Source organism: Taudactylus pleione, unplaced genomic scaffold (assembly GCF_031769625.1).
Source record: "Taudactylus pleione unplaced genomic scaffold, aTauple2 ptg000290l, whole genome shotgun sequence".
In the NCBI taxonomy this organism is placed as follows: Eukaryota; Metazoa; Chordata; class Amphibia; order Anura; family Myobatrachidae; genus Taudactylus; species Taudactylus pleione.
The window spans coordinates 4,724,719-4,868,897 of record NW_028284692.1 but is presented as its reverse complement, the minus strand read 5'-3'; the positions used below and the strand labels follow the sequence as shown (position 1 = coordinate 4,868,897).

The 144,179-nt window shown below is 43.9% G+C and overlaps 1 protein-coding gene and 1 pseudogene across 1 annotated transcript; both read left to right on the top strand.

The window, feature by feature from the left end:
• Positions 1-54,791: 54,791 nt before the first annotated feature.
• LOC148511842 (proton channel OTOP2-like) lies at positions 54,792-100,158 on the top strand. The gene is made up of 6 exons (XM_088482702.1): positions 54,792-55,119; positions 62,959-63,095; positions 66,348-66,406; positions 83,321-83,469; positions 88,122-88,990; positions 99,988-100,158. Exons 1-6 carry the CDS (start codon positions 54,792-54,794, stop codon positions 100,156-100,158), a joined length of 1,713 nt encoding a protein of 570 aa, XP_088338828.1.
• Positions 100,159-116,809: 16,651 nt separating this feature from the next.
• Positions 116,810-116,928, top strand: LOC148511841 (5S ribosomal RNA; annotated as a pseudogene).
• Positions 116,929-144,179: the final 27,251 nt, after the last annotated feature.

Genomic DNA, 144,179 nt, shown 5'->3' with positions numbered 1-144,179 from the left:
TTTTGGGAAATAGATACTTTTCCCTCTCTACTCTAAGTTACCGCAGCTGGAAACAGTGCTGCACATGCGCTGTTATATTCGTAAACCCAGCGCATGCGCAGCACTACCTACAGCGGCGGTAAGTTTGTGTGCCCCCCCTCTCTCCCTTCTCCCCCCTCCACTCACCTCCCCCCCGTCCCGCACTTACCTGCCGCGCAGCAGCCTTCGGCTCCGTCCTGCTGGTCGGACATGTGGTCTCCCAGCACACCACAGTACAGTTTAGAAAAGAAAAAAAAAAGTTGTTTTTTTTTCTAAACTTTATTGTGTCCTGCTGGGAGAACACAGTGGCCCTGATTCAGAGCCGGACGCTCTGACAGAGCGTTCGCTCTGAATCAGGGCCGTCCCTGCTCCTTTTTGGAGCGGCCTCCTGGCCGCTCGCATAGCTGTGGGTGACCACCCACAGCTATAGCGAGCAACCAAAATGATGGTCGCGATGGTCAAGCGGGTCAATGTTGCCCAAGCCAAAAGCACTCCAGGGCTTGCAGCAGCGAGACCCTACCACAAGGGTCTCGTCGCAAGCCCGATGGTCGCGATGGTCTTGACCATCGCGACCATCTTTTTGGCCGCTCGCATAAGCTGCGGGTGGTCACCCACAGCGAGCGGCCAGGAGGCCGCACCATTTTCAGCTAGGCCGGCCCTGATTCAGAGCGAGCGCTCTTGTCAGAGCGTCCGGCTCTGAATCAGGCTCATAGACAGCAGAGTGAGTGACAGTGGAAGCCGTTTGTAGGTGGTAACAGGGGCTGGCCATTAAAAACGGGGGAGTGGAGGTGCAAACGCAGGCGTGCCTGAGCATCTCAACTGTGTTCTAGAGGTGTGCATAATTAAAAGACAGCATCATAGTACACGTCACATGGCTTGTTTTTATATTGAAGTGTTCTCAGGGCTTACGGTAGGGTATAGTCAACCTCAAGAGCTGCGATAGCATCCGATGTACCGATGGTTGCATACACTTCCTGGACATGACGTGCACAAGTGGGCATCTTAAAACAGGCTGGTGGGTGTCTGCATACACTATGTGATCGCTCTCTAAGAAATACTGGGCGTGATAATGCATTGCTGTTCGGTAGTATTGCCTACGCAATTTGCATACACATCATGCGAGCAATCGCATCTAGCGAGCGTCTCTGACTCAGGCCCTTAAATGTACAAGTCACAGGTAAATACAACACAAATACAAAGTAATTTAAATTGTTTTTCCACAGAAATCAAATTGGAATTTACTGTCATGCAGTAATTGAAATAGAAATGTCAATTAAATAATGTGAATAGAGTCCAGATGGTTAAATCAAATTGACTGAGGTACTAATTAAGTCACCTGTGCTCAAGCATGGATATCCTTAAAACCTGGACTGTAATGGCGAAGTTTGGGAAACTTTGGGTTAGACAGTACTGCTGATATATGTTACCATCATTGCGCATCGTTGCACCTGTTTTACAAGCACCTGCAACAGTGTAACCCTTTGCCACTTTTTATGATTCTATGTCAATCAGTAATATACTCTTAGACTTAGGGGTCTATTTACTAAGCCTTGGATGGAGATAAAGTGAACCGAGATAAGGTACCAGCCAATCAGTTAACTTCCATGTCACAGGGTATGTTTGAAAAATGACAGTTAGGACCTGGTTGGTTGACACCTTATATCCGTCGACTTAATCTCCATCCAAGGCTTAGTAAATAGACCCCATAGGGCTCTATTTATTATTACTGAATTGCTCCAAAAACAGGTAAAAATTAATATTTTCACCTGCTTTTGTTTTTGGGCCATTCATCAAAAAGGTAATGCAGGAGATATCTCCTGCTTACCTTTCTCTCCCGGAATGGCCCACAGTCCCCATACACTAGTATGGGGCCAGAATTCATCAAGCTCCGAAAATACAATATTTTTGGAGCTTGACTGCGGGAGCATTCGCCATCTTCAGATGGCATTTTCTCCCGCAATCCACCCCTTCTATGGGAAGGAATCCCTGGTTGCAAAGAATCCCTCCGCTCTGTCTGGCTCCTTCCGCCAGACGCTGGGGCTTTTGTGCGCCTGCGTGAGCTCTAGGTCAAGCAGGCACAGTAGTTTTACTGCTCCGAAAGGAGCAGTGAAAACATTCACTGCTCTTAAAGCAGCAGTGAAAAGTTTTGGGGTGACAGCTGATTTTTGGATCAGCTGTCTCCGCACCTGAGCAATGATGAATTGCTCCAGCGCTCGCGGCGAGTTCAAATCTTAATTATCGGGTTCCGTTCAGACCTCAATTATTAACATGATCATCTGAGATGGACCTGTCATTGAATGATGCTTAGAATTTATGGTCAACTAACTAAGCACAGATACATGTCGCATGGCTCTCTTAGCTGAGTCCCAATTAAACAGGGAAGATCCCTTCATACAGGGGCAAATTGGCCCTTACCTTTAGTGGGGAAAATCCCGGTGGACCAATTGGCCTGTGGGCCGCTTCTCAACTCTGGCCCCGCCCTCACAATCGCATCACCCGGCTGTTATTTTTTTTTTTTTAGCATGACAGGCAGCCCGGCTGTCAGCTGCCTGCGGCCCCCCTCTATTGCGAGAAGAGGCTTTGCCGCTTTACAGAAGGTAGCTATGTCAGATGCTACGCGCCAGCACCTTGGCGGAACGGTGCTCGGGCACAGCGGCAGCAGGTGGATTAAGTTACGGGGCCGCCCAAGTAGCTAGCCTGATTGTCTCCTCTCCACTCTATACCTCCCAAGGCTGTGAAGTGGGAAGTTATGGTTTAACTTCACAGCCTGGGGAGGGACCAGAGTGGAGAGCAGACAATCGGGGCTGGCTGCCTGGGAGACTCAGGCAGACCTGGGTTTAGTTAAAAATCATGAGAGCCCCGGGGAAGCCGCAGTGCAGTGGAGACAAATGGCGCTGGGCTGGCTGGCAGCCTGGGAGACTTACATCGGCACCGGCATGCAGGAGTCAGGTGACAGGTTTTTTTTTCTGTTAAAGTGGCTGAATGGAATCATGAAGAGATCTGTCTCACAGGGGAATGCCTGGGGTGGGGGTGGGAATTAATGATGATCTGAGGGGGGAATATTCTGTAATAAGGGGAGATGATCTGTCTGTGGGGGAGGGAGCTATTATTTGCTAAGGTGAGATGATCTGTCTGAGGGGGAGGGGGGATCTGCTGTACTAGGGGTAATGATGATCTCTGTGGGGAGGGGTAATTCTGTTCTAAGGGGAGATCATTATCTATCTTGGGGGGGTTATGTTTGTTGGGCTGAGGGATGGGTGGTTACCTCTTGAGGATCATATGGCAGGTACACATCGCAATGGCCCTCAGAGGGGTCCTGCGTAAGGTGTAGCCTCCTCACTGTGAAACGTTCAGCACCAAAACTTACATAGAGCTCACCTTTGCGGTAAACCTCGAAGACAAACTCGTAACAGTAGCCCAGTCACCACCAGTTTGCATAAACCACCATGAGTAAAGGGTTGTGACATGTTAAGGAGGTACTCAGCGGAGTTGGTGTAGTTGTCCCCTTCGCTGTTGTGGGACATGTTGAAGAAGTCCTCCCAGTTGTCCACTACTTGCCTCGTGATTAGCTCACACACCTCCCTAGCAATTAGTTGAGTGCCATACATGATATAGAAGAGGGACCAAAACAGACAGGCTCCTTCTCTTGTGATAGTGTGAGCCATCATCTCCCCATTAACATTCAAAAACTCAACTGCCAAGTTCGAAATCCAAATCTCGAATCAAGTGAAGTACCGTATTACAATGCAAATTAAGGTAAGTTTTCAATATCCAAATACAAATCAAGTGAATTTTCTAAGAAGAAAAAAACCTAGTCAAAGTGTGAAGTACTTAGCAGTGGTGGCTCCAGAGGTGGGGCTGCAGAGCAGTCCAATATTCAAATAGGGGAGCCCCACCAACTGCCACCCCAGATGCTGCCAGTCATCACTGGCAGTTGGTGTGGATCCCCTATTTGAATATTGGTCTGCGCTGCAGCCACACCTCAGTCGAGAGGAAACATTTTACCCCTTTTCAGCACCTTAGGAGTCAAATTTTGAAAAATCCCTGCTTAGTGGGTACTTAGGTCATGGAAGGAATACACTCCCCAAATTTCATGTTTCTAGGTCCAGGGGTTTGGGCTGGGCGTTGATGAGTCAGTGAGTCAGGACATTTGTTTTATATATTATGTAATTTTTATGGGCTAATATACCATCCAATAAATAATTTAATTAAACAGAAAGTCAGGAATCAAAACATTAAACTGTTCAATACAAATTAAATATTTCATAAGTACAGTATACCTAAAAATTATTTTTGGTTCCTATAGATTGTGTCTCGATATTTGGAGTTTTGTGTAATTGGCGTTTGTATAATCAGAGTTCTACTGTACATGAACATTAAATTGTTTAGTGTCATATATGTTTTTATTATATTTAATTACATCCTATACGTATGCAGATCAAGAATGCAGAAGCACACTTTAAACACTGAAGATATGCTACTCACAATCGTTTTCTTACATTCTAAACACATTTAGCAAACAACACGTGGTCCTTAGTGCTCATTTAAGACAATTTCTAATTGATCATCTTCAAGACCAAGGTGACAGTGGGCCTGATGTATGCATTGCTAATGCTAATGCCGCCGCAGCTGCAGATTTGTAAAAATATGAAAATATGCAAATGTCGCAGCCGCATTTGTACTGAGACGCCCACCGGCAGCTCTGCAAATCCAAGTGACTACTTACAAAAATGCAGCTTCGGTCGCAAGTCGATAATCAGTCTCCTGAGTAACCTGAGTAACAGAATGTCTGCAGGAACTGAAACACCAGATACATTTTTACTACTTACGGGATCGCAGTGGCAGGCTGGTACACGCCTGCATTTGATTCGCCACAAATACATTAAAATCACATAACCACTACTTCCATTTTAGTTTCATATGTTTCATGGTATAATAGTCGGTTATAATGCTGCTACATGCATTATTCTGTCCCATAATTATATCCTTCAATCTTTTTCTCTTTGCTATATATGACATATGATACAGGTATGATAATCATCTCATAGGAAGTACGGTAATTACATAAATATAGAATGAACAATGTGTGATGAATACTTTGTGAACTTCTTTATTGGATTTTCTATTAGAATCTTTATAATGTTATGTACATATTTACTATATGTCAGTATGTAAACACTCATATGCTGTATTGAGATTGCTTAAATAATATTGATATTGACTATTTGGCACCGTGGAGCCTTGTGATGTCTTATAACTAGAACACTATAACAATGGATACATATGTTCTTTTCAGAGGATGTCAGGCACAACATGAGTTATGCAATTTAACATATTACCATGCAGAACTGCTTAATCCTACTTAATGCTAATGAACATTTGCTGAGCAAAAGAAAATGTCAGCTGCGTGACTGTTCTGGGTGTTGTCTTTAAATTAGCTCTATTTCAGGTATGAGAGGGGTTATTTAAGGTAACTGTATACTGGCATTATTATGTCATTTTTTCGCCAATACTCATATTTAGTATTCTAAAGTTGCCTTATTTTACAGGACTACTAAATCTAAATGTAAACTTGGTCTATATAAATGTGCATTGCCTTACAAATAGGATGTACCTATGGTGGCTGTATAGATTCCAGGTTCAGTGTTTTAGGATGAATCAGCTATAAAGTGTAAGGATTATTGTAACATAGGTGATCAGTAGACAAGTTAATTATATTAATTTATATGAGCGAGGTTAATGGGCTCCGTAGATCCATTGTCAATATCTACAGACAGGGCTGAGCCTCTGCAGAGTGGGTAATGTCTTGTTGTAACTAGGGGTGAGCGGGTTCGGATTTCTGAAATCCGAACCCCCCCGAGCCCCCCCGATCCGAGTCCGATCCGAGTCAGGCTCGACTTTTCCCGCCTGACTCGGATCTGACATCGAGGCAAAACGTCATCATCCCGCCTTCCGAGTCTCGCGGGTTTTGGATCCTATATAAGGTACCCGCGTCGGCGCCATTTTCTCACTCGGCTGTGGACAGTGAAGAGGGAGGGTGGGAGTTAGTGCTGTGTAGTGTAGTGTAGTGTAGTGCTGCTGTTGTCCACTACTTCAAAGTCCATAGGGGCTGGCTGTGTTGTGCTGTGCTGCTGTTGTTAATAGGGGCTGTGTCCACTACTTCAAAGTCCATAGGGGCTGGCTGGACTGTGTTGTGCAGTCAGTTCCAAAGTCCTGTGCAGTGTCCCAGTCCTAAAGGGGTGCTGTAGTGTTGTCCAGGGGGTGCTCTGTCCATCAGGGGTGCTCCCCCCAAGTGCTAAAAAAATAATATATTTTCTGTGTTTGTGAATTGTGTGCGCAGTAGCCGCACGTGCATCAACAAAGTAGTGCCAAGCGTGCGCCTGTGTCATAAGTAAAGGGCCGGCTGGCTTGACCGTTAAGGGTGCTGTAACCCCCGAAAGTACACTCCAGTCCAAACCAAAAAAAAAATTATTTTCTGTGTTTGTGAATTGTGTGCGCAGTAGCCGCACGTGCATCAACAAAGTAGTGCCAAGCGTGCGCCTGTGTCATAAGTAAAGGGCCGGCTGGCTTGACCGTTAAGGGTGCTGTAACCCCCGAAAGTACACTCCAGTCCAAACCAAAAAAAAAATTATTTTCTGTGTTTGTGAATTGTTTGCGCAGTAGCCGCACGTGCATCAACAAAGTAGTGCCAAGCGTGCGCCTGTGTCATAAGTAAAGGGCCGGCTGGCTTGACCGTTAAAGGGTGCTGTAACCCCTGAAAGTACACTCCAGTCCAAACCAAAAAAAAATTATTTTCTGTGTTTGTGAATTGTGTGCGCAGTAGCCGCACGTGCATCAACAAAGTAGTGTCAAGCGTTCGCCTGTGTCATAAGTAAAGGGCCGGCTGGCTTGACCGTTAAGGGTGCTGTAACCCCCGAAAGTACACTCCAGTCCAAACCAAAAAAAAAATTATTTTCTGTGTTTGTGAATTGTGTGCGCAGTAGCCGCACGTGCATCAACAAAGTAGTGCCAAGCGTGCGCCTGTGTCATAAGTAAAGGGCCGGCTGGCTTGACCGTTAAGGGTGCTGTAACCCCCGAAAGTACACTCCAGTCCAAACCAAAAAAAAAATTATTTTCTGTGTTTGTGAATTGTGTGCGCAGTAGCCGCACGTGCATCAACAAAGTAGTGCCAAGCGTGCGCCTGTGTCATAAGTAAAGGGCCGGCTGGCTTGACCGTTAAGGGTGCTGTAACCCCCGAAAGTACACTCCAGTCCAAACCAAAAAAAAAATTATTTTCTGTGTTTGTGAATTGTTTGCGCAGTAGCCGCACGTGCATCAACAAAGTAGTGCCAAGCGTGCGCCTGTGTCATAAGTAAAGGGCCGGCTGGCTTGACCGTTAAAGGGTGCTGTAACCCCTGAAAGTACACTCCAGTCCAAACCAAAAAAAAATTATTTTCTGTGTTTGTGAATTGTGTGCGCAGTAGCCGCACGTGCATCAACAAAGTAGTGCCAAGCGTGCGCCTGTGTCATAAGTAAAGGGCCGGCTGGCTTGACCGTTAAAGGGTGCTGTAACCCCCGAAAGTACACTCCAGTCCAAACCAAAAAAAAATTATTTTCTGTGGTTGTGAATTGTGTGCGCAGTAGCCGCACGTGCATCAACAAAGTAGTGCCAAGCGTGCGCCTGTGTCATAAGTAAAGGGCCGGCTGGCTTGACCGTTAAGGGTGCTGTAACCCCCGAAAGTACACTCCAGTCCAAACCTAAAAAAAAATTATTTTCTGTGTTTGTGAATTGTGTGCGCAGTAGCCGCACGTGCATCAACAAAGTAGTGCCAAGAGTGCGCCTGTGTCATAAGTAAAGGGCCGGCTGGCTTGACCGTTAAAGGGTGCTGTAACCCCCGAAAGTACACTCCAGTCCAAACCAAAAAAAAATTATTTTCTGTGTTTGTGAATTGTGTGCGCAGTAGCCGCACGTGCATCAACAAAGTAGTGCCAAGCGTGCGCCTGTGTCATAAGTAAAGGGCCGGCTGGCTTGACCGTTAAAGGGTGCTGTAACCCCTGAAAGTACACTCCAGTCCAAACCAAAAAAAAATTATTTTCTGTGTTTGTGAATTGTGTGCGCAGTAGCCGCACGTGCATCAACAAAGTAGTGCCAAGCGTGCGCCTGTGTCATAAGTAAAGGGCCGGCTGGCTTGACCGTTAAGGGTGCTGTAACCCCCGAAAGTACACTCCAGTCCAAACCAAAAAAAAAATTATTTTCTGTGTTTGTGAATTGTGTGCGCAGTAGCCGCACGTGCATCAACAAAGTAGTGCCAAGCGTGCGCCTGTGTCATAAGTAAAGGGCCGGCTGGCTTGACCGTTAAAGGGTGCTGTAACCCCCGAAAGTACACTCCAGTCCAAACCAAAAAAAAATTATTTTCTGTGTTTGTGAATTGTGTGCGCAGTAGCCGCACGTGCATCAACAAAGTAGTGCCAAGCGTGCGCCTGTGTCATAAGTAAAGGGCCGGCTGGCTTGACCGTTAAAGGGTGCTGTAACCCCCAAAGTACACTCCAGTCCAAACCAAAAAAAAATTATTTTCTGTGTTTGTGAATTGTGTGCGCAGTAGCCGCACGTGCATCAACAAAGTAGTGCCAAGAGTGCGCCTGTGTCATAAGTAAAGGGCCGGCTGGCTTGACCGTTAAAGGGTGCTGTAACCCACAAAGTACACTCCAGTCCGAACCAAAAAAAAATTTATTTTCTGTGTTTAGCCGCACGTATATATCAAATCGATATAACATAAATGGAGGACCAAACTTTCTCCGATAAAAATAAAATAGAGAAAGATCAAGAACCACTTCCTCCTAGTGCTGAAGCTGCTGCCACTAGTCATGACATAGACGATAACATGCCATCAACGTCGTCTGCCAAGGCCGATGCCCAATGTCATAGTAGAGGGCACATACAATCCCAAATGGCAAAGTTCAGGAAAATGACCTTGAAAAAGACATTTAAATCAGCTGAAGAGAAACGTAAACTTGCCAATATGCCATTTACGACACGGAGTGGCAAGGAACGGCTAAGGTCGATCCCTAGTATGTTCATGACTAGTGGTTCAGCTTCACATGACGATGGAAGCACTCCTCCCACTAAAAAAATCAAAAGAGTTAAGCTGGCAAAAGCACAGCGAAGAACTGTGCTTTCTAAGAAGATATCACAAATCCCCAAAGAGAGTCCAAGTGTGGTGGTGGTTGCGATGCCTGACCTTCCCAGCACTGGACGGGAAGAGGTGGCTCTTTCCACCATTTGCACGCCCCCTGCAAGTGCTGAAAGGAGCACCCACAGTCCACTTGCTGATATGCAAATTGAAGATGTCACTGTTGAAGTACAACAGGATGAGGATACTGGTGTAGCTGGCGCTGAGGAGGAAGTTGGCGAGGAGGATTCTGATGGTGATGTGGTTTGTTTAAATCAGGCTCCGGGGGAGACAGTTGTTGTCCGTGGGATGAAAAAGCCCATCACGGTCATGCCTGGGCAGAAGACCAAACATTCCACCTCTTTGGTCTGGCAATATTTCTATCCAAATCCGGACAACAACTGTCTTGCCATATGTACCATATGTAAAGGTGAAATAAGTAGGGGTAGGGACGTCAACCACCTAGGAACATCCTCCCTTATACGGCACCTGCAGCGCGTTCATAAAAAGTTACTGTCAAGTTCAGAAACTTTGGCTCAGACCGTAAGCAGTCCAGGGACACCTAAATCCCGTTGTCCTGTTGTATCCAAGCGCCTGCAAACCACACCGTCAACTCCCTCCTCGTCAATTTCCTCCTTAGTCAGGATCGGAAGTAGTCCTGCAGGCCATATCACTGGCATGACTGACTCTCCTATCCGGGATTCCTCCGGAGGATCCTGCATTGCTACGCCTACTGCTGCCGCTGCTGCTGTTGCTGCTGCTGCTGGGAGTCGTTCATCATCCCAGAGAGGAAGTAGGAACACCACTACTTTTACTAAACAATTGACCCTCCAACAGTCCTTAGCGAGGAGGATGAAGTACGACAGCAGTCATCCTGAAGCAAAACGTATAACTGAGGCCTTGACTGCTATGTTGGTGTTAGACGTGCGTCCGGTATCCGCCATTAGTGCAGTGGGATTTAGACAATTGATGGAGGTAGTGTGTCCCCGGTTCCAAATCCCGTCTAGATTCCACTTCACTAGGCAGGCGATACCGAGACTGTACAGAAACGTCAGAAAAAGTGTCCTCAGTGTCCTGAAAAATGCCGTTGTACACAATGTCCACTTAACCACGGACATGTGGACAAGTGGAACAGGGCAGACTAAGGACTATATGACTGTGACAGCCCACTGGGTAGATGTATCACCTTACGCAGCAACAGCAGCAGCGTCACCAGTAGCAGCATCTCAGAAACGCCAGCTCGTTACAAGGCAGGCTACGCTGTGTATCACCGGTTTCAGTAAGAGGCACACCGCCGACAACCTCTTAGAGAAACTGAGGGAAATCATCGCCCAGTGGCTTACCCCACTTAGACTCTCCTGGGGATTTGTGATATCTGACAACGCCACCAATATTGTGCGGGCATTACATCTGGGCAAATTCCAGCACGTCCCATGTTTTGCTCACACAATAAACTTGGTGGTGCAGAATTTTCTGAAAAGCGACAGGGGCGTGCAGGAGACGCTTTGGGTGGCCCGAAAAATTTCTGGCCACTTTCGCCATTCAGCGACTGCGTGCCGAAGACTGGAGCGCCAGCAAACACTCTTGAACCTGCCCCGCCATCACCTGAAGCAAGAGGTTGTGACGCGGTGGAACTCAACCCTCTATATGCTTCAGAGGATGGAGGAGCAGCAAAAGGCCATACAAGCCTATACATCCACCTATGACATAGGCAAAGGAGGGGGTATGCACCTGACTCAAGCGCAGTGGAGAATGATTTCCGTGTTGTGCAAGGTTCTTCAGCCCTTCGAACTTGCCACACGTGAAGTCAGTTCAGACACTGCCAGCTTGAGTCAGGTCATTCCCCTCATCAGGCTTTTGCAGAAGCAGCTGGAGAAAGTGAAGGAGGAGCTAAGACGGAGCGATTCCGCTCGGCATGTGGGACTTGTGGATGAAGCCCTTCATTCGCTTTGCCAGGATTCCAGGGTGGTCAATCTGTTGAAATCAGACCACTACATTTTGGCCACCGTGCTCGATCCTAGGTTTAAAGCCTATGTGGTGTCTCTCTTTCCGGCCGACACAAGCCTGCAGAGGTGCAAAGACCTGCTGGTGAACACACTGTCAGCTGAAGCGGAACGTGACACGTCAACGGCTCCTTCTTCATTTTCTCCCGCAACTGGGGCTGCCAGGAAAAAACTTAGGTATCCTAAGCAACCCGCTGGCGGTGATGCAGGGCAGGCAGGACCAAGTTTGGACATCTGGTCCGGACTGAAGGACCTGGCAACAATTTCTGACATGTCTACTGTCACTGCATATGATACTGTCACCATTGACAGAATGGTGGAGGATTACATCGGTGACAGCATCCAAGTAGGCATGTCAGACAGTCCATACCTGTACTGGCAGGAAAAAGAGGCAATTTGGAGGCCCCTGTACAAACTGGCTCTATTTTACCTGAGTTGCCCCCCCTCCAGTGTGTACTCCGAAAGAGTGTTTAGTGCAGCCGGGAACCTTGTCAGCGAAAGGCGTAGGAGGTTGCTTCCACAGAATGTGGAGAAGATGATGTTCATCAAAATGAATTATCAGCTCTTCCAGGGAGACCAGCCTCCAGAAGGTACAGAGGGACCTGTGGTGGTGGATTCAAGTGGGGACGAGTTAATACTTTGTGAGGATGAGGATGTACACACTGAAGAGGGTGAGGAATCGGTGGATGAGGAGGATGAGGATGACATCTTGCCTCCGTAGAGCCAGTTTGTGCAGGGACACATTAATTGCCAGCTTGTTTTGTGGGGGCCCAAACGAACCAATCATTTCAGCCACAGTTGTGTGGCAGACCCTGGCGCTGAAATGATTGATTTGTTAAAGTGTGCATGTCCTGTTTATACAACATAAGGGTGGGTGGGAGGGCCCAAGGACAATTCCATCTTGCACCTCTTTTTTTCTTTGCATTATGTACAGTTTGGGGCCTAGTTTTTCTAACTGCCATCCTGCCTGCCACTGCAGTGTCACTCCTAGATGGGTCACGTGTTTGTGCCGCCCACTCGTGTCGCTTAGCATAGTCATCCAGCTACCTCGGTGCAACCTTTTGGACATAAAAACACTATTGTGAGGTGTGAGGTGTTCAGAATAGACTGGAAATGAGTGGAAATTAAGGTTATTGAGGTTAATAATAGCATAGGAGCAGAAAAACCTACAAATTCTGTGATTTTAGCTGTTTTTATGCTTTTTTTCAAAAAAATACAGATCCAAAACACAAAACCCAGAACCCAAAACACGGAAGGGTGGTTTTGGCAAAACCAATCCAGATCCAAAACACGAAGAAAGATCCAGATCCAAAACCAAAACACAAAACACGAAAAGTGGCCGGTGCACACCCCTAGTTGTAACTAGGGGTGTGCACCGGCCACTTTTCGTGTTTTGTGTTTTGGTTTTGGATCTGGATCTTTCTTCGTGTTTTGGATCTGGATTGGTTTTGCCAAAACCACCCTTCCGTGTTTTGGGTTCTGGGTTTTGTGTTTTGGATCTGTATTTTTTTTTAAAAAAGCATAAAAACAGCTAAAATCACAGAATTTGTAGGTTTTTCTGCTCCTATGCTATTATTAACCTCAATAACCTTAATTTCCACTCATTTCCAGTCTATTCTGAACACCTCACAATAGTGTTTTTATGTCCAAAAGGTTGCACCGAGGTAGCTGGATGACTATGCTAAGCGACACGAGTGGGCGGCACAAACACGTGACCCATCTAGGAGTGACACTGCAGTGGCAGACAGGATGGCAGTTAGAAAAACTAGGCCCCAAACTGTACATAATGCAAAGAAAAAAAAGAAGTGCAAGATGGAATTGTCCTTGGGCCCTCCCACCCACCCTTATGTTGTATAAACAGGACATGCACACTTTAACAAATCAATCATTTCAGCGCCAGGGTCTGCCACACAACTGTGGCTGAAATGATTGGTTCGTTTGGGCCCCCACAAAACAAGCTGGCAATTAATGTGTCCCTGCACAAACTGGCTCTACGGAGGCAAGATGTCATCCTCATCCTCCTCATCCACCGATACCTCACCCTCTTCAGTGTGTACATCCTCATCCTCACAAAGTATTAACTCGTCCCCACTTGAATCCACCACCACAGGTCCCTCTGTACCTTCTGGAGGCTGGTCTCCCTGGAAGAGCTGATAATTCATTTTGATGAACATCATCTTCTCCACATTCTGTGGAAGCAACCTCCTACGCCTTTCGCTGACAAGGTTCCCGGCTGCACTAAACACTCTTTCGGAGTACACACTGGAGGGGGGGCAACTCAGGTAAAATAGAGCCAGTTTGTACAGGGGCCTCCAAATTGCCTCTTTTTCCTGCCAGTACAGGTATGGACTGTCTGACATGCCTACTTGGAGGCTGTCACCGATGTAATCCTCCACCATTCTGTCAATGGTGACAGTATCATATGCAGTGACAGTAGACATGTCAGAAATTGTTGCCAGGTCCTTCAGTCCGGACCAGATGTCCAAACTTGGTCCTGCCTGCCCTGCATCACCGCCAGCGGGTTGCTTAGGATACCTACGTTTTTTCCTGGCAGCCCCAGTTGCGGGAGAAAATGAAGAAGGAGCCGTTGACGTGTCACGTTCCGCTTCAGCTGACAGTGTGTTCACCAGCAGGTCTTTGCACCTCTGCAGGCTTGTGTCGGCCGGAAAGAGAGACACCACATAGGCTTTAAACCTAGGATCAAGCACGGTGGCCAAAATGTAGTGGTCTGATTTCAACAGATTGACCACCCTGGAATCCTGGCAAAGTGAATGAAGGGCTTCATCCACAAGTCCCACATGCTGCCGAGCGGAATCGCTCCGTCTTAGCTCCTCCTTCACTTTCTCCAGCTGCTTCTGCAAAAGCCTGATGAGGGGAATGACCTGACTCAAGCTGGCTGTGTCTGAACTGACTTCACGTGTGGCAAGTTCGAAGGGCTGGAGAACCTTGCACAACACGGAAATCATTCTCCACTGCGCTTGAGTCAGGTGCATACCCTCTCCTTTGCCTATGTCATAGGTGGATGTATAGGCTTGTATGGCCTTTTGCTGCTCCTCCATCCTCTGAAGCATATAGAGGGTTGAGTTCCACCGCGTCACAACCTCTTGCTTCAGGTGATGGCGGGGCAGGTTCAAGAGTGTTTGCTGGCGCTCCAGTCTTCGGCACGCAGTCGCTGAATGGCGAAAGTGGCCAGAAATTTTTCGGGCCACCCAAAGCGTCTCCTGCACGCCCCTGTCGCTTTTCAGAAAATTCTGCACCACCAAGTTTATTGTGTGAGCAAAACATGGGACGTGCTGGAATTTGCCCAGATGTAATGCCCACACAATATTGGTGGCGTTGTCAGATATCACAAATCCCCAGGAGAGTCTAAGTGGGGTAAGCCACTGGGCGATGATTTCCCTCAGTTTCTCTAAGAGGTTGTCGGCAGTGTGCCTCTTACTGAAACCGGTGATACACAGCGTAGCCTGCCTTGTAACGAGCTGGCGTTTCTGAGATGCTGCTACTGGTGACGCTGCTGCTGTTGCTGCGTAAGGTGATACATCTACCCAGTGGGCTGTCACAGTCATATAGTCCTAAGTCTGCCCTGTTCCACTTGTCCACATGTCCGTGGTTAAGTGGACATTGTGTACAACTGCATTTTTCAGGACACTGAGGACACTTTTTCTGACGTTTCTGTACAGTCTCGGTATCGCCTGCCTAGTGAAGTGGAATCTAGACGGGATTTGGAACCGGGGACACACTACCTCCATCAATTGTCTAAATTCCACTGCACTAATGGCGGATACCGGACGCACGTCTAACACCAACATAGCAGTCAAGGCCTCAGTTATACGTTTTGCTTCAGGATGACTGCTGTCGTACTTCATCCTCCTCGCTAAGGACTGTTGGAGGGTCAATTGTTTAGTAAAAGTAGTGGTGTTCCTACTTCCTCTCTGGGATGATGAACGACTCCCAGCAGCAGCAACAGCAGCAGCAACGGCAGCAGTAGGCGTAGCAATGCAGGATCCTCCGGAGGAATCCCGGATAGGAGAGTCAGTCATGCCAGTGACATGGCCTGCAGGACTACTTCCGATCCTGTCTAAGGAGGAAATTGACGAGGAGGGAGTTGACGGTGTGGTTTGCAGGCGCTTGGATACAACAGGACAACGGGATTTAGGTGTCCCTGGACTGCTTACGGTCTGAGCCAAAGTTTCTGAACTTGACAGTAACTTTTTATGAACGCGCTGCAGGTGCCGTATAAGGGAGGATGTTCCTAGGTGGTTGACGTCCCTACCCCTACTCCCCTACTTATTTCACCTTTACATATGGTACATATGGCAAGACAGTTGTTGTCCGGATTAGGATAGAAATATTGCCAGACCAAAGAGGTGGAATGTTTGGTCTTCTGCCCAGGCATGACCGTGATGGGCTTTTTCATCCCACGGACAACAATTGTCTCCCCCGGAGCCTGATTTAAACAAACCACATCACCATCAGAATCCTCCTCGCCAACTTCCTCCTCAGCGCCAGCTACACCAGTATCCTCATCCTGTTGTACTTCAACAGTGACATCTTCATATTGCATATCAGCAAGTGGACTGTGGGTGCTCCTTTCCGCACTTGCAGGGGGCATGCAAATGGTGGAAAGAGCCACCTCTTCCCGTCCAGTGCTGGGAAGGTCAGGCATCGCAACCACCACCACACTTGGACTCTCCTTGGGGATTTGTGATATCTTCTTAGAAAGCACAGTTCTTCGCTGTGCTTTTGCCAGCTTAACTCTTTTGATTTTTTTAGTGGGAGGAGGGCTTCCATCGTCATGTGAAGCTGAACCACTAGTCATGAACATACTAGGGATCGACCTTAGCCGTTCCTTGCCACTCCGTGTCGTAAATGGCATATTGGCAAGTTTACGTTTCTCTTCAGCTGATTTAAATGTCTTTTTCAAGGTCATTTTCCTGAACTTTGCCATTTGGGATTGTATGTGCCCTCTACTATGACATTGGGCATCGGCCTTGGCAGACGACGTTGATGGCATGTTATCGTCTATGTCATGACTAGTGGCAGCAGCTTCAGCACTAGGAGGAAGTGGTTCTTGATCTTTCTCTATTTTATTTTTAACGGAGAAAGTTTGGTCCTCCATTTATGTCATATCGATTTGATATATACGTGCGGCTAAACACAGAAAATAATTTTTTTTTTGGTTTGGACTGGAGTGTACTTTGGGGGTTACAGCACCCTTTAACGGTCAAGCCAGCCGGCCCTTTACTTATGACACAGGCGCACGCTTGGCACTACTTTGTTGATGCACGTGCGGCTACTGCGCACACAATTCACAAACACAGAAAATAATTTTTTTTTTGGTTTGGACTGGAGTGTACTTTCGGGGGTTACAGCACCCTTAACGGTCAAGCCAGCCGGCCCTTTACTTATGACACAGGCGCACGCTTGGCACTACTTTGTTGATGCACGTGCGGCTACTGCGCACACAATTCACAAACACAGAAAATAATTTTTTTTTTGGTTTGGACTGGAGTGTACTTTCGGGGGTTACAGCACCCTTAACGGTCAAGCCAGCCGGCCCTTTACTTATGACACAGGCGCACGCTTGGCACTACTTTGTTGATGCACATGCGGCTACTGCGCACACAATTCACAAACACAGAAAATCATATTTTTTTTGGCTTGGACTGGAGTGTACTTTCGGGGGTTACAGCACCCTTAACGGTCAAGCCAGCCGGCCCTTTACTTATGACACAGGCGCACGCTTGGCACTACTTTGTTGATGCACGTGCGGCTACTGCGCACACAATTCACAAACACAGAAAATAATTTTTTTTTTGGTTTGGACTGGAGTGTACTTTCGGGGGTTACAGCACCCTTTAACGGTCAAGCCAGCCGGCCCTTTACTTATGACACAGGCGCACGCTTGGCACTACTTTGTTGATGCACGTGCGGCTACTGCGCACACAATTCACAAACACAGAAAATAATTTTTTTTTTGGTTTGGACTGGAGTGTACTTTGGGGGTTACAGCACCCTTTAACGGTCAAGCCAGCCGGCCCTTTACTTATGACACAGGCGCACGCTTGGCACTACTTTGTTGATGCACGTGCGGCTACTGCGCACACAATTCACAAACACAGAAAATAATTTTTTTTTTGGTTTGGACTGGAGTGTACTTTCGGGGGTTACAGCACCCTTAACGGTCAAGCCAGCCGGCCCTTTACTTATGACACATGCGCACGCTTGGCACTACTTTGTTGATGCACGTGCGGCTACTGCGCACACAATTCACAAACACAGAAAATAATTTTTTTTTGGTTTGGACTGGAGTGTACTTTCGGGGGTTACAGCACCCTTTAACGGTCAAGCCAGCCGGCCCTTTACTTATGACACAGGCGCACGCTTGGCACTACTTTGTTGATGCACGTGCGGCTACTGCGCACACAATTCACAAACACAGAAAATAATTTTTTTTTGGTTTGGACTGGAGTGTACTTTGGGGGTTACAGCACCCTTTAATGGTCAAGCCAGCCGGCCCTTTACTTATGACACAGGCGCACGCTTGGCACTACTTTGTTGATGCACGTGCGGCTACTGCGCACACAATTCACAAACACAGAAAATAATTTTTTTCTTGGTTTGGACTGGAGTGTACTTTCGGGGGTTACAGCACCCTTTAACGGTCAAGCCAGCCGGCCCTTTACTTATGACACAGGCGCACGCTTGGCACTACTTTGTTGATGCACGTGCGGCTACTGCGCACACAATTCACAAACACAGAAAATAATTTTTTTTTTGGTTTGGACTGGAGTGTACTTTGGGGGTTACAGCACCCTTTAACGGTCAAGCCAGCCGGCCCTTTACTTATGACACAGGCGCACGCTTGGCACTACTTTGTTGATGCACGTGCGGCTACTGCGCACACAATTCACAAACACAGAAAATAATTTTTTTTTTGGTTTGGACTGGAGTGTACTTTCGGGGGTTACAGCACCCTTTAACGGTCAAGCCAGCCGGCCCTTTACTTATGACACAGGCGCACGCTTGGCACTACTTTGTTGATGCACATGCGGCTACTGCGCACACAATTCACAAACACAGAAAATAATTTTTTTTTTGGTTTGGACTGGAGTGTACTTTGGGGGTTACAGCACCCTTTAACGGTCAAGCCAGCCGGCCCTTTACTTATGACACAGGCGCACGCTTGGCACTACTTTGTTGATGCACGTGCGGCTACTGCGCACACAATTCACAAACACAGAAAATAATTTTTTTTTTGGTTTGGACTGGAGTGTACTTTCGGGGTTACAGCACCCTTTAACGGTCAAGCCAGCCGGCCCTTTACTTATGACACAGGCGCACGCTTGGCACTACTTTGTTGATGCACGTGCGGCTACTGCGCACACAATTCACAAACACAGAAAATAATTTTTTTTTTGGTTTGGACTGGAGTGTACTTTGGGGGTTACAGCACCCTTTAACGGTCAAGCCAGCCGGCCCTTTACTTATGACACAGGCGCACGCTTGGCACTACTTTGTTGATGCACGTGCGGCTACTGCGCACACAATTCACAAACACAGAAAATAATTTTTTTTTTGGTTTGGACTGGAGTGTACTTTCGGGGGTTACAGCACCCTTAACGGTCAAGCCAGCCGGCCCTTTACTTATGACACATGCGCACGCTTGGCACTACTTTGTTGATGCACGTGCGGCTACTGCGCACACAATTCACAAACACAGAAAATAATTTTTTTTTGGTTTGGACTGGAGTGTACTTTGGGGGTTACAGCACCCTTTAACGGTCAAGCCAGCCGGCCCTTTACTTATGACACAGGCGCACGCTTGGCACTACTTTGTTGATGCACGTGCGGCTACTGCGCACACAATTCACAAACACAGAAAATAATTTTTTTTTTGGTTTGGACTGGAGTGTACTTTCGGGGGTTACAGCACCCTTTAACGGTCAAGCCAGCCGGCCCTTTACTTATGACACAGGCGCACGCTTGGCACTACTTTGTTGATGCACGTGCGGCTACTGCGCACACAATTCACAAACACAGAAAATAATTTTTTTTTTGGTTTGGACTGGAGTGTACTTTCGGGGGTTACAGCACCCTTAACGGTCAAGCCAGCCGGCCCTTTACTTATGACACATGCGCACGCTTGGCACTACTTTGTTGATGCACGTGCGGCTACTGTGCACACAATTCACAAACACAGAAAAATTTTTTTTTTTGGTTTGGACTGGAGTGTACTTTCGGGGGTTACAGCACCCTTTAACAGTCAAGCCAGCCGGCCCTTTACTTATGACACAGGCGCACGCTTGGCACTACTTTGTTGATGCACGTGCGGCTACTGCGCACACAATTCACAAACACAGAAAATTATTTTTTTTTTGGTTTGGACTGGAGTGTACTTTTGGGGTTTACAGCACCCTTTAACGGTCAAGCCAGCCGGCCATTTACTTATGACACAGGCGCACGCTTGGCACTACTTTGTTGATGCACGTGCTGCTACTGCGCACACAATTCACAAACACAGAAAATAATTTTTTTTTTGGTTTGGACTGGAGTGTACTTTCGGGGGTTACAGCACCCTTAGCGGTCAAGCCAGCCGGCCCTTTACTTATGACACAGGCGCACGCTTGGCACTACTTTGTTGATGCACGTGCGGCTACTGCGCACACAATTCACAAACACAGAAAATAATTTTTTTTTGGTTTGGATTGGAGTGTACTTTCGGGGGTTACAGCACCCTTTAACGGTCAAGCCAGCCGGCCCTTTACTTATGACACAGGCGCACGCTTGGCACTACTTTGTTGATGCACGTGCGGCTACTGCGCACACAACTCACAAACACAGAAAATAATTTTTTTGGGGGTTTGGACTGGAGTGTACTTTGGGGGTTACAGCACCCTTTAACGGTCAAGCCAGCCGGCCCTTTACTTATGACACAGGCGCACGCTTGGCACTACTTTGTTGATGCACGTGCGGCTACTGCGCACACAATTCACAAACACAGAAAATATATTATTTTTTTAGCACTTGGGGGGAGCACCCCTGATGGACAGAGCACCCCCTGGACAACACTACAGCACCCCTTTAGGACTGGGACACTGCACAGGACTTTGGAGTGGACACAGCCCCTATGGAGAACTGACTGCACAACACAGTCCAGCCAGCCCCTATGGACTTTGAAGTAGTGGACACAGCCCCTATTAACAACAGCAGCACAGCACAACACAGCCAGCCCCTATGGACTTTGAAGTAGTGGACAACAGCAGCACTACACTACACTACACTACACAGCCCTAACTCCCACCCTCCCTCTTCACTGTCCACAGCCGAGTGAGAAAATGGCGCCGACGCGGGTACCTTATATAGGATCCAAAACCCGCGAGACTCGGAAGGCGGGATGATGACGTTTTGCCTCGATTTCAGATCCGAGTCAGGCGGGAAAAGTCGAGCCTGACTCGGATCGGACTCGGATCGGGGGGGCTCGGGGGGGTTCGGATTTCAGAAATCCGAACCCGCTCACCCCTAGTTGTAACACTTGACCTCTATTCTTCACATCCAGTCTCTCTCTCAGGGTTATATTTACTAAAGTGCAGGCTTTTAGAAGTGGAAATGTTGCCCTTAGCAACCAATCAGATTCTATGTAACATTTATTTAGCACCTTCTAGAAGATAATAGCTAGAATCTGATTGGTTGCCTTAGCAACCAATCAGATTCTATGTAACATTTATTTAGCACCTTCTAGAAGATAATAGCTAGAATCTGATTGGTTGCTATGGGCAACATCTCCACTTCTAAAAACCTGCACTTTACTAAATAAACCCATCAGTGTGGTTTCCTCTGTATTTGAAATATTTGTAGAATACATCCTGTTATTGCTTAAGATCATACCTAGGCAGTTGCCTAGGGTGCCAATGTTGAGGGTGCACCTAAAATGATTAGCACAAAGTCACCCATCCAACTTTTTAATCCCAACACAGACATAAAGGAGAAGCAGAGAGCAGTTTCCTACATGTGAAGCTGATGGCTAACAAGCCACAATGTAATTGTTAAGCTGCACACTTTTAGTCTGAGAAGCTCCACGCAACCAGTCGGTTAGAAGCATGGGGGAGGGGACCACTTCATGTGGAGAAGGGACACAGTCCAGGGCAACCCAAGACTTGCACAGGCCCTTTCCAGGATGCAACCAAAACTCTTTCACTTATTTCCCGTCTCAACTCAAGCAAAGTCCTATGATCTGGCGTTCCCCCCAACCATCTATTCTATACCCACATTGCCGTGACTGTGATGCACTGACTGGTCTCAACGAACAATTAGTAGACTGCTGGTGCTGGTGGCTTTTCCTTTTATGATTGTATATGTCTGTCAATACTTACCTACATTTTCTTGCTCCACTCTGGGAAATACCGGAAGGGGAGATCCAGGGGGCAGGTGTGTGTTGGGGGTGTAGATGTAATTTGTGTCATAACAGCCCATCCCTGCTGCAAAATCTCAGGTATCGTGACATCATGCAATAGGGGCAGGGCTACAATGATTCAATTAGGTGCAAATCAAATTTTGGTCTGTTCACCAAGGACTCCCGGAAGAATATCCCCAGTTAAGTGGGCAGGATCCAGGAAAATGGGGTACGCTCCTCACTGAAACTCGGTAGTCTCCAACACATTCTAAGAGGGTAGTCAAGTAATGCTTTGCCTTCGGCACAAATATGGAAAAGCAGTAATCAGCTTTCAACATATTCCTTAATAATCATTTTTTTTAAATTAGGATACAAGTCATACCCTTATCCACCCAGAGCACACCACAGATTTCTAGGCCATATTCCATTTTGTAGTGATTAAATAGTACTATCCCAAGGAACACAAGAATGCTACAGAGTGAATTCTGATTTCACTGTGCCAGAGTTCTCTGTGCATGGGCTATATCCCATCGCCAGTGCAATTTTTGCTGAGATTGCTTCAGAAATATGGTGCCTGGGCATAATGGTGCGGGCAGCTGGCAGGGTATCTCGTTTGGGCCCCAAGGGGCCGTGTGCACTGCAAACTTTGCATTCATTATAGATACACCAAAGGATGGTAGTGCTATTGTTTGATAAGATTTAAAAAATATATAAAAAACATTAAAATGAAACTAGAATAACATAAAATCATCTAAACAAGAATTTTTTCAGTGTACTGTGTCTTTTAGACCTTTTATGTTTGGGGGTACTTTATGCCTTAATGACCAGACTAAGGGGGAGACTTACTAAGCAGATGTTTGGTATGCTGCCTGCAAACTGTTACAAATGGCCTGTCCCAAACCACAGGATTTACTCTATGTTTTGCTGATTGTAGGTACCAAATACCTGATTGATTTTGTACCTACTGTAGGAGCCAAATGAATCCGCACTGGCTCCAGCCAGGGGATGGGTTGGATATCATCATGAATTTTCAAGATAAGAAATATATATACTTTCGCAATATGACTTTTAGGTTAATAATAATAAATCCATTCCAGGATGTGCACTTTCATATCTGGGTGTTTGGGTGTTAAGCTGCTTGGATGAGCTGTCCTAGGCATGTACTGTAGTCTCCTTTGTACAGTAGTTTATGTTTTGTTCTTGGAATGGGTGTGACATTTCTCTCCTCTATTAGACTTGCCCATTCAGAAATATTAGGAATCTGTACATGCAAATAGAGTACAGTACAGAACCCCTCCTAGATTGCATCTCCTCCCCCTCCTACCAGAATCTAATAGCAGAGCATCATGTGTCACATTACAAAATACTAAAAGGCTAAGGGCCTGATTCAGAGCCGTTCGCTATTTGCGGTCGTTCGTTCAAAAACAAGGGGTGGCTAGTCAAATGATCCGTTCGCAAATTGCAGTCTGTTCACACCTCTAAGTCTGAACGAGCGAGCAAAACATGCGCTCGTTTATTTGATAAAAACGCCCCCTGGCCGCTCGCACCATACGTCATGTCCGCTATTTATTAGATTAATCGAGTACAATGTACAGCGTATGAACTGCTCGCTATTCTTGTGGTTGGTTTTTTCAACCGCTATTTTGCGAGCAGTTCTGAGTTAAAAAAAACCAAGTGACGTGGTAAATGACGCTGCTGTATTAATTATGCACTCCCTTAAAACGCCCGTTTTGACCTTTAAGCACGCCTGCGTTCGAATTCCACTCCCCCGTTTTCAAACACCTTCCCCTGTTACCACCCACATACGCCTCATTCTGTCACTCAAAATAGCAGGCACTCGCTATATAGCGTACAAACGATTTTCGGCCGCACTGACTGGTTCGCGCATGCGTACTAAAAACCGTACGCATGCGCAGATGTGCGAACATCGCTCGGAACGAGCGTACGGCCGCTAGCGAGCGGCTCTGAATGAGGGCCTAACTGTAATATTTTCTACGTTTTAGTATGGTGTTTCTCATAAACCAACTTAGGGGTAGGCAACGAGTGCCACCATCATCTATACTAATATATACTATAACTATACTAATATAATAAGAACGTTGGGCCTGTCTGTTTCAAGTTGGCGCAAAAACGGATGAATCGATTTTCATGAAAACTGCATCATTTTGTAGTGGAAACTCCTAGAAACAAATAACCTGCACTTTGTTTCATCTTGATTTGATAAGGTAACGCTGAGCAATGACAAAAACAAAATTATTTGACATTGTCAATGCAAGAGGTAGGTGTGTCACCATGCACACTGCCGGTAAGGAGTGGGGGAAGAGGGGCTTTGGGCTCGCATTCACTTAAATAGGATAGGCTACAAAGCAGTCTGCTCACTGGGCACACAGTGACATTGGTTTGAGTGGTGGGTGCAGGTGCTGCCACCAGTCTGTATAGCGCCGCTGGTCATGTGGGCCACTCCCGCGACAGGGCCCCTATGCAAAGCAATACAACTAGAACACCTCAAATAAAAAAATGTTGGCAGAAGCAATTTCATTGTGGATGAAGCCTCGGGCAACAGTTAAAAACACACCAATGTTTTTGAAGTTAGTAAATACTGTAATATCACAAACTTGATGCTTTTTTTCATTATTATTAGTAATTGTATTTATAAGGCACCACCGTACCTGGTAAACATAGAAATTAGTATCAGGGTATCAGAACATAAATACAATATACAATATGCAAAGGTAGATTATAGCATAAGTACATAGGGAATCGGTATGTAATGCCGGCTATCGGGATGCCCACTGTCAAAATACCGACAGCGGCATTCCGGGGGTTGGTATCCTGACAGGGGTCGGGTACGTATACTTACCCTTTCCTCAACTCCCCCTAACCTTCCCTTCTTGTAGCCTAACCTTAACCCTCCCCACGCCACACCCTAACCCTCAACATCCCTGTTAGTGCCTAAACCTAAGTCTATCCCCCTTCATAGATAATGTGGTACGGTTCAACTGGGCATTTCCTCTGAGTGTAAGCAGTGAAATTTGATAGATCAATGTAGAAGTGTAAAGATGTCACAGAGATGGCGCTACTAAAATAAATCATACATCAAATATGCTCTGTGTAGTATACACTGAGTAGCGCCATCTCTGAAACATCTCCCCCTTCGTGCCTAAACCTAACCTTCCCCCTTTAGTGCCTAACCCTACCCCCCCCAGTGGTGCCTAACCCTAACCCTCCCCCCTAGGGATGCGTAACCCTAACCCACCCAAAAACCTAACGCTAACCCCGCTGTGCTACCTAACCCTCCCCTCCCTGCGGCTAACGCTAACGGCTCCCCGGACTTACCTCATATGGGCAGCCATCGTTCTGGATTCCGGCATCTGGATTAAGATAGGTGTCGGTATTTCGACGCCTGTCTTAAGTGCCTTGTCGGGCTTCCCCCATCGGGATTTAGACCTGCGACATCGCGGCCACCGGTCTCATAACTACATCCCGTACATAGCATAAGTAACATATATACCAAAAACTGGGTAGGATAGATACTGTTACAGGAGAAGGCATAGGGCAAGTAGCAGATGCATACAGTGGCAAGCCAATTAGGGATCCTGTATCCAACATATGGGTGAAGAAACAGGGGCTGATTAAGTGATACACAATGGTTTGCCTACATCTCCGATGGTCTTTGATCTGCATATGCACAGGATCTGTACTGCGAATGTGCTATGAGATCGCTTGCAGTGCCCCCTTTAGAAGTAATGGAGGGGACGGCAACAGGGACTGTTTCTCAAAACGGAAGCGTGTTGCCTCCATTTTGTGATGCAGATTTACTGGCCTTGGCCAAGGAGATGAGTCGGCCATTCTGAGTAGCCTTAGGCTTACTCAGATGAGCAATGCTGAGACCGATGGTTGCACTGGTGATCCAGTCTGATTCTTAATGGCTATTGCTGTCACACGTGTCAGTCGACACATACAACCATGGTTTTAGCTTAGCCGCAGCTTCAACCAGCCTGTTGCCATTAAGAGTCAGCCTGATGCTTATTAGCTGCTACTGGTGGATGTCTCTGTGATCTACCGGTTGAGTGTCTGCTGTCAACCATGATCAAAACTTTGGCCACCGCTGCCATACACTCTCAGATAGGTGGTCTGTCTAATGGTGAGTATATCCTAGCTCAAATAATCTCATTTGTCAGGCATGCTGGAAGATTTCTTGTGCCCGACAGACTGATAATTGCTGTTCAGTTGTACCCATACACTGCAAATATCGGCCTGATCAGCCGAAAATTGACTGATCAGGCCAATAATTGCACAGTATATGGCCACCTTTACTTTCACAATCTCCCTGAAATGATTTTTCAAAAGTAGTCCTGTATGATCGCACCAGTGGTGTGAAACTGTCATATTGAATCTCTTTATGCTGCCATTTTCAATTTCAAGCAATAAAGCAACAAAAGGATGGATAAAACTATTAATGCAAATAATACTCATACTAGCAGATTAAATCCACTTGCATAAAGACATGCAAAGCTGTTGGCAACATCTTATGACTTATGGCGCTAAATGTAATAGGTTACGAATATGTTAAAAATGCAAGTTTAGCGCTAAACTCGCATTTTTTATGTAACCGCAAGGTTCACCTCAAGTAACCTTGCGGTTACATCATTGGATACAATGTAGCGATTCCCACCATAGACTTCATTGGAGATTTCACCCCATTAAAGTCAATGGAGGAGACAGGCTGACTGTGCATATCCATTCAGCGGGCAGCTCCGACGTAGACGCCTGCTGATTGGCTGGCGGCTCTTGTAATGACTGGGCACACGTGTGCCCCAGTCATTCGCGCGGCGGAAAGGTATGTGTAAACACATTTCTTTCCTCCTGGTCGACCTGGTTTTGGGTTTTTTTCTTTTTTTGTTTTAACCCACTGGATGCCTACAGGGACTGATCATTGCATAGGAGTGGTGAGTATGGTTTTTTGATTACAGGTACCCTATAGATTCCTACTGGAAAAGGGGACATGATTGCTTCAGGGATACTAGATGAGTATGTGTGTCAGTGAGTGTGAGTGTGCATGTGTGTTTAAATAAAAGTGTACATTCATGGTGTGTCTTGTCTTTATTTAAATATTTCTTTTGCAGTGGAACTACAGGTACCAGCGAGCCCGTAATGCCCCACATGCTGGTACTTGTGAGTCTCCAAGGAGGCTTGCTGGGACCTGTAGTTCCACAGCATAAGACCATATTTACAGTTCTATTTTTCACACCACATTTACGCAATCAACTCGGCACCCACCAGCCAGGGGTCCCGGGCTATCAGCGCAGGCCTGGGGTGCCCTGGAGAAGGGAACCAGAGATCCCCGGCCTGGGTTGACTAGCGGACAGTGCTAGTGCTAATGCTTTGGCTGGGGAACCTGGTGAAAGGGTTTCCCTGGCATTACTCCCCCGCTACAAAGAGTCCGGTGCTGTTTATAGTAATTCCAGGGAACCCTACTCGTTTTGTCCCGTTTATCCACAACCAGGACCAGATCAGAAAACCCCTGTGCTGGTACTTAAAATACAGGGGCTCCCTACACATTTTGCCCATGTATTTTAAAAACCAGAACAGGCTGTACAGAACCCAGGGCTGGTTGTGCTTCTGGGGAGGGGGTGCATGTCTTTTTTTTTTAACACACAGACATAAGCCTTCACGGATCTCACTGATCTGTGAATGCTTGTTGCATTAAAAGGTGTGAGTTTACATAGGGAAATACTCGCACATATTTGCGTGTAGTAGCGAGTTGAATTTTTACTAAAACTTGAGCCCTATTACATTTACCCCATGGTGTTTTATTTATTCTATGTTAGTATAGGAAATGAAAATGTAGTAAATTATTACACAAGGAATGAAAATGTAGGAAAGGCTATGCAAGGAATGAAAGTGTAGGAAAAGCAGGGAATGAAAGTGATGGAAAGGGTAACGTAAAGAATGAAAGTGTAGGTTAGGTTACACAAGGAATGAAAGTGTAGGAAAGGGTTAAGCTGGGAATGTAAGTTTAGGAGAAGGTTACTTAAAGGATAAAAGTGTAAGTGAACATCTAAGAAAGGACAATTAAGCAAGTTTCCGTGATAAATTCTCAATATTGTTCTCTACTGTGTGCATACCTTGTGATCCACCTAACTAGAAATTGATTGTGTTTCTGTCTGTTTGTAACTGTTACAGAAGAAGTATAATATACACTAAAGTGTCAAAGGTCATGGGATAGATGCCTATCGTTGTGAAGGGTACATGAAGTCCATGAAGGGCTGCAAATGGTCATCAAACAATGCAGCCTAGCAGTTACCAGTTAATGACGTGTTCAGAAGGAGCAGCAGTTTCAACCCATACCATGTGAACACACTACACACCATTATGGAGCCACCACCAGCTTGTTGACAACTGGGGTCCATGGCCTCGTTGGGTCTGTGCCACACCTGTACCCTACCATCAACCCGAAACAACTGGAACTGTGACTCATCAGACAATACCATATGTTGCAAGTCCTCTAGTGTCCAATTACCAATGTCACAAGCCCAGCTGAGGCATTGTGCCTGTTATTGTAGTTAACAGGAGCACTCTGGTGCATCTTCTACTCCCATATCCAATGGAAGAACGCTGCCCTGACCTGCTGGATATGCACCTGGAACCTCCTGAATTGACTGTGGATGTGATTTGAGCCAGTGTCACTTGTCTGTTGCCACAAACAAATCTGTCCAGAGGCTACTGGTAACAATCATTAAGCACCTGTGTTTGGCCACTACGCTGTCCACAATGGGGTGATAATGCCTTTCATGAGGTATTTCCGGTACACACATGACACCATAGACTGAGGAATGTTGAATGTCCGTACAACTTCGGAAACGGGATGTCCCATTCATCGGACACCGACTATCATGCCCCGCTGGAACTCTGATAATTCACATCACCTTGCCATGAGCAGCCTAGCCGATGTTTAAACTGAATCATGAGATGGGCATTTCCAAGATGTTACAGTATGGTGATGTCACCTACATTACCTTTACATACTGCTATCCCATGACTTTTGGCACTTCAGTGTACAGTACAGTACATTTCAAGCTCAGCATACGGTGAACTTCACTTCATATGGGATGAATAGGCAATAGCTTGTTGCTATGCTGTAAGTTTTGTTCCAGCTCTACACTATGCGTTATGCAATATTCTAATGAACAATATCTGATCGGATCAATTTCCATTACAGTTCCTACCTGGAAGACCAAAACAAAGCATGTAGAAAATGGTGCTTAACTCAAATTTCTCTTACCTCAGTCCAAAATGTGAAGTTATCTCTTGAGCTTTCTGTTGGCATCAAAGCTCAAAATGTATTTAATGGTAAATAAAGGAATAGGGGGAGGGACCCTAGATTGCACACCCTAAGCACAATGTGAGGTGCTACTTGCTCCCCTCCCCCTATGCATTCTGTACTATGTGTATGTACAGTCAGGTGCATAAATATTGGGACATTGACAGAATTTTCATATTTTGGCCTCTATTCACCACCACAATGGCTGTGAAATGAAACAAACAAGATGTGCTTTAACTGCAGACTTTCAGATTTAATTTGAGGGTAATTACATCCAAATCAGGTGAACTGTGTAGGAATTACAACGGTTTCTATATGTGCCTCCCACTTTTTAAGGGGCCAAAAGTAATGGAACTATCAACTCAAAAGCTATTTCATGGACATGTGTGGGCTATTCCCTCGTTATTTCATTATCAATTAAGCAGGTAAAAGGTCTGGAGTTGATTCTAGGTGTGACATTTGCATTTGGAATCCGTTGCTGTCGACTCTCAATATGAGATCTAAAGAGCTGTCACTATCAGTGAAGCAAGCCGTCATTAGGCTAAAAAATCAAAACAAACCCATCAGAGAGATAGCAAAAACATTAGGTGTGGCCAAATCAACTGTTTGGAACATTCTTAAAAAGAAAAAATGCACCGGAGAGCTCAGCAACACCAAAAGACCCGGAAGACCACGGAAAACAACTGTGGTGGATGACAGAAGAATTATTTCTCTGGTGAAGAAAAACCCCTTCACAACAATTGGCCAAATCAAGAACACTCTCCAGGAGGTAGGTGTATATGTGTCAAAGTCAACAATCAAGAGAAGACTTCACAAGAGTGAATATGGAGGGTTCGCCACAAGATGTAAACCATTGGTGAGCCACAAAAACAGGAAGACCAGATTAGAGTTTGCCAAACAACATCTAAAAAAGCCATTACAGTTCTGGAACAACATTCTATGGACAGATGAGACAAAGATCAACTTGTACCAGAGTGATGGGAAGAGAAGAGTATGGAGAAGGAAAGGAACTGCTCATGATCCAAAACATACCACCTCATCAGTGAAGCATGGTGGTGATAGTGTCATGGCGTGGGCATGTATGGCTGCCAATGGAACTGGTTCCCTTGTATTTATTGATGATGTGACTACTGACAAAAGCAGCAGAATGAATTCTGAAGTGTTTCGGGCAATATTATATGTTCATATTCAGTCAAATGCTTCAGAACTCATTGGACGGCGCTTCACAGTGCAGATGGACAATGACCCGAAGCATACTGCAAAAGCAACCAAAGAGTTTTTTAAGGCTAAAAAGTGGAATGTTATGCAATGACCAAGTCAATCCCCTGACCTGAATCCGATTGAGCATGCATTTTACTTGATGAAGACAAAACTGAAGGGAAAATGCCCCAAGAACAAGCAGGAACTGAAGACATTTGCAGTAGAGGCTTAGCAGAGCATCACCAGGGATGAAACCCAGCGTCTGGTGATGTCTATGCGTTCCAGACTTCAGGCTGTAATTGCCTGCAAAGGATTTGCAACAAAGTATTAAAAAGTGAAAGTTAGATTTAGGATTGTTTAGTTTGTCCCATTACTTTTGGCCCCTTAAAAAGTGGGAGGCACATATATAAACCATTGTAATTCCTACACCGTTCACCTAATGTGGATGTAATTACCCTCAAATTAAATCTGAAAGTCTGCAGTTAAAGCACATCTTGTTTGTTTCATTTCAAAGCCATTGTGGTGGTGAATAGAGGCCAAAATATGAAAATTCTGTCAATGTCCCAATATTTATGCACCTGACTGTATGTACACTGGAAGGACGAGACTCCTTCTACCTTAATTAGCACCCCTCCCATCTGTTTCTGTGTGTTTTTAATTAGCAAGCAGTCCTTGCACTCCAAGACTGCACATTTAATAAGGCATAGTGAGGGTAAGACCTACTATATATATGCTGTATGTTAGGTTTGGGACTGATATTGGGCCACGGGGTTCTCTGGGCTGGTGTGGCTGGACTGTTTCATGGCATCATAATGTACACTTTTTCACTTTTTTAGTTTGCTTTTTATATATGTAGCACTTCATACACTTTTAATTATAACCTCTTCCTTATGTAAGACTTAACACATAGGAGTTTCTTTATAATTCTTTAACCATCACTTGTAATCTCGCACTAGTGTGATGCTGTGGGGTGGTTCTGCTGGGTTGCCCTGGGGTGTCCCGTGCCCTGTATTTGTTCCATAGAAGTGTTAGGGACCTGACTGATAGAGGTCACCTGGATGCGGTGGGCAGGACCATAATTATGGCCATTATTATGCTAAGAACCTCTTTGCTGCAATATAGCAGTATTATTAGGTTTAGCATGGTTAGAGTGTGCACTTGCATTTTTTTCTTTTTTTCTCTTTTTCTGCTTACATATAGGATTACCGCTATAAAACATAAGTTACACATCATGGTACCAAATTGCCATTAATAATAGAATGTCATTGCCAGTCTGAATTCTATATGTCTCTATTACTGCACACAATGTTCAACCAATGGGGCTGATTCAGAGTTGTATGCAAACCTGATGGTTTGCATACAGCTCCGATATTTGAAGATTGGCTATGGCCAATGGGGGTAGAGTGGGGGTGGGTTCAGACAGCATTCCAGAACACAGGGGTGTGTCTGCCCCATTTTCTGGGCGTGCTGAAGCCAGTTGCTGTGCCCTGCTACCCTGGTTCACTGGCTCAAACTATGTGAAACACTGGCCTTCCCGAGTTGAAGGTTACTCAGATAACCGATGGTCAGGCAGAGTGATCCAATGCTGCTTCCTCGGATGCAGCAGTGGATCACAGAAGCCGGCAGGTGGGGTCTATTTACATAAGACGCCTCCTGCAGCATTATCATATTTTAGCATATCTGCTGCGTCCAAAGACACTGCCATGATGCTAAAAGTGTACAACTCTAGATCAGGCCCAGTAACATTTGAGTTAAAGAGGGAGGATATAATTTGTCTGTTGACCTGAACATGAACTGTGATCTAGCTGTGATTCTTTTCACTACAACAAGCAAAAGCTTGCCAATAAAAGTCAACTCTAGGGCATATTTGTGTCATGATGAACATACAGCAACAAAATAATCTTCATTGAGCAACATTATCTTTGGTAGCTAGGATAGAGCTAGCCTAGGTATCCCAATTATGGCACCAAAAATGGACTTTTGGAGATTAATGTTTGAGGGCATCTTTAAGAAGACAAACTAGTGACACCACTTCTGACTTTGTACAAGGTGAAGTTGGTCCTCTACTAATTGGCTCTTGAATCTCATTTTGTTCATCTTTTAGAACACCAACAGCTGCAGTGCTAATAACAGACAGAATTGTGTCTTATATAAAGAAATAACAGGATGTGTTGTTAGTAACATTATATAATAGTAATCAGTGGCGTAAGTTCATCCCAGATGCCCGGAGGCAAGTTATAATTTGGTATCCCCCCCCGCCCCCGTCACACCCGCTGACACTGTAATGTAGTAATTCGCATGCAGACATGCTATAGATAGATGAAGGCAGCAGCTGATCGTGTGACAGAGCTCTCCACTAGTGTATGGTGGCTTCTCAGGTGCCGGGAAGGGGTGCAATGTATTGGGCGGCTGTGACGGTACACTCCAGGTACATAGTTACAGCCCTAAGTGGGGTGAATATGTTGTGGACATGGAGGAGGTGCCCCCTTCAGAGCTGGAGCCACTCTCCACTCCTCTACTTACCGTCCAAGGTGGCAGGACAAGCACTGCCCCACAGGTTCCAGTAAACAGATGCACCAGGGTGTCCGACTCTCTATCTTCTGATCTTCTCCCCTGCACACAGGAGACTGGAGCGGGGCCCGACCAGGGAGGTGCAGGGAATGTAGATACTGTTGAGTGGGAGCCATGGTCACTGCGGGGAGGTGAGGGCTGAATCTAATCCCGCTAGCCATGCTTCCAGTCAGCACCGGCGCCTGCACAGAAGCAGGAGGATCAGGCAAGGGTGGGTACAGAGTGTGCTGGGGGGGCGATCGCTCCTTCCCCCCCGCCTTAGTCCACCCCCTGCACCTACGGCCGTTCCAATAATGTATACCATGTGAATCAAGCACTGAGAGCACTGTATTACAATCAAAAAGTTAAATATTTAGAAAATAGCTACCTCTGGACCTCCACTACCATATCCATCTGGGAGGGTAACTGACTTGGAAAACAGAGCAATTGTGAACCCCTGCCGACAGAGTGTGGCAATATGCTTTTATTTGATGTTCAATGTTGTAATAAATTTGTCTTTCTTTTACTGGCAATATTGCACTATGGGCAGGGCCGGACTGGCCATCGGGCACTTCTGGCAAATGCCAGAAGGGCCGATGGCCAAATGGGCCGGTCCGGCCGAACACAGACATACCCGACACTGCAGCACCGCCTCACGGGCGGCGCCATGTTTACCAAGCATTTACTATGCGCGGCCGCGTCATGACGTCATCACGCGGCCTGCGCCTCTGTGTGAGAAACACGATTGGGGCATTTTAGACGCTGCGCCGTGTTATGTGCGGCCGCGTCATGACGTAGTGACGTCTTTACGTGGCCGCTTACCTCAATTTGTCTATCTGCTGGTACTGGGCGCCCTCTGCCTACAGTGCGATGCGCGGCGCCCAGCGCTGAATAGGACAGCAGCCACAGCCTACCACTCCTTGTGACTCCGCCTCCCGAGTGCCTGTGAGCAAGGTCCGGTCTCTCAGAGCCCAGCAGAAGGGCTTTGTTTGCTCAGGACTGGAAGCTGCTGTAGTTGTGCAGGTACTGGAACACCAGGTCAGTGTTCTAATCCTCCCAGCCCACTGCTACCCCATCTAACTGCCCTCCCATCCCAGTGCCCCCTCTCTCCCCATTCCAGTGTCCCCTGCCATCTCACTGCCTTCCCTTCACAGAATCTCCCCCATGTCCAGCCCAGTGCCCCCTCTCTCCCCATTTCAGTGTCCCCTGCCATCTCACTGCCCTCCCTTCCTAGTGTCTCCCCCATGTCCAGCCCAGTGCCCCCTCTCTCCCCATTTCAGTGTCCCCTGCCATCTCACTGCCCTCCCTTCCCAGTGTCTCCCCATGTCCAACCCAGTGCCCCCTCTCTCCCCATTCCAGTGTTCCCCGCCAGCTCACTGCCCTCCCTTCCTAGTGTCTCCCCCATGTCCAGCCCAGTGCCCCCTCTCTCCCCATTTCAGTGTCCCCCGCCATCTCACTGCCCTCTTTTTGTGCACATATTTACATTACATTGAGCATAAAGAATATGATTTGGTGCTGGACCACCAACCTGAGGCACCCCTGCTAGTGTCCCGAGGCACCCCAGGGTGCCGCGGCACACTGTTTGGGAACCACTGCTGTAGCCTAAGGGCTACATTTTGTAAACTTAGTCGGGTGAGGGTGCCTTAAAATATCCTTAAAAGGTCAGGTGAATTTCGTATGTGGTTCACTGCTTGCAAGACTTCATTTTATTGTGTTATAGGCTAGCTCTCCTATCACCACAATGTATTGTCTGATTGGCTAATAATATCAGGGGCACTACTATTGTGTGGGGCATTACTGTGTGCCATAATGTATAAGGGGCACTACTACACTGTGGCATAATGTGTATAAGGAGTACTATAGTGTGGCATAACGTGAATGGGCTCTTTGTGGTGTAATGTTAATGGGCACTACTGAGTGGTGTAACGTGGATAAGGGGCTCTACTGTGTGGTGTATTGTGAAGGGACACTGACAATACTGTGCAGTGTAATCATACTTGCCTACTTCTGAAAAAGCATTTCAGGAAGATTGTGAAATCAACACCTATGAGCGCAGCGTTAAAGTGAACGTGCATTGCTACATCTGAGAGGCGTGTCATAATAATCACTTACATCCAAATGTTAAGGAGCCATAAAGCAGTTAGTAAGATCTACAATCATTGTGTTTAACAAGTGGTTCAATATACTGTAAGTGGCCACTAGAAACCTTATATGAAAATGCATGTAGCCATAGGGATCGGGCTGGGTATGGATTGTCGGTGGTCGGGATGCTGCTGGTCAGAATACCAACAGCGGCATCCCGACACCCATAAGAAAACAAGGTAAGTCTAACCCCTACCCTAACCCTCCCTTGTGCCTAAACCTAACACTCCCTCCCCGGTGCCTAAACCTAACCTCCCCCTAGTACCTAAACCTAACCTCTCCCTCCCCGCACCCTAAACCTAACCCTCCCTCCCCAGGCCATAACCCTGCACCCTAACCCTCCCCTAAATGGCGATACTTACCTTCGGGATGCTGGCAGGCAGGATACTGGTACTGGGATCCCGGCTCTGTCGGGATTTTGGCACTGGTATTTATATGGTTGGCATCCCACATGCCGGGATGCTGACTACATCCTATAGGGATCATTGTGCCTTATAACCAAATGCAGGGAAATGGCACTGATAATCCCTTTTGAATGTATATATCTCTTTTTTCCCCCAAGTATATAACAGCTACATAATGGGGGTAAGGTGCAATCAAGGAGTTTGCTAGACTCTTCAGGGAGGCAGAGAGTATTACTACTGTTTCAGGGAGTCTCCCTGACAATGAGGGAGAGTAATCAAGTATGGGTGTAATGTGATGAAGGGGCACTACTGTGTGGCATCATTTGAATTGGAGGTACTATTGTGTGATCACGCCCCTCTCCACATCTGATTTTTCCGCCGCGTGTCTGCAGCATGCACTCTCCCTTCGCCGCTGTCTCTCCCTACTTCAATTGTGGATGGGGACACCAATGCTCTTTATGTACACAAAGCACCAGAATGTGGAGTTTCGGCTCTGCTTTGGTGTGCACAGATGTGTCCTCCTCTGTGTTCATCATTCCAGTTTCTTTTCTAAACAATTCCTACAGTGATCAGTGATCACCAACTAATCCTCTACAACTGCTAAGCTAGGGCTTGGTCAATTGGGAAAATGCCTTCCCTTTTCTTTGTGTGTGACTTACACCAGAGGTTCTCAAAGTCGATCCTCAGGACCCAACAGGATTCAATTAGAGGTGAAATTGGCCGATTTCGCCAACGACGGCAAAAAAACGTCCGTTTTCCACCTATAAACTGGAGAAAACTCTTCTCCAGCCTATGGCAGGCAAAAAAAATTAGCAAAATCCCTATTTTGGGTAAAAATGTGGGGATTTCTTACAGAACCCTTTAGACAGCCCCCCTAATGGTACTTTATAAAAAAAAAAATTGTAAGTTGCGTACTTTGGCAAAAATATTTTTTTTTTGGTGAAAAATGCGTGTAACGTATTGGGTCTGGTATTTTGGAGGGCCATAAGGATGCGCCAAGTGTTTAAACATCACACTTGGCTGGCATAGGCATTTTTTTCAAAACGCTAAATACACGCCTGCGCCAGCCACGTACAATGTTTAAAACACTTGGCGCATCTTTATGGCCCTCTGAAATACACAGACCCAATGCGTTAAACGCATTTAAAAAAAACATTTTCAGCAGTCATTTTTCGCCAAAGTACGCAACTTACAGTACGAAAACATTTTTCACTAAAGTATGGGGGACTGTCCAAAGAGTTCTGTAAGAAATCCCCACATTTTTACCCCAAAATAAGAGATTTTGCTAATATTTCCTCATTTCTCAAAATGTAGAAAAGTTTTCTCCATTTTTACATGAAAACATGAGATAATATCAGCGGTAATTGAATTCGGCCCATAGTTGATGTTTTCCAGGTCACCTAGCAGGTTCACAGGTGTGACTTACATCAATGAAGTGCCAGCAGGGGCGTACCTGTAATGGGTGCAAGGTGTGCGGGGCACACGGGCCCCAGGGTCCAGGGGGGGCCCCACACCGCACACCCTGCACCCATATGGCTACTTACCTCTCCGGAGTCCCACATTGGCGCGGGGGTCTGGCACTGAAAAAACTACTGGAAAATGGCCGCAGTGGCCTTTTCCTGTCATTTGCTCATACGCAGTACAGGGAAAATGGCCGTCGTGGCTATTTTCCCTTTGCCCTGCGCTTAGTCTGTAGACTCTGGACGCACTCTAGTGCCCAGAGACTATAACTCCGGTGCTGGCCGTGCACAGCTCAGTGCGCTCCCGGCTGCCGGGCAGAGAGGAGGTGGCCCATGTCGGAGACTGCACACGGGCCCCCTCCTCTCTAGAAACATCCCTGACTGCCAGCTTTAACTAACAGAACCAACCAAGGGCGGCATGTACTAGGGATTGAGTATGCTGGAGGTGCGGGATGCCGGCTGATCTCGATCGTTTTTTTAAAGTTGCAATCATTTACAAGGCAAACCTGAACTGGTTTTGCCTTGTAAATGATTGCAGCTTTAAAAAAACGATTGAGATCACCCGGCATCCCGCACCTCTGGCAAACTCTATCTCTATTACATGCTGCCCCAAATGTATGACTATGGCACATGTTTGAATCCCCTGTAGGGTGAGCTCTCAGCTCTGTATGTGTATTTTAATACAGAGATTGATGTACACTTGCATGTTCTAATATTAATTATATTTGTAATGGCATAAGCTTAGTGGGAGGAGTCAGGAATAGTAAGGGGAGGGGTCTGTGCCAAGGAGCAGATGCTGACGCCAGTGTGGGCCTGTGTGTGCTTTAAATGCCAGGGCCTATTTTTAGTCCCAGTCCGGCCCTGACTATGAGCCTGATTCAGACCCGCTCGCGAGTGCATAACGCTTGCAAGCGGGTCGATGGTGGCCCAGTGCGTACATGCGGCGTGCGATCGCCCCAGAGTGAGTGAGACCTTCACTTGCTCCGGAGCTCGCAACAAAACGGGGTGGCTGTCGATGTTGATCGACAGCTCGCCCCGTTTTGTAGGCGGGTAGGGGGGGTGGCTGAACAAATGGAGGCGTTCCCAAAGGAACGCCTGCTGTTTGTGGGCGGCCCTACTGACATCACTCACGATGTCATTAGTGGACTTCCGGCTCTATTAGAGCTGGAAGTCCACTTGGCATTGCGAGTGCTGAGACCCTACCACAAGGGTCTCCTCGCAATGCTGATGGTCGCGATAATCGCAACCATCACCAGGCCGCTCGCAGAAGCTGTGGGTGGTCACCCACAGCTTTGCGAGCGGCCTGGAGGCCGGAATTAAAAAATATAGGGACGCCCTGATTCAGAGCAAGCCACGCAAATAGCGTACGCCTCTGAATCAGGCCCTATGTCCCTTGTTTTGCTTTTTTTGAGATACTAAGGGGTAAATTTACTAAAGTGAGAGTTTCTAGAAGTGGAGATGTTGCCCATAGAAACCAATTAGATTCTACTTAACATTTAACTAGCACCTTCTAGAAAATAAAAGCTAGAATCTGATTGGTTGCTATGTGCAACATCTCCACTTCTAAAAACTCTCACTTTAGTAAATTTACCCCTAAGCATAATTTTGGGAAGAATTATTGTGGACATGCTGACCTTCTGAAAGTATTTTTACTGCATATATAAGAAAGGATTAAGCCCTGAACAAGAGACGGTGAATCCCCTTTCTCATCAAGTATTGCTTTATGTAAGGACTTTCCTATTTTTTTTATGTATCTGCGCCATTAGAGGAAACCTATAGAAGCGTAGCCAAAGAGAAAACCAAGTGTAAAACATTTTAGAACATTTGGAAGTACCAGCTAAGTAGACATAACAAAAGAAATCGGAAAGTGAATCATGTTTAGCTACTGCCATGAGAGTAAAAGCTCCAGATTATGGAAGCTTGTCAAGGTCTAGAGATGTTAAATTCAAAGAAACAGCACAGAAAATAACAGCAAAGCTGAAGATTGATATGCAGAATCATCCTCATGTGTCACTGGACATGCCAGCAGCTGGAGATGTATCTGTACAAGAGGCTACTAGTCATAGAAAAGGTCTTCTGCCAGGCCAAATATCGGCAAGCCTCCTAAGAGGTATGACAACGAATTTGCAAATATTGCATTCAGTGAGTCTCTGGATACTCGAGAAGCAAAATCAACATTTCAGTGTAAGTCTAAGATAGGAAAAAGGACTTTGCAAGATCTAAAGGTCACAAGTAAGGAAGGCATCCAGCACTCCTGAGCTTGTGAGTCAAGAGACTGTTGTTTTGGTCCATGCTATTAGTGAGGGGACTCTTACTGATGTGTCTGCCAAGAAGACCAGACTAAAGTCACATGATCTGTTGCTGTTTTCTTATGTGCTTAGCCCAAAATTTCTTACAGTTTGCTACAAAAAAGCTTTGATTGAACGTTTGTGTAAAATGGAGAAGAGTAGCTTGTAGTGAGGGGGAATGTTTAAGGTGCAGGCTCCGTGTTACTCCTCCAGGGAGGCTTCATTCCTTGTTCCAGATGGCCACTGACCTACAGTAAATACTACACATGCGAGGTGCCATTTTGTCACTGTGTTAGAGCAACACAGTGGGAGACAGTTGTCTTCTACTTAGCTCCAGAGAGTCCTGTGAATACCTACCACCAAAATGCTTTCCAGTGATACTGCACTGATATACGCTAGCTGCATATACTCCCTGGCTTGTGAGCCGTATGACACCCTACTCTGCTGAAACTCTGCTCCATCTACCAGTGTGTATAATAGTGAGTACGGCTGTACCTGGTTTACCTTAAATAAAAGCACTACACTGGTTAACTAAATGGGCTGTTTGTAGTCTCAGGGCATCTTCTGGTGTGTACAGAAACCCTGCTACATTATCAGGCCTGTACAAACATATTTGCAACACAGTTATGTGGAGTTGGACAACCACTTTACTTCTGATAGGCCACCATCAGGTATCCATTGACTTCTGCAGAAGAGAAGGAGAAAGGTACAGAGGGAAGAAGTGGAATCAAGGTAAGAGGGAAAATGTGAGTGGCACAGGGGTAAAGTACAGGGCTAAAAATGGGTGGAGGGGTAAATGGCAGAAGATGGTAAGGAGGATATCTATAATGGGACTGATTCACATGCAAAGTGTCTGTAGTTGGCGGCAGCTGGGGAAGCCTGATTTACTACCTTATGCTAATGCTGGATTCTGTAGGGCTAATGCATGTGTTCCTGCGCCTGAAAGCAGAAAGCCGTGCTACCCATTGATTTTATGCCAGTCGCCGCAACTGTCTTCATTAGTATTGGCACTTGCACCAGTCCAAGGCTTGCTGCAAGAGACCCGTCAGAAACAGGCTTCCATTCGAACTCAGAAACATATTGAGCTTTTGCTAAAAGCCCACGATATTTCCATGACATTGGTGCTTGGATTGTTACTGCCCTGAGGGAGGCACTGTCGCTGCCCCATGGCACCTGCATGTGGCACTATCCGTACTGCAGAGCTGCCCAGAGCATCCAAGGGATTCTCCGCACAGGCACCCTGCAGCCTGTGGAGCTACCCGAAGCATACTTAAGATGATGCTCAGGGCAGTGCTCTAATTACCAGATCCAGCGATCCCCCCCCCCTGGGCTTGATGTCATGACGTCATAGGTTTAGGGGGTGGAGCTGGCACAGGGTGCGCTGCCACCTTGTTATGGCTCTGCTCAGAATCGTACAAAGCTTTTGATACAAGCCCACGGCACACCCACACGACTTGCTACACTGGAGAAAATAGTTTGTGTTAAATGTCTTAGGGTTCCATTTATTAATGATCGCAGTTGCAGTGCAATCTGGGCTCGATATTAGTGCTCATGATCATATCGGATGCGGCCATTTTTAAAGCAACAATCATTTAAAAGGTTAAACTAAGCTGGTTTACTCTTTAAAATTTAATTGCCACTTTAAAAATACAGGAAAACTTGCAAGCTACTGTATTAAATGTAGACCATAGGATGCTACAGGAGAAAGATGCGCAGTGCAGTAGTGCATGTCGAAGGTCAGACCTCTGAGGAAAGAGCCACTGGGACCTAGTATATATATATATGAATTGTGAAGAACTAGAGTGCGCAGAAAGTGATAGAAGCAGCTAGGATAATCAGTGTCTAAGGGCTCTATTTATTAACATTATTTTTACTAAAATAAAGTGAAAAAGGGTGTTTTCACACCCTTTTCACATTATTTTAGTTTCACCTGTAGTTATTACAGGGCAAGGAGTAGAATTGGTAAAATTCTACTCCAACCCCTAGTATCACTTATTTTTAGTAAAGCAGATCGCATTTCCCATAATTGTAATGGGAAATGTGATCCGACCACAGTTACTAAAAATAAATTGTAAAAAAATACCGGGGGAGGCCCTGTGATAATAACGCCACCTGGAGGTGGCGTTATCCAGGGTGTCCCCCGGTTACCGGGCTGCCACTCTGCTCTAACGGGGAGAGCAGAGGCGGGAGCCGGTACCAGTAATCAGCTTGCGGTCTGCAAGCTGATTGCAGTAAAAAAAAGAAAAAAAAATGTTAACATTTTTTTTTACTTACCTGAATCCAGGGACCGGTGATCGGGCCTCCGGTGATGGCTCCTCTCCGGTCAGCTGGTCTCCCATAGTGCCCTGCGGCCCGGTCATCAGGTGATCGGGCCCCAGTGCAGTATGGGAGATCACCTGATCGGGAAGCCCGGAGAAGATCACCGGAGGCCAGGAGGATGCAGGTAAGTGTAATGAAGGGAGGGGGGGTCGCAGGGGGGGGGAAGGGGGTCCGCGATTGTGGGGGGCGGGGCTTAGCGTCAGTGGGGGGTAGCAGCGACGGTGGGACGGCGCATGCACGGGCTCTTAGTCGCGGTATTTTTTCTGAAAATACCGCGACTAGAGTGCGCATGGGATCCGCAGGGACAGAGCTTTATCACAAGCTCTGTCCCTGCAAGGAATTTGTAATAAATCCCTGTGATATTGCCTGAATTCGCAATGCGAATTCACTCGGTAATATCACACTACAATCCGCATTCAATATGCGGATTGTAGTAAATAGAGCCCTAAAGGAGTTCCTCCTAACCTCCACCAGACAAAGAAATGAGATAGACACAGCTCACCAGTGCAATCACATGAAATATAGTTATAACACATGAAATATAGTTATAACATTCCAAACCACACTAGAAAGTTAAGTGGTAATAAAATCAAATCCTGGGTCCTAGTGCCTGGCAGCTACAGGGCTGCAAACAGGGGCTGTGCAGAGTGCTCCTCTCTAACACTACCTCCCCCCCTCAAGGCTGCCTCTAGATACATGAACATCATACAATTTAGAGGTCTCACTTACAACCAGAAGGTGTTATGCAACACAACATAATAAAATACACCAACATTTAAATGTGTTCCGATCCATATTTCTGCAAGAAAACATTCAAGGCATGAGATGTCAAACCTTTTGTCAACTTGTCAGCAACTTTGTTTTCACTGTTCATATGAAATACCAGCTCTCTAATGAAATGGTGCTTGATAGCAATATGTCTTGGTACTGGAAGATAAATCTATTACACCTCTGTTGTCACATGCAATGTTGATGGTTCCTTTTAAACTAAAAATACCTAACTCACACTAAGGTGTAAATGTACTAAGAATCATGTTTGATTTCTAAACTAAAACACTGGACATCGCCAGAACGTGTAATGCTCAAACTCACAAATTTACTAAATCAGCGTATTTGGTTGTATATTTAGATTCGATGGTGATATTCAGCGATTTCTGGAATGTGCGAGATCAGTCGATTTGCCCCGTTTACAATAAACTGACAATTATTTTCTGACAGTCGGCAGCGGATTAAAAGCACTGCACAGATCATTATGATCTGTGCAGGCTTTTGAGTTAAAATAAGTAAATAATGGATTGATTTAAAACAAAATAGCTTGCCCCCCCTCCCCCTAAAGCATAACCAGTCTTGGACCTCTGAACCAGGTCTGGTACTGGAAAATCATGAGGAAAACTGGCGTGGGGTCCCCTTGTTTTTCCAGTAACCAGCACTGGGCTGAACCAGCCGGGGAGCTTACAGTATAGCAGGGAGACACAACACTTGGGCTCCCCCTGTCATAATGTAAAACCAGCCCCAAACTTGTCAGCCCAAAAATCCTCAGAAGATGGAGACCCCCCCAAAAAAATCCTGAGGATCAACCAATCTGGTGGCGGTGGGTGCGGGGGTATTTGTGTAAAAGAAAGATTTAATATTGTTCTTTACAGTGGAACTACAGGTTCCAGCAAACCTGCCGCAGCATGCAGCCACTTGGAGAACCACAAATGCTAGTATGCCCTGGACATTAAGGGCCCGCCGGCATTTCTAGTTTCATTGTAAAGAAAATATTACCACTGACAGGACACACACATCCATTATTGTAACCCTTTAAAACAGACACTTCACACTTACTTACTCCTTGGATGTGCTCATCCCGATCTCCATCTAGTAGTCCAAGATCTTGGTAAAACTAAAAAAGCACAGTCACCTGAGCCCACGGACACTCTGGGCCTGATTCAGCAAGGAACGCAGTTGCTTATGCGTGCGCAATCTGCCGATTATTTTGCACTGTGCTTGCGTATGCATCTCAGTGCACGTGCGCGAATCAGCCACTACGATCGGGACTGCGATTGCAGAGGCTACGTAGACCCATGGTTGAGTGATTAACAGGAAGTGCCATTTGTGGGTGGTAACGGGGGAGGGGGGGTGGTCAGGCAAACACAGGCATGCCAGTGCGTTGGGATGGCGTTGCAGGAGCGTGCTTAAATTAGGCACTGCGAAACAATACGTGCGCTGAAGTAAGCAATTCCTGAGTGGGGTCTGACCTGCCTTAACTGTGCGTATGGGTCCGATGTTACTCGATGTTACCGATTGTTTCACTATGTTGCCCAAGTATACGGATGTGAGTAAGGGGAAGTGGGCATCGTCATGTTAGGCTGTGATAGCATTGCGAATGCAGACATTTTAATATCACTGCTGATATTAGCAACTGCGTATAAGCAGAATAGCGATCCATGCTGAATCAGGTCCTCTGTACACTATGGGCCTGATTCAGACCCGCTCGCGAGCGCTGAGCGCCCGCAAGTGGGTCGATGTTGCCCTAGTGCGCATGCGCATGACGGAGGGAGCTCCGTCGTGCGCATGCGCGAGACCCGAATAGCGACGGCCAAGCCGTCGCTATGGGTCTCGCACCAAAGGGGGCGTGCTGTCGATGGTGAGTGACAGCACGACCCCTTTGGTGGGCGTGCCGGGGGCGTGGCTGTCCAGACGGAAGCGTTCCCATAGGAACGCCTACCGTCTGGGTCCGGCCCCACTGACATCACTAGTGATGTCAGTAGGAGTTCTTTTGGCTCTGATAGAGCCAAAATCACTCCTGGGCTTGCGGCAGCGAGACCCTACCGCAGGGTCTCGTCGCAAGCCCGATGGTCGCGATGGTCTTGACCATCGCGACCATCTTTTTGGCCCCTCGCATAAGCTGTGGGTGGTCACCCACAGCTATGCGAACGGCCAGGAGGCTGCTCCAATAATAATTGTCAGAGCGTCCGGCTCTGAATCAGGCCCTATGTTCAGCGCTAGTCAAGATATGACAGTTCCCACGTGGGACACTGCACAACACAAAGGTAAAGTGCTGATTAGCTAAGAGTCGGACACTCTGAGACAGAGGATGGTTTCTATGGCAGCATCCACTGAATAGCTGACAGTGTCTGGCTCTCAGCCAATTGGTGATTATTTTTTTATAAATGATGACATTTCCATATGTTAATCCAAAATTTGGGAAGCACATACCCAAAACATGGTGAAAATCTATACAAGAAAATTTCTAATTATGGTCACTCAAAACTTACATGAACATTACATCTACTGGGAATTAAATCCTATTTTCATACCAACCTAAGGCATTTCTAATTTAACTAATCGTCACCTGTTTATTGCCTGGGAGCAGTTGATGCAGCAAGAAAAAGTGCTTTCATAACTGGATGAGCAAGATCTTGCAATGCTTAAAATAACCTTTATGACACCTCAATTAGTCCTGACTTGTACACAGGGCCGGCAATAGAAATCTTGGTTCCCTGCACATCATGATTTTTAGGCCCCTTATCTGTCCCTGATAGGTATGGGATGGTCTTTATTGGCTCATCCTCCATGTGTCCCTCCAGCCTCATCCCTTTGTCTCTCCAGCCTCATCCTCACCTGTGTCTTTCCAGCACCATCCCTGCCATGTCTCTCTAGCACCATCTCTATGTTTCCAGGCCTCATCCCCCCTGTGTCTCTCCATCTCCATTAGCTCATCTCTCCTGCATTTCTCTGCCTCATCTCCCATGTGTCTCTCAGACTCACCCCCATACCTTTGTCTCTCAGCCTCACCCCGCTCGTCTCTCAGTCTCACCCCCCCAGTATCTTTCTGCATAATTTCTCGGTGTCTCTCAGCCCCATCATCCTGTGTTTCCAGCGCATCCCCCTGTGTTTCTCCAGACCCATGTCTTCAGTTCCACTCCCCCTGTGTCACATAATATCCAACCCCCATCTGACCCATATCTCTGCAGCCTAATTTAAACTTACCGAATAAGCCTACTGCTCTATCACAAAACCTGAGATACTTTGCTTAAGTATGTCATTGTATGTCATTTTTATTAATTGTTTTTGTATATATTTAAAGCATTGAGAGTTTTTTCTCATATTAATCTTCATTTAATAAAAATGGTCTTTGTGATTCTTATTGAATCTATTTGCATGTGAATTCAGATAATCAACACTGCATATCTGTACTACAATTTATTATTTGGGTACTGATAACTGGGGCTGACTGAAGGTCTAATAATTGTTGTGTTGTGAGCTAAAGGCATCCTAGTTGGAGTGAGTAGCTCCTGCTGCAAAAAAACTTTTTGGCGTCAGAACTATTAATTAATAGTAAGTGTTTGAGATACAATTGAGTGTAATATTTTTTTTTAGAAGACCAGGTGGTTGCTTTTTTGATCAACCCTGTGTCAAACCCATGTTACATAAATTCAACTGAATGCTGATCATGACAAGATAATCTTCCAGCAGCCTCTAGTCTCAGAGGGACCTCCCAGCCCCTCTGCACCCATGGCTCCTCCCCCTAGTGTGTCGCGATCATTGTGGCCAGCAGTAATCAAGCAACCCGACGGCACCCCCCTTCTGGCGACTTCAGAGAGGAGCAGTCACTAGTAAATTCAGTGCTGCCCCAGTGTCTGCATACCAGGCGGCAGCAGAGAGCAGCAGCCGCTGGGGAAGCCTGTCTCCACTGATGTTATCCAGTGGCTGCAGAGAATAGGAGCCCCAGGGGAAGCTAGCTCTGCCGCCACTATGTTTATCTGATGGCAGCAAAGAGTAGAAGCCGCTAGTAAATCCAGCTATGCCCCCCTCTCCCCACTGATGTTACCTGTCGGCTGAAGAGAGCCGCAGCCGCCGGGGAAGCCAGCATTGCCTGCTTGTATAGAGGAGCAGCCTTCAGCATCCCCAGTGTATGCCTGGCAGCTGCAGAGAGGAGCAGCAGACAGGGAAATGCATAATAGGGATGGCCATCGACCATCTATGGTTAAGAATCATTAATGGTTAGCTACCGATGGTCAATGGCAGATTGGGAATCAATGTTTTTTTTCTGGTTCCCAATATCATGACATGCCCGCTAAGCCCAGCCCCTGGTGATGATTGATCCATGGCCCTCTGTGCCTCCCACCTGCAGTGGCCATTGAGGGGTACAAACCTTCAATGGTTCACCATAGATAGTTTTGTGCCATCGACTGTAATTACAGATGGATCAATTTATCTATGGGCAGTCCACTGATGGCCATCCTTAAGGCATAACCACGATGGTCACAATAGCCCGATCATCGATGGTCCGATACATCAGTGCCCAATTTTTTTAAATGTTGATATTAATTTTTATTTGTTCATTTTTTTTATTATTATATCTTATTGGACAAGTTTAAATATACTGTACTGTATGTTCTTGATCTAATTCAATCATCAAAAAATTGAGATGTATAGTTAGGTTTGACTCGGTTCTTTTCACCAAATCAGTGCAAATTCAGATTAGTTTGAATTTATCTTATTGGCTATCCAAAACACGTGAGAGTCAGATAACCATTTTTGAGATCCAAACATATCCAATAAAACCGAGTAAAACTGAACCACTCATATCTAAAGAAATGCCTTCATCAAAGCTTGTGGTGAATGGCAAATGAGCAATTGCATCAGAAACTGCTTAACAGAGGAAAAGTTATTGGTCATTTCTTGCACCTTGTGAAGGCAGTGGAACCTTGCAGTTTTCAGCTGAGAAGTCAAGTTGGCAATGATGTTAACTAACACTTGTCTATACAAAGGAGCACGAACACACTGGTCTCCGCCATATAGAAGAACCATCTCCTTCCAAAAGTATGATGACATCGGGCTTGGTTCCTGCATTGATAACAGAAATTTGACAATATCGAGGCCAAGCAGCTGGATCAGCACTTCTGGAAGGTTGATTATAGTGCCTATGAGATGAATTTGTGCGTTTGGTTTGGTGTGGTGAATTCCCATATTTCTGTTCTTGGAAAGTCATGCACTGTTTTGTTATGGTAGATGTTCCAAGTATTGGTGAAACCCACACCCTATGCAGGAACAGGTACTGGCTTTGTGATATACTTTACAATATAGTATACAGAGGAATGGACATTTGTGAAGGGACAAACACCTTAGCTTAAACACAGTTTTAATAGCCTGGGATTTAGGCTAATGTAACAAAGTTCTGCACTGCATTTCCTGAGTTTCAGAGGATGGCACCTAAGCATCACCTCAGCTCATTTAATTCCCTTTACAATAGCCAGGGTTCCATTTGAAAAATAAAATAGGGATTGATTTGATGAGCCCTATAGGAGAATAAACATTGACTTGCAGAAACATTCAACAACCTAAAAAGTCTACAGATTAGTATTTTTATTGCAAGCCAGTAGGTTCTTAGGGGTATATTTACTATAGTGAGAGTTTTTAGAAGTGGAGATGTTGCCCATAAGTGTTGCCTATCAGGAAAAAGCTTCTGGAAGTGTCACTTTTCGGAGCTGGCTGTATACCGGCACAATACAGCTCCATAGCATTCTATGGGGACTGCAGTGCCATCCACTGCAGACCACTTTTATACATATGGGGTTTGCACTAGGGGTGAGCGGGTTCGGATTTCTGAAATCCGAACCCCCCCGAGCCCCCCCGATCCGAGTCCGATCCGAGTCAGGCTCGACTTTTCCCGCCTGACTCGGATCTGAAATCGAGGCAAAACGTCATCTTCCCGCCTTCCGAGTCTCGCGGGTTTTGGATCCTATATAAGGTACACACGTCGGCGCCATTTTCTCACTCGGCTGTGGACAGTGAAGAGGGAGGGTGGGAGTTAGGGCTGTGTAGTGTAGTGTAGTGCTGCTGTTGTCCACTACTTCAAAGTCCATAGGGGCTGGCTGTGTTGTGCTGTGCTGCTGTTGTTAATAGGGGCTGTGTCCACTACTTCAAAGTCCATAGGGGCTGGCTGGACTGTGTTGTGCAGTCAGTTCTCCATAGGGGCTGTGTCCACTCCAAAGTCCTGTGCAGTGTCCCAGTCCTAAAGGAGTGCTGTAGTGTTGTCCAGGGGGTGCTCTGTCCATCAGGGGTGCTCCCCCCAAGTGCTAAAAAAATAATATATTTTCTGTGTTTGTGAATTGTGTGCGCAGTAGCCGCACGTGCATCAACAAAGTAGTGCCAAGCGTGCGCCTGTGTCATAAGTAAAGGGCCGGCTGGCTTGACCGTTAAGGGTGCTGTAACCCCCGAAAGTACACTCCAGTCCAAACCAAAAAAAAAATTATTTTCTGTGTTTGTGAATTGTGTGCGCAGTAGCCGCACGTGCATCAACAAAGTAGTGCCAAGCGTGCGCCTGTGTCATAAGTAAAGGGCCGGCTGGCTTGACCGTTAAGGGTGCTGTAACCCCCGAAAGTACACTCCAGTCCAAACCAAAAAAAAAATTATTTTCTGTGTTTGTGAATTGTGTGCGCAGTAGTCGCACGTGCATCAACAAAGTAGTGCCAAGCGTGCGCCTGTGTCATAAGTAAAGGGCCGGCTGGCTTGACCGTTAAAGGGTGCTGTAACCCCCAAGTACACTCCAGTCCAAACCAAAAAAAAAATTATTTTCTGTGTTTGTGAATTGTGTGCGCAGTAGCCGCACGTGCATCAACAAAGTAGTGCCAAGCGTGCGCCTGTGTCATAAGTAAAGGGCCGGCTGGCTTGACCGTTAAGGGTGCTGTAACCCCCGAAAGTACACTCCAGTCCAAACCAAAAAAAAAATTATTTTCTGTGTTTGTGAATTGTGTGCGCAGTAGCCGCACGTGCATCAACAAAGTAGTGCCAAGCGTGCGCCTGTGTCATAAGTAAAGGGCCGGCTGGCTTGACCGTTAAAGGGTGCTGTAACCCCCAAGTACACTCCAGTCCAAACCAAAAAAAAAATTATTTTCTGTGTTTGTGAATTGTGTGCGCAGTAGCCGCACGTGCATCAACAAAGTAGTGCCAAGCGTGCGCCTGTGTCATAAGTAAAGGGCCGGCTGGCTTGACCGTTAAAGGGTGCTGTAACCCCCAAGTACACTCCAGTCCAAACCAAAAAAAAAATTATTTTCTGTGTTTGTGAATTGTGTGCGCAGTAGCCGCACGTGCATCAACAAAGTAGTGCCAAGCGTGCGCCTGTGTCATAAGTAAAGGGCCGGCTGGCTTGACCGTTAAGGGTGCTGTAACCCCCGAAAGTACACTCCAGTCCAAACCAAAAAAAAAATTATTTTCTGTGTTTGTGAATTGTGTGCGCAGTAGCCGCACGTGCATCAACAAAGTAGTGCCAAGCGTGCGCCTGTGTCATAAGTAAAGGGCCGGCTGGCTTGACCGTTAAAGGGTGCTGTAACCCCCGAAAGTACACTCCAGTCCTAACCAAAAAAAATTATTTTCTGTGTTTGTGAATTGTGTGCGCAGTAGCCGCACGTGCATCAACAAAGTAGTGCCAAGAGTGCGCCTGTGTCATAAGTAAAGGGCCGGCTGGCTTGACCGTTAAGGGTGCTGTAACCCCCGAAAGTACACTCCAGTCCAAACCAAAAAAAAAATTATTTTCTGTGTTTGTGAATTGTGTGCGCAGTAGCCGCACGTGCATCAACAAAGTAGTGCCAAGCGTGCGCCTGTGTCATAAGTAAAGGGCCGGCTGGCTTGACCGTTAAGGGTGCTGTAACCCCCGAAAGTACACTCCAGTCCAAACCAAAAAAAAATTATTTTCTGTGTTTGTGAATTGTGTGCGCAGTAGCCGCACGTGCATCAACAAAGTAGTGCCAAGCGTGCGCCTGTGTCATAAGTAAAGGGCCGGCTGGCTTGACCGTTAAAGGGTGCTGTAACCCACAAAGTACACTCCAGTCCAAACCAAAAAAAAAATTATTTTCTGTGTTTAGCCGCACGTATATATCAAATCGATATAACATAAATGGAGGACCAAACTTTCTCCGATAAAAATAAAATAGAGAAAGATCAAGAACCACTTCCTCCTAGTGCTGAAGCTGCTGCCACTAGTCATGACATAGACGATAACATGCCATCAACGTCGTCTGCCAAGGCCGATGCCCAATGTCATAGTAGAGGGCACATACAATCCCAAATGGCAAAGTTCAGGAAAATGACCTTGAAAAAGACATTTAAATCAGCTGAAGAGAAACGTAAACTTGCCAATATGCCATTTACGACACGGAGTGGCAAGGAACGGCTAAGGTCGATCCCTAGTATGTTCATGACTAGTGGTTCAGCTTCACATGACGATGGAAGCCCTCCTCCCACTAAAAAAATCAAAAGAGTTAAGCTGGCAAAAGCACAGCGAAGAACTGTGCTTTCTAAGAAGATATCACAAATCCCCAAGGAGAGTCCAAGTGTGGTGGTGGTTGCGATGCCTGACCTTCCCAGCACTGGACGGGAAGAGGTGGCTCTTTCCACCATTTGCATGCCCCCTGCAAGTGCTGAAAGGAGCACCCACAGTCCACTTGCTGATATGCAAATTGAAGATGTCACTGTTGAAGTACAACAGGATGAGGATACTGGTGTAGCTGGCGCTGAGGAGGAAGTTGGCGAGGAGGATTCTGATGGTGATGTGGTTTGTTTAAATCAGGCTCCGGGGGAGACAGTTGTTGTCCGTGGGATGAAAAAGCCCATCACGGTCATGCCTGGGCAGAAGACCAAACATTCCACCTCTTTGGTCTGGCAATATTTCTATCCAAATCCGGACAACAACTGTCTTGCCATATGTACCATATGTAAAGGTGAAATAAGTAGGGGTAGGGACGTCAACCACCTAGGAACATCCTCCCTTATACGGCACCTGCAGCGCGTTCATAAAAAGTTACTGTCAAGTTCAGAAACTTTGGCTAAGACCGTAAGCAGTCCAGGGACACCTAAATCCCGTTGTCCTGTTGTATCCAAGCGCCTGCAAACCACACCGTCAACTCCCTCCTCGTCAATTTCCTCCTTAGTCAGGATCGGAAGTAGTCCTGCAGGCCATGTCACTGGCATGACTGACTCTCCTATCCGGGATTCCTCTGGAGGATCCTGCATTGCTACGCCTACTGCTGCCGCTGCTGCTGTTGCTGCTGCTGGGAGTCGTTCATCATCCCAGAGAGGAAGTAGGAACACCACTACTTTTACTAAACAATTGACCCTCCAACAGTCCTTAGCGAGGAGGATGAAGTACGACAGCAGTCATCCTGAAGCAAAACGTATAACTGAGGCCTTGACTGCTATGTTGGTGTTAGACGTGCGTCCGGTATCCGCCATTAGTGCAGTGGGATTTAGACAATTGATGGAGGTAGTGTGTCCCCGGTTCCAAATACCGTCTAGATTCCACTTCACTAGGCAGGCGATACCGAGACTGTACAGAAACGTCAGAAAAAGTGTCCTCAGTGTCCTGAAAAATGCCGTTGTACCCAATGTCCACTTAACCACGGACATGTGGACAAGTGGAACAGGGCAGACTAAGGACTATATGACTGTGACAGCCCACTGGGTAGATGTATCACCTTACGCAGCAACAGCAGCAGCGTCACCAGTAGCAGCATCTCAGAAACGCCAGCTCGTTACAAGGCAGGCTACGCTGTGTATCACCGGTTTCAGTAAGAGGCACACCGCCGACAACCTCTTAGAGAAACTGAGGGAAATCATCGCCCAGTGGCTTACCCCACTTAGACTCTCCTGGGGATTTGTGATATCTGACAACGCCACCAATATTGTGCGGGCATTACATCTGGGCAAATTCCAGCACGTCCCATGTTTTGCTCACACAATAAACTTGGTGGTGCAGAATTTTCTGAAAAGCGACAGGGGCGTGCAGGAGACGCTTTGGGTGGCCCGAAAAATTTCTGGCCACTTTCGCCATTCAGCGACTGCGTGCCGAAGACTGGAGCGCCAGCAAACACTCTTGAACCTGCCCCGCCATCACCTGAAGCAAGAGGTTGTGACACGGTGGAACTCAACCCTCTATATGCTTCAGAGGATGGAGGAGCAGCAAAAGGCCATACAAGCCTATACATCCACCTATGACATAGGCAAAGGAGGGGGTATGCACCTGACTCAAGCGCAGTGGAGAATGATTTCCGTGTTGTGCAAGGTTCTCCAGCCCTTCGAACTTGCCACACGTGAAGTCAGTTCAGACACTGCCAGCTTGAGTCAGGTCATTCCCCTCATCAGGCTTTTGCAGAAGCAGCTGGAGAAAGTGAAGGAGGAGCTAAGACGGAGCGATTCCGCTCGGCATGTGGGACTTGTGGATGAAGCCCTTCATTCGCTTTGCCAGGATTCCAGGGTGGTCAATCTGTTGAAATCAGACCACTACATTTTGGCCACCGTGCTCGATCCTAGGTTTAAAGCCTATGTGGTGTCTCTCTTTCCGGCCGACACAAGCCTGCAGAGGTGCAAAGACCTGCTGGTGAACACACTGTCAGCTGAAGCGGAACGTGACACGTCAACAGCTCCTTCTTCATTTTCTCCTGCAACTGGGGCTGCCAGGAAAAAACTTAGGTATCCTAAGCAACCCGCTGGCGGTGATGCAGGACAGGCAGGACCAAGTTTGGACATCTGGTCCGGACTGAAGGACCTGGCAACAATTTCTGACATGTCTACTGTCACTGCATATGATACTGTCACCATTGACAGAATGGTGGAGGATTACATCGGTGACAGCATCCAAGTAGGCATGGCAGACAGTCCATACCTGTACTGGCAGGAAAAAGAGGCAATTTGGAGGCCCCTGTACAAACTGGCTCTATTTTACCTGAGTTGCCCCCCCTCCAGTGTGTACTCCGAAAGAGTGTTTAGTGCAGCCGGGAACCTTGTCAGCGAAAGGCGTAGGAGGTTGCTTCCACAGAATGTGGAGAAGATGATGTTCATCAAAATGAATTATCAGCTCTTCCAGGGAGACCAGCCTCCAGAAGGTACAGAGGGACCTGTGGTGGTGGATTCAAGTGGGGACGAGTTAATACTTTGTGAGGATGAGGATGTACACACTGAAGAGGGTGAGGAATCGGTGGATGAGGAGGATGAGGATGACATCTTGCCTCCATAGAGCCAGTTTGTGCAGGGACACATTAATTGCCAGCTTGTTTTGTGGGGGCCCAAACGAACCAATCATTTCAGCCACAGTTGTGTGGCAGACCCTGGCGCTGAAATGATTGGTTTGTTAAAGTGTGCATGTCCTGTTTATACAACATAAGGGTGGGTGGGAGGGCCCAAGGACAATTCCATCTTGCACCTCTTTTTTTTCTTTGCATTATGTACAGTTTGGGGCCTAGTTTTTCAAACTGCCATCCTGTCTGCCACTGCAGTTTCACGCCTAGATGGGTCACGTGTTTGTGCCGCCCACTCGTGTTGCTTAGCATAGTCATCCAGCTACCTCGGTGCAACCTTTTGGACATAAAAACACTATTGTGAGGTGTGAGGTGTTCAGAATAGACTGGAAATGAGTGGAAATTAAGGTTATTGAGGTTAATAATAGCATAGGAGCAGAAAAACCTACAAATTCTGTGATTTTAGCTGTTTTTATGCTTTTTTAAAAAAAAATACAGATCCAAAACACAAAACCCAGAACCCAAAACACGGAAGGGTGGTTTTGGCAAAACCAATCCAGATCCAAAACACGAAGAAAGATCCAGATCCAAAACCAAAACACAAAACACGAAAAGTGGCCGGTGCACACCCCTAGTTTGCACCAAACCTTACATAACAGCAGTTTTTAGAAATTTGACTGCCTGTTCAGCATTGGTACATCCCGCCCTGTGCTACTGTGCTTTTAAATGAGCAAACACAATTTGTTTATAATACTGTTTTCTCTAATAGTCTGCTTTGTATCTGCACAAGTATATGTGCCATATTAAAGGTTTAGCTCCTGTGGAAAATACAGCCCCCCATTACCCTATGTAGATAAAGTAAAGCAATAATGTTAATTAATTTATTAAGGGTCAGCTCTCTCTTTATGGGGTGATGACATTTCTGAGCAAATTTCATAATAAGGACTTTGTGATACATTATTTAACATTACACAACTGCCAAAAATCTATCCAAAAAAGCAAACAAATGAGAATCTGAATATATTGGTAAGTGCCAACAACCTGCTGCTCTATTCCAGCATAGAGTTACTAGTAAATGATAAATATAATGAAACATTAATGTGCCGCACCTCTGCCTGCAGCACTGACAGCTGACAACTCTTTCAATTCAATTCCAAATATTTAGCAACTGCTTTTAAATAATAATCTTTCTTCTCTTCTTTGTTTTGTTACGCTATGGCTTCTCTCCACATTACCCTACGTCACAATATTAATATTTGCCACAGCTCCTCCCATAAGCTGTTCTGGTATTGAATCCACATAATAATCTCGTTAATAAGACAAAGCAAGCAATTAAAAGAAAGTAGCTGCTGGATCAAATGCAGAGAACAAGTTTTGCCACAAAGTTAACACTGAACTCATGAAATTATAAAAGAATGTAGGACAACCCACGGAGAAGAAAGCCTAGCAGACAAGATATGACTGACTTATACATGGGATGAATTCATAGTCTGTGCACTGAACAGATCGTACCTGCACACGAAACTTGGCCATCAAGTCATCATGGAAACAAAGCCAGACCTGGACACCTCCAGTGACCAAGTACCAGACATGACACGTACTATGGCGGTGAGACCTCCTGAAGCATGGAAGAATGGTGGGCGGCTACTGTCTGGACTTATAGGCTCCAATGTGCTACTTGGAAGCTGTGCTTTGCTAACCTGCGTGTACACTCAGGATGTTGCCATCTTTGAAATTGACTTTCTCATAATCCTGTCTATCATGATGGTCATCTGTATTCTGTGGATGTTTTTTCAAATGTATTTCACCTGGAGGTACAAAAATGCCATTCTGTTTAAGGATTGCCAAGCAGGACCAATATGGATGAGAGGTCAGTCAGCTGATCAAGCTTTTTGTGATACCTATTTGATTATGCTTTAAAGGTAATGGTTTTTTTTTCCATATAATTTTATTGAAGTTTTTTCAAGAAATTATGTACATTAAAAAAAGGATAAAGAAAGTAAGTGCTGAAATATCACATGTCATCTCATACAAAATACAGGAGATATAAACTTTAAGCCGTTAGTGGGGTAGACAAAGGGAAACACACTAGGTTAGGAGGGACCAGGGAATGTAAAGACATCTACAAATGAATTAAACCCTTCCCAGGCAGAATATCAATGGTAACAGACAGAGGCTCTATTAAAATAGTGTGGAAATGAAGTCAATTGATGTAACAAATACCAGTTAGTACATTCAAAAATATTTGATATATGGTTTTGAGTTTGTTCATCTAAAGTATCAATACTGTATTATAAACCCCATTTTTTTGTAAAACTTTTCTACATTATTGTTCACATCAGGTAGCGTAGAACATCTATAAAAGTACAAAAGCTGCAACATTTTTAGTTTAACTTCATTGAGAGAGGGAGCTGATTTTGAGGTTCAGTGAACCAAGATAACTTTTTTTGCAACAGTGATTACAATAGTGATAATAGGGGATATCACTTGTCCCATGATATTTTAATTAACTATATATTTTATGTAGTCTGTTATTCAGCAAATCCGCTAAGGTATCCATAATCCATAACAGAACTACAGTAATATTAAGTGGCATTTTATACACATGGGCCCTCATTCAGAGCCGTACGCTCTGAGCAGAGCGCACGCTCTGAATGAGGGCCGGGCTCCATTTTCATGGAGCGTCCTCCTGGACGCTCGTATAGCTGTGGGTCACCACCCACAGCCTATACGAGCGTGCTTTGTGATGGCCGCGATGGTCGAGACCATCGCGACCATCGAAATTGCGAGCCGGAGCCTGCGGTTGAGGTTTTCAACCGCAAGCTCCGGAGTGATTTTGGCTCTATCACAGCCAAAATCACTCCCACTGACATCACTAGTGATGTCAGTTTGCCGGCTTCTGACGGGAGGCGTTCCCGTGGGAACGCCCCCGTCAGGGAGGCACGCCCCCGGCACGCCCACCAAAGGGGGCGTGCTGTCAATCAACATTGACAGCACGCCCCCTTTGATCGGACACAACGAGCGAAGGACTTTCCTTCGCTCGTCGCGTCTGGCGCATGCGCACGACGGAGCTCCCTCCGTCGTGCGCATGCTCAGTGCATAACATCGACCCACTTGCGAGCGGACAGCCGCTCGCGAGTGGGTCTGAATCAGGCCCATGACTTCCTAAATTCCACAGAATAGCCACTTACGTGTCACTTGCTTGGAAGTGAAAACACTCGTGTTTCCCAATGTGATGGACATCTGAAACAAATTAAATGAATTAGCCCGTATAAAAGAAAGTAGAAAAAAACTATGAAAATATAGGTCTCAAGAGCACATACCAGCAAAGGCTAACAAAGGAACAAATTGTTGAGCTGGTGGAACAGTCCCTTCAGATCAAGTCTGCCCCATGTAGACTCTAAAGCAGTTAAGAGGTATGGCACAACTGAAGACATGGGCCTGGGGGCAAGTTTTGAGCATAAGCACCCTCCTTTGGCTAGTACTGTTGCTATATATTTACATATAGATTAGGTGTCCCTTTGTGTCCTAATCCCTATGCCTTTCTTGTATGCCCTTGTTTAGCTACAAAAGTATATATCTGTTTGTATGTTTGCCAGCCTCTTTCTGTCCATGTACTGTAGAAACATAGAATTCGACGGCAGAAAAGAACCATTTGTCCCATCTAATCTGCCCCTTTTTTTTTACCTTTTTGGTAACCTCAACCCTATATAGAAACAGAGAATTTAACGACAGAAACATAGGGGTAAATTTACTACAATGGGAGTTCTATTAAGAAGTGATGTTGCCCATAGCAACCAATCAGATTCCATGTATTATCTTCTAGAAGGTGCTAGATAAATGAGAAGTAGAATCTGATTGGTTGCTATGGGCAATATCACTTCTTAATAGAACTCCCACCTTAGTAAATTTACCCCAATAGAATCATACAAAACGTACATGTGTCTAATTTGATGTTCTTGTTGCTCAATGGTTTTCCCATTTACAGCATGTGTTTTCAAGAAATATTAATTTAACAATTAGAGCCATATAAAAAAAAAATTCAAGTTTATAAATTGTGGCAACGCGTATACGCTAAATGCTTGCACACATGTTTTTTTTAACTTTCTAACTTTTTATTATTTATTATTAACAAATAACAGTAACATTTAATAGAATGTTATAGAAAAAGAGGAATTAATCATGCAAAATATAATAGCTGAAAAAAAAATAGGTGGTTACATAACATAAGTATTGGGTAGTTTATGGTTCTAAGAATAAATCTGCTAGCTATACTTAGGTTACATTCTATACATTTGACTGAAATAAATGTGTAATAATGTATGGCAATGAGCAGTGGTTGTAGCACTATAAGCCATGTGTTATTTTGAGTGTATAGCTAACAGAAAGGATCTCACACATAGTGGAGCTCATTCAGAGTCGGTCGTGAGCGCTGAGCGCTCACAACCGACTCGATGTTGCCCCACATCGCATGTGCACGATGGAGCCGGCTCCATCGTGCGCATGCGTGAGACCCGGCTAACGACGGGCGCTCCATTTATTAGGGGTCTCGTAGCAGACGGGGCGAGCTGTCGATGTTGAGTGACAGCTCGCCCCGTTTTCTGGGCGGGCCGGGGGCGTGCCCGGCCCAACGGAGGCATTCCAGTCGGAACGCTTGCCATTTGGGGGCGGCTCCACTGACATCATTGCTGATGTCAGTGGGGAACTTCCTGCTCGAACAGAGCAGGAAGCTCCCTGGGGCTTATGAGTGCCCAGACCCTACCCTAGGGTCGTAAGCGTAAGCCCTGATGGTCGCGATGGCCTTGACCATCGCGACCATCACCCATGTCGGTTGTTAGAGCTGCGTGTGTTAACCCACAGCTCTGATTCAGAGCGACCGATTGCATCTAACGACCGCCTCTGAATGAGGCCCAGTGTGTCTTTCTACCTGTTCTGTGAGCCCCATATCTTATCATATTGAGGTTATTTGTAACATATTTTTATTGTTTTGCATTGGTTTGTGTAAACACAAATAAAAAAATCAACTAACAAAGAGGAATCCAGAACCAGCACCCAGTCCCCAGCAATGAATGCTGGAGCAGAAACTCAGCATGAACCCTAACACTCTAAAGCAGAGATGTACTAAGCCTTGGAGAGAGATAAAATACCAACCACTCAGCTCCTGTCACTTTACAGGCTGTTTGAAATATGACAGTTAGGAGCTGATTGGATGGTACTTTATCTCTCTCCACTTAATCTCTCTCCAAGGCTTAGTACATCTACCCCAAGAGAGGACACTCAGGGCAACAACCACCATCCATAGAAGTACCAATAGTATAGTGAGTAGAGGGACTCAGAGTAGGTCAGGAGCTGTGATGTTGAGAGGAAGCAAAGTAATTTGGAAAGGTGATCTGAAGTACAGTGAAAGAACAGTCCACTTGAACCTGCAATGAGCAGGAGTGTTGTCCATAGTGATCCTGACTACCAGCAAGTGAGTACAACACTCCTGCTTATTGCAGGTTCAAGTGGACTTCCAAGTGCCAAGTCCTTAGGATGCCCCAGGGACTTCAGACCACAATGCTTGCTGGAAATAAGAATGTCCCTGTTTTGGACCTTACATGGACCATATTGGGACCAGAGGTAGCAGACATTGAACCGGATTGGATTCGGAGACTTGAACAGGACTGGGACTGGTGGTAACAGCCGTAGAGCCGGAGTGGAACCGCAGACTTGAACCAGAATGAGACTAGAGGTAACAGCAGCTCAGCTGGAGTGGTTAGTAACCAGCCAGAGTGGAGCCACAAACTTAAACCAGAATTAAATCAGAAAGGATTGCAGCCAGCCGGAGTGGGACAGCAGGCTTGACCTGATTGGAACAGGAGAGAGTAGTAGACTGTCAGAGTGGAAAAGCAGGTAGTAGCAGTCAGCCGGGCCGGAACAGCAGGCTTGAACGGTAGTGTGACTGGAGAGAGCAGCAGCCAGCCTGAGTGGGACCACAGGCTTGAACCGGATTGGGACCGGAGGTAACAGTAGCTGAGCCAGACTGGGACCGGTGCTTGAACGCAGACTGGTAGGTACAGGCTGGAAGTACCATACAACACAGTACTGCAGAGTGGATGGAGCAGACTTAGAGGCAGCAACATACAAGAATCCAATAGCGCAGTGAGTGAGGAGGGTAAAGAACCACATTGTTCTGTCAAGGTGCTAGTGTCAGGTGCAGGGTAAATAAGGCACTCTTGTCAGGGATAGGATTAGGTGGTTATGTGAGCGCAGGAGTCAGAGAGACTGGAGACTGGTGCTCACATGATCAGAAAAAACATGGCTGCGCCCATGACCCTCAGAATTAAAGTGACCCACCTTAATGAAACACCACCGGACAGGGTAAGAGTGGCTAAGTCTTTGCGGCATTGTGGTGGGATTGTGTGCACCTCTGAAGCAGGCCTAATGTGCCTCCAACACAACACTGATTTTTGAGTACCATTAAAATGAAATGATATTACTAAATGCTTATTTTCTACTAAAAGAGAGCTAAATCGAAGCACAGAATCTTTGTCTGTCTTCCAGATGTGCAGTTTCTCTTACCACTTTCTTATTTGTTAAGCCCACTGAATTGAGCAAGTAGAAGAAATGTTCCTTCACTATAATAGCTGCATTGACGTCATTCATTAAATGTCACTGAATAAGAAGAAAATGTTGTTTTTAAAATTATTTTATATGTGTTTCAAAATGCTGTAACAATTTTCTAATGGGCGTGTTAATATTTTTTGGGAATTCCTTTTTCATTTCCTTCATTACTAGTTTTAAAAAAGTATTAACTTTATTACATTAATAGATTATTCTAAACAAAATATGTAACCAATCAGTGCACAATAAATCCACAGTAAGCTGCCAGTAAAACAAAAGGAAGGTTCACCCAATTTCCAGAAACAATTTAAATGGATACAAATTAGTTCACGCAAGTGCTACAACTGTAAGACCATGTACACCACCAAATATGTCAGTCTCAAAGGGTAAGTGGAATGATTTCCCTCTCCCTTTGGATGAAAGATTGATTCCTTACTCTAGGAAATTAAAGCCGCGCATCCACTACCCGACTCTGGAACGACAGTACAATTACGTCATCATAATCGTACAGTCGTTCCTGGTCCCCTGTTGTGCCTACACTGAACGATATGTTGTTCAGTGTAGGCACCCTCCCTCATCCTTGAACATGGCCAATCTGTCGTTATTGGCAGATTGACCAGCATGTTCGGGTGATGATTGATGTTGGAAACGACCAGCAGGTAGGTGCATCGCTGGTCGTTTCCAACATTTTCGTGCCCGATTCATGCACGATTAATGAGCGATTGAATGATAACGATATCGTTATCGTTCAATCGCACATTAAAATCGGCAAGTGGATATGCGGCTTTAGAATTCCAGGCAATTCCCCCTAGTTGCAGGTTCCTTTAATATTGAAATACGTTCAGGATCCTTTTCTTTCTCCTCTTAGGTCATATAAGCTTTCAAGTAGTTAAAATCTTAGATCATCATTGGGTTTTCATAATGGAGTGGTACTGGAACTCATAAAAGAAAGAGGAGACCAAAGTGCAGTACCTTGCACTAAATACAATCATTTTAATCAATCAGTTGCACTCACATGGAAATTGGCTATAAAGGCATACAGTATCACCCTAGTAATGTGAAGGCTCCCTTGATGAATCCGTAGATTGAATATACTTCGTTCCCCAAATGGTAAGTCTAGCGATGCTATAACTCATAAAAACAGAGAAAGGACCATAGTGCAATACCTTATAATATCAAAAGGATTTAATAAATTGCACTCACGTGTAATACAACAATAAAAGCATATCACCACAATGATGTGGAAACTCCCTTGGCAAATCAGCAAATGGTGCATGGCGTTTTATCTCTCTCCCCAGGTGGTCAATAGGAGTCCAGAGAAAGAGCTTGGTTCCAGTTAGCAAAAAAGTCCCATAGAAAGAAGCAGTGTCTCAAACATCCAGATTGAATTAATGAATCCAAGGGAAGTACAAGGCCAGTCAAACTTAATGCATTCCGTACTCCATGGTTCTTCTTCAGAACGTCGTTGCATAGGCGTGCATAAATTAGTCACTGTGATTGCATATGGAGCTTGAGTACTCACTGCGTCCGACGAGACTTGCAGTTTTTGCAGCTGGTCAGACCTGCTGTAGATTTGCGTGACGGGCTGATGTACATCGATGGTACCGATGTTTACGCAGGAGTGCGAGATTGGACGGGTGTGAGAAAACAGCAGTAGACATCTCTATGCCAGCTTAGCTGTGGCAAGCATTAGCATATTTTCGCAGCTGCGTTGCATGTGATTTTGCAGCTGCGATTGCAGTTGTGATCTGTACTGAATCGTCTGCGGCACTGGCATAAAGGCGCAGCTGCAGCAAAAGACCCTGAATCAGGCCTAGAATCTATGAAGAAGATGGCACTCAGGTACACTGCTAGAAGCCAAGATTTTGTGTAGAGACAACATTCCAGATAAAATGGGATCTTAAGTTAGCTTGATAAAGGGGATGGGTAAGGGATGCCAGCGCTCAGGATCCCGGCAGTCAGAATCCAGACTCCGCCATTCTGACAGAGTTAGAATACCGACACTTGTTGTTCAGTATTCTAACCCTCCTCCTCTCCCTACCCTAACCCTCCCTCCACGATGCCTGACCCTAACCTCCAAAATAGTGCCTAAACCTAACCTTCCCCTCCCCGCACCCTAAACCTAACCTTCCCCCCTACTGCCTATCTCTAACCCTAGTGCCTAACCCTAACCCCTAACCATAACACTAACCCTCCCGCCAACCCCGCTATTTATCTTCAGGAATCCCGCGGTCAGAATGCTGGCCCTGGGATTCTGACAAGTGTTGGGATCCTGGCGGTAGCATTCTTAGCGACGGAATGCCCGATAAAGGCACATGCCTTTAAAGGATCGCATTTGGTCTTAAACATTGCCTTTACAGCACTAAATATTTTAGTTCATTGCATACTACTTGAGTGCTGTCTTCTTCTTCATGGATTATATTTATACATGTGTGTATATGTAAACTACCGGTCAAAAGTTTTAGAACACCCCCATTTTCCCAGTTTATTCAAGTTATTGAATAACCTGAAATTGTGCAAAGTAAACAGTAACCTGAAGTTGTGCAAAGGGTTTTTGAAAACTATCAATTAAGTAAAAAGATGTGGTGGCTTTCCTGTTGAGCTCAAGCCTAAAATGTTAAAAGACAATGCTTTTAATATATCCTGTATTTTGCTATTAAAAACATTGTCCTTTTAAATTTTGGGCCTAGACATGCTGGGAAGTAAAAGTAGCTGCTTAGCAAATAAAGTCCTGTGACACCAACTGTCAAACATGGAGCAGGAAGCGTGATGGTCTTCGGCTCTTTAGCTGAATGTCAAGTCAGTGACTTGCACATAATGACTGGCATCCTAAACCAAAATGGCTAACACAGTCTTTTGCAATACCCTATGTTCTACGCCTTGGTCAAGGTTTCATCCTACAGCAAGATAATGACCCAAAACATACAGTACTTTCTGGCTATGTCAATACCTACCTTCAAGAAAAAGAACAAGATGGTGGACTACGAATCATGGAATGGCCAGCACACTTGGGCGTATCTAGAATGGGTGCAGGGTTTACTTCATTTATAAGAAACTTGCATTTCACATGGAAGATCTTTTACTCCCTAATGTTTTATATTTGCAGGGGGAATCATTATTTTTGGCATTGGCACCCTTATTATGTCTACTATCAAGATTGTACATTCAGCTGAGTACCTGCACTGTATAACACCCGTGAAAATCATCCAGCCCATTATACAGGCCTTTTTTGTCATTGTGCAGGTGATTTCAGACTCCTTTTTCTTTACTTATATGTGAAATGGTGTCCACTTTTGGTGTATTATTTCATCCTTTGAATTTTGCCACCACCAAACTAAGCAGGGTTCAAGTAAATTTTTCATGTTGCCTATGCCTACCTGTACTTAAAGCGTAATGCATCCTACTGACATACAATACAGAGAACATCCTAATAACCAATATACTGTATATTTTAATCTAAAAATGTATATACAATGCAGAAATCATTCAAGTGAAAGCATTCAAGTGAACACCATACAATATAGAGAACATACTAGAGACCACAATACAATACAGATAGCATTCTAAGGTAATCCAATACAGAGGACCATCATAATTACCACTATACAATACAGGAACATCCAAGTGGTGGTAGAGCATGTTTGTGTCAGATATTCAATACAGAGAGTATCCTAGTGGCCACTATACAATACAGTGAGCACCCTAGTGAGCACCATACAATTCATAGAGCATCCAGTGACCACCATGTATTATAGAAAGCATCCTGCTGTCTGCTATACAATACAGAGCGCATTCCACTGACTGCTATATAATACAGATGTCAACCTAGTAATCATACATTAATGGAGAGCATCCTAGTAACTACTATACAATACAGTAAGCATCATTTTGACCACCATACAATACATAATGAATCCTGGTAAGTGACATACAAATACTGACCTAGTTACATATTCACACAGCTACTAACCTAAGTGCCTGATTCACCATGCAATGAAGCTGAAAAAATATACTAATGCCTGCCACAGATCAGCCAGAATAGAGACGCCCACTACTGCCCACTACTGCTTTCTCACATCCATAATACCTTGCAGTCCTGCATATACATCGGTACCATCAAAGCACCTTGTGATTGCCATGAATTATGGAGAGCATTCTAGTTAGCACAATACAATACATGAGCATCATAGTGACCACCATACAAAACAGAGAGCATCCTAGTGACTGCCATACAATACAGATAGCATCTTAGTGACCACCAAACAATTCATAGAGCATCCCTATGAGGGACGCAAAATACAGACAGCAGCCTAGTTACATATTCAGCATCTTTCATGGATCAGTCTGCATGCTCTACCATCTGTATCATCAATGACACTCACTGAGGATTATTTATAAAGTGAGAATTGAGAGCAAGGGGTCAGGGCTACCTTTCCCCTCTTTCTATGTATTTTTCCTCATCATTGGTCCTTCTCCAATTGTTTCCTCCTCCAACTATTTCCTAATCTTTCATACTCTTCCTTCTTCATCTTCCTCTTTTTCATACTCCCTTCTTTCTTCATTCTCTACCATCCTTCTTATAATTTTGCCTCTAACTCTATCCTACTATCTCTACTTATACACACTCGTGTGAGACTGAGCATCAGGGGAGTGTGCTGAGAACTGTTAGGATGAGTTTGCGACACAGGGGCTAATTCAGCAGTGCACGCAGATTCCCGATTATCGGGAATCTGCGCATGCGCAGGACCCATTCTGTAAGTGTGCAGAATGTGTCCTGCTAACACGCATGCTAGCTCTTGAATGTCTCTGCCTGATTCTGGGAAACGAGGGCGTATCTGCCCCATTTTCCGGGAGTGGCAAGACCAGTATCTGCAATGATCAACCCAGTGTCTTGAGGCTTACACAGCTGGCTGGCCAGCCGCCCGGCGCCATCCACCATCGTGACCATCTGCCACCGTCGCAGTGCTGGGATCGCAAATGCAGCAGGGGGTGTCATGCACTTCCTGCTGCATTTGCATTATTGCAAGGACGCAATTGCAGAGCAGCCTGCATGCAGCTTTCCAATTGCATTTCTTGCTGAATCAGGGCCACAGTTACTGAGGTGCCAGTGGGCATACGGTATATATAACCCCAACTGCCAAACGGAGGTCCAGCACCTGTAAGGCTCACACTGCTAGTGGTAGAGAATGGGAAGGGTCAGCACAAGGCACATGAAAGAAGGGGGCTTGGCCCTAGGGAGGGGTCATCCAATAATAAGGAAAGCAATGTCTGGGCTGGTCCAATCAGTCAAGGGCATTATAAGATAATACTCATTGGAGTACATAATTTGCTTAATCACATAAAATGCATAACAGTTTCTAAAGGAAAAGAGGAACCATTCTGCAGTTTTACCATATCCTAATTATGCCATACCTCTCAACATTGTTAAGTAGTCCCCATGGGAACAGAAGTGTGTGCATTGATGCATGCCTCCAGGTGCATTGTCATCCCAATGTACTGGGTGTGGTCACATCACATATGGGTGAGCCACACTACTCCCATGTTACACAATTGGCCTATCTCACTTCTCTAGTAAACCATCACTCACCTCTTTTGTAAACTACCATAACCTGTGTAACACATTATCCCTCCTGTCTGCCATGGCTGTAACACATGCCTCCTTCCACCTATATAATAGCACATTGCCCCTCCTGTCTGCTCTGCAACACATCCTCCTATGATATCACCTCTGTTCTCACATATGCCCCCTCTTGCATGCTCTCTAACTCATTCCTACCTCACCACTGTAGTAACTTATTCACCCCCATAACCTCTGTAGTAAAACATTTCCAACACTCATACCATTTCCACAAACTACAGAAATACCCTCCATTCACTGCAGCAACATTCACCCATCTCTGACAACTCACTCTCCTTCATAAGGTTGCCTTCCTTCCAAGAGTAGCTCCGCAGTTGTTCAGGAATATTCAGGCGATGGATTTATTCTGATTCACTGCTAGACTGACCTCACTGAAGAATGCCGGGTCTGACTGCAGGATGGGGACCAGGAGAAACCCACTTCCCCCATTCACAGTGGGACCTGATACTGCACAATACGGGACAGAAACATGGGGACCCGGTATGTCTGGATGGAAAAATAAATAATTTTTCTTTCCAGGGTCTTCCTGTATCTGTAATGCCTTCCTCAGGCAGGGCAGCCAAGACTTCTGGTGGGCCCGGATGCTGGGGTGGTGTAGCCACAGTAGGGGGTGTGGCTCAGCATTGCAGGGGGCACTTATCACCTCCCCTACACTCCTGGGCCCCCCTAGAAACCAGGCCCCGGTAATCTGTACCCATTCCCCCCTGTCTTTGCCGACTCCAGAAAATGCCATGGAGGGTTCTTGTTGTGCACCAGTGCTGTAGGCTATTTTTAAAGAAAAGTGTTTTGCAAATGTAAGATTATTCATGTGTCCTAATACATATAAATATATTTACCTCAACATTTTTTTCTTTTAGACATTTTTCCTTTGTATGTCCTGCAAACATTGTGTCCAAATCTATATAAATGCAACCAGGTAAGTAGTCCAATGCTCGCTTGTTATACTCTCCATGCCTTTCTTACTTGTGTTAATGCCTTAAGGCTTGATTCAGCTTGGATCGCAGCTGTTAATACGCATGTAATCTGCCAACTGTTGCATTCTGCGCATGCGCACACATCTTAGTGCGCGGGACGGCCACTGAGAACGGGACTGCGATCGCAGGGGTATGTCGACCCATCGCAGAGTGATTGACAGGAAGTGCTGTTTGTGTGTGGTGCCTGGGGGATGGTCGGGGAAACGCAGGCGTGCCAGTGCATTCGCATGCCTTTCAGGGGTGTGCATAAATTAGCCACTGCAATAGCCTATGCAGCCTGAGGTCTCATAGCGTGCATGGCTGTTAGCAATTTCTGAGTAAGATCAGGGCTTGTGCAACTGTGCATGAAGCAGCATTTGTACTTGATTGTACCGATGGTTTAGCTGTATTACGAATGTGTGTAAGGTAAAGTGGGCATCCCTGTGCTCCGGCATTGCACCGGCGCAGAGACAGCTGATCTGAAAATCAGCTGTCCCCGCGAGTGGCTTTACTATAGGTCACGTATGCGCACAAGAGCCCCAACGTCCAACGGAAGAAGCCAGGCAGGGGTGGAGGGAAGATGGCGAATGCTCCCGCACTCAGGGCCTGATTCAGAGCCAGACGCTATTTGCGCTCGCTCGTTCAGAAAAAGGGGCCGGCTATTTAAATTGAGCGCTCGCTCTTTGCGGTCTGTTGACGCCTCTATGTCAGAGCGAGAGAACGAAACATGCGCTCGCTATTTTGTAAAGACGCCCCCTGGCCGCTCGCATCCTACATCATCTCTGCTATTTATTTGATTAATCGAGTACATCGAAAGGCGTCTGAACTGCTCGCGTTGCTTGTGGTAGGATATTCCTACCGCAATCATGCGAACAGTTCAGGTTAAGAAACAACCAAGTGACGTGGTCGATGACGTTGCTTTGTTAACTATGCACGCCCTTAAAACACCCGTTTTGACCGTTTGGCACGTCTGCATTCGGATCACCACTCCCCGTTTTCAAGCATCTTCCCCTGTTACCACCCACAAATGCCTCATCCTGTCACTCAAATTAGCAGGCACTCACTATTTTGCGAGCGCTCGATTTCCAACCGCAATGACTGGTTGGCGCATGCGCATTATGACCCATACGCATGCGCAGATGTGCGAACATCGCTCGGAGCGAACGAGCGGCCGCTTACGAGCGGCTCTGAATCAGGCCCTCAAGCTCCAAAAATATTGTATTTTCAGAGCTTTATTAATTCTGTCCCCATTCCGCAAGAGGATGGTAAGCAGGAGATATCTGTGATATCTCATGCTTTACCTTCTTGATGAATGGCTCCAATACTTAATTTCTACAATTTATTTTGTAGAAATTAAGTGATGATGAATAGACCCCTAAGTAGTGCCACTCATAACACATTGTGCCACACAGTAATGCCCCTTACACATTATGCCACACAGTAATGCCCCTTATAACATTATGCCACACAGTATTGCCCCTTATAATATATTATGTCACACAGTAATGCCCCTTATAACAAATAATGCCACAGTAATGACCCTAACAACACATTATGCTACAGTAATGCCCCTTACACATTATGCCACAATAATGCCTCTTACACATTATGCCACACAGTAATGCCTCTTATAACACATTATGCCAAAGTAATCTCCTTTCACATTATGCCACACATATTAATGCCCCTTACACATTATGCCCCCCTCCATTGTCCCTCCAGCAGTATCTCACCTTGTCCCCCTATGTCCCTGCATGAGCAGGTTTGGATTTGGAGCTGCTTGCCTGCACTGGCAGGCAGTCATATGCTGCCCTTGAGAGACACATCATCACCGTCATTTAGAGTCTGGCACCGGTGGCGAGCCAATCAGAGCTCGCAGACCGGTAGCCGCTTCTGATTGGCTTCAGGTCCGTGAGCTCCGATTGGCTTGCGACCAGCGCCACATTTGAATGATGGTGGCACGGTGTCTCTCAAGGGCTGCAGGCAGCTGCCTGCTAGTGTGGGCGTGTGGCACCACATCCACACCTGCAGCACCTGGGCCCCCCTTGGCAGCCTGTCCAGCCTGTCTCCGACGTCTCCTCTGCGCCCCCTCAAGTCCGGTGCCCAGAGCATGTGTCCCCTCCTTAGTTGCGGTCCTGCCTGTCATTCATTTAAGATTTTATTCATCCTGATTTAAATCTTTTGTTGATTTCACATTTAACCCAACCCTGACTTTGAGAGCTTTTCCAAAGACTACCCAAAGGTGACATTATAAAGTAAACAATGTAACATTGACTGTCCTGTTTGATGTGTTTCACTCTATATATATACTGATATATCCTCATATACCTATATGGCGCAAGACGCTTAGCACGAATGAGGGGCTCGACACAGGTAGCTTAGCATATTTTTTCACTAAATATTGTGTCTTAGGCTGGGTACACATGTAAAGATTTTCTGTCCAACCATCCAACTAGTTGATTAGTTGGAATGAAAATCTGGTAAGGGATGAAAGCAAATGACAATCAGCAATTTGGTCCCAGACGCCAGAAAATGGAAAAAAACTGTTGTTTGAACAAATTGTTTAGATCAAACATTTAACAAACTTGTCTGATCGACAATTTTCATCTGTTTTCTGGCATTTAGGAGCAAATTGCTGATCATCAGCTACTCCCATACGTTACCAGATTTTCATTCCAACCAATCAACAAGTTGGATGGTTGGACAGAAAATCTTTAGTTGTGTACCCAGCTTAAGTTGCATCGCAGCTGCACACAAAGCCACTCACAGTACAATAGAGACGCTTGGTTACGACTTTTGTCACAATGGAGTTGGTGCAACCTATATGCCCAGTCACAGATTCAACATAAAAGAATGCGGTTGGAGAAATGGCAGATCGTATCTGTATTCTGAACCATTTTATTTTTACAAATTTGCAACTTGTCACACATAAATGTAAAAGTATGGCAAGCCCCAGTGATCAGTGTATGCTAGCAATGTCGTTTTGTCGTTCCTTGCCGTTTTTAGCTGTGCAAATAAGATGCAACTTTTAAAAAAAGGGCGCTTATCATGGCTACTGTAAGTAACAAGGACTCTGACATGCCAAGAGGGGCTATTTGCCATGCCTAGAGCAATGGTTTATGAAGACTCATCTGTAGCACGAATCACAATTCCTCCAAATTTTATCTTTTTTTACTTTTGCATTTTCATATAGGCTTTAGCAAAGTGTGTGTGTTTCCTTCCAATTTCCTAATAAAATAATTTGCTGTGGCAGATTTAGATCAAGTTTCTCCTCGGAATACACAGTTAATAGGTTTTTTTTTAAATCGCTATAATTTGTCAATTTGAAACTAATTAAAATATTTTTTGTTACTAGCAAAAAAGGATTTATACTAGTTAAGAAATTAATAATAATACATTTAGAAAAAGTTAATAATGGACTTAATGAAAACAATTAACTCATCTGTGGAATCTTGAGTCAATTCATTGTTCTAAATTCAGTGAAATGATCTGTTTGAGGTTTACTCATCTCTACTTGATGGCAAAGTTATTTTGTATTACAAAATAGAGGAGATATACTTACAATATTCCTAGTTTGCATAGTAAACAGGACAGCGTCGTGATTTGCCAGTGACCACAACTACTGTACTTCAGTGTTAATTTATTTTGTTCTTTAGATAAAACTCTGACACGTGTGCACTGTTGCAAGCATCGGAGAGTAAAGCTAGGTACACACTATGCGATTTTTTTTCTTCATACCGATAATTGGGACGATTTTTTGGTAATAACATGGTCCCGATATCTGTGCTTCACACTGCACAATTTAAATGAAATACCTGGTGAATTTCACGGTGAATTTGCATACGTACGCCCACAAAGATGATAGGGTAATCATGAAAATCATACGAAATATTGGCAGATTATTGAGAATGCACACACTGCACGATACCGGGAAATTGAGACTGAGAATTTCGGTCGTGACCGACAGATCGGATAATTGAAGGAATGTGTTTGTGGATTTTTTTAGGCATTTTATTGGTGAAACGCTAAAACGATCATTCATACACACAATACAATAAATGAGGTCGATCACGCGATTACAGACACATCGGCCCAATAATTGTATAGTGTGTAGATTGCTTTAGAAATGGCATTCTCACACCTGATGTCTGAAGGGACCTTTCCATTAAACAACTTTTTGAACAATCCGACCAAAACCAGGAGGTTTTGGTCGGATTGTTCAGAAAGTCGTCTAATGGATAGCCAGCAAGGACCAGCGATGCGCGTGCACGCTGGGGCCTTGCGGACCCCAACTCTCTGTGGAACATGCTGGTCAACCTGACGACAATCGTCAGGTTCCACATGTTCACAGATAGGAGGTCGGTCTCCTGCACTGAATGACGGTCAGTGAACGCCGTTCAGTGCGGGCACCACACCCGGCGACCTGAAGGACTGAACGCTAGACGTTCAGTTTTTCAGGTCGCCTAATGGATAGGCCCCTTAAGTTGCTACCTGCCAAAATATTCCTACTGAACTGCACAACAGAAAGTAAACGGTACACTAATAGCAGCCAATTAGCTATTATCTTTGATGTTAACCAATGAAAGCAAATGTCTGGTTGCTAAAGAAAGATTTTTAAACTCCAGTCGCTAGAGGATATTGGCAGGATTCTGATGTATAGGGAGAAGGCTGACAAAGCTTTATATGTTAAAATTTTGGTTGGTATGATATATCCGGTATTAGGGGTGTAGCATTTACCAGATATAAATAAACAAACAATATATTCCACAGGTGTTATAAGAGCTTAAAATATAATACAGTAAAAAGAGAAAGTCTGTGCATCTGTATTAAGAATATTGTTTCTACAATTTCCTTTGGACACATGGGACCGAATAGATGATTAGACTTTCCAAAATATATCCTTTTCTTTTTCCATATAGGATTTCTTGCCAATGTGCACGTAATCAGTATCACTCTCCTCCTCTTCAGTATTTAACTGAAGTAGCCTCAAATAATGGAGAAAGCTGACATGGGCATTAACTTTATTAAAACCATTAAAATATGAGATAAGTATTAAGTGTACCAAAAAGAAATAGTAAAACCACTTATCTGGTGTATAGTCAGAGGCAAGGTCCCGGAAACCTCCACAACTGACTTCCCGATGTTATAAGTCCAGGCAAGGCAGTGACAGCTCACTGCCTCACATCACCCTAGTGTCACGATCCAGTGCAAGAATTCCTCTGTGGAGGACGGTGAGCCGAGGGGTTCGGGTGACTAGAGGAGTGACTAGACTAGGTCTCCTAGTTGCGGCCAAACCCAGGTTTGGCTGGACCTGCCCAGAGGCGCGGAGTCTAACTCACTTGGTGGTTTTCTCCAGTGACCCCTCCAATTGGGATTTGGTTTTCAGCTGCACCAAGTGAGTAGGTCGTGGCCCTCTGGACAGGTACCTGGGAATGGCAGAAGACCGGAAACTATAATGAATGCAATAGCACTGGAGGTGAATGGAATGAATGAACTCTGGAAATGGAACTGAATGCTATAACACAGGCATGGACTGGAAACAGTTAAGTATGCATAAAAACACAGACATATACTGGGGATTGCAAAGGCAAGAGCAGAGTGGACTCAGGGAATATATGGGAATGCTAGAAATGATTGGAGCTGATTACCAGAAACAAGACACTAAGCAAAGAACACAGACATATACTGGAGATTGCACAGACAAGAGCAGAGTGGACTCAGGGAATATATGGGAATGCTGGAAATGATTGGAGCTGATTACCAGAGACAAGACACAAAGAGAAGTCAGGCATACACTAGGAGAGTGCTAAATGCAAGTGCAGATTTGCACTGACAAGACACAGCGCAGATTGACACAGATATGTGCTGGGAGGTCCAGCTGTGAGCTAATTAATACCAGCAGGTAATCTGACACCTCAGTGACACAAGAAAGCTGCAATACTAGCAGCACATATACAAAGACACACAGACATAGAAAACAAAACAGTCTGGATACTGGGAGAGAACTACTCTCAGACTAAGAATAGCTTGGAAGCTAATACTGGAAACTGGAAAACTGTGAACAGGCTGAAGTAACTCTCTGAAAGATTAGCACAGAGCAGCGCTGGTATCACTGGAACAGAGAAGAAGTTGAACAGCAACTTCCTGGAGTTCTGGAGGCGGATCTATACCCAGGGGTAGCAGATTACTGGAGCACAGCATCAGCTGACTGAAATCATGCTACCATAGGTTAGGAGTACTGTCACATGAGAGGAACTGTCATGGCGGTGCCCATGATGGGAACTCCAATCCCCAGCACACACAGCCGACCATGGAAGCTCGCAAAAAGCACCCAAGGCAGAATACTCAGCCCCACATCCATCGCCGCACCAGACGCCCAACCGCAAGGAAGTATGGGGAAGCCGGCAAGGAGGTGAGAGAGGCCGATCCTAGGCTGTACCCTGACAGTACCCCCTCCTTTTAGGGTGGGCACCGAACACCCATAAAGGCTCAACTGGAACTCCTCAGAAAGACACAAAAAATATATTTGAAAAACACAGGAAACTCGAAAATCTTGCTTGAAGATACAATAAGAACTGGAAAATTTAGAAGAACAAGGTTCCCAATACCAGATGGATTCTGAGACTAATAATTGGAAGAAATAGTCAACTTGGTCCAAGAAAGGTTGGTCACCAGGAAGTAATCGATTCTTCTTCTTTTTCCGAGACTTTTTCGAACCACTTGAAGAAGAAGAAGACTTAAGTTGCAAAGTGTCTTTCACGGGAACTACCAAAATTGTTTTTTCATCGTACTCAGGATCATAGTCAGAATCTGTGTTATAATTTATCATCCTTATGCCTCCTTGAGTCTTATCCTTCTGGACAGGTTGTTTTTGTACTGGATCTTTTTGAGAAGGACTCAAAGAAATGCATCTGAGCTTAATAGCAGAGGGTGGTACCCCAGAACTTGAGACTTTGTTGAGATGAGTATTCCCAAGAGAACTGTCAGGATAAGTTGGACCAAATTCTTTAATGACTGCCGCAGAAAAGGCTACTAAATCTGACTGCATCGGATCCTTTGAATCATAAATAGGCTCAACCCAGTCCCAGGCTTTACCTCGGAAAGATGAAATGATAAATTTTACTACATTAGTAGGCTTGATTTCAGACCATGGCAAGGATTTCATAATAGCGATGAAATGATCCACCAAGGCATAATACTGCATTATATCTCCATCAAAAAGAATGGGCATAGAAACATCAGATGGATCCTGAGGGATACCCATACATATAGTGGTAGCGTCATTTTGTGAACCTCTTAACTGATGGGGCACTAAAACGTTTGACTTTGACACAACACCAGAAGACTCTTCCTTGAGTAAAGAACCGGAGATCCTTTCTTGGTGCAAGAAATTTGAGATCTTTCCCTGGGATATGGATTTTGAAACTCCTTCTTGGGATGTTAGACTTGGGACTCCCTCCTGAGGAGTAACACTGGTAGCCTCCTGCTGAGGTATGACACTAGAACTCCCATCTTGGGGAGTAACACTTGTAAACCCTTGTTCTTGGGGTACAAGACTTGAGACCCCCTCCTGGGGTAAGACACTTGCACTCTCCTTCGGAAATGTAATACTCGAAATCCCCCCATGGGGAATGGCACTAGGAATCCTATCTTGGAGTATAATACTTGAAACCCCCTTTTGTGGTAAAACACTTGGAAGTCCCTTTTGGGGAATAACACTGGAAACCCCATCCTGAGGTGAGACACTTGGTCCCGTCCTGGGGAAGGACACTAGGAACCCTCTCTCGGGGTAAGAGGCTTGAAACCCCCTCCTGGGGTACAGAACTTGAAACAAGGATTTTCTCTTGGGACGTAACACTTGAAATCCCCTCCTGAGGTAGGATACTTGAAATCCCTTTCTGAGGAATAACACTTGAAATGAAGACCCTCTCTTGGGGTGTAAGACTTGAAACGAAGGCCTCCCCTTGAGGCGTGAAACTCGAAACGAAAGCCCCCTCCTGGGGTGTGAAACTCGAAGCGAAGGCCCCCTCCTGGGGCATGAAACTCAAAGCGGAGGCCCCCTCCTGGGGCGTGAAACGAAACAAAAGTCTTCTCCAAGGGTACAACACTTGTAACCTCTTCCTGGGGTAAAAGACTTGAAATTAACGCCCCCTCCTGGGGCACAAAACTTGTAACATCCTCCTGGGGTGAGAGACTTAAGGCCCCTTCCTTGAGTACAGAACTTGACACTCCCTGTTGGAGTATGGGACCTAAAACCCCCTTCTGGGGAAGCAGACTCTGCTTTTCCTTTCAGGGTATGGAACATGAAACCCCCTTTTGGGATGCGAGAACAGAGACTTCCTCCTGGGGTGAGTGACTCAAAACCTCCTCTTGAGGTTTGAAACTTGAGACCCTTTCTTGGGGCGTAACACTTGAAATGATGGCCCTCTCCTGGGGCACGAAACTTGTAACCCCCTCCTGGGGTGAGAGACTTGAAACCCCCTCTTGGGGTACGAGACTTGAGACCCCCTGCTGGAGTGCAAGACTTGAGACCCCCTGCTGGAGTGCAAGACTTGAGATCCCCTCCTGGGGTGTGAGACTTGAGACCCCCTCCTGGGGTGCGACACTTGAGACCCCCTCCTGAGGTGAGACACTTGAGGTCCCATCTTGGAGAATAACACTTGAAATTCCCCCTTGGGGCACAAAACTGGGAACCCCATCCTGGGGTGAGACACTTGAATTCCCCTCCTGGGGTATGACACTGGAAACCCCATCCTGGGGTGGGATACTTGAAATCCCTTTCTGGGGAAGAATTTAAGGCTCCCTCTTGGGGCGTAACACTAGGAACCCCCTCTTGGAGTATAGCATTAGAGGCCCCTCCTTGGGGTACGACACTTGAAACCCTCTCCTGGGGTGTAGAGTCAGGAAACCCCTGTTGAGGTACTTGACTTGAGGCCCCTTCCTGGGAAACAAGATTCGAAACCTTCTTTTGGGGTGAGAGACTCAAGGCCCCCTCCTGGAGTACAGAACTTGACACTCCCTGTTGGAGTATGGGACCTAAAACCCCCTCTTGAGGTATGGAACTTGAGACCCTCTCTTGGGGTGCAAGACTTGAGACCCCTTGCTGGGGTGCGAGACTTGAGACCCCCTGCTGGGGTGCAAGACTTGGGACCCCCTGCTGGGGTGCGAGACTTGGGACCCCCTGCTGGGGTGCGAGACTTGGGACCTCCACTCGGGGTAAGGAAGTTGAGACCTCTCCTGGGACTACTGACTGGAGTCCCGTATTGGGAAAAACAGAATCCGGACTGGGACCGATGGAAATGGAATCCGGGCTGTGACCAGTAGAAATGGAATGAGTAGTGTCCCTGACATTAGAAGGTTGAAATATCCTCCCAATATTTCTTAGACGAGGGTTGAAGCATCTTGTAGCAGGGCCCCAATCGAAAACTTGAACTTTCTTTTGCTCAGTGCACATCACCTCCTTATCTGTAACTGAAGAAACGGGAATCACTGATGGATGATGGGGAGCACTGAAAGCGCAGACATTGGGAGTCACACACTTGTCACCACTTCTCAGAGGGCGCAGAGTACAATCCTTAAGAAAGTGATCGTCATAACCGCAATATAAACAGAGATGCAGTTCCCAGCGTCGCTGACGTTCAACCTCAGTAAGTTTAGGGTGCAGGAAACTTTGATGTTTTATTTAGTTTGTTTGGAAAAGCTGTTAGTCAAGTCAGGAGTAGCACTAGAGAGTTTGGGAATAACTTGAAAAATTTTGGGACGGATATTTTGTAGTTGTAGCCAGTAGAAACTCTTGAAAGGTTCAGGGTCACGCATATCAGAAAATTGGGGAACCAGAGGACACTTGAGAGGTTCACTAGCTTGCACAGAAAAGTTTTCATCTGTAGGTGTAATTGAAACTTCAGAACAAAACTGTGGAGAATTCACTGGCGGAACTTGTGGTGTGTCTGGGGACAAAGCAGCTAGAACTGAATGAATAACCATCATTTGACTAGAGAGTTCTTGCAGCTGCTGTCTGACGGATTGCAAAGCTGTCTCCTGTGCAGTCACACGAAAGAGTAAATCCTGAAACCCTGCATCACCCTGGAACCTGGCGGCAAGCATATTGGGCTGTTCAACTGTCACGATCCAGTGCAAGAATTCCTCTGTGGAGGACGGTGAGCCGAGGGGTTCGGGTGACTAGGGGAGTGACTAGACTAGGTCTCCTAGTTGCGGCCAAACCCAGGTGAATGGAATGAATGAACTCTGGAAATGGAACTGAATGCTATAACACAGGCAAGGACTGGAAACAGTTAAGTATGCATAAAAACACAGACATATACTGGGGATTGCAAAGGCAAGAGCAGAGTGGACTCAGGGAATAAATGGGAATGCTAGAAATGATTGGAGCTGATTACCAGAGACAAGACACTGAGCAAAGAACACAGACATATACTGGAGATTGCACAGACAAGAGCAGAGTGGACTCAGGGAATATATGGGAATGCTGGAAATGATTGGAGCTGATTACCAGAGACAAGACACAAAGAGAAGTCAGGCATACACTAGGAGAGTGCTAAATGCAAGTGCAGATTTGCACTGACAAGACACAGCGCAGATTGACACAGATATGTGCTGGGAGGTCCAGCTGTGAGCTATTTAATACCAGCAGGTAATCTGACACCTCAGTGACACAAGAAAGCTGCAATACTAGCAGCACATATACAAAGACACACAGACATAGAAAACAAAACAGTCTGGATACTGGGAGAGAACTACTCTCAGACTAAGAATAGCTTGGAAGCTAATACTGGAAACTGGAGAACTGTGAACAGGCTGAAGTAACTCTCTGAAAGATTAGCACAGAGCAGCGCTGGTATCACTGGAACAGAGAAGAAGTTGAACAGCAACTTCCTGGAGTTCTGGAGGCGGATTTATACCCAGGGGTAGCAGATTACTGGAGCACAGCATCAGCTGACTGTGCTACCATAGGTTAGGAGTACTGTCACATGAGAGGAACTGTCATGGCGGCGCCCATGATGGGAACTCCGATCCCCAGCACACACAGCCGACCATGGAAGCTCGCAAAAAGCACCCAAGGCAGAATACTCAGCCCAACATCCATCACCGCACCAGGTTACTATTTCTAATCATCTATCAGACCCATTTGTCCAAAGGAACTTGTTGAAACAATACAGATGCGCAGATTTTTACTTCTTTTTACAGCATTTACCAGATGCCGAATTCTAAGGTAGGACAGGAAGCCCTGGCGCTATCTAGAGTGAAAAGAAGAATAGAGGAAAATAAATAAACACTTCCCTCAGAAATTGCTGTGGTGGCTTTTATCAACGTTGCTCATATATAGAAGAAATTATAAGAAAAAACGATATCATAGTTTAAAATTACAGCAGTAAAAAAAAATTATATCAAATCTCAAATATATAATGAAAAAAAAAAATGAGATGCCAAGGTTAATGTTGGGGTATTGGACCCCCCTTGGTAATATGCTTATAATATGTTGTATAAGTTTTTTCATATGCGGTTTTAATGCATATATGGAAATAGAAATTTTCCAGACATAGGAGATTTATCAATGCTTGGAGAGAGATAAAATGGAGAGAGATAAAGTACTGACCAATCAGCTTCTCTATGTCATTTTATGGGCTTCGTTTGAAAAATTACAGGAGCTGATTGGTTGGTAGTTTATCTCTCTCCAAGCTTTGATAAATCTTCCCCATAGTGTAATACTGTGAAATTAATAAATTATGAACAGTAAAAAATTAATATAAAAAAATAATTTAAGTGCACTGTGTAGAGAATGGAAACGTACCAGTCGCATCAACAGGCCCGATGTACTGGATAACCGCCACTTCTTGCTGTACAAGCTGGTTCAGCTCCACGTCCCTCAGTCAATAAGTCCACGTGTAACTTTCCAACGCGTTTTGAGGTATCCTCTTCTTTAGGGCAACAAGTTACATGTGGAGGGATCCGTTTAGATCATACATATGAGGATCATTTCTCGTTCATGCTGCTGGTATTTAACGATATAGAAAGCAGGAGATATCGGAAGCAATATTTGGTGATGGAATTATCCTGCATAAGCACAATATACGGTACCCCATACATTGAACTTTTTGTACATAATCATTTCCAACAGTGATTGCTGCAGACTAAAAGAATGTGCATAGAATTTGGCTGCTAATTGCTAACAATCTGCTATTTATATGAACGTGAGCAGCTATTCCCTGTTTCTCCAGCTATATTTCAGTTAACCATAGCATAGACATTGTATCTTGCTGGTCAGTGGCGTAAGTTTATTCCAGACGCCCGGAGGCAAGCTATAATTTAGTGTCCCCCACCCGTCACAGCTGCTGACACTGTAATGAAGCAATTTGCATGCAGACAGGCTATAGATAGGCGAAGGCAGCAGCTGACGGTCTGAGATGGAGCTCTCCACTAGTGTACGGTAGCTTCTCAGGTGCCGGGAAGGGGTAACATGTATTGGGCAACCATGACGGTACACTCCGGGTACATAGTTACAGCCATAAGTGGGGTGAATATGTTGTGGACAATGGAGGAGGTGCCCCTTCAGTGCTGGAGCCCGGCGGCAGGCGCTTCCATTGTCTCCCATAGTTCTGCCCCTGTTGCTGCTATAAAAAGAAACCTTTTGCTGTCAAATAGTTTTTACTTTCAGGAGATTAATACAGTCTACGAACAAGAACAATTTATGGTTAGATGTGATTGGGTCAAATGTGAATGTTTTTATTTAGTACATTAAATGTGCTTATATAATTGCTACTCTGTATGCATATTTTTACAAACAGGATACACCAGTGTAGTTATTTGTGTTTACAGTATGTACTGTATGTGAGGTTGGCAATTACCTTTTATTTTACTGCTGCAGGTGTATTCCTTGGATCTCCTGTACATATCAGACACTCAGTAATTTTTTATTCAAAAAGCTCCTGCATTAGGCTATTAGTACTTAGCAGCAATTCATAATATCATGTAAAAACTACAGTTTCTACATAATTCATAAATAGGCCCCTAAAGTCACTTTTGCATTGCCAAGAAAAACTTCCAATTGTATTATATTTGGATCAAGAAAGAAACAATATTTTATTTTATAATAAAATAGTGAAAGAGGGTTTGAGGAGTTTTTTTTATTCAATTAAACTTAATTTTAAAACAGGTTTTATTTATTTAGTTATAAACTTTTGGTATGAAAGACTGGCATCTTAGGGACCCTGGTCTATTATACCGAGAATACCTAGGTGGCAAAGTGGTCACATATATTTTCTTAGTGGTATAATAACTAGTGTGTATTAGTTGATAAATTATCTATACTGTAAGTACACAGACCTAGACAGGCATGCATGATTAATTGTTTGCTCGAAGTGTGAGTTAGATGATGAGTCAATTATAATTGATCATGAAAAGTACACAACTGATCCATGAAAAGCGGTTGTGCAAGAAATAAGTGTATTTATGTTGGCAACTATAGACATGCATTTGTCTAGCTGCAGTTCATAGAACTTCAACGTTTCAACCCTAACAGTCCTCTCCCGCAGCCTAAACTTAACTCTCCCACTATTGCCTAACCCTAACCTTAAACCTAACCCTAATACTCACCCACGGGATTGCAGCTGTTGGGATTCCAACACCAGGATTCTGTCTGCTGGCTTTGTCTGCACTGGGGTGGAGACTACATCCCGTTTATTGTGTTCCAGTCATCTACGAATAGCTACAGTATCTGAACAAGTTCAAATTGTCGAATTGTTCCTCATAGTTCCAGCTGGCTGTCAGTATTTCTCTAAATAAGGAGTGCATTAATCAGTGTTCTAGTGATTGGAGATTACATTTTTGGGGGTATAATTTTCCAAAAAGTGTGATAAACATTACAGATATCCCTAGACTTGGATAATGTTCTATTCTCCAATGGACACTATCCGAGTAGATCTATAACCAGATTTATGTCATCCATATGCAATTTTTGCAGTATTACAGTTATTCTGTGATAAGGTGCCAGCCAATCAGCTCCCAACTGCCATCTGGCTGTGTTTGAAAAATGACAGTTGGGAGCTGATTGGCTGGCACCTTATCACAGACTTATCACTTTTCACTCTGTCTCATAACACTGCTTAGTAACTATTATTGTGATACAGGGGCGGATTGGGATGGAAAACCAGTCTGGGAAATTTCTGAAAGCAGCCCTAATGGGGGCAAGGTCTGTTGAGGTTGTGGGGTTTTCAAGGGGTGAGGCAAAAACAAACACAATGGTCTCTGACAAGAAAAAAAATCAAATACATTGGCCCCCACAGGAGAAAAAAATTGTCCCCCACAGTAAAAAAACAAAACACATTGGCCCTTACAGGGAAGAACAAATAACACATTGCCCCACAAGAAAAAATAACAGACACATTGATCCCTGACAGGAAAAAATAACAAACACATTGGCCCCCACAGGGAAAATAAAAATACAATTCCTTCCCAGTACATAACATGCCACTCGGTGCCCACTAAGTACATAATATGCCACTCTGGTCCCCCCAGTTCACAACATGCCACTCAGTGTTCACCAAATAAGCAACACAATATGGCACACATCCCCCCAGTACACAATATACTCCATAATGTCCCCCAGTACATAGTATGCCACTCAGTGGTGCCCTTCCAGTACATAATATACTGTACCACACAATGTCCCCCAGTACATAATATGCCACTCAGCGCCCTGTCAGTACACAATATACTGTACCACACAAAGCCCCCCAGTACATAATATTCCACCTGGTTCTATGTGGGTTGTGAAGCTGTCAGATTTGCCAAGTTTCGGAGGTCAGCCATCTGAAGATGGCATTAGCCGATGTAACCTATACTGTACCTATACATTACCGGGAGACTGTTCCCCCCAGACCCCTCCCCGACAATTGCCTCCTCACATGCCTAGACTATTCATGTCCAGGTGTACTGGGAGAGGAGTGAAGAGACCACTGATGCGATCATTCACTCCAAGAACATTGCAGACACGGGCTCCTTTCTGAGCCCCTGTCCCTCCGTGTGCTATTTAATACATTCAGGCGCTTTTATCGCATACTGCAATGCAATCATAGATGCTAATATTGCACCCAGATCCCATTGCAGTATGTGATTATTGATAAATGGCCCCCTTTGGTGAAAGTAAATGGTGGCTCCAGAGGTTGGGCTGCAGAGCAGTCTAAAATTCAAATAGGGGAGCCACACCAATCCCTTCCAAATGCTGCTAAACATCATCGGCCGGGACTCACTGGCAGTTGGTGTGGCTCCCCTATTTGAAGAAAAAACAGAAAGTGTACCAATAGCGCAGAAACCAACGGAGTGCAGCTAAAAAATCCTAAGGGTGAAGGCCACAAAGACACCCAACAGTCTGGATAATGGAATAAGTTCAGGAGCAGCGCTCCCCTTGTTAGAAAATAAAGTTAATTTAATGTCACTATCTTTGTGAGGTGGGATATAGATTACCACAGTCTCCAATTCAGAAATATGGGATCCTCCAGGCTCCAATGCTTGATACCACGTATGCAAATGCAATTGTGCTGTTTCTTCAATAAGATGGGTACCGTATTGGGCCGTATGGAGCAAGACACACTATGAAGGTATATGAAGGGTAGATGGTATACCCGGGTAAACTCCTTCAGTCCTCGTCAGTGTGTGTTCCTCAAAGACCCAAATGAATAATCAGTGATCATCTCCACCTATTTACCCGGGTATACCATCTACCCTTCATATACCTTCATAGTATGCCTTGCTCCCCTATTTGAAGTTTGGACTGCGCTGCAGTCCCACGTCTGGAGCCACCACTGGATCCTGCTATGATTCAGTGTCGTTGAGTGGAGAGATTTCTTATATCCATAAAAAAAAAAATTGTGCTCCAAAAAAGCTGTAAATAATGATAAAAAAAAACTACAAACAGAAAAAAATCTGCTTTTTATCCAAACCTTAAAGAATGAAATGAACTTTATGGGGGCAATCCTATTAGCTGCGAGGGGTGCGAATCAGTGCATTTTGTCGTTGCCACGGCATTCAAACGTCGGCAACAGCACCGCATCTCGCACCTTTCTTGGCCCTCTTTTAGGCTGAACTGGCTCCATTTATACGCAGCCCTATGAGTTTAGGTTGCTGTCAAGTGCGGCCGTATTGCGTTATGGATTGACCCTTATATACGTATTGCTTAATATGATAACATCAGCAGTATAAATATAAACTATCTTTTATTGTAAAGGTACCAAGTAGATAATTTTAACAATAAGATACAATAAGCAAAATTCATATTACGTAACAGCATAAAAATAAAATATTAACTCAAAATAGTTCTCTGTTACTTTGTAGCCGCACATTTCTCAGACTGTCTACTTCCTGAAGCTAGAGGCAGACCGTCTGGGAAATACATAGGTTCTGTTCCTAAGACTTTCCACAGGAGCTGTGTTGAAGAACTCTTCTATCGCTGACTGTGAATTGTAGATCTTCTATCACTATTACTGCTGGCACGATTCTAAAATAAACTATGTGTTCACCATTGGGACAAAAGGATAGATTCAAGCATAGGTGTTGCCAGAGATAATTTTACAGTATCTATGAATATGTCACAAAACAAATTCCTGATAGACCTATTAACATTCCCATGAACCTGTGTCTCATTTTGGACAATGAGGTATTTATTCTAGAAGCGTGGGATATTTCTGTTACCAATAGTAGTATGAGGCTGTGCTATATGTCAAAGGCTCTACAAATATGTACTATTTCCTGTACATTAGTAATGTTTTATCCAGGGAGCATATAGTGCAATCTATAGTTGTTAATGATTGTGCTTAAGAGTATGTCACTATACAATATACCTTCTTGTGTGTCTCTACTCCCAGGTGCTTTCTGATGGTTCTGCTGACACTTAATCTGATCATCTGGGTCACCGCAGTTACTGAAGAATCCAAAAATCACACTTTTGAATTACAAAAGTTTCTAGAAAGAAATTATACTGGTGAAAGTAGCAAAAACTCCACGGAAAATCAAGGTACAAGTGTCAAGTAGTTGGCTAAGCTCCCAAACATCATACTAATAGTGCTCAATGAAATAGATTCAGCTTAATGAAAAGTTATTGTATGGTAAGATACCAGAAGAGTCATGTTACTGGGCAATCACTGTGTCCTATATGTTCCTATATTTTGAGCAAGAAGAACATTGACTCCCTCTAAGGGGCCTATTCATCATCACTTAATTTCTACAAAAGCAGTTGAAAAGCAACTTTAAGTTATCGGGTCATTCATCAAGTAGGTAAAGCAGGAGATATTACAGATATCTCCTGCTTACCTTTCTCTTGCGGAATGACTCGCTGTCCCCATACTAATGTAATATAAATATAATATTTTCGGAGCTTGAGTGCGGGAGCATTCGCCACCTTCAGATGGCGTTTGCTCCCGCTTATAGATCGCAACCCGCTCCTTCCCTATGGGAAGGAGTCCCGGGCTCCATCTCTGTCCGGCTACTTCCGCCGGACAACAGGCCTCTTGCGCACATGCGTGACCTGTAGGTCATGCATGCGAACCAGTGTCCTGCTCCGAAAGGAGCAGTGAAAAGATTCACTTCTCCAAAAGAGCAGAGAAGCCGCTCACTGGGAGAGCTGATTTTCAAATCAACTTTCTCCGTGTCGGAGAAATTATTAATTGCTCCGGTGTCCACTGCGAGTTAGAATGTTAAATATTGGGGCCCGATAATTAAGGTCATGAATAGACCCCTATGTGTCACTGTTCCCTGCTCCTCTATAAAGGTGCATTTTTATTAAACTTCATACTGTCAAAATGAGTTTTAGAGACTGAAGCTGTTGCTACAGTATACACCTCTTTACTGTCTTGTGACAGTATATGGGAGACAAGAGACCAGCATGGAAACATGGGTGTTGTGTGTCTCATCAACCATTACCATACAGGCTGGGAGCAGTGAGATTAGCAGTTTCCTGTCTCATGTAAAATGTTTGCAGGTGCTGGATCGCTTGTATGTAAATAGATTAGGGATGTGCGCCGGACCATTTTTGCCGGATTTGGATTTGGATTTGGTTCTAATTCGTCGTCCGGCTTTGGATTTGGATTTGGATTTGCCAAACTGCGGTGACTGGCTTTGGATTTGGATTTGGATTTGGATTTTTTTACAAAAATTGACAAAAAAAGCTAAAATCACATAAATTGGTCTTTTTTTTCTTCCTAGAGTATTATTAACCTCAATAACATTAATTTCCAGTCAATTTAGACCATATCACAGCTTATAATATTGTTTTCAACATTATTGGCCAAAGGTTGCAGTGAGCTGACTGGTTACTAAGCGACAAAGCAGCGGCACAACGACACAGACACCACAGTATAAAGCACATCTATGACACATTGCCACACAGCAGTGGCAGAAATGAAAAGTAGTGCACCCACCCAGTGGGGTACGGCCAGCAGAGTCACAGTACTTGTTTACAAAGTGGGCTACGGCCCTAGGAGTCACAGTGCACAATCTTAATAGCATTACACCGCACATAGGGCCTGATTCACATTACACCATAAAGTAGTGTCTCTTATTTATGTTACGACACACAGTAGTGCCCCTTTTACACAATGCCCACAGTAGTGACCCTTTTACACAATGCCCACAGTAGCGGTGTCCCTTACACAATGTCCCCCAGCAGTGGTGCCCCCTATGCAGTCCCCTTAGTAGTACGGTCCACTATGCAGTGCCCCCAGTTGAATGCTCCCCAGTAGTATGCCCCCCATTAGCAGGCCCCCCCAGTAGTATGTCCCCCATTAGCAGGCCCCCCCAGTAGTATGCCCCCCATTAGCATGCCACCCAGTAGTATGCCCCCCCAGTAGTATGGCTCCCCCAGTAGTAGGCTGCCCCAGTAGCAGGCCCCCCCAGTAGTAGGCTGCTCCAGTAGTAGCCCCCCCTGTAGTATGGGCCCCCCCTGTAGTATGGCCCCCCCTGTAGTAGGCCCCCCCAGTAGTATGGCCCCCCCAGTAGCAGACCCCCCCCCAGTAGTATAGCCCCCCCCAGTAGCAGGCCCCTCTGTAGTATGGCCCCCCCAGTAGTATTGCCTCCCCCAGTAGCAGACCCCCCCCCAGTAGTGCAGACCCCCCCCCCAGTAGTATAGCCCCCCCAGTAGCAGGCCCCTCTGTAGTATGGCCCCCCCAGTAGTATAGCCCCCCCCCAGTAGCAGACCCCCCCAGTAGTGCAGACCCCCCCCCCCCAGTAGCGCCCCCGGACCTTTGACAAGTAAAAAAATAAAAAAAATAAAACTTACCTGTATCCCCGCTCCCGCGCCGTCCGCTCTGTCACACGCTGAGGAGGGAGCCGGAAGACGGAGCTCATGTGTGAGCTCCAGCCGGCTCCCTCCGTGCAGCAGCCAATGAGAGTCTGTGTGACTCTCATTGGCTGCTGTAACAAACACACAGCTGCCGCTGGCGGCTGTGTGTCTGTGTCTGTGTAGGGCAGAGCGCTATCACTGCGCTCTGCCCTACACGCGAGGAGACCTGATGTCGGATTCTCTAGTGAGAATCCGACATCAGGCGGCCGCCGTTCGGCCCCGAACGGGGATCCGAGTCAGGCGGTGAACACCCGAACAGGGTTCGGGTGGACTCGGATCCCCAATGTTCGGAGCGGTTCGGATTCCACAGAATCCGAACCGCTCATCTCTAAAATAGATAAAGAAATTATCATAACGAGGGATATTTATCACAAAATTAGACAAATATTTTTGCCAAAATTTGCAATGTGAAAAGAAATATTTTCATGCAAAGTTTCTCTTGGCTGTAGATGGGCTCTTATAAGAACCCATCCTGGCGAAGAGCTGGAAGAAGTGTGATAGTGTAACGCTATCACACTCCTTCCTGTATCGAGTCTCTGGCTGGCGCATGAGTAACCATGGGGTGATAGAGGGGGCCGGCGGCTCCTTCTAAAAAATATTTGCGAGTTAGTAGTCCACAGGCTACTATAGGGTAACGCCATGTGGAGATGGTGTTATCCTGTCTGGGCCAAGAACTGGAGTGCTTCACATTAAATCCGGCAGCAATCTGCTGCAATCCCTCCATAGTGCATTTGGGGGATACTTAATATTTACGGATAAGTGAGAGGTTATAAAGAGGAGTGGGCATGATTTAACCCAATTTTAGAATTTAGACTATACAATGTTAAATACAATGACTGATTGAAAAGTAATGAGACTGATTTTTTTATTCAGAATCAGATGACTACACAGGATGTGAGCACTTTAAATTTTCAAAGTAGCATCCTTCACATTCAATAAATTTTTTGCAGTGTTTCAACATCGATTCAAAGACTGTTTTGTGACATCACTTTTAGCGTTGCAACTGTGGAATTTTTCACTACATCATCTGTTGAGAACTTCTTTCCGCGCAGTTGTTTCTTCAGGGTTGGGAATGTCCAGAAATCACAGGGCGCTAAGTCAGGGCTATATGGAGGGTGTTCCAGTGCTGTCCCATTAATTTCAGTCAGTGCTGCCAATGCAACAGCAGCAACATGTCGTCGGGCATTGTCTTGGAGAAAAATCCACTGTTTCTTCAGCAAATGTGGTCCTAACTTCCTCATGGCTCCACGCAAATGGGTTTTCTGGACGGTTGCATAGTAGTCACCATTAATTGTCTGTCCATAGGAAACCCAGTGCTGTAGGATCATACTGTGCGCATCAAAGAACAGCAGAAGCATGACTTTACACACCAAAGGAATCGCACAGAATTTTTGGGGCGGAGGCGAATTCGCATGTTTCCATACACTGGACTGTTGTTTGAATTCCAGATTATAATGACAAATTCACGATTCTTCACACGTAACAATTGATGTCAGGAAATTGGGTATCCTCTATGAAATTCGAACGGTGTTCTTGCACGATTCAACTCTTCATCACATCTGCTCTTCTATGAGATTTCTGGTTACCCACTTGGCACACACGTGATGCATTTTCAGTTCCTTTGTCACAATATGCTGCACCCGTTCGAATGAAATGCCAAGTGAAGCCGAAAGTTTGCGTAACGTTAACCTTCTGTCATTTTGCAACATCTCCGCAGCTTTGGCAATGTTGACATCTGTAACTGCGGTGGATGGTCTCCCAGAATGCGTTTCGTCAGTCACTCACATATTGCCCTCTTTGAAGTGCTTTCACCACTGAAATACTGCAGCACGGCTAATTGTTTCTCCACCGTATGCTTGCTGTAACATTTCATGAGTTTCATTTCCGCTTTTTCCAAGTTAAACACAATATTCAATCACACATCTCTAATGTAATCTCACAGACTACGGCAGTCAAACCGCAGGTTCAGACACATCAATGTTTGAGCTTCACAATAACAAGCATAGCAACGTCACATCTACCTATGGGACAGAAAAACAGAGGCAGTCTCATTACTTTTCAGCCAGCCCTCGTACGTCACCAAGCAGTAGAACTACTAACATTGCATTTGGGTGTTCACTTTACTTTAGGCCAATGCAACCAATGAGAAACTTGCTTTAATTGTCTAACTTGCAAAATAATACCGATTAAAGATTATTGCTGTTTGGTTGCTACTGTTCATAGATATTTTATTTAACTAAGTGCAATGTCAGAAAATGATTAACATTGTGTAACTCCTAACCAGGGAAAGCTGACTTTTTCTAATAAGAACACATTCTTTTTCTCCACAGAGGAAATCGAAAATAAGAAACAATGTGGGTGCATGAATACATGTAAATTGGACACAAATGTGTATACTTACTTGTACCCCTTTAACATTGAGTACAATCTCTTTGCTGCAGCAATGATTTATATTATGTGGAAGAACGTAGGGCGTCAGATTGATGAAAATGCTTCTCACCACCATGGATTTGGACCAGGAGTTCACCAACATGTCCCCCTTCTGGGGCTTACATCTGGACTCTCTGTTCTGATTATTGGCCTTGTGATGTTTATCCTGTATGAAATTGGTAGAGAAAACAGTTTCAAGCAGTGGCTCTCACTGACAGACTTCTACTTCTTCCATGTGGTTAGCCTTGCACTCATGTGTCTGGCAAATGTAGTTGGGATTGTCATCTTCAGACTGGATAAGAGAAATATGGACAAACAGAAGAACCCGAGCCGTTCACTAGATGTGGCTCTACTGCTTGGAGCAACATTAGGCCAGTATGGAATCTCCTATTACTCTGTTATAGCCATGGTATCTAGCCAACCCTTCAGCCTCCTGTGTGGTTTAACACTTTCCTATTCTATTCTGATGATTATTCAGCACTCTCTTCAAAATGTTTTTATCGTTGAAGGTCTACACCGTCTTCCACCTAATACCTTACACATTTCACATGACAGTCCAAGTACCCCAAAGCCTGTAAGACAGCATGAAGCCATGAAGCAAATCATTGTGCAAGAGATGGACAGTGTACACTCCCTTACAGCTCCCCCTAAGAATGCAAAACGTAGACTGTCAAGGAGAGCAACCCTGACTAAAAATATCAAAAGTCATCTCAAGAAAAGAAAAACAATGAAAGATGTTTATTTGTTTCTTTTCCTCTGCAATATAATAGTAAGTATTAAATGTATCAGTACAGTCTGTATTGTATATCGGAACTTATATACACTATACTTATGTATATGTCAACTTATTGTAATTGCTGTTAAAAACAAAGACAACAGAGCTATTTAACTCCAGGCAATGCATGCAAAAATGTATGGGGGAGGAACATAAGTTCCAAATACCCCAGACACACTTCCAGTTGCACCAGTGATGAGGAGCAGTGGCAATTTAGTAGCTTCTTTCAGATGCTGCATGCATGCTCCATTTACTCATATTCACTGAAGTATCTTTCATTGACTTCCCTCTGACCACCGCTCAACCACAGATGTAAGCGTTGGTTGCACACAGCATGATATGTGATGTCAATGATTTGTTATACAGGGTGTTTCACTCGCTATTGGCCCCAAAGTTTTACTTAAAACTTTTAAAGTAATTAATGTAATTTAGTGACACAGACATACCTTGGTCTATGAGAAACATGAGGAAGTCATAGCAAGTGTTGAAAGTGTTCGACAGTAGCATCCATGCCAGCTATTACGCATGCGCAAAGTGAAGGCCAACTGTTCACCACCCTAGTCAGCAGCGCACTCCAAACTTCAAATAGGGGAGCCACACCAACTGAAAGTGAGGATGCTAATGGAGAGAACACTTTCAACACTTGCTATGACTTCCTCATGTTTCTCATAGACCAAGGAATGTTTGTGTCAGTGGCGTAACTAGGGCACTTCTAGCCCAGGGCAAGACGAAAAATGGAGGCCCCCCCCAACTATGTGCAGCACGCTCTGGAAAAGTGGGCGGGGCCATATGCCATAAGGGGCATGGTCACTGAAAAATGGGGCGTGTCAACATAACACACCACCATTTCTCGTCACTCTGGGAACATTCCTTTCCATTCCATATGCACCTTAATGCCCCCAGTAGTAGTGCCCCTTATGCAATGCCCCTAGAAGTTTTGTCCCTCATGCAATGCCTACTGTAGTAGTGCCCCTTATGCAATGTCCACAGTAGCAGTTCCCCTTATGTAATTCCCCCAGTAGCAGTGCCCCTTATGCAATGCCCCCAGTAGTGCCCTTTATACTGTGCCCCCAGTAGAGCCTCCAGAGGTGCCCTTTATACAATGCCCCAGTAGTGCCCCTTATACAGTGCCCCCAGTAGTAGTGCCCCTTATGCAGTGCCTACAGTAGTGCCCCCAGTAGAGCCTCCAGAGGTGCCCATTATACAATGCCCCAGTAGTGCCCCTTATACAGTGCCCCCAGTAGTAGTGCCCCTTATACAGTGCCCCCAGTACAGCCCCCAGTAGTACCCATTATACAGTGCCCCCAGTAGTGTCCCTTATACAGTGCCTCCAGTAAAGTTCCAGCCCGGCTCCGGCCCTGGGTGACTCTTATTGGCTGCAGTGCTAACATAAACACACCGCCGATGACGGTGGAGTGTTTGTTTTAGTGTGTAGTGCCATGGATTGCAAAGCCCTGGATGGTGGATGGTGCACCCCTCCACGCCACCAGGTCCTACAGCACCCAGGGCACATGCCTTGCTCGACCCCCCTAGATGCGCAACTGGTCAGAGCCGGATTTAGACCTCATGGGGCCCTAGGCAAGATATCGGTTTTGGGCCCCCCCTCCCCCAAACAATCCATTGCACTACACTTTCATTCCAAATTCATGCTGCTGTATAACACCCTGGTGCGCCACCGCCTTGAAACGTCGGCTATGTATGTATAAATACACTTAATTTTTGCTAAGCTTTTCAGAGTTTGGCACCACTGATTGCCCCATCTATAGCTCTAACTGCCAGTTTATTCCATATCACACTGACTCACTGCCAGCTCACAGCGATCACTCATTCAGCACACTGACCTTCATCCCAACTCACTTGTTTCCCCCCATAGCACATCGACCCCCCCAATGCACACCAGTGGCGTAAGTTTATCCCAGACGCCCAGAGGAAAGTTATCATTTAGTGCCCCCCTATTCCCCATATTTACAGCCCCAAGTGGGCTGAATATATTGTGGGTGATGGAGGAGGTGCCCCTTCAGTGCAGGCACCCGGCGGAAGGCGCCTCCATTGTCTCCCATACTTCTGCCCCTGATGCACACACTGACCCAGTTACTGCCCACCTCACAGCACCACATACTACCCCCTTCACTGCCCCCTCACAGAACCACATGCTACCCCCTTCACTGCCACCTCACAGCACCACGTACTGCCCCCTAACAGAACCACATACTACCCCATTCACTTCCTGTCTCACAGCACAGAACCCCTCTCCCCTCACAGCACAAAAGCCCTGTCACCTCACAGCACAGAACCCACTCAGCACAGACCCTCTCCCCTCACGCACAAACCCCTCTCAGCACCCCTCTCCTTTCACAGCACCCCTCTCTACTCACAGCACAGACCCCTTTTACCTCTGAGCACCCCTCTCTACTCACAGCACAGACCGCTCTCCCCTCTCAGCACAAACCCCCTCTCCCTCACAGCACAGATCCCCTCTCCCCTCACAGCACAGATCGCCCCTCTCAGCACAGATCCCCACTCTGCCCTTTCAGCACAGACCCCTCTCAGCACAGATCCCCCCCCTCTGCCCACACAGAACAGACCCTCCCTTTGCCCTCACAGCACGGACCCCTCCTCTGCCCTCACAGCACAGACCCCACTCCCATCTCCTCACAGCACCTTTCTCCCATCCCCACGCCAAACGTATCTGCCAGGAACACTTGTATTTGTGCCGCGGACCTGCATGGCTCCTCAAGTGGCTCATCCTCTGCCTCCCAGATGGTATAATTGTGATGTGACGTGATGACATCATGTCTCATAACTGAGCAGGGCCAAGCCTCCTGAATACGCAGGGAGAGGGGGTCCAAGTGAGTTACTCTCCGGCGTTCTACACATAATGATAGAGCCGGGCCGGCCCAGGCCTGCCACCTTGCCTTCTCCTCCCCGTGCTGCTGCTATCAGACTCAGAGCTGCATTAAGACTTTGGGGGGCCTGGGGCACTTAAGGCCGGGGGGCCCTAAAGTCTAAAATGAATATCATAGTGTCATCAATCACTAGAGAGAGAATTATGGTACAATTATTTGTTGAATATTAATATTATATACAGCATATAGGTATCCTGTAGAAAGGAAGAGGCTGCACTCCACAAACTTTTAAAATAGATTAAATATGTATTAATAGTTACCGATATTTCAAGACCTCTATGGGTCTTTTCCTCAGGGTACAGATTTACACTAATTTAAAAGTATGTGGAGTGATGCTTCTTTCTATCTACAGGATACCTATATACATCTACTAAAGTAGGAGGGAAGGTATGCAATCGGGAAGTCGGCTGACATTATGCTGACAGCCGGCTTCCCGACTGTCATATCCTGCCGAGGGTGAAATGACCGGCATCTAGATGTAGACACCGCTCATTTTACCGACTCCGGGGGACCGGCGTCCGGCATCCCGATCGAAGTGATGCCGGGCGCCGCTGCGGACAGCCGCGAGGGGGGGCGGGTTAGGTTTAGGGCTCCCGGGGGGATTTAGGGTTAGGCACCTCCCCGGGGCACTTAGAGGGGGGTTTAAGGTTAGGCAGGGGGAGGGAAGGTTAGGGTTAGGCACCCCTAAGGAGGGTTAGGGTTAGGGGGGTTAGGTTAGTTCATACCTGGGGACGATCTGTATTTTCAGCTGTGTCGGCCTGCCGCTGTCGGAATTTGTATTCCGGAGGGAAGCCCGGCATACTGTTTCTTTTGCAGAGTGCCAAACGTCACACATTGGCCCAGGATGTACTAAATGGTAAAATGCCGAAAAACCCCAGAAACGGGGGTAGTACCGCATTTTCTTTATGTACTAAGCTCCTCGTCCCAGAGGGTAATGCCACCACCATATGTTCTTTGGCACTAACACTGTGTACTGTGTAGTGGCTAACATTGCTCAGGTGGCCTCCTCTCAGACAGTATGTATATATGTATATATATATATATATATATATATATATATATATATATATATATACACACATACACACACAAACGGCTATTATTGTGTTTTTTTTCAGTCTGGGTGTGCCGCCTTTTTCTTGTTTGCATATGTGGAGGGGTACATTTCCCCAGGGTGAGCACCTCAGCAAGCAACCAGTTAGCTTGGATCAAGTATCAGTGCCAGTAACCTTTGATATATATATATATATATATCATAGTATTGTTTTTCTAAAGACTCAGTGTCGCCATTATTTTCACCTGTATATATATATATATACACACACACACATATATATATATATATATATATATATATATATATATATACTCACACAGTATTACATATATATATATATATATATATATATATATGCACATGTATGTGTACATGTACGTGTGTACACACACACACATTATATATATACCTACACACACGCACATATATATATACACACACATATATATATATATATGTATGTGTATGTGTGTATATATGTGTGTGTATATATATGTGCATGCGTGTAGGTATATATATATATATATATATATATATATATATATATATATAATGTGTGTATATGTGCATATATATATATATATATAATACTGTGTGTATATATATATGTGTGTATATATATAGAGAGAGAGAGAGAGAGAAAGAGAGACATATATATATATATATATATATATACACATATATATATGGATTTCATTAAAACAGGTATTAAATTAAAATAAGTTAAAAATTCACTGACCACAAGTCTTGTTACAATGCTGTGGCTTCCTCTATGCTGGGAAGCTGGGGAGGGTGCCTGCAGCCAATGTCCCAATGTCACTGGAGCGGAGTGTGATTGCAACCTCCAGCTCTTCATAGGAGGCTGCTGCTGCAGCATGGAGAGACTCGGGAGGCAGGGATAGAAAGCCAGGACAGTGCGGGTGCACCGTCATACGTAATGACGTAACAGCGTCCTTCATTAGTATAGCGCATGCGCAGTGCTCTCTTGCCGGGTATGGGGTTCAGCTTCATTGTTTATTTGTCCGTTTGCGTCGCGCCGGCCCGGACGAACATCGCAGCATCTATGTGTTGTATATAAAATTTTACAGCCACGGCCCCTTGGGGCCCCTCTGAACCTCGGGGCGGACCACTATGTCGCCGGGCCTTCGTCCTCGGCTGGTGCGCTCAAAACACAGAGCAGCACTGCAGGTTCTCTCCAGGGCCGGATTACCGGAGGGGCCCAACTACGGGCCCCTTGGGACCCGTAGGGCCCTAGGGGGCTGCCTAGGTTGCCTAGCAGTAAATCCGGCCCTGTCACTGGTTTATGGCAAATTTCATTAAATTATGTCAATTACTTTAAATGTTATAAGAAAAACTTTGGGGTTAGTAGCAAGTGAAGCACCCTGTAGTAAAATACGTTTTAAAACTAAACATAACAGAAATCTAAATGGAAGAGGAGATAGCATCAGTCAGTTCAATAAAATACAAAGGTAAATTTAATTTAAAAAAATTATATGAATATATAACATTTTAGTCAATAGATCTTAATGAAGCACCGTAATTGTATCATGGGGAATGCCATTTATTTTCATTTAATAGTAAATTTGTGATGCCTCATCTTCCTCTTCTTCTATTCGGACTATTTTTTGAATGTTTGTTTGATATTATTTGTTCTTTGATAGGCATTTAGTGATACCCCATAAATAGTAGTTTAATGTCATTGTGATATTCAGCTTAAAACATTTCGTAGACCACAACAGGTGGCCCTTTAACTTTTAAAATGGCCACACACATGCTCTTAGTTTTAGTAATGGGTTAAATCAATACATTTAATTAATGAAAAAGACACCTATCAGTAATAAAATATCAGCATTTTAAACAAGGATTACAAGCAAAACACACCTAGAACAGTAAATATGCGGCAATGCAATGGTTAAAATGTGTAACCATAAAACAAATAAAGCAATTTTTTCTAACCATAATTTTATGGTTACAAACATAGCTTTATTTGTTTTATGGTTACACTATTATTCACTATTCATATTATTAACATTTATATCACTTAGCGCTTTCTTGTATTGTATATAAATATAATAGCAAAAGTTAATTTGTTTTTCTTTACACCGAAAACACTGTATTTAAACTGTGTTTTCCACACTTGTTTTTCTTTTTATTTAATATTCTATCTTTCTTTTAATGTTCTTAAATTATTTACTCTTATAGACACTACAGTATTGATGTTTCCAAAACAAAAAGCTAAAAAAAATGCATAACTTAACATGATGTGCTCAGTGGGACAATATGCCCCAAATGTCAGGTGTACATCAGTTACAATGTCATAAGCACAAGAAAAATCATTAACATTTGTTTTGATATCGAAAACAATTTAACTATTTAAATAAAAAAAAACAGCTATGTAATTAAACAGGAATAATCATTTTGTGCATAAATGAAAGTAGCAAAAAAATCATAAGATCACATAATTATAGGCACAATCAATGAGCTTCAGCTGTGATTTGCTTTCATCCAATGTAAAGCAGCTTGCTAGTGATAGAAACCGGGATCATATCAGTGTGCATGTGCTGCAGTCCTCAGGCACCCTCTATGAATACAACTAGTATTATAGTATTACTGGTAACTACCAATATTAGGTTATGCATTACCAGTAATAACACTGATATAGCAATAAAGATAATAACTATGACCCCGAAAATTGCTTTGTTTTAGTAGATGTGCAGAGAAATTACAATTAATGAGTTATACATCATCCTTTAATGTAAGTGAAAATAGTTATTTAATTAGTTAATTAGTGATGTAACTGCCAGTGTCAGGGATCAAAGAGACAGTTGCTTTTCATAGCAGTTGTCCCTGCACCTGAGCAATCTTGAATTGCTCTTGTAATATGGTATCCAACCCTACAAATTTCAGATAGTCGGATACCAAGGTATAGGGGGCACATGAGGGATATTAAAGCCGCCTGAGCCGTAACTAGACTTTTTGGCGCCCTGTGTCAGAAAGAGCATTGGCGCCCCCCTCATTTTTCAAAGGGACATAATGCACCCAAAAAAGGGCCATGGCTTCTTGGGGAAGGGCCAGGGAAGAGATAGGAGAGGCCAGGAGATGCTGGGGATGAAATAAGAGGAAGCTACAAGTGAGAATGATAATAAACAGAAATTAGACAGGCCCAAACAGCGCCCCCTGATCTGTGGTGCCCTGTGCGATGGCACCGGCTGCACTACCCTAGCTACGGCCCTGAAAGCAGCTACTGCATCTTTTTACCTAAAAGCTTCTGCGTCTTTATGCAAATGCCATGATCGATTCTCAGCCTGCTGAGATACCCAATGGCAGCAGTGGTATTCCATCGCATCACGTATTAAGATGCACCATCATTGCACAATCAGTACGTCATGTCCGCTTCTGTCTAGTCACCTCCTTGTTACCTTCCTGAAACGCCTGCTGATATCACATCTCTATGCATGCATTATCAATCTGCATTTTAGACCAATAACCAATAGCCATCGGGAAGCAAGTGCAGTGCAGCCGGAAAAATCATCCTTTTGTGTGCAGTATAGACATTGTGTACATCTCTGAATCCAGCACATAATCTGTAAGTGATGTCCAATTATTGTAACGAGAATTTCCTTGTACAAGTTATTTCCTCCACAGGACATAAAGAAAAGATCTCTCCCATATCCAATCTTTTAAATAGCCATCTGGCTTTTGACAAAAGATTCAACAAAACTAAATAATTCATAATGGACAGTTGCACAGGCAGAGCAGATAATAGATTTTCGTATATCACACTTAGTGCTAACGTGTTTTATATATGTGTCCTCCATGCAGCAGAAGCCTCTAACCATTCTTTTCCAAATGAAGAATCTCCAACTGGAGAACAGAAATAATGTCCACACTTTATGAAACAAGCAACAAACAAGAATTAGCCAAATAGAACACATCTTCATAGGAAACAATCAGTAACAAATGTATTTCATCCATACAAAAGTTAAACAGTTAAAACTCACATCAGTTTATTAGTTGAGACTTCATGAATTAGAACTGCAACTCTTAGAATAAATCAAAACAAATACTACTACAGTTTCTACTACAATTTCAGCTACTGTGTAATTAATGTAAATAAAAGGCATGTATTGTATGGCTGGTTTTGCAATGTTAATTTAAATTCAGATAAAAAAATATTTACTAAACAACATCTAAACCTTTATAATGTTTTAAATGTTTAAATTGTATAAATAATAACAAAGGAATTTAAATTGCAGTTTAGATGAATCTCTCAATCTTCACCTTAAACAAAAATGATAGAACTACACAATCTGGGAAAAAAAAAACACTTAAAGACCCTTTGTAATAAATCTATGCATTTATATAATTCAAGGTACAGTATAAAAGTGTATACTCACCCCCGGCAGAGGGCGTCCTCTCAGCGTTCCGACGTCGAGATTAACATAGGCGTCGGTATTTCGACACCTATGTTAAATCCCTTGCCGGGATTACAGTGTCGGGATTGAGACTGGAGGTCTCATTACTACATCCCGTATAAAGGTCCTAAAAATTAGAGATCAAATGTATTCCAATACTGTATTCGTATTAGGTAACTTCGGCTGCCTGCATTACAGAGTGTAGTAATAAACTAATTATTACACACATGACAAAAGGCTACTGACAGGCATCAGTGTGCAGGTCTGCCTCAGTAGCAATTACACAAAGCTGCCCTTACTATCACAAATTGTCCTCCAAGTAATAATGTGGATTACCCTCAGAAATAGAAGGAGAGACTTCCAGAAGTGTAAAGCTGCCCAATAGTGTAACACTATTTTATTACAAGAAGTAACATAAAATCACATTAATAGGAAAATCAGATGTTTAGGTCTACAAAGGCAAGTAGATATAAATCAGTTTAAAATCAAAACCATGCATCCCCAGGAGCAGATGTCCACAAAGCCAGGCAGGGACCAGTAGTTCTCCTCTTCACCAACGCGTTTCAATAAGTATCTTTTTCAAGGTATACTTTGTAGACCTAAACATCTGGTAGGAGTCTACCTTTTTCTTAATAATGTGATTTTATGTTACTTCTTTTAATAAAAAAGTGTTACACTACTGGAAATCTCTCCTTCTATTTCTCTGGGTAATCCACTTTATTATTTGGAGGATAATTTGTGATGGGGGAAATAGATCTCCTATAGCCTACAAGTTGATAAAAGAAGAACTCGTCTTATTGAGATAACATCAGTTGCCATCAATAGGAGGATCTCCTCTAGATTATTATTAGACGATAAGTTAAAATAAGCGCCTTTTGCACCTGTTTGTGTATTACATTTGGTCTGAGAAGAGCGCCAGGGTTGAGGAGGGGGCCATCAAAGATTGATGGTTACAGCTGCGTCACCAATTTATTTTAGTCCAAACCATCACATAATTAATTAAAAGAGGTCAAGGATGGGAAACAGGAGGGGAGGGATGGTTTTGGGAAGATTATAGCTCATTGGAGGCTGATCCCAAGGGATTGGCCATTAGTCCAGGGCCGGCTCCTATTATCTTCGCTACCTAGACCACTCCACATCTGCATATTTGGGGCCCTACTCAGAATAGAGTGCCTCAGAGAATGGGTGTTGGAATGGGGGGGGCAAGGGAGTGGCCAGCTTCCCCCCCCCCAAACATTAGAAAGGAGCTGCAGGCATTACACTTCCTTCTCCTTCGTGTGGTGCAGGGGCCGTGCAGCCTATTGCTATAAAGCACAGCCCCTGACCACCTGTGGCACCCACTCAGGTAAGAAACAGGGAGAGAGAAGGAAGGATGGGAGGGAAGCAAAGGAGAGGGGAAGGGTGGGTAGGTGAGGGGGGCTTTTGGGTGCCGGAACAATTTTAAGTTGCCCCCCAACATAGAATCCTCAGAATAATGCACACAAGTGGTAGATTGAGTGATCTGGTCCTGGTTTCCACACGTACTAGTAAATGAACATGTCAGATCTCCATATATACAGTACATACAGTAGATGAAAATATCTCAGTAACTATTATTTGTGCAGAATAAATAATGCCTACATGTTTCACTGAATGGGCTTGTAGTAAAAGCATTCTCCGCACAGAAGACATTTTTCTTTCAAAACAATAACTTTCACTACATGATTCAAATGAAATGGCCTAAAATAATGTAATTGATGTAATATCTTATTGTAAGTTACGGGGTCACTGTTGAGAAGCCTTTATTGATAGCAAAAATAAAAAGCACTACAATATACAGTATATGTATGCCAAGCAAGTTCTAGTGTTATATTATAGTCAGGGGCATTTCTATAATGGGTGCAGAGTGTGCGGTGCACACGGGCCCCTGGGGCCATGGGGGGCCCGCAGCGTACACCCTGCACCCCTACTTTTTTTTATACTTACCTTTCCCAAGTCCCATGGAGTAGCGCTACAGAAAACACATGGAAAATGGCCACCGCTGCCATTTTCCCAGCATTTTGCACATGAGCAGTACACTCCGGGGACACTCTAGTGCCCATAGTCTACCGCTGCTGTCAGTTCGCTGACTGCAGCCAAGGAGAGAGGAGGGGCCCCAGACAGTGAGTGGACATGGGCCCCCTCCTCTCTTAATACGCCTTTGATTATATTTACTTCATTTACTGCCAATAAGTCACATATGTTGTTAATTACTCATTAAACTTAAGGGGGAATTCAAATACCCGCAAATAACTGATCGTGTGGCATGGTGAAAAGCTATTCAATTAATTTGCTTTTTCCCCGTGGAGTAAACCATGGGTTAACTTGTGCTAACCCATTGATTCTGCATAAAGTGCCAAATCAATAGTTTTTCCCGTGCATTTTAGTGCAGATTTGACCTTTGCAGCTCCTCAGGCTGCGAGAAAAAATCCTGTCTCTGGGGATTAGCATGCAATTGAAAAGGGCAGCGCAAAATTAGCTGCGGGGTAAACACCGTGGCTAATTGGATAACCATCCTGAGATTGAAATCTACAATTTTTGCAGCAATCATTGTCCATATTGCTATGTTATTCTATTTTTATTTCTTTCCCACAGTTCTGGATTATGCCAGCCTTCGGAGCTCGGATCCGATTTGACAATGGCTTAGAAGTAAATTTTTTCGGTTTCACGATATGGGCCATAATTACCAACATCTGTCTTCCTTTTGGGATTTTTTATCGAATGCATGCAGCTGCAAGCTTGCTGGAACTTTACAGCATGGCATAGAAGACTTGTTGTACGCTTGGCTCACTGGGATACAAGAAGCTTGTAGGGAAACATCCGTGGGGTATTAAACAACCACTTGTACAGATCAAGATTGTTTACAATTTACATATAAGCAACCTGCGACAATGGACTTTTTTAACTTGACATTTCTTTTTTGGATTCTTTGCTCAATAATGGAAGATTGCAGGTTTTATATGATTGGTCTGGAGCAGACTTTCTCCACAATCAAATGTTTTGAAATAATAATATATATTATTAGGCCTATTTAATAAAGCAGTCACTTTATCTTAGTAATGAAAATTCTCTACATTTGATTTTAGGAGTAGGTGACTAGAGAAAATATATAGCACTCAAAAAAGATTATGCAATTACAGTAAGGGCAGTATTCAATTAGCTCCGTTAACTAAATGGGCGCTAATTGATCGCTGCCCCATATTCAATTAGCCCCACTGTTCGGGGATTTCTTTTCGGGTCTCCCGAGACCCGAAAAGAAATCGCCATTAACTGCCGTTTTCAGAAGATAACTGACAGTTAACACATAGGTCCGTGAACTTATCACAGATCCCGTGTGTTAACGGCAATTAACCCATGTTAATGCCCGTTAACATGTTCAGTTTACGTTCATGAACAGAGCTATTGGTTGAAAAAGAAAGGTTAATTGAATTGCCTCGGGCGATAAAGCCCAAGGCTACCTCCCTTCTTCACCACCGTTATGTTATTGGGCGGAATTGAATTCACCCCTGAATATTGTAGCATTACAAGGCCATCAACACAAAGGGATCATTTTAGAGTTGGATGGAAGCGCATTGTCATCATTTTGCATATCGAAAAATGAGTGCTGTTGAGCTGAAGGAGCTGATGCAGAGATGTTAGTACTGTAAATAATGTGTATCTTGCTCCCAGGCTGCACGCATGGAAAATATCTGTATATTGACCTTATGCATGCATGCACCCACCCTCTTTGTGTACGTCTGGGTTGCTACCAGTCATCATTATCAGTGTGCACTTGCACTTACACTATGCTAGGTGCAACAGGTATGCCTGGGAACAGGGGTATTTAGGCTTTTGTCCAAATCTGCATAGCCCTCAGTAGGGTCTACATGCTCTTACTGAACTGGACAGATGTGAGATTGGAGTAGGTGCTGAAACATACAGAAAACATACTGAGAAAAAACTGACATTAGTGGATGTATGTGTGTGTATATACGTGGTAAGGTATATAAGGTGAGATGTACAGTATCAAACTTTCTAAAGAGGAGAGGTGGAGAAGTTGCCCATTGCAACCAATCAGCTTCTTGCTATTATATTATAGTACTTCATAAATAATAGCTACAAGCTGATAGGTTGGTATGGCAATTTCTCTTTAGAATGTTTGATACATCTATAATACAACTCCCCCATAGAGGCATATTCAATTGGCCGCACATTTTTTTAAAATCTCATGTCCCTGGTTTCTGCCCGCAGGTGCAAGGTATTTGCTATTCAGTATTTCACCTGCGGTAATTACAATAGAAAATTACCACAGATTTTTTTTCTCGCATGTCAGGAGCAGGTTCAAAGTTGGGAGAAATCCCTATTTCAATGTTTACAAGTCAGGACTGGTTTCAGAACCCATAGGACCCCGTTGATTAAATAGACAATTGGAAGTTTTCAGTTAGCCTAATTGGTTCCATATTTACATGTCCTACTTTGGGTGGAAAACAAGGGTGACCACAAATTACCCCAAAATCAACTTATTTGTTTTTTATGCACCCCAAATTTAACTAAATTGTTTATTTAAACAAAAAAATAGCATTTTTTGGTTAAAATTTTTAATTGAGTGACCTCAAATTACCCCAGTTTCAACTTTTTCATTTTATTTGTCTTTAATTAAATGAAAAAAGTTTGATTGTTATCATGTCTTTAAACATTTATTAAAAAAATGCACACATCAGCCATTTTAAACATTTTTAAAGCTAATTTTTGCCTTTGGGACAGTAAATAACATCTAAACTGTTACCCAATTTGTGTTTGGTGTACAAGCTGATTTGCACTTTGAAAAAAAATTTTTAACAGGGTTTTTTGCTGGAAATATTTCTATGCCAATTTTTTTTTCAATATGATAGCGAATAAATTGAGAGCTTACATACCCGTGTTAATGAAAAAATGACCACGATGGCTGTGGTAAGTTTCCCAGCAAAAACTTGCAAGTGATTGAATATACCCCATATAGTGTAAGCTCCACAGGGGCAGGGACTGATTTGAATGACTAAATAAAGTACTGCATAATACGTGTGTAGTATATAAATGTCTGTTAATAAATGCGATTGAAACATATATGACTGAAAGATGCAACTGAATCTCTAAACAATCTCTTCTGAGGGCCTGGGCCAAAATGTGTACAGTATTTTAAGCAAAACAAAAAAAACATCCATACATGCAATTCTACCCAACCTCCACAGTCTCCTTCCATTTACTTACACACAGAGGGCCTGATTCAGACCCGGTCGCTCTGACAGAGCGCTCGCTCTGAATCAGGGCCGAGTTTTTTTTTTTCAGAACGGTCTCTTGGCCGCTCACATAGCTGTGAGTGACCACCCACAGCTACAGCAAACGGCCATGATGATGGTCGCGATGGTCAAGACCATCGCGACCATCGGGCTTGCGATGAGACCCTTGTGGTAGGGTCTCGTGGCCGCAAGCCCCAGAGAGATTTCGGCTCTAACAGAGCCAGAATCTCTCCACTGACATCACTCGTGATGTCAGTGGGGCCGCCTCCAAACGACAGGCGTTCTCATGGGAACACCTCCGTTTGAGCAGCCATCCCCCAGGCCCGCCCACCAAAGGGGGCGAGCTGTCACTCAAGATCGACAGCTCGCCCCCTTTGTTGCGAGACCTGGAGCGACGGAGTGCCCTTCACTAGCCAGGTCTCGCGCATGCGCACAACAGAGCTGGCTCCGTCGTGCGCATGCGCTGTGGGCCACCATCGACCCGGTTGCGAGCGCTCAGCGCTTGCAACCGGATCTGAATCAGGCCCTGATTTTGCTATAAGCAGTTATACTGTACAATTGATAACCATATAAATAATTTGGCTACACTTTATAAGGACAATGATACCTATATAAGAAAACATTAAAGATATGTGATTCGGCGCCATTTCACAAAGGACTGCCGAAGAAGTTGGAAGTTTTAAGAGGAGTGAGGAGTCCCACATGTCCATTAGTGTAATGGCCAAGCTAGTTCATGATGTAGACAGTTAGCAGTTGTTGCTTGTATAAAAAAAATATCAAATATTTTTGGGGGGCGTGTTCAAAAAACTTCAGGCTGTGATACGGTGTTTAAGTCTAACACTAAGGGTCAGAAGGTCAAGGGCCATCGTCTTAATTAATATCTGCGCAGTGCCTCGCAGTTGGTGGCCAGTTGCTGCTTATTTTTTCTGTGTGTTGAAAAATCTTCAGGCCATGATACAGTGTTTAAGTAAAACACTAAAGGTCAGTAGGTCAAGGGCCATCGCCCTAATTAATATTATCTGCGCAGCGCGTCAATATGGATCAATATGGATCATGATGATCAATTGATAGAACAGCAGGAGCAGTAACCAAGTACTGTACTAGAGCTGCAGCTGCTGTCATGACGATACTAGTCCTTCAACGTCATCTACGAAAGCCGGTGCTTAAGGGCATAGAGGGTTTAAGTCAGGACATCTGAGTCAAAACAATATTTTAAATTGCTGAAAAAAAGTAACCTCTAATAAAGGGAAAGTTTACAGCAGAAAAACAAAACATTTCCAACATGCCATACACCACACGCAGTGGCAAGGAAAGGCTCAGGCTGTGGCCTTTATTTGTGAGTGGTGATTCTGCAACTGCTGTTAGTCAGACATCTTCTTCTGCCTCACATGATGATGCAAGACCTTCTCACTCAGAGACTAGAAGAGGTTTAAAATAAAAATTAAAACAGAAAAATCAGTGCTGTAAAAAAGCACTATGGCAGAAGAACAAACTGTGTGTTCAGAAATGTCACCAATCCCTGAGGAGAGTCTAAGGGTTTCCATGAGTGTTATGTGTGAGCCTGACCTTGAGAAGAGCCTCCTTCCATCACTTCTGCACCCTCTGCCATTGTAGGGATGAGCAGCATAAATAAAGATGGTGAAATAATAGTAAATGAGGATGATAGTTTGGAGGAAGTGCAACAGGAAGATGAGAGGGATATTTGTGATATTTGGGATACTATCTGACATTAATGAGGATGTTGATGATAAGGACGTTGTTTGTGTAAGTCAGCCACCAGTGGCAGCAGTTTTTGCTTGTGATAAAAAGAAAGCCATTGTCATGACTGGGTTTAAAGCTGAATCTGAAAGCCACCTCTTGGGTGTGGAATTATTTTGACCCAATCCTGACATTTGTGAAGGCTTCTGTACCATTTGTGAGGCTTAGTTAGTAGAGCTAGGCACGTTAACCACTTAGGCACCTCCTACCTGCTACATCATTTGCAGCAATTTATTTAACAAATTTATAATAATTTGCAAAAAGTAATGAGCAGTCCAGTATCAGCTTCCAGCAGTTTGGACCAACACATGCAATCTCCACGGTAAACACCCTATTCATTATCCTCCTCTTTAATGACCAGAGATAGTCCTTCCAAAAAAAATATTTTATGGTCTGCCCAAACAAACTAAGGACACAAAAGTGTCAGTCTTCATTGCTAAAGTGCTAGGTTTGTTCAACTGTGCATGTCCTTTTTAATAATCAATCCAAGGGTTGCGTTGGATGTCTCAAGGACAATTCCATCTTGCATCACGTTTCTTTTCATAATGCGCTGTATTTTTTGGGGGTATTGGGGATGGTATTTTTATTGGTTATTGCTATAATACATTACTACACATTTTTAAAAAGAAAATAATAATAATACAATGTTAATAGCCAAGGATTCCCGACAAGGGTTAGAAAACTTGTCACATTAGGTTATATTAGGAGACTGACCTGCTGGCCATACTACCCCCCTCCTCCCTTATGTGTTTGTGCCGCTGCTCTGTTGCTTAGTTGAGACAGCCAGCCTTTAGACAATATTGGTGAACAATATTGTGAACTGTGAGGTGGTGAAAACTGACTGGAAATGACTGGAAATAAATATTATTGAGGTTAATAATACTGTAGGAATAAAAAAAGGCCCAAATTAGATGATTTTAGCTGTTTGTATCAATATAAAAAGAGAGTACAGATCCAAAACCAAAACACGTTAAGGTGCTTTTCCAAAGCCAAAACATGAACATTAATACAGACACAAAGCCAAAATACGGGGGTAAGCACACATCTCTACTTTGTACAGTACGTCCTTTCAAATCTTATGCATTATTTTTTTTCTGTATATTTGCAATGTTCATGTCTGTCATGCCTGTTTTGTATGTCTAATGGTGCATACACATGGTCAGATTTTCCTTCACATTTGTACAATAACGATTTAAAAAATTGTTTCATCGTTCATATCTGAAAGAAAATCTGACATGTGTCCCTGCAACGATGAAAGATGCGTGTTCCCGTTTGTCAGATAACGATATCTGACATCTGATGTGTTTGTAGTCAGATTTGGTCGATTTTCATTCATTTTAATACTGTCAAAAATCGTTTGCAGTTCGTAGTTCATGAAATCATTGGTAAAATCCTTCAAATCGTAGTTCGTAATTCATCGTTCGTCGTTTGTCTGACAGATCTAACCGTGTGTATACACCATTATGCTGAATTTTTCTGTCTGCCATGTGTTTTGTTCGACATTACATCCATTCATTTTTTATGTATGTAATTTTGCAGATCTTGTCTGTATATGATTAGGTCATTAATTGCATCCAAGCAGAGGCGTTGAAACGATTTTATGTTTAGGGAGGGCAATAAGATCTTTCCGATGCCCCTGCAAGTAAAAATCAATACAAAACACATAACCCCCCCTCTCAAACTTACCTGTTGTGCTGTGTCTGTGTCATGATGCAGTCCCACACCCACCCTCAAAGCCATCTCCGGTCCCAGCAGCCCACAATGACAATGTAATTGGAGCGGCCAGCCGTCACTATTGCTAGCACTGTCCACTAATTGGGCGGAGGCTGCTGCTGCTACCGCCCTGAGTGTGGGAGCTTGGGGCTGCCGTGGGCTTTGGATACTGCAGAACGCAGAGGGGAGTGGGAGAAGCGGCTGTAAGAAGCCCCAGTCCCCTGCTGCTAGCAGCACCCCACCATCCTACTGCACCAGTCTCCCTGGAGCCTTTCAAATGTTTGGGGGGTGCGAGCCACCCCTTTGCTCCCCGTTCTGACTCTTTTGCATCCAAACACTTTTTTGTAACTTTTTACCTGAATGTCATATCTATATTACTCTATAAAAGGAAAAGAAATTGGATGTGGTGCGCAATTAAAGTCAGTAGAAGAACAATTTGGTCTACAAAGCTGCTACAATATGTGGGAACTGCAACCCACCAAAATCAACATATGAGAAAAAGAACAATAGTAGCGCTTGTAGAACAAAATACAAACAATTTAATGACAATGTTGCAATCAATAAAAGCAATAAAACATGTGCAAATATGACAATACACTGTAGATCATCAGAAGTTTTTAGAGGTTCTGGAGTTTTTACACCTACTTGAGCTTACCCTGAAACGTAATTATTTTTTGTTTGATGGCTGTTACTACCTACAAATCTTGGGCTGCGCAATGGGTTCTTGTGCAGCCCCGATGTATGCAAACGCTTTCATGTTTGGGGTTGAAAATAATCTATTTTTTGTCAACAAAGCATTTTCTGATTGTATCAAAATTTACAGACGGTACATAGATGATGTGTTTCTAATTTGGCACGGTACTCATGATTCTTTTGTATCTATGATGGAGGTAGTTAATTCTATTGACCCTAACATCAAATTCACGTTTGAGATTAGTGCCAAAGAAATACACTTTCTAGATGTATCTGTACAGATAAAAAATCACAAGATTTTTACTTCTGTTTATAGTAAACCTACTGACAGGAATAATTTACTTTTGGCTTCTAGTCATCATCCCAAAAATCTTATTAAAGGTTTACCATACTCCCAGTTTTTGAGAGTACACCATATTTGTAATGATCCAACGGAAGAAAAACTACAGCTAGATAGGATGATGAATAATTTCTTGGCTAGAGGCTACCCTGCCGATTTACTTAGAGAGTCTAAGGAGAGAGCTTTATTAGCCCCTAAACAAAATGTCATAATACCGCAGACAACTACCACAAATACGGATAAAATTGTATAGGTTAATGGCTTTAGTGCCAGCAATGAGAAAATGTTCAGGAAGGCTCGTCATTTTTGGCCTATGATTAAGAATGATACTGCTCTATGTGCACTTAAAACTCTAGGATTCTCCCCTGTTACAAACGTGGTCGTAATGTGCGTGACTGGATAGTCCATACTGACATCACAGGTTTTGATGAAGTGGTTAAGCCAAAAGACTTTTTGACTAAAAAACCAGGAAACTATAGGTGTTTGGGATGTACTACTTGTAGTTACTTAGAAATAGGTGATAGCTTTGTACATCCTCACACTGGCCATAAATACTGTATTAAACACATTCTTACGTGTACCAGCCAATTTGTGGTGTACTATATTAGATGTCCCTGTGGATATTTATATATAGGAAAACCGCCAGACAGTTCCGAGAGCGTATGGCATTACATAGATCAGCAATACGCATGGCTTTAGCAGGGAAGGATTACGATCAGCCAGTGGCTCATCATTTCAAGGAGTGTAGGCATAATTTGTCTACCCTGCGATACAAAATGATTGACCATATCCCCGATAACAAATGGGGGGGAGATAGGTCTAATTTGCTATTACAATTGGAAGCCCGCTGGATCTTCCACTTGAATACTGTGCAGCCCAATGAGTTGAATGAAACACTCTCACTCACATGCTTTGTATGACTCTCTTTACAATATATGATGTTCCCTTATATATGATGTAACCATGCTTTATCTTACTCTGATGTATATCATCTGTTGTATTTTTTGCTGGATTCAGTGATCCGCTAGCTATGATATCAGTGTTGTATCTTTTTTCTCTTTACACTATTCATCATTCCTGGCTTCACTGCTTTGTTTTCAGCGTTGCCATGGTGAACTGACTGCCGAACGCCTCGCGTGCTGTGTAGTGCACGCTGATGACTTCATGGCTCAGCTCCGGGAGGTTGGCGGGGGTGTACACTCGTGGTGGAGTCTTCTTGTGTATTTAGGTAAGCGATTTTTGTGTTTGTATTTTATTCCTGACGAAGGTCCACCAGGACCGAAACGTTGATTTTCAATAAACATGCCGGTGATCTATTGACCCGGCTTTAATACTGCTGTATCTGGAGTGCCACCGCTGTTTGTTTGCTAGTTCCCTATTTTGCAGGGGGCACCCACCATATATTTCCCGGAGGAAGAGTGCCAAGCCCGCGGCTACTTTATATATATATATATACACATATATATTATAATAGAGGCACTGGAGAAGTGTGGAATGGCTTCTATGTGTGTCCTAGGTTCCTGTCCTATGTGTTTTACTCTCCAGGAGAAGTCTGTTTTACAAACAGATTTGAGTGTCAGCTTTTGGTAAAAGCCAGAGAATGGATCCTGGGGGTGTGGATGAGAGAGAAGGGAGGGCTCCATCCACAGGGCCATTTCAGGTGTTAGGCCTTTCAGCCTTAGAGCAGGCTAATGAGTGATTACACCTGGAAGTGGCTCATAAGAGCTGTGTAATATCTTGGTGCAGTGTCTCATACCTGGGAGAGCAGGCCTGCAGGTTAGCTTGCTCTGAGACACTGTTTGATACAAACCTGAAGGTACTGTGGACGTGAACTTGTTTTGTGTTCTATTAGTCAGGGAATCCTACTGTATAGTTAGAGCCCAGATGGGCTAGGATTTATTTTATGTTTTGTTTATTTGATTATTGGTGTTGCACAATAAAAACTGGTGCCGACCAGCTTGCACGAAAATCCACGACTGGAGTGCTGTTTCCTGGCTGTGTGTGTAAGGAGGTGTCCATCTACCCCAGGAGAAGGACCCCTACCCCGATCATATCACAATATACATATATATATATATATATATACATACACACACATCAGGCAGGCAGCCCGATGTATGTGTGTGTATATATATATATATATATATATATATGGCCAAATAAAATGTGGACATATCATTAATAATAGGAGTTAGGGAAGCATCTAGATATTAGACCTGAAGGATTTTTTCATTAAATAAAGAACATTGTGAACAGAACAGGAAGTGACATGATAAATGGTTTCCAATCAGTTCTGACATGCTTGTGTATAAAAACGGATCTGTCCCATAGATTATCATCCCCTTGATGAAGTCCAGATTGTGACAAAACATGTTGGAGGTTAACCTTGCCTGCCTAAGATGAACTTGATGAGAATAAGATAAGAAAATATATATTGTTTAAAACATTGGTTGTTTATTGCATGGAAAAACATTTTAAATTATTTATCTAAGTACTCACAGTATCGAGTAGATACAGTTCTATACAGTATAGTATTCTCTTCTTTACTCTCTTTTTTATTTTATATTATTATCATGTTTTACCCCAGTGCTTTATTTATCCATTTGTATTCTTTAATTTTTATTTGTATAATGTATTGAGTATTTTTATGAAATAATTGTAATAAATTAGTTTTTTAAAAGAGATTTACTTTTAGAATAATCATGGTACATGGCACCTTAGCACTTTATATTTATTATATTGAATGTATTTTTCTCACATGACACTTTATATATAGCTAATTGAATTGTGCTTATCCTTCAACACTAAACATTGCACAGAAGCACTTTAACACTGTTTTTTTTAGAAACATTCACAATTGTATTCAAGGCACTACTATGCTTAACACCTTTTGTTTTTTTACAACTAATATATGTTTCATATATTAATTAATATTTTACACATATATATTCAACACTAATAGGCGCTAACACCCAAGTACATCATTACACATCTCTCGTTGAGGGCTGGTTAACCACAGCCCTATATCTCGGGTAAAAGCTGCCACCCTAAATAAATGTAGGGGAGTGTATTTATACCTTTCTTTCACATCAAGTTATATATCACATTCTAGATATATCAACTATCTGGCACAGCAACCTTCACTTCGTTCACACATTCTTTTTGGTTTATTGGTTGTTAATTGCTGACAGTAAAGTTGAATATTTTGGAAATATTTTCATTACTAAAATGAACATATCCTTGTAGGAGTATGTTAGCAACATTGATCATACCGTAAGGAGAGGGGATCTATGCCAAAAAATCTTTAATGAGAAAAATATCCCCTAGATGATAGCAACCTTGATACATTGTTCTGGGGTATAGAGAAACTAATTATTAAGGAGATTAAAGCATGGTGGGACATTAAGGGCCTGGAACACTGTATTTCAGTAGATAGAATACCAAGAGGCCTTAGAATTTTAAATAATCCCACATTTGGAGTGGATAACCCTGAGTTTATGACAAAATGGGATAATATACTACATACCTGTTCAGTCAATATAATGAAATTGATTATACAAGAAAAAAGGAGCCACTTATCAAAACTAGAAGTGGACATAAAACACAGGAATGGCCATGGAGAATTTCAAAGAGAAGGAAGACTACAAAATAAATGAGAATGTTCTCAATAAGAAACTAGACAAAATAGAAGAACAAGTCATCAAGAGCAAGGAAAAGAAGTTGTTAAGGGACAAACAAGATTATGAACAGAACAAGATTAAGAATTGGAGCAGATTCACAACCATCAATCAATACCAAAAATCTACACAGAATGAGAGGAGGTGGCAAACAGTTTCATATAAGAAGAAATTCAACCATTTCAATAAGGATGAGAACCACTCCCCATATGGAAGAAATATGCAGGTCAAGAATAGATTCATGGGCTTACAAAGACCTGATTCCAACAGTGATACGGATAATTTTTTATCCCCAGATACGAATCCAAGACCTTCAAACATAAAAAGAAAATTTTTCAAAGAAACCACAAAATTAGCTTCCCCAATAAAAAGAAGATTTACAGACGAAGATGAAAACAGGGCGGTAAGAGGAAGGAGCTACAAGAGAAGATATATGTAGTGGACCCCTCACAAAGCTGGCATATTCAATCTATCCAAACACATCCTGACAGAATCCGAAGTATCAGTCCTAGGAAAAGGTCTTAGTTTTGCTACCACTGGAAAAGGAAATAAGTTTGAAACATTCATCGAATTAAACAAGGAACCTCACAAAAAAAGTCCTCAAGAAAGACAATGCCATTATTAGTAATTACAATAAGGAAGAATCAAAATCAGGTCTGAAGGGAAAGTCTAAGTACTACCCATTAGAATCCAAAGGGAGCTATGTCAATATGTTTTCTGAATTAGTCAAAAAAGATTTGTGTGATGGAGAGATACAGGATACATAAAACAACAATATGACAAATAAAGAAAAGGAAGCTTTAAAGAGTTTACAACAAAATCAAGACTTGGTCATAAACAAGCTGATAAAGGAGGGGGACTGGTGATCATGGACATATCCTATTATTTAAAAGAAGCTGACAGAATATTAAAAGACAGAGACTCATACATCATGTTGGCAAATGATCCTCTGGAACAATATATAGATGAACTGAGAACCCTGTTAGTATATGGACTACACAATGGTATTCTAAATAAGGATGAGTTTCAATATTTAATGCTAACCAGTGTCAAAACCGGATAATTGGCAAAGACAGAATCTGTTTGCAACTAGAATCTGCGCAATGCTATCTTGTAAAGGGCGTCAAGACTCCATCTTAGAAATAAAATCTCACAGCACTATTTTGTAAAAAAAAAGGTACATAGTCAGCCTTCCTCAAACACAGGCAGACAGTGTTTAACACAAACACTAACTTATTAGCATTTGGAACCCTATACAAAGCCCATCTTCAACCTAAAACAGGCAGAATAAACAGGGAGGCTCCGACAGCACAGCTGGAAGCCTCCTTCCTGTATGAGGATTAAATTCACTGTATAAACACATTTTTGCAATTGCAGTTTAAAAACATCAGAAAAATACATGTGTGCTTGTGTGTGTGTATATGTGTATATATATATATATATTAGGGATGTGCAGGCTCGGTTCTACTCGGTTCCGTTCGGTTCTTTTTACCGGATCTTATTGGGTTTCAGCTGTCACGAGTTTTGGATAGCCAATAAGATTCGGTAAAAAGAACCGAACGGAACCGAGTAGAACCGAGCCTGCACATCCCTAATATATATATATATATATATATGTGTGTGTGTACATGTGGCCCATCATGCATGGACTTATGTGTATAATATCACACACAGACTTATATTTGAAAAGTAGCAAAATTCCCTGCAACTCATACACACAATGTTAAACAGAACACAGTCAGTTTTTTAGTGATCCTTCCCAAAATCATACTGGCATGGCCACACACACACATAGATGCCCTTCCAGCTTAGTGCTGCTCGCTGAGTGCCCCACCAACCCTCAGACGCACAACGCAATTCAGTGCTGTTTTCCCCGCATACATACATTTAAAAGCAATGGTCCCGTAACGCAAAAAAGGATAATTATTACTTGGTTTAAACGCAATGTCAGTATATAAAGAAATGAATGTTTTCTGTAACTATGGCTTAGTAAATGACAATTGGACTGTGTGTGGAGCCGTACTGATCTACTCTGTTTCCACAGCGTTCCGGTGACATCAATATGAAGATCAGAACATGCGGCTATGAAATATGAATGTTAGAGAGAATAACTATTTGAAATGCTGTTTGCCATAGCAGCTTAGATTTGCATGTGGGGGATACAAAAGGAGGTTGGAGACCTTTTGTATCCATTTGGAATTGTCCAATAAATGCCCTGTAACAGATTTCTAACCTTTACCAAAAGACAATAACATGGTGTAGGCTTGTTTACATTTTTGTCCAAAGGACTGGTTATTCCAGTCTAATCAATAGAGATAGCTAACTGGGAACAGTAGTTCAGGTAACCAAAAGGATACTCCCTTTCTGATGACCTCACAGGTAAAAGGGGGCGGGAACATAGCATGCACATCCTGAGAACACACAGCCAGCAGACACACTTGGAGATTCTGGGAAGAGAGAGTTTCACTCTCTCACAAGACAATGGAAATATGGGTCTCAGTTCCTCTGGGTTATAGCTAAGTATAAAATGTGCAATATTTAGCCTATTTGGGTGACTGTAGCTATGTTTGGTGTTAATCTGTTATTAGCTTAGCATGGTCTGTGGTTTGTAGTTTTCTAAGGATATTCATGAGTCTGTGTTAGCATACAGTGGATGATATGTTATCTAATCTGTACTCTTCATCTACACTGTAGGGTACAATAGTCTGTTATCAGCATGCAGGAAAGAGATTGATTATGGAGTTTTTGTAATATTTGTAAATGATTGATGCTGGTTGATTGAGATCCCATGTGTTCTGTGTTAGGGCCTTCCCATGTGTTCTGTGTTAGGGCCTTCCCATGTGTTCTGTGTTAGGGCCTTCCCATGTGCTCTTTGTTAGGGCCTTGCCATGTGCTTGAACAATAATTCTGCTTGGGAGAGATAGGCTTGGTATGTGTTGTGTACTCATGAATGTAATCATAGGGTGGTATCAGTTATATATTATGGAAGTTGAATTAATAACAGCTTTGAATGGTCATAAGTAATTGCCGTGTGGGTCAGATAGGTATATTGTCTGCAGTTTATTAGAGATGGCTACTTCCATGTGGGGTGAACAAAGGAAATTATAATTCTACCCAGTTATGGTGTTGTATGGGTCAGATAGGTATATTGTCTTTATTATAATTGTGATCATTTATGGATGTATGATTTACAGAGTTACAACTTAATGTGAGTTTTCAAATTGGAGTTTGCCTAGGGATCATGAGGCTTGCAAACAAAGGAAGAGCATGTGCTTCAGCCCTTCCCCCTCCCCACGGTCTAGTGGGTACTGGATGAGGTCTGTTGTAGGATGGTATTGTTGTATATTGGAATCAGCTTGTGTTGTACATGTTGGAATATTAAATGGTGCAGTGTTTGCCTGATGTGTTGGCATATGATATCCAGCTTGCATATTTAATTAACTATTGCATTATGGGAGATTTCAATGAGGTGGCTTCATAATGGAGTTTGTTTGTAGACCATGCGGTTTGGACAATAGGGCAGGAAGCATTCCTAAACCCCCCCCCTCACACATAAACACAAACACACACACACACACCATCACAAGCCATCTTGAACATGTGCTCCCAGCAGACATTGATATCTCTCTCATTGTATTTTGATGTGTCTCTTTTTCTCTCTCTCTCTTTCTCTCTCTCTCTCTGTCTCTCTGTCTCATATTGCTCATTGTATTTTGATCTTTAATAACCATTTCATGTATTTTAACTGTACCTTATGACCTAATGTTTGTACAATTTATTTGCGCTCATTATTAGATCATAGCGTTGTAACATCTGTACTTTTACCTGAATAATAATCTTTAGTGCTTTGGACCGCTATTCAACTGTCTCAGTATTCCATTAATGGTATAATCAAACACAGTGCTAATTAGCGACATCTTGTGGTTTCAGAAGGTATAGGCAGGTTTTGTCTTAGAGGTTCTAGGCAGGTGAGTCTTAGAGGTTTATAGGCAGGAATGTATTAAAAGGTTTATTGACAAAATTCAACACTAGCCCCATTACCCCAATCTTTTACTTCCTACCAAAAATCCACAAATCAACTATGACATCACCAGGGAGACCTATCATAGCAGGAATTGAATAATTAACCTCGCATTTGTCAGAATACGCTGATGTGTTTCTACGAAAATATGTTGAGAACCTCCAATAGTACCTGAAGGATACAACAAGTGTATTACAAATTATAAAAGATATGAAATGGAGTGATACATACATATGGGCTACCATAGATGTACAATCATTGTACACATGCTTAGAGCACATAAAAGGAATAAATGCATGCAGAGAATTCTTGGAACTAGACACAACAATCAATGAAAAACAGATTTTATTTGTGACCTAATGTCTTTTATTCTTAATCACAACTATTTTAAGTTTTTAGATCATTTTTATAGGCAAATATGCGGAACAGCTATGGGGACAACTTTTGCACCAAGTTTTGCAAATTTGTTTATGGGATGTTGGGAAAAACAATATATATATAACAACAATCCCCTGAATGAGAATATAAGATTTTATAAAAGGTACATTAATGATATATTGATTGTCTGGGAAAGGAAGACACTTTCAAACTATTTTTAACATATATCTCAAACAACAACATGAACCTAAAGTTTACATACAAAATTGATAAAGATTCAATTGAATTTCTTGACTTGGTTTTAATTGGGGAAAACGGAGGAGTTACGACTAAGAACTATATTAAGGATGTAGACACAAACAGTTATCTGCATTACAAATGCAGCCATCTGAAAAAATGGAAGGAGAATAGTGCATACTCTCAATTCTTTAGGATGAGACGGAATTGCAGTAACAAGGAAATAAGTGAGGAACAGATCAAACTATGCGAAGATAGATTCAAAGAGAAAGAATACCCTAGGCCCATTTTGACACAAGCATTAGAAAAAGCAAGAAATCTGGAAAGAACAGAACTACTTAAATATAAACCCAAAGTGGAAAAGAAAAGCCACATTATTCCATTATTCCATTCATCACTACTTTCAGCAGACAAGAAAAAGAAATAAAAAAAGTTTATCAAAACACTGGAAACTGTTACAGCTGGACCCAATTCTGAAGGATATACTTCCACCCAGATCTCCAGTAGTTTTCAGGAAGGCTAGGAATTTGAAGGACATACTAGCCCCAAGCATGTTAAAAAATGACATCCCACAGAAAATAAATTCTCTACCTAAATGCTTGGGGTGTTATAAGTGTGGCAAATGCAACATCTGCAAGTATTTACATCCACAAAGATGGATTTTCAAGAATTATGACAACTCTAAAAAGTACAAGATCAAACATCATATGAACTGTAATTCGACCTCAGTAATTTATCTTCTAGAGTGTTCATGTAGAACAAAATATGTGGGAAAAACTAAACGTCCAATGAAAATATGAATCCAGGAACACGTTAGAAATATTAAAAATAAAGTTGAGGGTCATGCGGTGTCCAAACATTTTTATTACACCATGCCTCAGACCCAGAAGAAGTAACCTTTAAAGCGATTGAGCTTGTAACAATAGGTGATAGAGGAGGGGATATATCTAACAAACTTTCCAAAAGGGAGATGTTTTGGATCTTCAAATTACAGACTCTTTTTCCGCTAGGTTTTAATGATAATTATGAGATTGCACCATTCATTTGATCCGATCTCTTGTCATTTCTTTACATTTTATTGAACATTTTATATATATATGGTTTCTAATAAATATAGACATTAATTTTTATTGTATTATTAATGATAAATTTATCTATGTTCTTAATTTCTTTTATTTTTTAAATTGTTTCTTAGGGCGCTATAATGCCTGGGTCTTAATAATAAAAGATATTTAAATGTTGGTAAGGTTGTGGTTAGATTGATCAATGCTCCTGGGTTTTATTCATAACGAGCAGGTGTACAAATGTGACTTATATGCATGTTCATTATTGAGGATATTTAACATTCTACAACCATACCTAACTGGATATGCCCAATCTCGTCTGATCTTGGAAGCTATACAGGCATGAGCCTGGTCAGTACTTGGATGGGAGACCTCCAAGGAATATTGGGTGTTGTAGAAATAAGAAATACCTTCCTTTGACAAGCATACCTAAAATATAAAAAACACCTAATTGCTCTGTAAAGTTTACAGGGGACATTTCTTAATAACAATGAGTATTAAACTTTGTTTCCAGCCAACCTGGATGGGCAATTCATATAGCCCATACAACAAAAATTAATATAAGTGTTTATTGACTGAATAATGAATATATGTCTCCATATTGTTTATAAAAAAAAACCTTGTTTATTATACATGTCTGTGTTAATATGAGCCTAGGTTGTATGAAATAACACAATTGCATAAATCTGACTCCCAAAGAAGAGGTCAGTTATTCATACCAAAGCATACATTAATAATTTTTTACTCTTTCATATAGGATCTTTTGACAAAAATAAAACTGAAAAGTGTATTTTAAAGATGGAGGATTCCAGCAATTTCCACTTTCCAACAACTGGAAACACTAGATGCGGTTCAAGCAGTCCACAGATATATATATATCCGGGTCCTGCCAGTATTAAGCCACATGTGAACCTGACACAGTATCATCGGAACAGAATACCAAGATGGCGTCCACGCATGCGCAACACAGGAAAACCGACACAGGAAGTGGGGTGGACGTGACATCATGACCAAATGCCTGCTCCTTTACAACATTTTTTAAAACATTGGTTGTTTATTGCATGGAAAAACATTTTAAATGAATTATCTAAGTAATCACAGTTTCGAGTAGATACAGTTCTATACATTATAGTATTCTCTTCTTTACTCTTTTTTTATTTTATATTATAATTTTTTACCCCAGTGCTTTATTTATCCATTTGTATTTTTATGTGCATGATGTATTGAGTATTTTTATGAAATAATTGAAATAAACTAGTTTTTTAAAACAGTTTTCCTTTTAGAATAATCCGTGGTACATGGCATCTTAGCACTTTATATTTATTATATTGAATGTATTTTTCTCACATGACACTTTATATATAGCTAATTGAATTGTGGTTATCCATACACACTAAACATTTTGCACAGAAGCACTTTAACACTGTTTTTTAGAAACATTCACAATTGTATACAAGGCACTACTATGCTTAACACCTTTTGGTTTTTTTACAACTAATATATGTTTTATGTATTAATGAATATTTTACACATATATATTCAACACTAATAGGCGCTAACACCAAAGTACATCGTTACACATCTCTCGTTGAGGGCTGGTTAACCACAGCCCTATAGCTCTTGGGTAAAAGCTGCCTCCCTAAATAAATATAGGGGAGTGTATTTATACCTTTCTTTCATGTCAAGTTATATATCACATTCTAGATATATCAACTATCTGGCGCAGCAACCTTCACTTCTTTCACATATATATATATTATATATACATACATGACAGGCTTATTTCACGGCACTCAACCATCTGGGGTGCCCTTGGTATGTGACCACACCATCTACATAAAAAATATTATACAAACTCGGCACTCACTTGCTTTTCAAAATGCAACTCCTTTGAATACAGGGAATGTTGGTTCCAAAATAATTTGCTGACCACCACTTCACGGTCATTCCCATCTGGCCAGTCCCTACACTGATTCTCAGATAAATGATCTTGGTGAGCCACCTTTGGCTCAAGCTTGCATACATTTTAAACATGAATATGGGTCCTGGCTTAAAAAGACAAGCAAGTGAGTGCCGAGTTTGTATGATATTTTTTTTATATATACATATATATATATATAGGTGTCAGGGGTAGCCCTGGGCTATCAGCCAGGACCTTGGGTGCCCAGGGATCCCCGGCCTGGGCTGACTAGCGGTCAGGGGTGATGCTTCAGCTGGGGGGGCCCAGTGAAAGGGCTCTCCTGGCGGTGGCTTCACCCCCACACTAGAAAGGGTCCGGTGCTGGTTCTGGTAAATACAGGGGGACCCTATGCATTTTTTCACCCTGTATTTCCAAAACCAGGGCCGGCTCAGAGCCCAATTCTGGTTGCGCTGAATACGGGGGACCCCTACGTCATTTGTCCCCCGTATTTGGCAACCAGGGCTGATTCTGACTAGCCCAGTGCTGGTTGTGCTAAAGTACAGGAGACCACTACATCATTTTCCCCCTGTATTTTAACACAATCAGGACTGCCTGTTAAAAGCCCGGTGCTGGTGGTGTTTTGGGGGGGTCACCTTTTTTTACTTTATACATTCTATTTTTATCATAGATGCATAGATGGATCTCACTGCTGCGTTAGTGTATCTGTGACTTATTGATTTTATTTTCTCAGATGCATGCGCACTACCAGTGAGCCCTCTGTCACCTGCTGATGTCCCCTTTGCACTGCACCGTTGCCACTGCTCTGAACCACCACTGCTGCCACTACCCTGTATGCCTACAGCCTGCCCCTGCAACCATCTCGCACTCTGCACCTCTCAAACCACCTCTTGTGTGCTGGCCCCTCTTCCACCTGCGCTAGTTTACCATTTTGTTGCCCTTCTCCCTTGCAGGTGGCCCGGTTTGCTCCTCCAAATCCTGATAGTTAATAAATGTTAAAAAAGCTTTGAAATTCCATAGAGAAAAAACCTTACGTCCCATTAAGGCTGCTTAGACATGATCTGAAAATTCACAAAACCTATTGAATTTCTGCTGCTCAAACTCCAAAAAGCAATGAGATTAGGATCATTAAGGCTGACGCCTTAATGGACATGTTCCTTGTGTAATACAGATATGGTATGCCATGACACCATGTGGTTAACTGCAGATTCAGCACTCTCACATAGTGAGATTGCTGTCACTCACTAAATGGTGGAGCCACTAATTCACAGAATTTGTGCTCATGGAATACACACATGCAGTCTATGCAACTGATAGCTGAACAGAATATAGAGCTGCGCAGATGAGATAAGAGTATGGTGGATGGAAGAAGACAGGGCATTGTGGATGGGGCAGACAGAAAGGCGTGCAGAGGGGAAGATTAAGCAGTACAGATGGGGGCGAGCCAAAGTGATGCAGATGGGTTGAAAACATTGGTGCACATGGGGTGGAGACAGAGTGAAACGGTTTGGGGGAACCGAGCAACATGAATGGGGAATACATAGTAGCATGGATGCGGGAAGATAGAGCAGCGTAGATGGGTAAAGACAGATTGTTGTGGATGAGGAATACAGACTAGCACAATGGGAGAACACACAACTATAGGGATTGGGGAAGACAGATTGGTGCGGATGGGAGGGGAAAGAAAAAAGTGGCACAGTTGGGGAGGACAGAGTAGTGCAGATGGAGGAAGAAAGAGTGGCAGAGATGAGGGGAAGACAGAGTGGTGCGGGTGGGAGGGGTAAGATAGAGTGGCATGGTTGGGGGGACAGAGTGGTAAAGATGGAGGAAGAAAGAGGGGCAGAGACAAGGGGAAGGCAGAGTGACATGGCTGGGGGCAAGGCAGTGGTGCAGATGGAAGGAAACACAGTGGCACGGTTGCAGGAAGACAGGGCAGTGCACATGGGGAAAGACATATTGGTGTGGATGAGGGCATGCAGACTAGCACAGTTGAGAGATCACACAGCTGTAGGGATTGGGGAAGTTATAGCAGCATGGAGGCAAAGATAGTGTACATGCATAGACAGAGTATGATAGTTTTAGCAATTAGGAAGCTGAATGTGTATAATAAATTAGATAGATGTATTGAGTTAGAAGGATGTTGGAACTCAGTGGGATTATTGTGGTGACTGAATGGGAAGATTGTGGGCACTGAATGAGATGTGTGTGCCACATAACTGCTATGGGGATGTACTCAGGAAGCCGACAGTTTAAATGCCGACCGCTGACTTCCCGACTGTCTAATCCTGGCAAGGTACTAATGACAGGCATTGAAATCCTGACACATGTCATTAGACCTACGCCGAAAGCCCGATGACTGGCATACCGAATGAAGGTAAGCCGTGCAACAGGCGCAGACAAACGCGGGGGGGTTAGATTTTAGGGCTCCTGGGGGGATTTAGGGTTAGGCACCCCCCTGGCAGTGTTAGATTTAGGCTAAGGGAAGGGGTGGTTATGGTTAGGCACCCCCGGGGAGAGGTTAGGGTTAGGCACCCACCCGGGAGACTTAGGTTTAGGCTGTGGGGAAGGGGGGGTTAGGTTTAGGCACTTAGTGGGGGGTTAGGGTTAGGCACTTGGGGGGAGGTTAGGGTTAGGCACCCCTAAAGGAGGGTTAGGGTAGGGAATTAGGTTAGCGACACTTACCTAATTAGCAGTCGGGATCTTCACCTCTGCCGGGCTTCCGCTGTCAGGATTTGAACCGCCGGCCATGCGGCTGGTGGTAATACCTACTACACCCCTGCTCAGACCTCAGTTGCATAGACTGCATGTGTGTATTCCAATGAGCACACAATTCAGCTCCACTATTTTGTGAGTGACAGCAATCTCACTCTGTGAGAGTGCTGAATCTGCAGTTAATCACATGGTGTCATGGCATACCATATCTGTATTACGCCAGGAACACATCCATTAAGGTGTCACCCTTAATGATCGTAATTTAAGGTTTGTGAATTTTCAGATCATGTCTAAGCAGCCTTAATGGGACATGTGAAACCGTAAGGTTTTTTGTCTATGGAATATATATATATATATATATATATATATATATATATATAAAACTTTTATTGATAGGGGCCCCAACACATTTGTTGCCCAGGGGCCCTCACAGACCTTAATCCGGCCCTGAGTCTTTTGATAAACGACACAGGCAGCATCCCTGCGCAGCTACGTTGCTAGTGATAAGTGTGGCTAATGTGCACACACACACAAAAAAAACACATTGATTGATTGATCCATTTTTTGGGGGAGCTTGGAAGGGAGAGCACCCAAACGAGGCAGCAGCCTCTTGATAAACGACAAAGGTAGCACCCCTGCCCAGCTACATTGCTGGTGATAAGTGTGGCTAACATGCACACACACACATACACAAAAAAACCACATTGATTGATTAACACATTTTTGGTGGGCTCTTGGGAGGGAGAGCACCCGAACAAGGCAGCAGCCTCTTGATAAACGACACACACAGAAAATTTGTAATTTTTATTTTTGCACTTGGGGGGGAGAGCACCCCTGAACAAGGGAGCAGCCCCTTGATAAATAACACATGCAGCACTTCTGCACAGCTACTTTGCTGATGTGGCTAATGTGCACACACACAGATAAATTAAGTTGTTTTTTTTTAATTTATGAAAAAAATGTTTGGCACATGGGGGGAGAGCACCCCCGAACAAGGCACCCACCCCTTGATAAAGGACACAGGCAGCACCTCTGCGCAGCTGCATTGCTGATAAGTGTGACTAACGCGCACACACAGTCACACAAAAAAAATAATAATATTTTTTTTTCCACACTGTGGGTGAAGATGAAGAGCACCCCTGATGGACAGAGCAGAGAGCACCCCCTGGACAACACTGCAGCACAGCCAGCCAGCCCCTATGGACAACAGACAGCCAGCCCCTATGGACAGTAAGCAGCCAGGCCTATCACAGCCTCCTCCTTCCTCTGTACTGAGTGTAAGTAGCCTAGCCAGAACCCACAGCGATCACAGGCAGCCCCCTCCTTCCTTTTCACAGTGTCCACTCTAGTTCACTCTCAACACACAGTAGCTAGCCAGCCCTTCAGCACAGCAATCACAGCCCCCTCCTTCCTGTTCACTGTCCACAGCTGGAATGAAAATCTGACAGCGGGATTATGACATTTTGCCTCGTTTTGAGATCCGAGTTAGGTGGGAAAACCCGAGCCGACTCGGATCCAAAAGTTCGGGTGGGTTCGGTTCTCAAGGAACCAAAGCCGCTCATCTCTAGAATAAATATCAGAAAGGGTTTATATCAGAGATTACACATGATTTATTAACATCTGAGGTATTAGGTTTATTTCAGCCATGCTGAAATAAAAAACTATGAGCAGAAGTGTCCAGGTTATACCAGCAGTGTCACATTTGTCAATCATAAGAGGTATCCAGATAAATACTGAAAGTGCCCTCAGAAATGTACAGCAGTGTTCAAATGATAATCTACAGTCTATAGAGAATGTGCTATCGGTGTTCAGATGAATCAATGCCAGCAGAGATGTTCAGATAATCTGAACTGTGCCATGATGACAAATTGCTATATGAGTGCTCAGATTATAATTTTACCAGCAATATCAAAAGGATTAAGGAGCAGTAAATCTGCCCACATTACTACTAGTAGTAGCTGCTGTAACATATAATTGAAAATGTCCACTAAAGATTTTATTGAGTTTTATAGAGTGAAACATGGGAATCTGCTGGTAGAAGTTGCACAATGTCGTGTTGACATTATTTTGACACTATTATTTATTGCAACAGATAATTTACTTCTGTGGAGGACAAATCCAACAACTCAATAAATAAGACAAGTCTCAATTTATCTTCTGAGAGTTCATGGATATACCTTTAGGCATAAAAACAAACATGATTTACAGCAGTTGGTTCTCAATCTCAACCCTCCTCAGGTCATGTTTTGAGGATTTCTGTCTGTGGAAGCAGGTGGAATAATTATTGACCCAGCAAAATGGATTACCTTACCTGTGCATTTTTAAAGAAATCCACAAAACATGACCTGTTGGTGGTACTTGAGGACTGGAGTTGAGAAACCCTGGTTTAACAGTATAATGCTGTACAATATTTTGAATTATATGCAAATTCATGAAATAATGTTGAAGTGGAAAAAATGTCCTGTGTTGTCGTATTGTAAAACCATCTTTTCTTTCTCCCATAAGTCTTTAAAATTGTTAATAAGTCTCTGTTACTTGAAATTAACTGTTCTTCCTTGTTGTTTAGCTGATGACAAGTTACGTGAGGGTCTCTACCCTTAAGGGTCCCATACATCAACAATCACAAAAGAACGATTCATAGATCCTGTAATTTTTCCCCCAATCTAAATATTTGCCAATCCACCAATTTTTGCCCATACAGATATTTTTCAGTGATTTGCAGATCTTTTTCAGGAAAGACAGATCTGCCAATCTTGAAAGACTCATCATTTTTTCCAGTAACGGTTGGAAAATACATTGATTGTTATCATACACTAGGGGGTATATTTACTAAAGTTTGTGTTTATAGAAGAGGTGTTGCCGATAGCCAGGGCCGGCGCTAGGTTGTGCTACGCCCAGCGCCGTCCTGTGTTGCCGCCCCTTCCCTCCTCCGCTCCCTCCCAATAAGCTTAAATATATCCTATAGGGCTGGGAGGGAGGTGTGCGTTTCCTGCGCCCTCCGGAAACAGAAGCGCTCCGGGCGACGGATCTGCTTGCCCGTGCCTGGAGCCGCTACTGCCCATAGCAACCAATCACATTCTACTTAACATTTATCTAGCACCTTCTAGAACATACATACATCCCTTCTATAAACCCACACTTTAGTAAATATACCCCTAGCAAAATAAAGCCCTGATTGTCGGTGAAACCCAATATGTTGGACAACCTGATTTACAGATTCTGATCATTCCAGACTAATAAAACCACTTTCTTACCGCTCTCTCCAGTGCCTTTCCAGGATAGCACAGAGGTCTGCTAACGCTGCACATCACTCCTGGCTGGTGCTGAGGTGTCTGTGCTGCTCCTGCTCTGTCCGCTCACTGCCCTGTTACTGAGCATGGAGATCACTCTCCGCAACCTCTTGCTCACAGCGTGTCTTCCCAGCATGATGGCACAGAGGTTGCATGCCAGAGTTCCCTCCTAAACAACAGTATGGGCGCAGCCATGTTGACCTCTATCACCTGACGCTCTTCCTCCACTCAGAGCACTGCTCCCTCCCAGACCAATTGTAGCATCCAAGCCCTGGAGAGCCTCCTCTATAAATTCCATTTCCAGACTGTTCTCTATTGCCAGTACAATGTTGTTTCTTGCTGAAGTTACAGCTCAGTGCTTAGCTCCCAGGTACTCTGTATCGGAATGGTCCCAGTCCATTATATCCAGTTTCTATATCTGGTAAACAAGTCTCCTATACCATCTAGCACACCAGTCTGGTTTTTACCACTGAGACTTGGTCTTACAGCCACCATTGGTTCCAGCCGATGCTTCCAACATTGCATTCGAATTAAGCTGTTCAATTCATCAACATTGGACCCAACCAATCAAGTTCATCAATTCATCAACAATGGACTCTTATCAATTAAGTTACTCAATTAATCAACATCGGACTCATATCAATTAAGTTCCTCAATTCATTAACATCGGTCACAACCGATCAAGTTCATCGATTCATCAACAATGGACTCTTATCAATTAAGTTAATCAATTCATCAACATCAGACTCATATCAATTAAGTTCTTCAATTCATCAACATTAGTCTCAACCAACCAAGTTCATCAATTCATTAATATCGGACTCATATCAATTAAGTTCCTCAATTCATTAACATCGGTCACAACCGATCAAGTTCATCGATTCATCAACAATGGACTCTTATCAATTAAGTTAATCAATTCATCAACATCAGACTCATATCAATTAAGTTCTTCAATTCATCAACATTAGTCTCAACCAATCAAGTTCATCAATTCATTAATATCGGACTCATATCAATTAAGTTCTTCAGTTCTTCATCATCGGTCTCAAACTGATCAAGTTCGTCAATTCTTCAACATCGGATTCAAATCCATCAAGTTCTTCAAATCATCAACATCGGTCTCAAACCGATCCAGCTCTCAATCCAGTATCATCAATCCCAATCCGATTGTGCTCATTCATTCAGTATTATCATCTCCAGTTCTCATTCCAATCTGCTGTTTAACATTCTTGTTCTCTCCTTCGGACATATCATCCTCTGCAGCTCTGTTACCTCCTAACAGCAATACATGAGAAAGTCCTGGCTATTCACACCTCCCAAGTTTCCTCTTCAGCCTCCCATGCCTGTTCCAGCCCAAACCAACCCTTAGGCGTGACACGGCCATTGGTGTACCCAATACATTGAAACATTTTGCCCTAATCATCTGCAAAACGGGAAATTGTCTCACTCCATTGCAGATGTATGGGGACCTTTAGTAGTACCTTCTGAGACCTCTGGACTATAGTTAAAATCTAAGGCAGACCCAAATGCGGTCCTCAAGGCACCCCAACAGGTTTTAGAGATATTCATGGTTGAGCACAGGTGACTTAATTAGTATCTTCAGTCAGTTTGATTTAATCATGCATATCTCTAAAACCCAGTGGCATAACTAGGGGGGTTTAGCAGGGCACATGCAGGACCAGCAGAGGGGGGCACCGCCAGCCAGGGCAGCGTATTCGGAAGAAACGTCCCTCGGCAATGTAGCTTCCTGCTCTGTTAGTTCCTGGCATCTCCGCTCTACGTCTGATCACATCTCCTCCTCTTCAGTCATTTTCACATTTCAAAATACAGTTATAGTTGGGAATTGAACCTGTCACTTCATGCTTTACAGTCAGACATCTTACCAATGAGCCATCTGCTATTACAATGGAAGACTGTGAATTGTAACTGTATCAAGCTACTTCACATTCTTATTAATCTGAAATATAGTCTTATCTAGGATTCAAACTTAGCACCTCATGCTTTGCAGTCAGTCACCTTAACAACTGAGCCACCTGCTACTACAGTGATTTCTAACTATATCAAGCTACTCCACATTCTCCATAATCTAAAATACAGCCATGGGGCCGTATTCAATTAGCGGCGAAAACTGAAATTTTTTCACCATAGGCGAAAACGGACATTTTTCACCAAAATACGGCAATATTTTCACACAAAAAAACAGGAGAAAACGCAATCCCAGACCAGGCGAAAAAAAATGCTAAATCCCTATTTTGGGCTAAAAATGTGGGGTTAGCTTTCAGAAACCTTTGGACACCCCCCCCCCCCACAATGATAAATGACTCCAAAAAAATTTCGTAAGTTGTGAACTTAGGCGAAAAACGACTATGCAATTTGGGTGGAAAAAAATAAAAACCGTTGAAAATGATAGGAAGCTATTTTTTTCCAGGAAATTATTGTTCCACGTAAATATGTTAAAATGGGTGCAAGCATATTTTCGTGTCGTACAAACGCAATTTTAAAAAACATAAAAAAAACGCTTGCTGCTACGTGCAATGTTTAAAATACTTCACACATCCCTACCATCCCCTGGAAAATCAGACCCAATACATATTTTTTTTTCACCCAAAAATGCGCTGTTTTTTCCAATCTTGACCTGGCCGCCAAACACCCTAGTTACACCTCTGCTAAAACCTGAAGTGTTGTGGTGCCTTCAGGACCACATTTGGGAACCACAGATCTAAGTAGTAAATTTACTAAAGGTTGATTTTGTTTTTTTGGTTGTTTTGCCGTCAGTTTTTCAAACCGACCATGTCAAACTGTCAAAATTACAAAAAAATCAACTTTACAGCAGTTTAGACCACCGGAGCAACTATATATATTTTAACATAAAAAAGTATAGGAGCTGCAGATTTGCTAATGGTCGGTTTGCAAACCAACCGAAAAATTACCGCAATAAGATGGCAAATCTGCCCAAACAAAAGACCTGTCTGTTGCAGATGAGTTTGGGTGAAGCACTGCACAGATCACTATGAGACTTTGTAGGTTAAAAAGCCTACATTTAAAAAAATAAAAGAGTGGTGTACCCCGCGTATCCATAACCAGCCACAGACCTCTGAGCACAGACTGGCATTGGAAAATAGAGGGGGATTAACAGTGTGAGGTTCCCCCTACTTTCCAATGTGCACTCTACAGAGCCAGTTCGTCATTTTTTTATTTTGCAAAGACCGTAGATGCTACATGCACAGAAGTGGAGCTGATTCCAGTATTTTGTAAGCATTAATTCGGAGAATAAGGGCTGTTTGAGGGATTGTTTATTTAAACAATCCCTCAATTTAAAATTATACAATATACTGTGTCCTTTTCAGTGGCATAACTAGGGTATTTGGAGCCCAGGGGAAATTTGAAAATGGAGCCCCCCCCTAACACACCGATATGCGCGTGCGCGCGCCAAAATGGGCGTGGTCACTTAAAAATGGGGCGTGTCAACATGACACACCCCTTTATTTTCACGCTGAACATTCCTATCCATATGCACCTTAACCCCAGTAGTACCCCTTAATACAGTACCCCCAGTATGCAGTTGTGGTCCCTCTTATGCAGGCCCATAGTAGTGCCCCTTATACAGTACCCCCAGTAGTGGCCCCCCAAATGCAGTGCCCCACGTAGTGTTCCCCTTATGCAGTGCCCCCAGTAGCAGTCCCCACAATGCAGTGCGCCCAGTAGCAGTATCCCCTTATGCAGTGCCCTTTATATGGTGCCCCCAGTAGTAGTCCCCCCCTATGCAGTGCCCTTTATATAGTGCCCCCAGCAGTAGTCCTCCCCCATGCAGTTTTCCCAGTAGTGGTCCCCTTATGCAGGCACCCTGTAGTGATCCCCCCTATCCAGTGCCCCCTGTAGTGGCCCTTCCTATTATTGCCCCCAGTAGTGGTCCCCCGAGTGCAGTGCCTCTAGTAGGCCCCTTTCATAATGCCCCCAGTGGTAGTTCCCCCCCAAGTAGTAGTCCCCAGTAGAGTAGATGCTCCCAATGGTGCCCCCAGTAGTAGCCACCCCTCCCCCAGTAGAGATCCCCCCTGTAGTAGCCACCCCTCCCCCAGTAGAGGCCCCCCAGTAGTAGCCACCCCTCTGCCAGTAGAGGTCCCCCCAGTAGTAGCCACCCCTCCCCCAGTAGAGGCCCCCCCAGTAGTAGCCACCCCTCCCCCAGTAGAGGTCCCCCCAGTAGTAGCCACCCCTCCCCCAGTAGAGGTCCCCCCAGTAGTAGCCACCCCTCCCCCAGTAGAGGTCCCCCCGGTAGTAGCCACCCCCCTCCCCCGTTGTGCAGATAGGTTACAAAAAATATATATATATATATATATATCTATAAAAATATACTTACCTGAATCTCTGCTCCTGCTCCTGGTCCTGATCGTGATGCCGCTCCTGCCCGGGCGGGCGCGCTCAGCATTATGGGACAGACGTCATGACGTCATGACGTCTATCTGACTCTCATTGGCTGCTGTTTAACACACGCATCGCCGCCAGTGCTGGCGGCGATGCGTGTGTTATGCACAGCCTGAGCCCGCCTCCTGGGGGAGGGAACGGGCTCAGGCATGCAGCACATGACCGGCGCTGGAAGCCTAGCGCCGGTCCTGTGTAAATGTGTAGCGCTGACCGCACTCATTGCGGTCAGTGCTACACTGGCTAACTAGGGCAGGCGGGCCGGTACCGTGGCCGGCGCCCCCCCCCCCGCGCCGCCGGTCCAACGGCGCCCAGGGCACGAACCCCGCCCGCCCTGCCCTGCCCTAGTTACGCCACTGGTCCTTTTACTATGTATGTTTTAATATTTTTTCTATGTAGACTACAGCCCAGAATTGGTTGTACTTGGGGAGGGGGGACCCCAGTTTGTTTGGAGGAGGGGGGCCCACTTCCCTATGCATTCCAGCCCTGGGCAGACCAGTTTGGGGCTGGTTGCTATTATGGCAGGGTGACCCCATGCTGCAAGTACCCCTACTTTATTGTCAGCCCACCTCGGCTGGTTCAGCCTGGTACCAGTTTTCCCTCCTATTTTCCAATGCCAGCCTAGGCGCGTAGGTCCGAGCTGGTTATCAATTTAGGGTAAGGGAACCCCATGCATTTTTTTATTTTTTTCACTTCTATTTGCCATCGGTTTTGATCAAAAAGTTCAAAACCAACGGAATTTAAAGCAGCCATCAACGTCAGGTTTCAATTGAAACTGAAATACAACGGATAGTTAATAGAAATATTTTAGACATTAACATGCTGTCTGTAACCATCAGTTACTGTCGGTTTTGAAAACAATCCACAATCGACGGCTAGTAAATTTACCCTTAAAAGCCCGGCTCTACAATGTTTACAGGTTTCATTGGTGAATTCCAAACTATCTATACCCTCTACAGTAGGTGTCGGCAATAAACGGCCCCCCAGCTGTTGTAGAACTATACATCCCAGCATGCCCTGCCACAGTTTTGCTTTTTGGACATGCTAAAACTGTTGCAAGGCATGTTGGGATGTGTAGTTCAACAACAGCTAGAGGGCAGCTTATTGCCCACCCCTGCTCTACAGCATTCTGTAAAATGAAATTCCCCAGTAACAAATGTCACTTTCTGATGTGCCTACCTCTGCATGCACAACAATACTACTTAACTGACCCCACTAATAACTGGACCTCTTCAGATGTAATCTTTCTATGTTGTTCGAGGTCTGGAGTCACACAGAGGCATTCCACACTTGCACTTTGCTAGTAATTCTCCCGTTTTGGAATATAGATTTTTCTTGTTTGGCTGACAGATTTTTTGTGTGCACTTGTTATGGGATTGTCACTGTTTCCCACTTTACTGAAGTTGCACACATCTATTACTTCCATGACAACTATGTCCTTTATTTGTCTGAAGGTGTTCAGAGGGGCTTTTGCTCATCTTCAGCTATGACATAAATGTTAAGGCACTCTTCAGTCTTCCGGGAACCCCCAAGCCAGCTGCTCCCATTGCTTATCCATGTGCTTCTAACGTGTGTGGATCCTTACCCCTTAGTCAGCACCATTGGCCATGGCCAATACCACCATTTTGCCTCACCTCCCTTCAACTCTTTGTCCTCCTGCCCTGATATGCCATGATACCAATTTCTCCAGGTGTGACACACACTAACCACATCTATTTTTGGTCTATTTTCCTTATGTTTCTTTAAAACCTACTTGTGTCTCATTCAGATAAAAAGTGTCATTATTTCATATTAATTGGCACATTACACAGCTGTCTGTTTGTGCTCCTAATTATGCTCAATGGACGTTTCTCTCAAAAGAAGACAAAACAGTTTCCCTATGATTGGATTAAGGGCCACACTGGCTTGGGGCTGATAATGTTCAAGGGCCTATAATAAGAAGCAGAGGAGGTTTGACCAGTGGTGTGTGGGTGTGACCAGTGTCATGTGGGTATGTAAACAGCCAACACTATCAGCCCCAATGTGTCCTTAGACATGTAAAGTATAAAAATGTAATAATGATTCATGGATGACCGTGGCTAATTGGTGGCTGGTCCTCATCATGCTCTCATGATGATGGGTCTATTTTGATGTAAAGGCCTGGAGTTGTAGCTCCATTTGCCCAAATGTTAATCTGGCCCTGAGTTTCCTGGAAAAGTGACTTCATAGTAGCATGTGATTTTTAAACTGTGTTGAATAACTCTATTGACAGATTTGACTCTGTGACCACTATTCAAGAAGTGGTGAAACTCTGGGGATTAATAGCTCTTATTCCAGAATTGATATGTTCCAGCTCAGTCTTGACCTTGCCCTCAATTTCCAATCTCTACATGTATACCCAATCAAATGGTCAGACCAGATCTCTCAGTGTCCCATATAGGGTTGGACTGGCCTTCAGTAGAGATCCTCAGTGGGCCCCGCTACTTGTATGTCTCACCCACTTCCTGAGAACAAGTGCCTAGTGCAGTGGTTCCCAAACTGTGCCTCATAGCACCCTGGGGTGCCTCTGGACACTTGTAGGGGTGCCTCAGGTTGATGGTCCAGCACCAAATCAAATTATTTTTGGCCAATGAAATATAAATATGTGGACAAAGAAGTGCAAACCTGTCCACCACCACATAATTGACCCTAATGATGACAGGTAAGCACAATTTACTTCACTTTACTACTTTACTTATTTTTTGTCTGAATTTCTCAATAGCAAACTTAAAACTTAGGAGTGCCGTGAAAACTATGCTGATACTCTAGGGCGCCGTGATTCAAAAAAGTTTGGGAACCACTGGCCTAGTGGCATCTGTTATCATAATATAAATGGGTAGATACTTCTGTATGGTATAATGTGAACTGATAGGTACTTCTATCTGGCCTGATGTGAACTATTATGGAAATTCTGTATGGTCTAATGTCCTAATGTGACCTGGTAGGTACTTTTGTGTGGCCTAATGTGAACTGGTAGATACTTCACGAGTGGCCTAATGTGAACTGGTAGATATCACGGCAGCCAATCAGATGGTTTCCTTGGCAGCAGCCGATGATTGGCACATGGCAGTGGCCAATGATTGGCTCACGGCAGAGGCCAGTGATTGGCTGAGAGCAGCTGCTGCCCTGGTAATGTCTGCTCCATTATAGTCAAGAGAGCTGACCGGGAATTAGCTTAAGTCATTTGGGGTGGCAGCGGACACTGCCCACTGCCTGTCCGTGGGGTCGCAAACAGTTTGTTATTTTAACAAGACATAGGACTCCTACTGGAGAAGAGGAACAACCTCCTTCAGGGAGTAGGTAAGTATGTAGTGTGAGTGCGGGTGAGTGAGTGTGTGTAGTGGGTAAGTTCAGACGACCAATGGGAGACTGAGGTGTTGCAAATAATTAAGCTTTTTTTTCCTGGATTGAAAAGGCATAGCCAGCGTAATGGCTTCTTACATAAGGCAAACACAGTTCAGGAGCAATAAATCAGCTTACATGAGACAGCAGTTCAAATGAGCAGAGTATTCACAGCACAGTCATGGTTCAGATTGTCCAGCATAGAGAGAGCTGCTGAAGGTGCAACCTCTCCCTCATATTTCCACTGACTAACTAAACTTACCAGGTTTCTATACCTTAGCTGGTGTCAATTGAGGTAAGTGTGTGGTTCCTCCCTGGCAACAGGGAGGTTAACCCTTTCCTCAGAGTGTGGGAAAAACTCACTCTGTCACATACCTCCCCTGTTAAAGGGTGAACCTAAATTGCCCGTGGCAGAAGCCCAACTCTCCAGCCCAGTTCACATTCATATGTAGACTTCAAAAGAAAAAGGCTGGAGATCCAGGTACCACCTTGTCAGTCGTGCATTAGAATTTTTCATAGATTGTAACCATTTTAACGGTGCATGATCAGTAACCACAGTAAACCTGGCCCCACAAAGATAATATCTCAATGACTCAAGAGCCCATTTTATAGCGAGGCATTCTTTTTCTATTACAGAATACCTAGTCTCTCATGGGAACAACTTTCTACTGATATAGAATAAGGTGTTCAATACCATCAAACTCCTGAAACAAAACTGCCCCCAAGCCCACATCTGAGGTGTCTGTTTGTACATTTGTACAACAAAAGGCTTGGTAAAATCTGGAGACTTTAAATCTGGGCCTTTACACAAAAGATGTTTAATTTTGGTAAACACAGACTGACAGTCCCTAGACTACTCAATTTTACTTGGAACAGAATTTTTAAAATGAAAATTAAGGCAAAAACCTCCTGTAATAGCCTGCTCCAAGAAGGACCTGAACTCTTTCTTGGTAGTCAGAACTAGGGCATCAGCTAGTGTCTGTACCTAACTAAGGGGCTTCAGACACTCACTACCCACCACATACCCTAAGTACTTGGTTTCATTTTTACCTAGAACACCTTTCTTCAAATTAGCAGTTAAACCTGCCTCTCTCCAAGCCTGACGAACAGCCCTAAGCCTATTAACATGGGCATTCCAATGCTGACTATATATGACAATATTGTCCAAATATGCTGCAGCATAATTCTGATGAGGATGAAGCACCCAGTCCATTACCCTCTGAAAAGAGGCAGGGGCACCATGCAAGCCAAAAGGCATTGTTATCCATTGAAAGAGGCCCAATGGAGTAGAAAAAGCAGTTTTCTTTCTAGCTTCCAGGATAATTTGCCAATATCCCTTCGTAAGATCAAGGGTAGAAATATATCTGGCCAAACCTAACCTATCAAGTGGCATTGGGTAGGCGTCAAAATTGGACACTGCATTAACCTTGCAGAAGTCTATGCAGAATCTTGTGGAACCATCTGCTTTCGGGAACAAGACAATGGGGCTACACCAGTCGATAGATGACTCCTCAATTACCCCTAATGTCAACATTTCTTGTATTTCCTTGATTACCTGTGCTTGTTTTTCCCTTGGAAGCCTATAGGGTTTTTGTCGAACTACTACACCAGGTGGGGTTACAATGTCATGTAAGAATACATTGGTCCTCCCTGGTTTAGCAGAAAAAACACCTGAGAATTCATTAACAAGGTTCCCCAAGGTAGGCTTCAGCTTGTCTGAATTCAAAGGTTCAAGGGGTGGAGAGACCCAATCGGACAGAGGAATCTGTGGACCAAGGTCACTATGAGCATTACCAGGGTCTACACAAAACACCTCTTGATCCTTCCATGCTTTCAACAAGTTAACATGGTCAATCTGCCTACCTCTATGGGCATCAGGTTGAGATACTTCATAATTTACTTAGCAAACCTTTGAAATTACTTCAAATTGCCCACATTGGCCACATGAGGAACACACTTGAGCTGGAGTTATTAGGGAAGTACTCCACTCTGGACTTCCAACTTCTGGAAAATGGGCGGACATCACCTTACCCATAGAATGACTTCTTGGCCGAAAACCCTCTTTACATGAAGAAAAGGGCGAAGCTGTGGGCCTCAATTTCCCTGAAGCCATTGTCTGTGAGGGGTACTGGTGCCTTTCTAAAGCCATACATGGGTGCACCTTATCCTAAGACCATGCCTGCTGTGGAGACAGACGGGGAGACTCTGGCATAATTAAAGAAGAAAGGTTCTCCATACTGTCGAAGCCGGATAATTGGTTGAGACAGGATCGGTTTAAAATTAGATAGGGGCGACGCCATTTTGCGAATGGCAACGAGACGCCATTTTGCAACTGGCCGCCCAGTGCCATTTTAGAGAATCACGCCATTATAAGTACATACGGCGATGCTATTATTTAGCGTTGTGCGATTCCCCCACAATAGAAAGAAGTTAAAGAAGTTAAAAGTCCTCACCATGCAAATACAGACAGCCACTAAAACATATAAAATGATTAACCCTGCAAAACACGTACCATGGTGTACTCCACAAAACACATAGTCACACAACGCTAACTAGCGTCTTTTCCCAATTCCCCAATACTTACACACTGCACACTTACATAAAACTGTTCCCTAGCATTAAAGTGTAATATCCAAGGTTTATGCAGTAATTATTAATGTTGTGTAATAAAGGTTATTTGATATCTAAGGTTTAGTACATGGTAAGCAGACCGTGTTTGGTGTTGTACTGATCCACTGTGTCTCCACAGATTTCCGGTATCATCGGTGAGAAGATCGCAACATGCGTCTGCAAACTATGGACTATAGAGAGTTAAAACATTAAAATGTACTCTGTAATGTTATCAGCTTAGATTAGCAAGCAGCAGGAAAAAGGACACAAAGGGTTGTTAGAGGCTGTTTGTGTCCATTCAAATTGACCTATGAACTATCCTGTAACAGAAGCACCTTTAAGAAGAACCAATGGAATCATGTCAAACTTGTCTATTGTGTTGCCTATCCCTGTAAGAGTATATATGTGCGCTCTCTGACCCCAGTCTTGAGTCTTCTGCTGTGCTATTGACAGAGGTTTCTATTGCTGATGCCGGTATCTGGGCCCAGAGCGCGTGCGTATGTAACAACTGTATCTTGGGTCTGTATGATTTATTTGCACTAATTGTCTTTAGATCACAGCATGTAACCATCTGTTTTTATATTGAATAATAACTTTTTGTGCTTTGGAACCACATTCAAAGTCTGAAAGCATTTATTTACTGTGCAACTCATTACGCTATATAGCGACAATTTTAGAAGGTATAGGCTGGATTTTAGAAGGTATAGACAGGATTGCATAGAGGTTTTAATTAGGTATCCATAGTTGGGGGCTCGCAGTGTTAATCATGCTACCAGCACTTGGTAACACTCGGTAGCAATCTCTCAGCAAAAGGGTGGAGGCGCCATAGCAAGAGAATGCATTGTGCCTTCAAAATCTGCTACCACTTTGTTGCTGAGAGTCCGCTACCTGTCAATGTGGCTTTAGGAGCACTGATTGAGAATCCAGGGACGAGGGAGGAAAAAGTTTGCTTTCCTTCATTGATAGTTTTTTTTGTGTTAAAAAGGGGAAGTCGCATTATTGTGTATGCGACCAGTCGCACTATAGCGTAAAAATCATAATACATGTTGTGTAGTAGTCGCATTATTGTGTATGCGACTAGTCACACAATAGCGTATATGTATTTCCTGTATTGCTGCCACGTGTTTTAAACAAAGCCGTTGAGAGTGCACTGCGATATTGATAGATAGCATTGTTGCAAATACATTGATCAGAGTTGCCATAGTCTGGGAAAACGTGTATTTTTCTGCGCAGGAAAAGGGTGTGTAACAGTGAGTATTTGTTGGTAGGGACAACAGTTCCCTAGTTAAGGGTATCATAGGACCCTTAAGGACTAGGTGCAAGGGTCGACCTAGTAGCTCGGTAGTAGATACCGTTCTAGCACATAAGCAGGTGTAGTTGTTGTCTTTGTTGTAGGTTCGGCTCCCAGTGTGATTACAGTATTCAGTGATCAGTTAGGGTTATTTGAGCATTGTAAGTGAACCACACAGTTTTGGCTAAATTGTGAACTGGGTAGAGGGTGGACGAAATCACTGAAAAGGGTAGGTGTTATTGGAATACCTACATGCTAGCAGTTGAAAGGTAGTCAAAAAGTGATTAGGTGCATGGAAGCAGCCTGATTATTCTTCCATAGGTTTGTGGGTGCGCCCTGTTAAGACGTCCACAGGTAAGTGAAAGTATCTTGATTGTCTTTCACCAGTTTAAATCTCCATTGAAATGCTTAGGGTTCTCCCAGAATGGGGGCCAAGCAAACGGTAGAGATGTTAGATGATGAGCTGCTGTTGGAAGTGCCGCTTGGGTCGGCACGCCATATTATGCATACTAAGTACGGTGCTTATGCAATTAGGTACTGTGATGTATGGTTTAAAATGACGATGAATAGTGTTAGACCGTTTCTCCCAGAATTGGTAGCTTTGATAAGGAGGTATTGAACAATGTCCGAGATAGCATCTGTAGGGTGCATTCTCGAATGAAAAAGGTAAAATATAACGAGTGTTTAAAGTTATGGCAGCATGAGGGGGATGCGTGGCTTAAAGGTGTGCACGGGACGCAAACTAGCGTTGTGAGCACGTTACCGGAGAGTACACACGCAGCGCTAAACTGTGTGCATGTGCGCTGCAAGATAGCGTGCACGTGCAGCAAGGTAGCGTTGTGGAATGTATTGCCAGTGGTTCATGCGCACCACCGCCACCCTATGCGGATGGGGGTGCAGGTACAGTTGTTGAAAAAACCCATCAAAATGTAACAAGTAACTTGTACCCTCTCTTAAGTAATCTTAAAGAAAATGTTTATGATGCGGATGATGAGCCTATTGTTATGTCTGCCATTTCCCATGCTGTACACATGTTAGATGCTCCACCACAACAAGCACAAGTGGTGCCACCATCTTCATCAGTGATAGTACAGGAAGTGTTAACATCCACTGTACCCGTAGAGGAAGTTGTTAACCCTATAAGTAGCAGTAATAGACTAAATCCCCAACCAGGTAACAAAGTCAAAAGTAGCAGTGCGGCCGGTCTGCATCCCATCCGGACAATAACCGTTCCGAATGGGAATGTGGATACGAATGGTGTAGTGCCAACAAGGGAGGTAGCAATGCATTGTCCTTGGACAAGAGCGGAGCTAAATTCCATAATGAATGATTTCCCCGATCCTAAAAAGGAATTCGCCAAATGCCAAAGATTTTTGAAAAATTTGGGTAGTGCTAATGAGCCAACCAATAAAGATTGGTGAGTGGTGTTAAGGGCTTGTCTTCCACGCAATACCGACGTGACAAAGTTTATCACGGATTGTGTATTGGATGGAGATATTCCTTTAACAGACGAAAATAACCAAGGTAACATTTCCTGCATTATAACTCAATTCGGTGTATATTTTCCAGTAGTAGTTAACTGGTGCAAATTTTCACCATAAAACAAAAAGAGAGTGAATCTGCAAAGGATTATTGTAACCGATCTCTGCAGGCTATCACCCAGTACACTGGGTTAGAGGATATTAAAGATAGCACTCATCACAGGGGAATGATCGTCACTGTACTTATGGATGGTCTAAAAGAGAACCTAAAGACCCGAGTTCAGACTTCACAATCTGGCTGGAGGGGAGTCACTGTAGACACCCTCATAGAATCCACTATTGAACACGATAAGAACATCCTTAAAAAGAGAGAGACCCAGAGCAAGAAGCTAATGGCTGTTAGTATTCAAGCTCTAGAAGGAATGACTATAACATCACAGCCAACAGACACACATTTTATCTATTATTTTATTTATTAACAGTTTCTTATATAGCGCAGCATATTCTGTTGCGCTTTACAATTGTAAGCATTAATAGAACAAAACTGGTTAATAACAGACAGATATATAGGTAGGAAGGCCCTGCTCGCAAGCTTACAATCTATAGGGAAATAGGCATTGATACACAAGGATAGGTGCTATATATTGCATTTTGGTCCAGCCAGAATGCACAGTTTCTTGCTTGGCTGCATGATCCAGTCACACAGAAATGTCGACCAAATGTCATGAGGATGTGAGAGAAAGACGATCTGTGAGTTTGTGTGTGGACTGTAAAAGGGGATGTAATTAGATATGGAAGCTATGAAGGTTATGTGGGAGGTTCTGGAATCTGATAAGCTTGCCTGAAGAGGTGAGTTTTCAGGGAATGCTTGAAGGATTGGAGACTAGAGGAAAGTCTTATTGTGCGAGGTAGGTCATTACATAGAGTTTGTACATTGCGAAGAAAGTCCTGTAACCGTGAATTGGAGCAAGTAATGCATGGGGATGAGAGATCTTGTGTTGAGCGGAGAAGTCGGGTTGGGAGATATTTTGAGATGAGTGAAGAGATGTATGTTGGTGTGGTTTGGTTAATAGCCTTATGTGTAAGTGAAAGTATTTTGAATTGAATACGGTAGAAAACCGGCAACCAATGGAGGGACTGACAGAGTGGGGCAGCAGAAGAAGAAAGTTTTGCAAGGAAGATAAGCAGCTGCATTCATTATGGATTGTAATGGTGATAGCCTGTTTTTGGGAAGACCAGTAAGGAGGCTATTGCAATAGTCAATGCGGGAAATAATCAGTGCATGGATTAGAGTTTTTGCAGTGTCTTGTGTGAGATATGGTCAAATTTTTAATATGTTTTTTAAATGTATGTAACATGATTTTGAGACAGATTGAATATGGGGAACAAAGGACAGTTCAGAGTCAAGGATGACACCAAGGCAGCGAGCTTGTGGGGCGGGGTGGATGGTCGAGGTATCAACAGTGATAGAGAGATCAGGTTGGTAACTGTTACTGGCCGGTGGAAATATAATTAATTCTGTTTCAGAAATATTAAGTTTCAGGTGGCGAGATGACATCCAAGATGAAATGGCAGAAAGACATTCAGTGACACAGACCAATACAGATGGAGATAAATCTGGAGAGGATAGGTAGATTTGAGTATCATCCACATACAGATGGTACTGAAATGCAAAAGAGCTGATTAGTTTGCCAAGAGAGGTGGTATAGATTTAAAACAGCAGAGGACCTAAGACAGAGCCTTGCGGTACTCCAACTGATAGAGGTAGCGAAGATGAGGCAGAATCAGAAAAACGAACAGTAAAAGAGCGATCAGATAGGTAGGAAGAAAACCAAGAGCTGTGTCCTTAAGACCTAGGGATTGCAGTGTTTGTATGAGAAGAGAGTGGTCAACAGTGTCAAAAGCAGCAGAGAGATCTAGAAGAATTAGCAGTGAGTAATGGCCTTTAGCCTTGGCAGTGACAAGATCATTTACTACCTTAGTCAGTGCTGTCTCTGTGGAGTGTTGGGATTGAAAGCCGGACTGAAGTGGGTCCAATAAATTGTGTGAGTTAAGAAAGTGTGTGAAGCAGGTGTAGACAAGTCTCTCAAGTAGCTTGGAGGGGCATGGGAGCTGGGAGATAGGCCGGTAATTTGAGAGAGTATTAGGGTCAGAATTTTGTTTTTTCAGAATGGGAGTAATCACTGCGTGCTTGAACAGTGATGGAAAGTTGCCAGTAGAGAGAGAGAGATATTAGAGATTTTAGTTAGGGTTGGGATAAGCACAGGAGACAGAGCTTTACTGATTTGTGAGGGTATAGGATCTAGAGGAGAGGTAATAGAGTAGGAGGATGAGAAGAGTGTAGATACTTCATCTTCATTTGTGAGATCAAATGAAGAGAATGTGCCAGAGGGTTCAGGTAGGGAATTGAGCAGGTCACTAGCTGAGGAAGAGCCTACCATTTCCATTTCAGATCTTATCAATCTTGTCGCTAAAATAGGAAGCAAGATCTTGTGCAAAGATAGTAGCAGGTGGTTTGGGTGATGGAGGGGTAAGAAGCAGTTTAAATGTATTAAAAAGTTGCATGGGGTTAGTAGCTTGAACAAACATGCACACATGCACCTGCACAGCTACACGTCCTCACCAATCCTGCACGACCTCAAACACAACCCTACCACACTTATCACACACAGCCACAAAACCCATACTATCCATGACCACCATATTTCCCTCAATATCCTTACCCACACCTACCATCTTTCCCTTACGCTCAACCCACACAGCAATCCTTTCACCCACCCCACTCACGAAGGTGCTTTAACTGCAACCAACTGGGACATATAAGTAGGAACTGTAGAGTGAAGAAGGTAGGACCCCCTAACCAGGGAGTACCTGGATATCCCCATAAGGGATATACACAGAGTACAGGAAACCTACAACAGTCACCAGCTCCAATTGTGGCCGTAAATGGTGTATTGGAGAGTGAGAGTCAACGCTAGGGGTCAGGTCATACCTGTAGTCTACAGATAGATGATGGTTGATGTAGCTGGTACTAAATATCCTTTTCTTGTAGACACAGGGGTGACCAGGTCAGTGATAAAATCTCCCGCTAACTTACAGGTAACCAGCGAGACGGTACCAGCAATGGGTGTAACGGGTAAAGTGCAACATTATCCTTTAACAAAATCCACAGAGGTCACTATCGGGCCATTGCATACCAGGCATTCTTTCCTCCTGGCAGCAGCGGCTTCTACTAACCTACTGGGAAGGGATCTGTTATATAAGATGGAATGTGTCATATATTGTACCCCTGATGGTATATTTCTAGATATCCCAGAGAGAGTTGCGCATGAGGTGAGGGATATGTTGGACACTCCCCAAAGTATAATGTATCACTCTATTGGTTTAAGTAAAAATTCATCTCAGGTAGATCAAATGTTATCCCAAATTCCAGATTCACTTGTTTGGACCAAGGATGGACAGGACACTGGATTAATGGAAAACATAAATCCCGTAATGGTAAATCTAAAAAGTGGTAGGGAAGCCCCTAAAATTCCCCAGTACCCATTAAAACAGGTGGTAGAATTAGGGGTTTATCCCATAATTGAGCGATTGTTACAACAAGGAATTTTAGTTCATACAGCAAGTGTAGCCAACAGTCCCATCTTTCCTGTAAAGAAGAGTGGTGGGAGGGGTATAGGCTGGTACAAGACCTTAGAGGGGTTAATAAGGTGGTAGAGAGCCAAATCCAGCTGTCATTCTTATGCAGATCCCACCCAATGCAACCCATTTCACTGTCATTGACATCTGTTCTGCTTTCTTATCTGTACCTCTTCATCCTGACTGGCAGTACCTATTCGCCTTTACATACAGGGGTGTACAATACACATGGACACGATTTCCCTAGGGTTTCATAGACAGCCCCAGTATCTTCTCCCAGGCCTTACACGACTGTTTACAATCTTTTCAACCTGCCAATGGATCTGTTCTGATACAATATGTGGACGATTTATTGTTATGTTCTGATTCATTTATGTCATGTTCAGGTGTGTATCTAGGGGTCCGAACGCCCCTGGCAAACTAAGGAACTGGCGCCCCCCTCCTACTGAAAAAAAAAAATAACACACACTTGGGGTAGTTTAATCTGCACACCTGTAGAAATAGGGTGAATATTGTTTTATTTCTCTTTGTAATATATATATATATATATATATATCTTTTTTAGAACTTACTCTATTGCAAACCACTATTAATTTATTTATGAAAAAAACACAGGAAAAGAGCAATAACAGTGCATCAAAAAACAAACATAAATAATTAACATATATTTCAATTGGACTGTCTATTCCACATTATACTTTTTCACAACTGATAGTTACACACTCCACCATATTATTCACTGGGATATCAACCCACATTTAGGGCCTGATTCAGAGCCGGACGCTCTGAACGAGCGCCCGCTCTGAATCAGGGCGTTTTTCTTTTTGTTTTGGTGCGTCCTCCTGGACGCTCGCATAGCTGTGGGTTACCACCCACAACTTATGCGAGCGTCCATGATAATGGTCGCGATGGTCAAGACCATCACGACCATCGGGCTTGCGACGAGACCCTGCGGTAGGGTCTCGGTGACCGCAAGCCCTGGAGTGATTTTGGCTCTATCAGAGCCAAAATCACTCCCACTGACATCACTAGTGATGTCAGTGGGGCCGGACCCAGACGGTAGGCGTTCCCATGGGAACACCTCCGTCTGGCAGCCACGCCCCCGGCACGCCCACCAAAGGGGGCGTGCTGTCACTCACCATCGACAGCACGCCCCCTTTGGTACGAGACCCGGAGCGACAGCTTGGCTGTCGCTATGCGGGTCTCACGCATGCGCACGACGGAGCTCCCTCCGTCATGCGCATGCGCACTAGGGCACCATCGACCCGCTTGTGAGCGCTCAGCGCTCGCGAGCGGGTCTGAATCAGGCCCTTAGTCCTAACAACAATCCATAAGGATTATGTCCTATACATAACATAGGAGTATCCACAACCTATAATGGTCATAGCATATCCCTCAAACTGAGAAAAAGACAAATATATAACAAACTTACACTGGAGGTAGTTTTATTTACATGCCTGTAGAAATAGGAATACAATATATATATATATATTATATATATATATATATATATATATATATATGTTTATAGTTTTTCAGTTATAACACTTACTACATGCAAAGTCCTGTTTATTAATTTCTATCAGGGGTATTCAATATGGGTGCGATAACATCGTTTTTGCGTTAATATCAGAGGTATGACGTCATTATCGCAGGTTTTACTTTTACACCGTATTCAATTTCAAAGACTTATCGCAGTTTTGAAAAGTCTTTGATAAAAAACGGGGATAACTTTTCACCGTTGAATAGGTGTCGAAAAAAAGTGCAGAATTGGGGTTTAGGGGTGCAGGCTTAAAAAAAATAGCCTGCACCCCTGGGAATGACATTTAAAAAAGAACTGTGTCAAAAAAAGTAAAAAAAAAAAATAGGGACACCCCAAAAAATTTATTTAAAACTTGGGGTGAAAAAAAAAATGGGAAAAAATTGTTTAACAATAGGGAAATAGGTTCAGGGCTATTCTGCAAGGATGCGGCAGATGTTTTCTAGAATAGAATTATAGCAGCAGGTGCACAAATGCAGAATTTTAAAAAAATTACTTTAGGGACATCAAAATATGCTAGTACCCATTTTCATGTACCCCAAATTTGATGGGACCACTTAAAAAAAAGAAAAAAATAACCTAAGTGCTCTTCTGCATCACTTCTTCAATGTCGGGAAAAAAACACCTGCTGCGGCTATTTAAATCCCCGACTTTCAATTAAAGGCTAAAACGGGGGTACCCATAGTGTTCCCCCATGTTTTTACAACTTTAGGGGGGTCTTACAATTATTTTAAGGAAAAATTCGTAACTTTACGCAAATCCAACTTCGGAGTTTCCCGTTTTCGTTAATTTTATATTGAATACGGGGATAAGCGGGAGCGCGCACCATACCTTAACGCAGAAAAAAACTCCGATATGAAACGTTAACTTCGACAGTGAAGTTAACGTTTCATATTGAATACCCCTCTATATGTCAACAACACAAGGAAAAGAGGGCATCGATAACAAACAAGATGCATTATGAGCAAAATAATTTGCATATATGCAAATTACCTTGCAAATAGAACCTTGTAATTGATGTGGTGCTTGCACTCTGTTCCTGCATGGTTGACATATGGGAATCAGTGACTGGTGATTGGTAAGTAGTGGGTATTGTGGGGGAAGAGATATATTACAAAAAAATATATATATTTAGTCTCTCTAATTTTAAATGCTTCTGATATAAAGGCACATACAAGAAGCCTGATACACATTAGCTTTTAATGAAAGACATTGGTAACGGTAAGAGTAGAGCAGAGCGCAAGATAGAGACGGCTGACTGCGGGACCCCGGTAAGAGTAGAGGAGACAGAAGTAGACCAGAGATCATTTGTTAATGACGGCAACAGCACCCCCCCTTGGACTGTGCCCCTGGCGAAGGCCATCCAGGCCAATAGGAAGATACGCCCCTGG

Bases quoted from the DNA above. Each gene is read 5' to 3' on its own strand.
- LOC148511842 (XM_088482702.1), top strand. From the start codon at position 54,792: ATGGAAACAAAGCCAGACCTGGACACCTCCAGTGACCAAGTACCAGAC. The intron at 63,096-66,347 runs GTGATTTCAGAC...TTTTTCTTTTAG, and splicing joins CCTTTTTTGTCATTGTGCAG to ACATTTTTCCTTTGTATGTC. The intron at 88,991-99,987 runs GTAAGTATTAAA...TCTTTCCCACAG, and splicing joins TTTTCCTCTGCAATATAATA to TTCTGGATTATGCCAGCCTT.